General features: G+C 43.7%; 2 protein-coding genes and 1 long non-coding RNA gene across 7 annotated transcripts in view; 2 read left to right on the plus strand and 1 right to left on the minus strand.

Annotated features, from left to right (window-relative positions):
- Window positions 1-8,566, minus strand: part of LOC143476597 (uncharacterized) — a 23,300-nt gene extending 14,734 nt beyond the window's left edge. Inside the window, exons 1-8 of one of the 4 annotated variants that reach the window (XM_076974855.1) lie at window positions 8,465-8,566; window positions 7,976-8,107; window positions 7,652-7,723; window positions 6,664-6,735; window positions 6,091-6,162; window positions 1,156-1,182; window positions 989-1,023; window positions 540-633 (exon numbers count right to left, since the gene is read on the minus strand). In XM_076974855.1, coding sequence (XP_076830970.1) covers window positions 540-633; window positions 989-1,023; window positions 1,156-1,182; window positions 6,091-6,162; window positions 6,664-6,735; window positions 7,652-7,723; window positions 7,976-8,107; window positions 8,465-8,492 — 532 coding nt within the window. In that variant the 5' untranslated portion in view covers window positions 8,493-8,566. Of the gene's footprint in view, window positions 1-539; window positions 634-988; window positions 1,069-1,155; window positions 1,183-6,090; window positions 6,163-6,663; window positions 6,736-7,651; window positions 7,724-7,975; window positions 8,108-8,464 lie in introns of all 4 variants that reach the window. The other 3 variants (XM_076974854.1, XM_076974856.1, XM_076974857.1) reach the window with 3 other exon arrangements.
- Window positions 8,567-24,737: 16,171 nt separating this feature from the next.
- On the plus strand, window positions 24,738-29,022 carry LOC143476962 (uncharacterized). Its single transcript, XR_013121433.1, has 2 exons — window positions 24,738-24,857; window positions 28,505-29,022. It is a non-coding gene; the product is annotated as an uncharacterized LOC143476962 (long non-coding RNA).
- Window positions 29,023-66,812: 37,790 nt separating this feature from the next.
- On the plus strand, window positions 66,813-117,235 carry hhip (hedgehog interacting protein). 2 transcript variants are annotated; one of them, XM_076975644.1, is made up of 13 exons: window positions 66,813-67,513; window positions 70,812-71,001; window positions 78,802-78,946; window positions 79,999-80,200; window positions 86,670-86,821; window positions 88,318-88,491; window positions 90,240-90,383; window positions 90,640-90,761; window positions 92,435-92,558; window positions 94,473-94,603; window positions 95,457-95,541; window positions 112,390-112,538; window positions 113,926-117,235. In XM_076975644.1, the coding sequence occupies exons 1-13, from the start codon at window positions 67,247-67,249 to the stop codon at window positions 114,120-114,122; spliced, it is 2,082 nt and encodes a 693-aa protein (XP_076831759.1). In that variant the 5' UTR covers window positions 66,813-67,246; the 3' UTR covers window positions 114,123-117,235. The 2 variants fall into 2 exon arrangements, with proteins under 2 accessions (XP_076831759.1, XP_076831761.1); XM_076975646.1 differs by lacking the exons at window positions 66,813-67,513; window positions 70,812-71,001 and adding an exon at window positions 76,337-78,699.
- Window positions 117,236-144,179: the final 26,944 nt, after the last annotated feature.

Raw genomic sequence — 144,179 nt, forward strand, 5'->3', positions numbered from 1 at the left:
AGTCTATTAATTAAGACTTATTTATGTTTACATCTTTGTTTTGCCTTGAGAATATACATACGTCTCTGCACACTCATATGAGAATGTAAGTCTGTGCAGTCATATGTCCTGCTACTGTAACACAGTATCATCCACCCTTGGGATTAATAAAGTTTGTTCATTGGTTAGTTTGTTTGTGCTTGCTTATACAGCACTGTTAACATTAAACACTATCACAGCTCTAGTCAGCCCCTCTTAACAAAGTCACAGTATAAAGGCAAGACTGCAGGGGAAGAAGGAAGGAAGACTGCAAAAGGGCTGCATTACAGACATTAGGGTTGAGTGTAAAGTGTGAAGGAGACATTAGGGTTGAGTGTAAAGTGTGAAGGAGACATTAGGGTTGAGTGTAAGGTGTGAAGGAGACATTTAGGGTTGAGTGTAAAGTGTGAGGGAGACATTAGAGTTGAGTGTAAAGTGTGAAGGAGACATTAGGGTTGAGTGTAAAGTGTGAGGGAGACATTAGGGTTGAGTGTAAATTGTGAGGGAGTGTGCAGGTGCACCATTGGCATTGTGGGATTCAAACACTTCTGGCTCGACATCACTAAGTGGGATCTGTGCATCTTCATTTTTGACATGTAGATCCACAGAGAACCTCTGGGAGAGAAGAACGTTCATGTTAATCATTAATCCAGTGGGACAGCAGAAAGCACACATATTCTGAGTAGGTTATGTGGGAATTACTCTTCCAAGAATCAGGGATTGTGATGGACAGGTAGGGCATATGCCAGGCATTAGTGACTACAACTATGACAGTCCCGTTCAGTATGAAGTGGTAAAGTCAGTGTTAGGGTTAGTGATAAGGTCAGTGTTAGGGTTAGTGATAAGGTCAGGGTTAGGGTTAGGGTTAGGGTTAGTGATAAGGTCAGTGTTAGGGTTAGTGATAAGGTCAGGGTTAGGGTTAGGGTTAGGGTTAGTGATAAGTCAGTGTTAGGGTTAATGGTTTTCTTACTCTTTGTTTTCTTTGAACAATGTAACAGGTTATGGCTGCAGCAAGACACATCACAACAAGGATGAAGATTGTGATAAATGCTGAGGGCAGAATCACAAGAGACAAAGCTTTATTTTTTTTAATTAATGTAATGATAATTTTTGTATGCATTTAGATTAAAGTCTTACCTGTTTTATCACTGCGTTGTTTCTCTCCTTGACAAGTGAGAAAAAGACATATTGTATGTAAACAGTTGAAACAGAAAATTATGACAATTATTGCCTAACCCTAACCTTAAATGAACCATAAATCTCAGAGCCAAGTTGTGTTCATGAAAAGGTTTTACATTTACGGCAGACGCCCTTATCCCGAGCGACTTCCATTTTTATCTCATTTTTATACTAAACTTACAGCAGTGATTTTTGTAACTGGGATACCAGCTGTTAATTTGTTAATAAGTTTTGGACCACACCCACTAACAGTCAGTACAATAAAGCTGACATGACATTACTAGGTCCATTACTAGCCAGTATAGCAAAACTAGTGCACATGGCAGGTATGTAATGAGAGAGGATGCAGCACTATGCACAAAATAACCAAGATTGTGCATTAAAGCTCACCAGTATTTGGAGTGGTGCTCCCAGTATACACACGCAAAACCAAACTATACCAGCCTCATTTATATTTTCCTCAGTATCTTATATACCCAGTACCAAATTAGACCAAACTGATTTAAAATATCTGCAGTCTTTTATAAACACACCCAGGACTGAATTGCATCAAACTGATTGCAATCTATGACATAAGCACACCCAATGAAACTAGACCTGTCACGTTGAGGACCCCGGCCCCTCCCTTTTGGGCGTGTGTAAACGTTGTCCACGTGCTCTGTCTGCGTTTTCGGAACTCCGTGGTGATAGCTTTGTTGTGTGAATAATGTGTCTCACCTGTGAATCGTCTCGTAATCACATGGGGCTAATGTGGTCTGTCTATTTAATGTGCGCTCGCGCAGTGTCCTGTGCTCGTGGTTGTCTACAGTCTACACGTTGCTGTGTTAGTGTTTCTGTTCTCCGTGCGCTATTGCGCAATATCTGTTCAGTAAAGTGACATCTGTTGCTACAAATAAGGGTTCAGTGTCTCGTCCTTCACACCGCACCCACCGTCACAGAACGACGAGCCGACCAGAGACACCCGAACATGCCAGGCTACAAGCCAAACCCCAAGAAGGGCAAGAAGCCCAGCAAGCGGCACCACCACGCGTCTTCCTCCCCCCCGCGCCGCAACTCCACGCCGACTCCGGAGCAGCTGAAGCGGGATCCCGAGTGCTCCTATCTGCTGTGTGCGGCTCGGGAGACTGCTATACCGGAGTTGGCTGAGGAGTACCGCAAGACAGCGGTGCGGGTGTGGCGGGAGAGACATCCCTCGCCTTCCCGGGAGCTCTCGCCTGTAAGGGTCAGTGTCCCCGAGCTATATGGGGCAGAGGGCGAGCTGGAAGAGGACTCCTCCCCGCACCACGAGGCCACGCCAACGTCGGAGCAGCTGAAGCGGGATCCGCAGTGCGCCGACCTGCTGCGGATGGTTAGACAGGCGTCCAGCCCCGAGTGGGCGGTGGTGCTCCGCCAGGAGGCGGTTAAGTTCTGGCTGGCCAGACACCCGTCTCCTCCCCGCGCCCTCTCACCGCTGAGGGTGGGCTCGTGCGTCCTCGGAGCTACCGAGTCCACCCCAGAGAGCGAGTTCGGGGAGGAGGACTCCAAGGAGGAGCAGGAAGGAGAGGGCTACCCCCCATCGCAAGATGACGCGTCCACGGTGGACTACGGCGGAGAGGTAGAGGACTACCCCCCCTCTATATGCGACGCCTCCACCGTGGACTACGGTGGAGAGGAGGAGGAGGAGGAATACCCTCCGTCAGAGGACTCCGCCTCCACCGTGGACTACGGTAGGGAGGAGGCGGAGTCGGAGGAGGAATCGGAGGACGAGGATTACCTCCCTCCGCCCGTGTGCCCCTCTCGCACCGCAGAGAAGGGTGAGGAGGAGGAGGGCTCCTATACTACGGAGGAAGAAGAGAGCCCTCCCCCCTCAGAGAGGTCTGCGGAGACCGTAAGAGGGAAGCGGACGCCCTCTTCCGCTCGCTCCAGAGACAGTGCTATGGACTGCTCCCGGGGTGGCAGCCCGGAGCAGTCCATGGAGTGGAGCCGGGGAGAAGAGGAAGAGGAGGAAATGGAGACCGAAGGGGACCACCCACACGGCCCGTTCGGTCAGTCCGTCAGCCGCGATGCACCAGGCGCGTACGCCAGCCCCGGCACTCCTGGCACGTCAGCCCGCCGCGCTGCCCCTGGCACGTCAGCCCGCCGCGCTGCTCCTGGCACGTCCGCCAGCCGCGCTGCTCCTGGCACGTCCGCCAGCCGCGCTGCTCCTAGTGGAGGGATCGCAGCGAAGGCAGGAGGGGGACTGCCCAACGCAGCACCAGCAGCGCCGGATCTCTCTCCTCTACTAGCGCTCCTCCTGGCGCGAAGCCTGGCGCCTGTTATGTGTTTGTCTGTGCCAGTGTTTGTCTGTCTTCCCATGTGTATTCCTAACCCATTTTTCCCATTCGTTCCTCTATGTGTCAATGTGCCTGTGTGCGTGTTTATGAATGTCCAGTGTAACATGTCTAACGTCTTTTCCCCTATGTTCCCAGGGAGGGTGTTCTAGGCGGTCCGTGACGGACGCTTCCCCGAGGGCAGTCACCTCCCAGACGCAGGACTGAGCGCGTCGGATCCGCCCATCGTCGTGGGTTCGGGGCACTCGGTCCTCTTGGCACCCCGGGACGGGTAGTGCCCTTGGAGGGGGCGTCTGTCACGTTGAGGACCCCGGCCCCTCCCTTTTGGGCGTGTGTAAACGTTGTCCACGTGCTCTGTCTGCGTTTTCGGAACTCCGTGGTGATAGCTTTGTTGTGTGAATAATGTGTCTCACCTGTGAATCGTCTCGTAATCACATGGGGCTAATGTGGTCTGTCTATTTAATGTGTGCTCGCGCAGTGTCCTGTGCTCGTGGTTGTCTACAGTCTACACGTTGCTGTGTTAGTGTTTCTGTTCTCCGTGCCCTATTGCGCAATATCTGTTCAGTAAAGTGACGTCTGTTGCTACAAAGAAGGATTCAGTGTCTCGTCCTTCACACCGCACCCATCGTCACAAGACCAAACTGATCTGACAGGTGAAGACGTGAACATTCATTCATTTGATATTCTATATAAACACACCCAGTACCAAAATAGACCAGTTAGATTTACACTTTATTGCCAAACATATTCGCTCACCTTCTTTGACTCACATATGAGCTTAAGTGACATACCATTCCTAATCCACAGGGTTCAATATGACGTTGATCCACCCTTTGCCACTAGAACAGCTACAACTCTTCTGGCAAGGCTGTCCCCAAGGTTTAGGAGTGTGTTTATGGGGATTTTTGACCATTCTTCCAGAAGCGCATGTTTAAGGTCACATACTGATGTTGAATGAGAAGGCCTGACTCTCAGTCTCCACTCTAATTCATCCCAAAGGTGTTCTATCGGGTGTGCAGGCCAGTCAAGTTCATCCACACCAGACTCTGCCATCCATGTCTTTATGGACCTTGCTTTGTGCACTGGTGCACAGTCATGTTGGAAGAGGAAGGGACCAGCTCCAAACTGTTCCTACAAAGTTGGGAGCATGGAATTGGTATGCTGAAGCATTCAGAGTTCCTTTCAATGGAACTAAGGGGTCAAGCCCAACTCCTAAAAGACAAACCCACACCATAATCTCCTCTCCACCAAAATTTACACTTGGCACAATGCAGTTAGACAAGTACCGTTCTCCTGGCAACCGCCAAATCCAGTGGCAGCATGCTTTACAGCACTGCATCTGACGCTTTGCATTGCAGTTGGTGATGTATGGCTTGGATGTAGCTGCTCGACCATGGAATCCCATTGCATGAAGCTCTCTGCACACTGTTCTTGAGCTAATCTGAAGGCCACATGAAGTTTAGATGTCTGTAGTGATTGCAGAAAGTTGGTGACCTCTTTGCATTATGCGCTTCAGCATCTGCTGACCCCTCTCCATCAGTTTACATGGTCTACCACTTCATAGCCGATTTGCTGTTGTTCCCAAACACTTCTATTTTCTTATAATACAGCTGACGTGTGCCGGCGAGTTTAAATTGTTGACCGGGGGGGTGTAAATGGACACAAATTAAGTATACCTTGCGGTGGATCGTCAAGTATAAACGCCTCGACCACTCGCACAGGTTCGCGCGAGGTGTGCGGAGTCGCGCGCTACGATCACTCGCGAAAGTTTAATCCATTAATATAATAATTTATATTAATTTATACATTTTTTTGCTGATGCTGGTCCAGCGTGTCGCGTGCCAGTGATTATGCCTCGGCGTGCCAACTGTGGCACACGTGCCATAGGTTGCCGACCCCTGTTCTAACTGCTCCCCTGGTATGACTTTGGATTGTGACCCTGACTCTGATTATGGATTTATGAATAAATCTTGCTCTTCTTAGCATATGCATCTGCCTTTTTACTCCCCGATGCCCCTGTTGTTACACATCTGCAGTCTCTTATATAAATACACCCACTACCACCAAACGAATTTAAATTATCTGCAATCTGTTATATAAACACACCCAATACCAAACTACAAATATCTACAGTTTCTTATATAAACACACCCAGTACCAGACCAGACCAAATGTATTTACATTATCTGTAATCGGTTTTATAAACACACCCAATACCAAACTACAACACACTGATTTATATTATCTGTAGCCAATTGTATAAACAAACACAATTCCAAACTAGAACCAAAAGAATTTACATTAGCTGAAACATTATATAAACACACCCAATACCAAACCAGACCAAATGAATTTGACAGGTGAAGACGTGAATATTCATGTTGACACATGCAAGATAAATATGGCATTTCTACAAATTCTTAATTTGGTAACATTGTCATTCCTGGGCCCAAACTCCTTATGATCTGGGATTTCTTTTTGCCCAGACCTTGTGCTTTGGTAATACAGAAATGTGTGACAGTACTTGTAGTAGAAGTAGTCTGTTGAACTGGCGAGGAAAAAAACACTATTAAATTACTCTTACCATTTTGCACCACCGCTTTAGTGGAGATGGTTGTGAGTGAGGGCTGAAGACCAACACTGGAAGATATGTTTGCTGAAAAAGTATTTTATAAATCAGTGAAAATATATATCATCATCATTATCTTTTCTTCCCGTTCCCAAACTGGCATAATTCAGAAGCCTTTAATGAAGTGATCCCACCAGTCTCAGGGAAAGGGGGAGGATTTAATGAAAAAAGTGCACAAAACAAAACCCATGACGTAATCCAAATGAAGGAAACAATGACCACCAGTCAGCTGGTAAAGAGACAAGACATATATAGACAGACAAATGACCCTCAGGTGTGGGCATCCTAACAGGCTCCGCCCACCTGAGGGATGAACACAACAACAACAGGACAACATGAACTAGCGCCGCTGTGTACGGAGGCAGCAGGTAGGGGCCACGTATCGTGACAGTGAAATACATTCATTAATATCAGATGGCTTTTTGCACAGACCTTGTGCTTTGGTAATACAGAAATGTGTGACAGTACTTGTAGTAGAAGTAGTCTGTTGAACTGGCGAGGAAAACTACACAATTAAATTTCTCTTACCATTTTGCACCACCGCTTTAGTGGAGATGGTTGTGAGTGAGGGCTGAAGACCAACACTGGAAGATATGTTTGCTGAAAAAGTATTTTATAAATCAGTGAAAATATATATCATCATCACTATCTTTTCTTCCCGTTCCCAAACTGGCATAATTCAGAAGCCTTTAATGTGGACTTGTGAAATATATTCATTAATATCAGATGGCTGTTATTGCAGTGATCCAATATTAACATGCATGAGAATATGCTTAATTACAGACAACACCAACAGTAACACGTCCATAGATTTGTTCATCATAACCACTAGGGTGAAGAACAACTCCAAGCTCTACCTCCCAGTGAGGACTCTGTTACAGTAGCATTAAAGCAGATCAGAAGTTGGAATAGTGCTCCTCAGTATGGAGATATACTTTGAAACTGCTGTAATGGCAGTGGAGAGCATTTAATATGCTATATGAACACAACAGTCCCAAATTAGACCAACCGGATTTACAGTATCTGCAGACTCTTATATAAACACACCCAGTACCATATCACACTAAATGGACTTACATTATCTGCAATCGGTTTTATAAACACCCAATACCAAACTACAACAAACTGATTTATATTATAAATACACCCGATACCAAACCAGAACAAATAAATTTACAATATCTGCAATCAATGACAAACACACCCAATACCAAAGTAATTTATATTATCTGGAGTCATATAAACACACCCAATCCCTAACTAGACCGAATGATCTGACAGGTGAAGACGTGAATATTCATGTTGACACAGTCTAACCTAGTGCAAGCTAAATATGGCATTTCTACAAATTCTTAATTTGGTAACATTGTCATTGCTGGGCCCAAACTCCTTATGATCTGGGATTTATTTTTGCAAAGACCTTGTGCTTTGGTAATACAGAAATGTGTGACAGTACTTGTAGTAGAAGTAGTCTGTTGAACTGGCGAGGAAAACTACACAATTAAATTTCTCTTACCATTTTGCACCACCGCTTTAGTTGAGATGGTTGTGAGTGAGGGCTGAAGACCAACACTGGAAGATATGTTTGCTGAAAAAGTATTTTAATAAATCAGTGAAAATATATATCATCGTCATTATCTTTCCTTACCCAGATTGGCACAATTCCGGTGCCTTTAATGTGAACTTGTGAAATACATTTGTTAACATCTGATGGCTGTTATTGCAGTGATCCAATATTCACATACATAAGAATATGCTTAACTATAGCCAAACCATCAGCAACACATCCATATATTTGTTCAGTATAACTATGAGAGTGAAGAACACCTCCAAGCCCTACCTCCCAGTGAGGACTCTGTTACAGTAGGCATGGTTGAATTCCTGGAGTTGTTGAAATCCATATTCACCATTGAGGATGGATCATCAGTAGTGTTAATCGCTGCTACAGTAGCAGTGACTGTGGCTATAAGAGCTGTGCATGGAACCATGAAGAGCCCATGGCATACACACAAGTCACTTATCATAACACACAAGTCACTTATCATAACACACAAGTCACTTATCAAAACACACAAGTCACTTATCAAAACACACAAGTCACTTATCATAACACACAAGTCACTTATCAAAGTCACAGCGAAAACAACAGATACTGCCTATTCAAGTCTATATAATAACTTACATGAAATCAGTAATATTGCAAACAACAAATGTTAGCTAATTTCACAATCATTACAATTTACCAAGAGCAAGTTTTATTCTCAGTTATTTCTCTACTCTGCACTCAATAAAGAATTTGTTATATTCAGATCGTTAATGCAATACATACCCAGAACTGTAAAGACATTAAAGCTCATTTTCTCTTTTGCCTGTGTGTGTGCTGATCTTGGTGTATGGATGACTGGCAAAGTGAGAACCAAGCAAACATCCTTTTACCCTCAACAGGATGTGCTGAAATAAAAAGGAAGTTACATATATTCAGACCAACTGTACATTCTTTCTATAAAGCAACTTCTTAAATTTAAAGTATTTAGTAGCATCATGGCATTTTTCATATTAAAAACAACAATTACATTAAATAAAATGCATAATAAAGAATTTAACTAATAGTTATCCTGCATGCTAGCAATTATGTCAATTTTGCCTGTCCACCTCAATGCACATATAACAGCTTGGGTGTCTATTATAAACCCTAACCCTAACCCTAGCAAGCTGGCAAGCTTTCATTCTCTAACCCTAACCTTAACCAGCCCTAACCCTAGAGGTGGCTGGGCTTCTTTGCTGAGGCTACTGCCCCCACAACCTGGACCCAAATAAGGGGATGTAAATGGATGGATGGATGGATGGATGGATGGAACTCTAACTGTAACTCTAACCTTAACCTGCTTAGTGGTCACACCTTTCCTAACCCTTGCCCAAACCCTAACCATAACTAACCCTAACCTGCTCAGTTAGCAACCCTTTCCCTTGTAGCTTTGAGTGAAACAGAACCAACTTAAACCCTTGGAATTGTCCCTCTAGCTCAGCAAAGTGTGAGTCCCAACCTGCAGACTGAAATGCTTCATTACACGTTCACTTCTTTAAATTAGTAGGTGGAAAATGAAGAAGAGTGAAAATATAAGCAGAAGATGTGATTCAAAATGTGATTCTAAAAGAGTAAAATGTGATGATTGTGATCTAACATATTTGTGTGTGACACATATTTGGACGATGTTCTAACTCTAACCCTAAACCTAGATGCTCTGTGTTCTTTAAAGCGGAAGGAAGCCCTGTGACACTGCACAGCATTGCATATAACTGCACATATTGCACATTGGGGTTTTTTTCCCTGTAAGCACAGAATCAACAAATTCCAACATAGACTTTCACAAGACACATGTAACTATTAGGTAATTAGATGTAGATAATCCAATGGTGTAAGGTTGGCCAGACATGTTAATAAAATACATTTTAAACTCCCAAAGCAAAATGTAATGACCTATGCTAATTCAGAACTGGATTTCCATATTCTGTGCCTTGTGCCAACAAATATAAGTTTCTAAAATGTACAGTGTGTGCATATGTGACTGGCCTGCCCAGAGCCCTTTGGGCGGTTGTTGTAACCAAGTCCATCATTACATCATGTAGTGACAAATGTAGCCACAAGGAGTCACTGTAGGTAAAACAAAGCAAGGACAGAGGAACATCTTTCAAAATCTCTCAAATTACATCACTCAGTTAAACCATACTGTAAAATTCTAATATTCAGCTTCAGCTTGTTCTGACCCTCTTTCTATCTACCTAATAAAACATTAAGAATATATGAATTAACTTTTCATTTAACTTTTTTAGTTCTTTAGTAAAAAAATAAATAAATAATAAAAATGTCTGATTTTAGACCTGCCATCACTAATTTTAGACTATAGCCATTGGTGGTTTTGTGAAAGCATGCATGTGTTTGTGCATGTGTGTGTGTGTGTGTGCATGTGTGTATGTGTGTGTGTGTGTGTGGGCATGTGCATGTGTGTATGTGTGTATGTGTGTTACCCATGCATGTTTAAGGGTTGTTGTGTGTGTTTTTAATTGATGTTTACTGTATTTTCTAATGCCAGAGTTAGTCAGCAGCTGGATTATCATTGACAGGGTTAGGGTGAGGGTGAGGGTTAGGGTTAGCTGTCCCCAGCGACCAGACGTCATATCTGAGCAGAGCAACGGCAGCCATGGCCAGAGAGGATGAGCTAATCGCTCCATTCAGAGGTGTTGGGAGGAGAGAGAGTGAGAGAGAAGAGTGGTAAGAGAGAGGGGAGACCACCCACCTGGTAGATTCAAGATTCAAGAGGCCCAGACGCACAGATCCATTCTATGACCCTCTATGCTGCCCCAAGCTCCATACTGGACCCTTCAGCCCCCACTCCAGTGCCTGCCCCCCTCCCACCACTAACAGAGAGAATGTAGGGGTGGGGAGGGGGTGGTAAACAGCCTACCCACTTGTTCTCTCTCTCTCTTCATAGTACAATGAGAGAGAATGCAGTCAGGACTAGAGCACTTTTAGAGAGGCCAAATGCTGCAAAGACTCAGTATAACATCTGTGAGGGCATGTTAACCCTCACCATGGTAACCCTAACCATGTTAACAGTGGCGGCTTGTTCATTAGGGCGATTGGGCGACGCCCCACCAGGATAAAAAGGAGGTTTTTTTTTTTCTCTCATTCTATCACGGTATTTCACTAGCTATGTCTGTACTCTACTGGACAGCGTCTCTTGCCTCTGAATGCCATTGTCCAATCAGCGATGACGTTCCCTGTAGTCCCGCCTTTTTTGGGGCGATTTGAGTCTAACTGTAAATCGCCCCGACTGCTCTCGTAGACTCTCATGTTAAAAGTTTTTTTTTCAAAGTGTAGGCGCTGCAATGCAATGTCTATGGGTTCCGGGAGGGCTCGCCCCAACGTGCTTACGTCAGACGTTACGTAGGGAAATTACGGAAGTTCGCAATCTGCTCAACATGGACAGCGTTCCTTCAACACAGAAAAACTCGATCGTGTCATTAAAAGAAGTGCCATTCTCTCGTCGTAACAATGACGACAAATTAGCAACTAAGGAATTAGGGCCACCGAGGCCAAATTTAAGCATAAAGCAAGTGTCTACAAAGGGAGGAAAAACATATAACCGGGGTTTTTCCCTTAACTAGTATGAACGGAAAACATGGCTAGCGGGCTGTGAAGTAGCGAGCGCCCTGTTCTGCTATCCCTGCATTCTGTTCCATCCAAATGGCGGTACTGGCACAGACATCGCATGGACGACTACAGCTGTCACTTATCTATGAGAGTCCTGAATTCAAAAGCTGCTGTGGTGCACTGGCATTATATCAGGTTCTACTGCAGTACAACCTCCAGGAGACTTTTTCAGAGACTGTGACTCTGTTAAACATCCTCATAACCACTCCCATGACAACGGCTGAAGCGGAAAGGTGTTTCTCAACCTTAAAGAGAATAAAGACATTCCTGCGAAATGCAATGGGACAGGAACGTCTCAATGCACTGGCCATGCTTTCGATGGAGAGAGAACTGGTCAGGAACATGCCTGACTTTAATGAGAGGGTTATTGATCACTTTGCTGGTTTTAAAGAGAGACGAGCAAAATTTCAGTACAAGTGATTAATGTAATTAGTAAAAATTTTAAAAATTTTTTTAAAATGCAACACCCAAAATAAAATGCTGTCTGAGAATACAGAAATTGAGTGGGAAAGATTCAGTTTATTTAATTAATGGTAAATCTGGCCTCTCCATGTTTAAAATTGTTTGTGAGGTCACCTTGGATGTCATCACAACAATTGCCCCCCCTGAGATATTTGTCAGGGGCCGCCACTGCATGTTAACCCTGACCATGGTAACCCTCACCATAGTAACCCTCACCCTAATCCTAACTAACCCTAACCACAAACCTGTCTGATTTGATTTTGCTTATATACAGTGCTTGTGAGTTAACCACTGAAGAAATGCAGCATGAGAGAGAGAGAGAGAGAGAGAGAGAGACAGACAGACAGACTCATTAGCAGGTACATTATTTGGGGGAGCACAAATTTGCTGCTGTGTAGTTATGTTTTTTTTTATTACACTTCTCTATTTCTGTCTATAAAGGACGGGATGGCTACTATAAAGTCCACTACTGAAAGCTGATCAATGATCAATCTATCCCAATCTCAGAAAAATTATTTTAAAAACAGCACAAAATATGGAAGTTATTTCACAAAAACACCTTAAAACCACACAGCTCCTGGACACCTAACCCCACTTCCTGGACCACCGTCACATTTGTGAGGAATGTGTGTGGAATGGGTGAAAGGTGACAGGAGTATACCTGTGACCCACTAACACCCCCCAGGACCCACTAACACACCCACACAAGACCCACCAACACACCCACCCAGGACTCACCAACACACCCACCCAGGACCCACTAACACACCTAGGATTCACTAACACACCCACCCAGGACCCACTAACACACCCAGAATCCGCTAACACACCAAGGACCCACTAACACACCCACCCAGGACCCACCAATACACCCACCCAGGACCCACCAACACACCCACCCAGGACCCACTAACACACCTAGGATTCACTAACACACCCACCCAGGACCCACTAACACACCCAGAATCCGCTAACACACCAAGTACCCACTAACACACCCACCCAGGACTCACTAACACACCCAGGACCCACTAACACACCCAGGACCCACTAACACACCCACCCAGGTCCCATTCACACACCACCCAGGGCCCACTTAGACACCCACCCACTAAACTAGAAAAGGTGTTTGTGTGTGTGTGTGTGTGTGTTAGGATTTTGATGTGTGTATATGTTTGTGCATAGAGTGTGGTGTATGTGAAGTGTGGTGGGTGTATGTGTGTGTGTGTGTGTGTGTGTGTGTGTGTGTGAAGTGTGGTGGATGTATGTGTGTGGGGGGTGTGATGGGTGTATGTGGAGTGTTGTGTGTGTATGTGGTGGGTGTGTGTGTGTATATATTTGTGTGTGTGTGTGTGTGGAGTGTGGTGTGTGTATATGTATGTGTGTGTGCTGTGTGTATATGTTTATGCGTGCTGTGTGTATATCTGTGTGTGTGTGGTGTGTGTGTATATGTATGTGTGTGTGGAGTGTGTATATGTGTGTGTGCTGTGTGTATTCAAACAGTAATCTACTGGTGATTCCTAAAAGCCGATTAAAGATTGGCGAGGGTGCTTTTAGCCACTATGGCCCAAAGCTCTGGAATTCTCTTCCTGAAGAGCTCAGAGGCATTTCATCCCTGCATAGTTTTAAGAGCAGTCTCAAAACATTCCTGTTTAGATCCGCTTTTAGTTAAAACTATTAAGATAGTTTCTTATCTTATTTACTTTACTTTTTATTATCTTACTTACTTCACTTTTAACTTTTTATGTTATTTTAATATTTTTATCTTTAATTTCTTTTAAAATTTTCTTCTGTCTTTTTGTCTTTGTCTTATCTCCTTTTAATGTTTCTTTTATTTATACTGTAAAGCACTTTGAGTTACATGTATGTATGAAAGGTGCTATACAAATAAAGATTATTATTATTATATTATTATTATATATGTTTATGTGTGCTGTGTGTATATCTGTGTGTGTGTGTGTGTGGTGGATGTATGTGTGTGGGGGGTGTGATGGGTGTATGTGGAGTGTGGTGTGTGTGTGTGTATATGTATGTGTGTGGTGTGTGTATATGTGTGTGGTGTGTGTGTGTGCTGTGTGTATATATGTTTATGCATGCTGTGTGTATATCTGTGTGTGTTTGTGTGTGTGTGGTGTGTGTGTGTGTGTGGTGAGGGGTGCAGCTGCGTCATCATTCCCCGGAACGCTTTGATGTCTCCGATAAGTGGCGTACCTAATCAGGTTAAAGGGAGCTCACAGCACACAGGAAGGAAATTCCACTCATAATGGTAACATATCTGTTCTGCTCTTGTGTTGCATTCCACCAGCTAATTAGGAGTAAATACCTGACCCAGGAGCATCTGTGTGAGTCCCTACCTGTGTGGTCCATCTGCTAATATTTTTTTTCAGTCCTAAATTTGTAACACAGAAGAGACAAAACATAAGGAAGCTCTCTGTGTCTTTCTATGTCTCTGTCTCTTTCTATCTCTCGTATGTTTTCTAGAATATTGTCAAAACACTGAAAATCTTTACTTCACAATATAATAGCATTAATAATAGTAATAATAATAATAAAGCATTATCATCAACAACAATCAGAACAACAAGATGCATGTGTGTGTGTGTGTGTGTGTGTGTGTGTGTGTGTGTGTAGCGTGAGTTGTGGGAGGTAGGAATAAGGAGACAGGAAGTTGTCACTGACTGTCTCTCTGACTGTCTCTCTGACTGTCAATCTGTTACTCTCTCAGGTAAAGACATGTTACATCTTCACATATTCATATATAATATCCATACACATATATTCACATATAGGATATAAACGTGTTGATGTGTCTCCTGCCCCAAGAATGATTTGTAATTTTTTGTGTTGGGACACATTGAAATTTAGGATCATGTTTTGTATTTTGTGAAATTGTCATACACATTTTTACATTTTTCAGTGTAAAGGACAAGCATCTGTCTCAACCTCATCTGTTGAGTGACCATGCATTCTTCATCTCTCTCTGTATATATATATATATATATATATATATATATATATATATATATATATATCTTCCTTTCTCTCTATATATATCGCTCTCTCTCACTCTCTCTCTTACACACACACCTACACTCACTCACACTATTTATGCCTCATGCACTGGTCCTTTCTATCATACAAATATCTCTCTCTCTCTCCCTCTCTCTCTCTCTCTCTCTGCCACCTCCAGTCTGATCATTAGTTCTGGATTATGGTGCCACTCTTGTCCTCCCATGTTAGTCAGTCCCTGTAGGTTCAACTGTGGGGTTACTTATAAGGTCAACTGTAGAGTCACATGTGGTGTCACCTGTGGGGTCACCTGTGGGGTCACCCCAGCATGTCGCTCTGTGCAAGTCCTTTTGTTGTCTTGTGCCTCCCTCTCTGCGCTCTGAATGTGCTTGACTCCACACACCTCGTGCAAACCTGCGCAAACTGCGGAAGTGTTTGGTGTGTCACATTCTTTGCAGTGTTCTCCGAAATGATATGTGGGTAGTATAAAGAAACACACCTCAAAAATAAGGGAAGGAACATTTACCTGACAAATTTTTATGTTGCATTGTGTTCCAGGTTTAAAAAGTCCTGGAATTTAGACTAAAGTACTTGAAGATGCTGGAAATTATAACTGTATTTCATTTCACAACAAATAGCTGTCTGACTGAACAGTTCTCTTGTATTATGTTAACAAATACAAGCCTCTTGTAATTCTAGTGCGAAACATCAGAGAACGTGAAGATGTTAAGATTGGGCATTTTGAAAATAAACAACCATGAAATAATGTGATAAAAAAGTAGGGGTGGGATGCGATTAAAAAAATTAATCGAATTAATTAGAAACTTTGTAATTAATTAATTAATCGAAATTAATCACATTTTAATCGCATTTCAGTATCAGTAAGTTTGAATGATGAATGAATCAATGAACATATTCATAAACTTCAACATCTTATTTATTTTTCCACCAGTCTACTACACATGGGTGAGTTTCCCGAAATGTTCTTAGCGCTAAGTACTTCTTAACCTCATATGTTTCATACGAGGTGTCACGTCCAGCCCCTCCCTCCTCCCTGGTCCCGCCTAGCTCCCCGCTCCCATTCGTTCCTCCCTCTGTCTGTCACGCCCCCGTCGTCAGTCTCGTACACCTGAGTCTTGTTCCACCGTTGTGCTTCCGTGTATAAAAACCCCCTCGTGTTTTACCCCGGTGTCGGTCATTCCCTGTACGTGAGTCCCTCGCCGTTCCTCTGTTTTGCCTATGGTCTGTTCATGCTATTGTCCCTATATGTAAGTTCCTTGCTTCTCCTTGCCCTGGATTTATCTGTTCATGTTGTTTTTCTTGTACCCCCTCTCTGTTTCATTCTTAGCCTTCGCTAGTTTGGTTTTCCCCATGTTTGGCGCTTATGTTTGCCTTGTGTATATCCCTAGTCTTTGGTAGCTTGTACTTCGTTGTTTGTTTAGCTATCAGTTAATGCTCTTGTGTTATGTCCCCCTCGTATGCTTGTATGACTCTTGGTTGGTAATCATCTTACATTAACTTCTCCCTGTTGTTTAGCATAGTTCCTCTACCCTCTGTGTCTTTGTCGTGTTTGGTAACCTCTTTTATTAAAACCCCTTATACTCTGCACTTGCGTCATGCCTGCCCGTCGAAAACGTTACACGAGGTTACGAAGTACTTAGCGCTATGAACGTTTCGGGAAACCCACCCCAGACCAATAGATGAGTGCAGAAAACAGAGCAAACAGTGGAAATTCTGTCCAAAAATGTTGTTTAATTTTGGGAGTTTTGCTCAGGATATTGGAAGAATAAGAAGAACTGAAGTAAATCAGATGTTTTTTAATACCATTTTAGATGGTAGAACTTCTTTAATTTCCCAGGCCTCTGCCACAGGCATCTCCATAGTGCCTAGAAGTGGTCTTTTGCATGCTCAAAGCAATTGACTGGATCTTCCATTCATCATCTATAATATGAGCTGTAGCACCAAGATATTCTTGTTGTTAACAGAGGTCCAGTGATCCCCAGTCAGAGCCACATTTGTGGCGCTCTTCACAATAACCTCATACAGCTGCTGGATTTTCTTCGACATTGTCTTTCTGGACGGCAGTTCGTAACTTGCATCAGTTGACGCACTTTGCAGCACTTCTTGTAATGCTTGGATTATACCTTCGCGAGAGACCATAGCGTGCGACTCCACCCACCTCGTGCGAACAGCAGAGGCGTTTAAACTTGCCGCGTCTTACTTAAGCCTTCGACCACAGAGAGCAGTCTACAGTCCAAAGCAATCCATGTCGCCTGTGAATTGGTCAATTTGTCTGACGTGGACTTTGACATTTTGTTTCTTAATTTGAACCCCGACATGTGGTCAAATGTTGACTGGCGACACTGCTCGTACTAGGAATACATTTAGCAGCTAAGTTATCATTACTGACCTGCACATTAGCCCTAACATATTTTGCGTTGAGGTGGTAACGAAGGGTGGAAGTGCTCCTGTGATAAGTGAACTCCTTCCTACATAAAGTGCAAATAACACTATTTGTGTTTGTACTTCCATTTGGAAGTTTCTTATATTTAAATTTCCCATCCACCAGTCTTCAGTCATCTCCATCATGCTCATCTTATTGTGCGTCCATATAATCTGTATGTCTGGAACTCGTGTACTGAGAATCATTCCACGGTGCAAAAGTGTCTCATGCGTTAAAATGCATAAATGTTTTTAGATCGTTATTTTCCCTGTAATTAATTAATCGAAATTAACACGTTAAAGTCCCACCACTATAAAAAAGCTAATTATTTCAAATCATTTTCAGTATATATATATATATATATATTAGGGGTGGGCATAGATTAATTTTATTAATTTAGATTAATCTCACTGAAATCTTGAAATTCATCTAGATTAATCTATATTAAAATGGCTCATATGCGTGCTACCCAAGTAATGACTAAAAGTCAGTTTTTGAGATAGGGTTTCTTAATACAGAGGGTGCATTAGACCAGGGGCTCATCTCCTGTTTCCAAAATGCATCAATGACTGCTTGAGGAAGCTGTTTTACTTTGATACTTGAAAAAAACAAAACATGCTCAATAAAATGTAGGCTACTCGTGTTCAACGGTTTATTCAGTTAAACATGAATTTGTAAGCCTACATACTGTACATTAAAGGGGGTTGATAACATGTTTATTCAGCTAAACATATTTGAAATGTAAGCCAACATTTAGTACATTTAACCTCACGGACGTAATTTTCAAAAGTCAGTTTTGGTCCTCTGTAGTTTTAACGGTTAAAAAAAAATATTTAAATAGCGACGAATCTAGCGCTAGGACCATGCAGAAAATGACCGCTCCGAGCTCCGCTCCGGTAACACTTTACATTCCTAAAAATGAATTTTTCATGAAGCAAACCTGGTGACTTCATGGCTGCATCCATGTAAACACACGTACGATTTGTAATTCACAGGTTTAAAAACTCGTTCTCGCCCCTACTGTGCAATTTGGTTAGGAATACAGCCGAGCTAAACTATCAAGTTGAAAGTCATCATAGTTTGCTTACCCATTTTGACCCAGTTCCCAACCCAACTTTAAGAATAGATTAACGGCGAAAATTTTTATATCGCCCGATAAGAGTATCAAATTAACGAACGCCGTTATTAACGGCCCACCACTAATATATATATATATATATATATATATATATATATATTGTAATGCTTGGGAGGAAGCAGGCACAACGTTTAATATGCTGAACAAAAGTGAAAGTGCGACGCATACAGTGCAAGCACTGCAACTAGTGACACGCGACACGAGCTTAGACAAAGACGAGCACAAGACATTGCATGAACGCACATTATATAGGTGATGAACACAGACCCTCGTGATCTCGAGACAAGGCACAGGTGCAACTACGAACACGCTCACAACCCACACCCACGGAAGTACATAGATGGACATAACTGCACGCAGACGACATAATGACACGCCCACAGGGAAGGGTCCGGAGCCGTGACCGTGACAGAACCCTCCACCAGGGGCTCGCTACTCCCGGAGCGTCCTGCGCAGCTAGAAAGCTCCGAACCTACACCGACGGGCAGGTCCGGAGCCGCCGGGATCACGAGCCTCCGAGAGCCGTCTCCCCCGATGGTGGGAACCGCCGCGAACAGCTCTAGAACACCCTCCCTGGGAAGACAGGGGAGAATACATTAAACACGTGGATGATCACACACACTGGAACTCTAAACACAAGGGGCACAAAAGGGAATAAGGTTTGCCTGACGCCGTTCACTGGCCGGGGTACAAGGTGCCTCTGAGGGCAACCCAAAACACACTCTCGGGTCTTTTGCGCTCGCCGAGGTAGCACTTCCTCGCCCCCTGACGTCTCCATCCCCTCCTCCTCATCCTCCTAGGCTCCTGGGCTCCGTGACATCGCCTCTTCCAAGGAAACAGTCCATCTGGCTCGCATCCGAGTCCGAACGCGCCTCGTCCTCCGGTCTCTCCCCCTTCTCTGTACGCACGGTCACTTCTGACCGCACAGAGGGGGAAGAGCCAGGCGCCTCCAAGCCCTCGCTGTCGGACTCGGCGAGGGGCACACACACGGACAGTGGAGGGCTGATGTCGGGTTCCTCCTCGCTGTCATCTCTGGTGGAATCAGAGTAGACGGACGGGGAAGGACTGACGTCGAGGTCGTCTCCCCCGTAATACACCGTAGGTGCTGAGTAAATGGAGGGAGGGGGACTGACGTCGAGGTTGTCTCCCCCGTAATACACTGTAGGTGCTGAGTAAACGGAGGGAGGGGGACTGACGTCTTCACCCTCACCCTCTCCGTAGCGCGCCTACTTCAGCACCTACAGAGGGTAGAGGGCTGGCTTTCCTGGTCACGAGGGGAGCGGAGTGCTCAAACGGAGCAGAGCTGGCACCTCTCTCCGTCTCCTCCTCAGAGTCTTCGGGGGAGAGGACTCTCCTCCTCGGACTCCCCACTCCCAAACTCGACCTCAGGAGGGGCAAAGACCCACTCACTGGTGCCCACGTAGAACGGCCCGGTCTCCTCCAGGTCTGCCGGGGGGAAGGTCCCTTCTACCATCAATGCTCCTCGGGCAGGTGCAGGGAAGGACGAAGAGCGGCGCTTGCCCTTTTTCTTCCCCTTCTTCTTCCGAGGAGCGTATCACAGCATTTTGTCGGCTCGTCTTTCTGTAACGCTTGGGAGGAAGCAGGCATGACGAACAGATGCAGTGACATAAAACGTTTAATGTGCTGAACAAAAGTGAAAGTGCGACGTGTACAGCACGAGCACTGCAACTAGTGACACTCACACGACACGAGCTTAGACAAAGACGAGCACAAGACATTGCGTGAACGACCCTTGTGATCTCGAGACAAGGCACAGGTGCGACTACGAACACGCTCACAAACAACCCACACCCACGGAAGTACATAGATGGACATAACTGTACGCGGACGACATAATGACATGCCCACAGGGAAGGGTCCAGAGCCGTGACCGTGACACGGTATATATATATATATATATTTAACTTAATTAAGCTTAAGGTGCTGGAAAATATTGAAAATGGACCTTGAAAGTGACATTCCACCTTGGAATGCAGGTGTATGAACCCTGCAAATATGACTTTGTTCATTCCGCTGAAGCACGGCATGCGCAAAGTTACAAAAATTGAGAGGTGCACGACCTCGCAACACAACAGCGCACAGAGACCTCACGCATGGGCGGAGCTACCGCGATTGCGTGCTGGTCTCGACGCGTCAAGTATAAACCTAGCTTTAAGGCTCACTGACTCACAACCAGACATACTGCTGGGTTATGGTTAGGGTTTGGTGTTGGGGTTCTTATCTTTTTTTTGTCCAAATCAAAGTTTTTATTGCCATATGAGTAAACAGGTTCACAACATTAAGAAATTGCTGCAGTACTTGGTGCCAACATAAAAACAAACAAGTTCAAACATGTAATAAATAAAAATGCAATAATACTTCAATAAGACACAACAGAATATTATAAAATATACAGTATGGAGTTTGACTGAGATGAGCTGTAAACATTTAGTGCAGTGCATAAACCAATGTTAAGTGACCATAGAAATAATAATATGTAAATTATAGTCAGGTAATTGAACATGGCAGTGCAGTGATGAGTGCAGACAGACAGGTGCATAAACATAAGGACATGATTGTTTGTGGAGGGTGGTGGTCACAATCTTAGGGTTATGGTTCATGAGCCCAATTGCAGAGGGGAAGAAACTGTTCCTACAGCAGGAGGTTCTGGTCCAAATGGGCCGTAGCCTCCTGCCTGAGAGAAGAGAGTCAAAAATTCTGTGCCCAGGGTGAGAGGGGTGAGAGGGGTCGGCTGTGATCTGACCTGCACAACCCAGTGTCTTGAAGAGATGGGAGGTTGAAGCCAACCACCTCCTCAGCAGAGGGCACAATGCACTATAGTCTCTGTCTGTCCCTAGTGGTGGCTCCAGTGTACCACACAGTGATGGAGGAGGTGAGAACAGACTCAATGATGGTAGTATAGACCTGTACCATGGTCCTTGCTGGCAAGTTCAGCTGCCGCAGGAAGTTGACGACAGCTGTGATGGTGGGCTCCCACTTGAGGTCCCGGGTGATGGTAGTTCCCAGGAAGCGAAAAGAGTCCATGGTGGTGATGGAGGTGTCAGTCAAGATGATGAAGGGGAGAGAGGCTGAATGCTGCCTAAAGTCCACAATAATCTCCACTGTCTTCTGGGCGTTCAGCACCAGGTTATTGTGGTTGCACCGGGACACCAGACCTTCATTCTGTAGGCAGACTTGTCCCCATCTGTCTGATAAGAGTGATGTCATCTGCAGACTTGATAAGCTTGACAGATTGGTGGTCAGAGGTGCAGCAGTTGGTATACAGGGAGAAGAGCAGAGGAGAAGGGACACAGCCCTGAGGAGTGCCGGTGCTGATGGTCCGGGAGTCCGATACATTCTTCCCCAGCCCCACATGCTGCTTCTTGTCCATCAGGAAGTTGATGATGCAGATGAGATCAGGCATATCACATTCAGCCTGTCTTGGAGGAGATCTGGGACGATGGTGTTGAAGGCAGAGCTGAAGTCCACAAACAGCATCCTGGTGTAGGTACCAGGGGAGCCCAGATGCTGCAGGATGAAGTGCAGAGCCAGGATGAAGGTATTGTCCACAGAACTGTTGGCTCTGTAGGCAAACTGCAGGAGGAAGGAGGACGTGAGGGACTTGAGGTGGGACAGCACCAGATGCTCAAATAACGTAATGACCACAGTCAGTGTCACAGATCTGTAGTCATTAAGTGATCCTTGACTTCTTGGGAACAGAAACAATGGTAGATGTTTTAAAACAGTCAGGCATGTGGCAAGCCTCCATTGAGGAGTTGAAGATGTCCATGAACACTGGGCAAGCTTGTTAGCTCAGTGTCTCAGTGTGTCAGGTGAGACACCACCCGGCCCTGGAGCTTTGATGCTTCTGAACTGCTTTAGCACCTGGACCTCCTGAATACAAAATACTGTAGGGGTGGGGGAAGAGGGGGGCCCTGGGGTAGTAGTTCTTGATGGTGATAATGCTGGGGGCTCCACTGAGGTGTGAGGGGAGAAGGGTGGCCCTGGGGTAGAAGTCCTTGATGTTGTGGGCTCCTCTGTGGAGTGGGTAGTGGGGGAGGTGGGCGGGTAAGTGTGCTGTGCAGGCTGTATTGCAGGTGGAAGTGCGAAGGCTGCTGAACTGCCCATCAAACCAACAATAGAACTTATTCAGTCTGTCTGCAGTTTGTTGAATGGGGGTTTTAGGCTTGTAGCTGGTAATCTGCCTAAAACTTTTCCATATAGAGGCCATGTAATTCTCTGAGATCTGCTCTACCTGTATGTGGGGATCAAATGGATCATACGGTGGTCAGAGAGGCCGAGTGCAGCGTGGTGTAGCAGTGTCAATTGTGATTTTTACATCGCAATCGAAATTTGTCCTCCGCTTTTAACCCATCTGTGCAGTTAGAAAACACACACTAGTGATTACTAGGGGGCTGTGGATCACATGTGCCCAGAGCGGTAGGCAGTCCTAGCCCGGCGCCCGGGAGCAGTTGGGGTTAGGTGCCTTGCTCACGGGCACCTCAGTCATGGCCTCAGGTCTGGGAATCAAACCCACGACCCTCCGGTCACAAGACCAGTTCCCTACCACCAGGCCATGACTGCCCTGGTCTTTTTTTTTTTTTTTTGGCCCACCTCCACCCCCCCATCTTTGGAGGACAACTTTGTTTTTATGTACAGATTTAAATGGCAATTATAACAATTCTGTATAATATATAGTGTAGTGATAACAATATATAGTGATAACAATATGCAAAGTGATAATTATTGGGGTTAGGTGGACCAAGAAAAGAGGGGGAGAGAAATAATAAAAAGGGAAAAGACAGGTAGGAGAAGAAAGGAGAAGAAAAAGAAAAGAAGAAAAAAATAATAATAATAATAATAAAATAATAATAATAATAATATTAATAAAATAAAACACGCAACCAGCTCAAATGACCACTGCAAAGAAGTACAGAAAGTAAACCAAATACATATAGTGCAGATGAGTGCGATGTATGGGTGTGTGTGAGTGTGTGTTTATGTGCAACCTAGAAGTGCAACATAGGATAGATGTATGGAATGTACTTACCAGCAAGGGTGGGTAGCTGCGACAGCATTCCCCCAGAGGCCAGAGGCGGGTGGAGAGAGACCCGGGAATCCCACCCGCCCACGGCCCCCCACAGAGCGGCGGAGTACCAGAGCCGCACTTCCCAGAAACCCTCACCCGCCCGCCCCCGCAGGCGGGAGAGAGAGACCCCGGACAGCGCCCCACGAGTCAAGGAGCGCAGGTCCAGGGGAACCAGAGGGAACAGAGCGCCTCCCCCACAGGATGCCCCCCCCCCCCCCCCCCAGGGGCCAGCGGCAAAATCACGGCGCCACGCGCCCGGAAAGCCACCCACCACCCGGCAGGGCCCACCTCCCGCCGAGGAGCACCCGGCCGCCCCATACCACCACCGCCCAGGGGAGCGGGCCAACCGCCCCTACGCCGGGGGGCCAAGCCGGACTCCGGAGCTGCAAGGCGCCCCCCCTCTGGAGTGGTGCAGTAGTCTCAGGGGAGTGTCCATGAGTGAACCGGGCACGACCAGCCCCGACCCAGAACCAGCTGTCCTCACCCACATAACCAAACCCACCCTACATTCGCCCCTATACACCCCCACCATGCACACACCCACCCCCACACACACACACACACATACACTCAAATTCACCCTCACACCTCCAAACCTGGCCTCCCTCCAAATATGTCCCCTCCCTCCAACACGCACTCATTCATCCACCCATTCAGAAACAAGAAGAAAACAAGGACATAGACACACACTTATCCAGACTAGCACACCCTCTGCGGCAGGGGCAAATGGCTGGACCAGCAAGGACCGGTAGCGGTCCTAGGAAGCCACCAGCCCAGTCCCGTGCCAGCGACCCCCCCCCCCCCCCCCCGCCCCGGCAGGGAGCAGGAAGCGGGTGAAAGAAGGCCTTCCCACCCCTCCACCCCCAGTGTTGTGTGTAGGTGTTGGTGTATATGCATGTGTCGTAGTGTGTGATACTATGGTGCAGTTAAAATTGAGGGGACAGGTGCTAGGACAAACGTGAGTGCATGTCCACACCGTCCCCTCAAAGGCCCTCAATGTCTAAAGTGCAGTAAAAACTGAGGGACAGACAGTGGTGAGGAGACGGGTGAACCATGGCAGCAGGCCCACCTCGTCAACCTCTGGGTACCTGCCTGTCCCCAGAATCCTAAATGAGCAAGGATGTGTGTGTGTGTGTGTGTGTGGGGGGGGGGGGGGGGGGGGGGGGGTGGGTGGGAATGCTTAGGTCCAGAGGAAAGGGTCCTCTGGAAGAGGAGAGCCAGCTTGCTAGCTGGCTCATTGAGCACCGTACTTCACTGCCCCCCCAGCTCAAGGCAGGGAGCGGTCGACCCGGGGAGACCAGGGCGGCAACCCCCCCCACCACCACATCCAAGCCCGGATCCACACCACCCCCACCACAGAGAGCAGCCGGTCCGCACATCCACATACACCTAGACACACATTTCTTTCATACACGTATGCACTCACACACATTTAACCCATAAATATATACATATATACACATATACATACATACATACATCCATCCATATATATAAATATATACATACACATACATACATATATACATATATATCTACACATACATATACACCCACACACGCTAGTCCCATATACACCACACCCCTGTGTATGCACCCACAACCATACCAATCGCACAGTGAACAAACGATGACAGACATCAACAGTATTGAGGACATGCTGGTCGGAGTCCGGAACCCTACCTCCCGGCCCACCCCAGACATCCCCATCATCCACCACCCCACTCCCACCACCCAGGCACCTCGGAGCCCCAAGGCCCAGACCCAACGCCCCGACCCAGGCCGACCGACCCACCCCCCCCAGCGGCGCAACCGCAGCGGCGCAGGTCCCCCCGCTCGGGCAGGGCCCCAGCTCGGGGTCGGGGGGCCCCAGGCACCAGGCCCCGGGTCCCGCCACCCGGCCCCACAGGGGAGGCCAGCCACCCCGCCGAGGGCCAGCACCTGCCCCCCCCCACGCCCCGGCCCCACACCCCAGAGCCCAGAGGGAGCGCCACCCAAGCCCCCCCCCCAACCACCGCCCGCCAGGGCAAGCACATGCCATCCCAGGTCGGCAGCCCCGGCCCCCCCGCCCAGAAAGTGGCCGGCATGAGCAGTCTCCCCGGGGTCGACCCCCAGCCACCAACCGGCCCTCCGGGGGCTGAGGCCCCTGCCAACCACCCCGACTAGCTAATGGAACTGATCAGTGGGGACCAAAGAGAATTAAATTCCTCCAACTGGTCTTTAGAGGAAGCAGACATTCTCTCCAGACAGATGTGATCAAGTAATAAATTTTTGTAATGAGTAATATGCAGGTCCTTTTTCGTTTTCCAATTGATAAGAATGGTTTTCTTGGCGATGCATAGGGCAGTGAGAACTATGTGTGATATGTCTGCCTCTGTATCTAATTCACTGACGTCTCCTAAGATGCACAGTCTGGGGGAAGTTGGGATGCAGCTTTTAAGCCCCGTGGACAATTCTACACATACCATCTGCCAGAATTCCTTAACAGGCCTACAATCCCATATAGCATGCATATAGTTATCAATTATATTGCCTGTACAGTGGGTGCATATGTTTGATTGTGCTAGGCCCATTTGGAACATCCTTTGTCCTGTATAGTGTGTTCTATGAAGGACTTTGTATTGTATAAGTTGTAAGTTGGGGCTTTTACTTATTTTGAAGATATTTGTACATATGTCGGTCCAGAAATGTTGATCTGGATTAATAAATAGATCTCGTTCCCATTTGGCTATCGGAAGGGAGATTGAGTCATCAAATTTTAACAATAATTTATACAATTTTGATAATAATTTAGGAGTATATAGATTAAAAAATTCAGTTATCCATGCTGATATTTCTAAGTTCAGTTGATTGCGGTTGAATCTCTGTTGAATGATGGATTTTAATTGTTGATATTCCAGAAATCTACTGTTGTTTATTCCATATTCTGATACAAGTTCCTGGAATGTGACAACGTTTCCATCTTTAATAACATGTTCTAAATTTTTTATTCCCCTGTCATGCCATGATGAAAAATGTAGTACTTTCTTGTTCTGACAGATGTCTGGATTGTTCCAAATGGGTGTTAGTTTGCATGGGATGAGTGGGGACCGAGTTAATTTAAGGAATTCCCACCAGGCTGTCAGTGAAGTATTTATATTAAGGCTTTTAAAGCAGTCCTGACGCTTAATATTAGAGCTAATGTAAGGTAGGTCTGAGAGTTTTATTTTCCCGCAAAATGCTTGTTCTAGGTCCAACCATGGCCTGTCTATTAAGTCGTATTTGACCCATTTTAAAATGTACTGTAATCTATTGGCTAAGAAATATTGATAAAAATTTGGTAATTCTAAGCCACCATTGCGTTTTGGCTTTTGCAAGGTTTTCATACTTATTCTTGATGGCTTGTTTTTCCATAGAAATTTTGAGATGTTTGAATCTAGGGATTTAAACCAAGCAGCAGAGGGTTTATTTGGGATTAATGAGAATAAATAGTTAACTTTGGGTAGAACCATCATTTTAATGGTAGCCACTCTCCCCATGAGTGATATAGGTAAAGCGTTCCAACGTGTGAGATCATCTTCTATTGTTTTTAATAGAGGGATATGATTTAACTGCACCAAGTCTAACAGTTTAGCAGAGACATGTATGCCTAAATATCTAATATTACCTGATTGTAGTGGAGTGGTGGTCGTGTTCTGGAAACTACAGTTTATAGGCAAAACTGTTGATTTGCCCCAGTTGATGGAATATTCTGTTATAGAAGAGAAGCTGTCTATAAGTTTGATTGTATTCGGAAGGGAAGCTTGTGTGTTCTGTAGGAAAAGTAATACATCATCTGCGTAGAGACTTATCCTATGGTTTGTGGTTCCTGTGTTAATTCCTGTAATATTTGCATTTTGTCGAATTGCTGCTGCTAATGGCTCAATGAAGAGAACGAAAAGTGAGGGTGATAGTGGACAGCCCTGCCTGGTGCCCCTTTGCAGAGTGAAGCTTTGTGAGGTGATGTCGTTTGTCCTAACCCGTGCATTAGGAGAACTATGTAAGGCTTTGATCCAGTTAATGAAGGATGGGCCAAATCCAAATTTTGTGTAGAACTGCTAATAAATATTTCCAGTTTACCCGGTCAAATGCTTTTTCTGCATCTAAAGATACAATGGTAGTCTCTAATTTGTTAATTGTGCAGTAATCTATTATGTTTATTAGTCTGCGTGTATTGTTGGCAGATTGTCTACCCTTGATAAAACCTGTCTGGTCTGGATGTATTATAAGTGGGGTGATTTCCTCTAATCTTCTGGCAAGTGCTTTGCAAATAATTTTAAGATCTACGTTTATGAGTGAAATGGGGCGATAGCTGGAAGGAAGTGTAGGATCTTTGCCTGGCTTTAGAAGTACACTGATGTTAGCAGAATTCATGTCTGGAGACAGGACATGATCTTTTTGAATTTGATTTACCATTCTAAAAAAGGTTGGTTCTAGCACAGACCACAATTTTCTTTGTAGAATTCTACAGGAAATCCATCTGGTCCTGGAGCTTTGTTATTTGGTAGCTGCTGTAAGGCTTCATGTAATTCGGGCAGAGCAAGTGGTGAATCCAGTGCAACAATTTGTTCGTTTTCTAGCTTTGGGAGATTTATATTATTAATAAATTCTTCAATAGCTGAATCTGATGGATTAATCTGTGATGCGTATAAAGCTTTATAAAACTCTTTAAAAGCTTTATTTATTTGTTGTGGGTCGTGAATAATGCTGCCTGTTGAGTTCTTAATAGAGGAGATAGTTGTTTTTTCCTTATTAAGCTTTAACTGATTAGCAAGGAATTTTCCAGATTTATTGCCATGTTCAAAATTCTGCCAGCGCAGTCTTTGCAGTAAAAATTGTGTCTTTTTATCTATTATTTCATTTAATTCCAGTTTGAGTTTCCTCAGCTTGTTCAGTGTGTGTTCTTGTGGTGAAGCAGCATGGGCAGCTTCTAAAGATTTTATTTTTTCTTCCAATTCTAATACCTGTGTTTTTTCTGTCTTTTTCTTATGTGTGCAGTAGGATATTATTTTCCCCCGCATTACTGCCTTCCCTGCTTCCCAAAGAACACACGGAGAGGTACCTGGTAGATCGTTATATTCTAAATATGTTGCCCATTCTTTTTTGAAGTAATTAATGAAATCTTGTTCCTTAAGTAATGATGTATTTAATCTCCAGTTCCTCGTTGCTGGTGTGGTTCTTTTCTGTGTCAAAGAGAGAGAGACCGGTGCATGGTCACTGATAGTGATAGGGTGAATACAAGTGTCTGTGACATCTGTCATAATGGAATTGCTAACTAAGAAGTTGTCTAAACGAGAATGTGAGTGGTGTACTGCCGAAAAGAAAGAGTAGTCCCGGAGAGTGGGGTGTTGTGAACGCCACGCATCAGAGAGCCCAAAATCGTTCATATATTGTTTTAGGGTGTCTATAGACTGCCAGTTCCTTTGACTCACTGCTGTACTGAGCCTGTCGATATCTGGATCAAGTACCAAGTTGAAGTCTCCTCCTATTATTAGTTTGGTGTCAGAGTGATCAGAGAGTGCAGTGAAAATATTGTGGAAAAAGGAGGGGTCGTCAACATTCGGCCCATATATGTTAGCAAAACATAAACGCATATTTAGAATGGATAGGTTGAGTATTATGTATCTACCATCTGGATCAGTTATATTGTTGCTAATGGAAAAGCTTATCCTTTTGTTAATTAATATGGCCACCCCCCTTTGTTTTGAGTTGTAACAGGCTGAGTACAAGTGTGGGAACTGAGGAGAGGTCAGTGTGTATGTAGGTGTTTTAGACATATGTGTTTCCTGTAGAAAGACAATATCTGCTTGTAAGTCGTTTAGCCGATTAAAATTTTTCAATCTCTTTTCCCTCGAACCAGTTCCACGTACATTCCATGTGACGAACTTCAGTGAACTAATGTTAAAACTACTTGTTTGAGTGTTGGATGGTTGCTAAAGGTGTGTGTGTTGCACTTCTGTGTAGTATGCCTGTGTTGAATGTTTCGTGTATGTGTCTGCGTCTGCGCTACATGCCTGTGTGTCTGTGCCTGCATGAATCGGTCATGTGTGTGTATCTCCTGTGTGTTAGTGTGAGATTGTGCTATATGTCTATGTGTGTGTCTGTTTTGCCTACCTGCCTGCATGTGCGTGTGTGTGTGCATACAATACATTGCAGTCTTGAAAGTGGGTGAACAAATCGCTGGGTGAGTGTAGAAAGAGAAAAAGAGAGGGGAAGGGAAAAGGAAAAGGTGACGTACACTGAAAGTGCATATACAACAAAAAAAGTATAAACAACTAGGACTAATGACGGAAAACATACAGTACGGTGCTAATTAGACCGGCATTAGTTATTTAAATTAAACATGTCTTGTTGTTCTAGGCGAAAAGTAATGTGTAGTAAGGAGTTGGTGTCGGTGTTGATACAGTTCACCTGTTTAGAACAGCCATGGTGTTGTGTTGGTGTCGCGGTAGAGTTGACCGTTTACGTAGAGTTTATCCACTGATATTACAGCCCGGGATCCTGCCTGGATGAAACTCTTGCGGATGGGAAACAAGACCTTGCGTCGCTCCAGGATTTCTTTGGGGAACTGATCGTTAATACTGAAGTTGGTTCCCTTCAGCTCCCGGCCGCGGCTTTTCAGCAGTTCCTTTTGTTTGAAATGTTCAAATTTTGCCACGATCGGTCTGGGTCTCCGCGCATCTGGCCGTTTCCCCCCCAGGCGGTGAACGCGGTGAAAGCTGATGGTTTTGACGGTTGCCTCTGAGACTTTTAGGTGAGTCTGTATGAATGTTTTCACCGTAGTCTCGGGGTCTTCGTCCGCCTTCTCCGGGATACCTGCAAATATAAGATTGTCTCTCATACTGCGGGACTGAAGATCAATGACAGTTTCCTTTATTTTTTTGTTTTCTTCAGAGAGTCGGGTCATTCCCTCGGTGAGCGATTTCACCGACTCTCTGAGAACCGTATTTTCAGCCGCGAGTGCTTCCACTTGCTGCTGGCTAAATTCCACCGACTCACGCAACGCCTGAAACTCTTGGTGGAGAATTTCCACCAGCGCCAGGCGCGCGTCAAACCTGGACAGTTTGGTGTTGATGGACTCCAGGATGTCCGCCGTGTTGCAGGTGTGTGGGGAAGCCGCTCCCGGGGAAGCTTCGGCACGGCTCCTCTTGGTCGATGGCGTCTTGTCTGGTTTGCTCATGATAATTCTATCGAAGCTGTTGTCAATATACGTAAATATATTGTCCAAATCTTTGCGGTGCTCCAGAGTTGTTGCGTCCGTTGATACCTATGTAAAAGAAAAACAAAGAAAAACAAACACAGAGATTATTATGCTATATTTTTAGGTTGTCTTAAATTATGTTAGCGGGTAATAAAAAATATTGTTAATTTTGTTTAGCAGCGGCCTGCCGCCATGTTCCAAAGCTTCCGCCTTCTGCCGGTTTGCTGCCTGACGTGTCACTCCGTCATTTCCTACCTATTCACTGAGCTCTGGTCTAACGTCTTCTCCTTTCTGGTCTGGGTCCTCCATGCAGAATCTGCTTTGCGATTGAGTACTGGGCCTCATGCACGTCCACATCCGGCAGCACATACACAGCAGCCAGAATGAATGAAGCGAGATATTTGAACAGTTTACAGTGAAGGAAAAGATATTCCAGAGAGGCAGAGCAGTGCTTAGCAATCACTGTCACATCCATGCACCAGCCACTGTTAATGTAGAAGCAGACACCTCCACCTGTAGCCTTGCCTGAAGGTGCAGTTTGCCAGTCTGTGCAGAAGAGATGAAATCCTTCCAGCTGGTGCGCGCAGTCCGGTATCTCCTTACACAGCCACGAGTCCGTGAAGCATAACACACAGGACATAGAGTCCAGGTAGGGCTGTGTAGTCCCCACACAAGGACACCTGCACACGCCTGCACACTTCCCTCGCTTGCGGCCCTTCACTTTCTGGATTAGAGTGTGTAATAAATCTGCCGCAGATGCAACAAAAACAGGAAATAAATCCATAGGTGTTGTAGTTCTGTGTAGATACAGAACACTGTCCAGACACAGAAATAATGCATAAAAACAAACAAAACAGCTATTCATATATTAGCAGAGCTCAACAATCTCCCCTACCACCATCAGCAACATAGAGTCCTGCACCGGGATACCCACAGGTACGGGCAAATAAATGCTGAAACGGGTGGGTTTTACACATACCGCCATTTAACGGGTGAATATGCGGGCAGGTATGTTAAATACGGGTGGGTATGCGGGCGGGTAAGTTAAATACAGGTGGGTAGCACGTGAATAAGTGGTCATTTTTAGTAGACTTTTATTTGCTACGTAATGAACATAGTGTTACCTTTTGCCTGATTAGCGCCTCCCGATCGTAGTCGCGAAGCTCAGGGGGAGCTTACTTATACCGTAGCTCCGTTGGCCAGAGCGGGCTGAACTTTACTCTTCACCTGTTCTGGGGTAATACCCAAACTTCGGTTCTTTTCCAGTGGAAACATGAGCAGAGGCTGGTTATAACGCAGTACCGGGCATTTATTGTAGCTTGCTTGGTGGTTACAAAGCTAAATGGGTGGTCGTGCTAGAACAAGGAAAAATGACGAGAGAGAACTTAGCGTGCTGCTCCTGCCACAGCAGATGGGCAACTACTACCGCTGTGAACCTGTCTGATTATATTTAGTTGTTATACTGGCATTTGTTCCCTCTCATTTTGCATTGTGTTATGGCACCGGTTGGCTACATACATTTTCTTGTGTTCTACCAGTTGCTACTTTTAGATAGGAATACTGTTCCTGCACAGCAACCTTAGATTTTATTTTGTGTTGTACTGACATTTTTTCAGAGGCGCATTGAAAAATAAAGTGCTCTAAAGGAATACTTTTGATTTGTTTGATTTTTCACGGGCACGGGTGGGTAATGGGTAGAATATTAACGGGTCCGGGCGGATATGGATTTAACTTTGAAATAGCCACGGGTTCGCGGGTGGGTGGGTGCTGTACTCTGCGGGTAAAAAAAACGGACCCGTGCAGGTCTCTGCAGCAACACAACCACAAATTCCTCCACCATCACCCACACCGGTATTGTTCTCTCTGGTCTCCATCACCAGCACCCCCTCCACCACCTTCATTCACATTCTTTCATCAACATGGATGAAAGTGATGACATAGGGTGGTGGTGGTAATCAAACTTAGCTCTCATTCATTCAGTCAATCTCTCATTTGTGATATTTGTGTCTGTTCCAGTTATCAGTCAAGAATCAATATTTCAGACCCCTTTTCTGGGTGCCTCTTCAAACACCCCTAAGATCATAAACCTATTCCTGCTAGAAAGGCTGTGAATTCTTTGTTTTCTTTTATTCTTTTAAAGAATTAAAATAATTAAAGAATTATTTGTCTTTAAAAGGGATGACATTCTAGGAAGGTCCTCTGGACGTGTGTGATGTCAGTCATGATGTGATGTGAGGGCAGTCATGGCCTGGTGGTTAGGGAACTGGTCTTGTGACTGGAGGGTCGTGGGTTCGATTCCCAGACCTGAGGCCATGACTGAGGTACCCCTGAGCAAGGCCCTTAACCCTCAATTGCTCACTTGTATAAAAAAAATTATATAAAAATGTAAGTCGCTCTGGATAAGGGCGTCTGGCAAATGTCGTAAATCTAAATGTCAGAGCACTTCCTCACATGCATTTCTCTCTGCCTTCTGATTCACTCATTCCCCAGAGTGGCACAGGTCTTCTGCTGTGTCCAGAGTGGCGTTTCACCCAACTTTCCATCTCAGCTTTCAATCTCTTCCTTTGAGTTTCATGTTATCCATGTGCAGGGCTTGACTGGGACAAAAAATCGGCCCTGGCATTTTTACCAGCCCCTCATAATTAGCGGAGCACAACCAACTTGTAATTTATGTATGTGGGGTACGTTGTGGAAAAAAAACACATTTAAAAATTACTGGTTAAAGTATTTGTATTCAATCTTAGCATTATTATATCACAATCACTTTTATGATTTTATTAAATGTATCTTCCAAATTTCTCCGATTTAACAGCTCAATTCAAATTCTTCTGGTTAAAGGTGCTCCCTCCTTTAAACAGCTATAACATGTATTTGTATCTGGCTACAAACAAAGCTGCTTTATGAATTCATGCAACACAAACATGTCTTAAAAGCATTTGACACTGTTTTACTCTTATTCAGTATGGGCATATCTTGTGCCAATATTACTTTTATATATATTTTTTACACTTACTGTAGTCATGCTTAAATTGCAAAGTTTTTATTTATGATTTATACATTTTAAAATCTGTAAATTTACTTGTTTGAGTGCTTTTGAAAACGTTGAACCACAGCATAGAGGCTACAGATTCAAACTACTATGCAGCCTTTCAACACACCTTTAACCTAAATATCTAAAATGCTATGATAGCCTAAAATGGACACTTGCTGCTTATCCAACACTTCTCAGTCTTGACCACTTGCTATTTTATCAGAATAAGGGCGCGTCACTGCCAGATTTAGGGAAGTATGCAAATACCAATTAATATTGATACTAATCAATGGCCACTGCTCATCATTCTCATGTAATAAAGTCCCTGTTATCCTAACGTTACTACCTGCTTACGTACTACACTTTCCCGCTCAGTCTGTCCCTCGGTTTCTCTTTCACAAGCCTGCATCTCTGGCTGCTGCTCTCCCTGTCTGCTGCTGCTGTCTTCACCTACAGAGGACGCGGAGGCTACAGCAGTGAACATGTCTGTGATTTTTACACATTTTGTAGCATCTACATTGAGACTCTTCAATTTCTTCGTGCGTAACATCTCCGCACCCCCTTTCTGCCGCTTCTGTTGCTCCATGCTACCTCTCCTTTTACAACGCACTCAATACTGAACGTAGTGGGAATTACAGCGGACCACGCAGAGAAAGGGTGGGGCCACTTTCGTCCTATATCCTGATTGGTTCAGTCCACTGTCTATATTGAAGATGGGCCAATGGGCCGGCCCTTCTAAATTGTGGGCCGGTCTCTTAGAAAAAAAAGGGAAGAAAAAAAATACATCGGCCCCTGAAGACTGTAGGCCCACCGGGCAAATGCCCGGTACGCCAGATTACCAGTCCAGACCTGTCCATGTGTCCTACCCCACTAATCTTCACATCATTCACATCATCACAACATTGTGATTTATTGCCCTCCAGATTCCCTTAAGAACTTTGACACCCTCCTCAGTCAACTCACCATTGAAGCAAATCCACTCATTATCCTGTGTGACTTCAAATTTCCATCCAACAAACTACATTCGTCTTGCATTCTTCCTCTGCTGTTGGCATTTGACCTCGCCATCAACCTGTCTCCACCAAAAATGAACGGAAAAACGAAAACTGATATTGAAAAACATTTTCGTTAACTGAAAACAAATAATAATGGTAATTAATGACAACACAAGTTGGGAGAAAACAGCAGAGTCCTGTATGGGATTCTTTTATTAATATGACTACGAGAAAGGTTCCATGTCTTGTAGTGTAAACAGGTGATAAAATATATGGAGTAGTTCTCAAGAGGTAAAACCCCATGAATCTCAAAGCTCACACAATAGGGCTAACTGCCAGTACCTTGACAAGCTAGCCTCTGAGTTGCTCTGTCGAAAGAGAAGCAACATCCCGGCTAGGTGGCACCAGGAAGGAAACAACCATAATGGACCATTTTCATCAGTGATAGCTGCTGGTTAGTTAATACGTAGGAAAACTGCAAGCAGGAGGATGCTCTAGTTAATGTGTTGAGACTGGATGTCAACACGACTGTGTGATTTGATTGCCTTCAAAAAGTTTAGCTTTTCACTCATAATAGGGTTACGTTCCTATCTTGTGGACCGTTACAGTTTTTGTGGACAGTTGGTTGTTCAACAGTAATTGAATGTTCCGTATTTTCCAGACAAAAACCGCTACTTTTTTCCCCACTATTTGAACCATGCGGCTTATATTGAGGTGCGGCTTTTCTGTAGATTTTTTTTCACCTGTCAGGGGGCGGAGCAGAAAGTGAATCAGGTGGTAGGTCAAAGTTGTAAATCAAAGAAAGTGCTCATTTTCATTTAGCACATGCAAGCAGCAGGCACGACGGAGACATTTTTTCAAACCAACATGTGTTGTGCCAAATTCCGAGTCCCCTTGTTTGCACATGCATAAAGATGCTACAGATGACCACCGTATCTGTATGTAGCATACAGATGATGCTACAGATGTCTTTCCTCTCTCTCACTGTGCAAAATTACCAATGCTTTCCTCTCTACACTATTTTCATCAATCAATCTTCCATGTCCTCCCTCACCCAGGCTTATGGGAGCTGTCCCATCCACCCCTTGGCTAATGAAAGTGATGCACAACTATAGGAGAGCATTAAGAATTGCAGAGAGGTGGTGGAAGAAAAGTCTCCTAGATTCAGACCTCCACTCATATCAGTCCTTCCTTTCAAAGTTCTCATTGGAAGTCACATCGGCAAAGTTAGTGTACTACATCTGAGTCATTCGCATCCAACCCAAGCAAGCTGTTCAGTTTTTTTTCCTTCTCTCATTTACTCTCCACCACCCCTCATCTCTCACTCCTGAGAATTGTCATCTTCTTTGAAGAGAGAATTGCAGCACTACATCAGTCATTTTCCCTTGCTCCAAATCTTCCTACTAGTATCTCTAACCAAACACCCAATTCCCAGGCTTCTTTCTCCCCTTTCTCCCATCAACTTCTGACTTCCAGCAATCTTAATACATGCCCACTGGATCCAATTCCTTCCATTCTTTTCCAGAAAATTTCAAGAGATCTCCTTCCATTTATCTTCGCTATCATCAACTCCTTAGCTTTGGGTCATGTACCTACTGTGTTCAAAATGGCAAGTGTGGTACCAATCTTGAAGAAGGCAACACTCGACAGCTCTGACATAAGCAACTACAGGCTGGTATCACTTTCATTTCTATCAAAAACTCTGGAATGAGTAGTCTGTGACCAGTGATCTCTCTTCCTCACCCAGAACCAACTCCATGATCCCAATCAGTCTGGCTTCAAAAGGGCACACTCAGTCCTCAAAGTACTGACTGAGAAGCTCCATGCTTCTATATTTTTCTGCAGCCTTCGACATAGTCAACCACAACCTCCCCTTCACTGTTCTTTCTAGCCTCTGTGTGACTGGCTTTTCTTGGACATGATTCCAGTCATATGTAGAAGACCGTTCCTATTAGGTACCATGGAGAGTATCTACATCCAATCCATAGAAATTCTCCACTGGAGTCCCCCAAGGTTCAGTCTAAGGCCCTCTTTTCTTCTCTTTGTATACTCGTTCCTTTGGTGACATTATTTTTTCTCATAAGAAGAAATTTCTTTCCTGTCTCATGTAGTGCTATCAGCCAATAAGGTGCCATTGCGATATAAGAGAGCCACTGAGAGAAAAATAGCGCCATGGTACAATGAGCACACGCGTAGTCTCAAATATGCCGCGTGGATCCTGGAGCGTAAATGGCGAAATTCAAAGTTAGAAGTGTACAGACTATCATGGAAAAGCAGCCTTATTGAATATAAGCATGCCCTCCATACAGCAAAATCTCATATACTCATATTTATCGGCCTTAATAGAAAAACAATTCAGGACTCCTATTTTAAGGGTGTTTCCAGCCTTACGAGGAGCCATGAACAATTAATCAATTGGGACGCGATAAAAAAAATTAATCAAATTAATTATAAGCTTTGTAATTAATTAATCGAAATTAATCGCTTTTAATCGCATTTCAATATTTTACATGAGAAATATTAATTTAAGTTTGAATGATGAATGAATCAATGAACATATTCATAAACTTCAACATCTTGTTTATTTTTCTACCAGTCTACTACAAAGACCAATAGATGAGTGCAGAAAACAGAGCAAACAGTTTTCAGAACACTGGAAATTCTGACCAAAAATGAGTTTTGCTCAGGATATTGGAAGAATAAGAAGAACTGAAGGAAATCAGATGATGTTTTTAATACCATTTTAGAAGGTAGACTTTCTTTAATTTCCCAGGCCTCTGCCACAGGCATCTCCATAGTGCCTAGAAGTGGTCTTCTGCATGCTCAAAGCAAATGACTGGATCTTCATCATCTATAGATTCATCATCTATAATATGAGCTGTCACGCCAAGATAATTCTTGTTGCCAACAGAGGTCCAGTGATCCCCAGTCAGAGCCACATTTGTGGTGCTCTTCACAATAACCTGTTTTACTTTCCTTTCCTCATCATACAGCTGCTGGATTTTCTTCCACATTGTCTTTTTGGACGACAGTTCATAACTTGCATCAGTTGACACAATTTGCAGCGCTTCTTGTAAAGCCTGGATTATACTTTCACTAGTGACCGTAGCGCTCGACTCCGCGTTTAAACTTGCCACGTCTTACTTAAGCCTTTGACCACAGAGAGCTGTCTACAGTCCACAACAATCCATCTTGCCAGTGAATTGGTCAATTTGACCGACGTGGAATTGACATTTTGTTTCTTAATTTGAACCCCGACATGTGGTCGAGTGTTGACTGGCGACACTGTATGCTCGTACAAGTAATACATTTAGCAGCTAAGTTATCATTACTGACCTGCGCGTTAGCCCCAACATGTTTTGCGTTGAGGTGGTAACGAAAGGTGGAAGTGCTCCCGTGATAAGCGAACTCCTTCCTACATAAAGTGCAAATAACACTATTTTTGTTTGTACTTCCATCTGGAAGTTTCTTATATTTAAATTTCCCATCCACCAGCATAGCCTCTTCAGTCATCTCCATCATGCTCATCTTATTGTGCGTCCATATAATCTGTATGTCTGGAACTCGTGCACTGAGAAACATTCCACGGTGAAAAAGTGTCTCATGCGTTAAATGCGCTAAAATGCGTACATTTTTTTAGTTCGTTAATTTTCCTGTAATTAATTAATCGAAATAACGCGCTAAAGTCCCACCACTAATAAATACATAAGTAAATAATAGAAAAATAAGGTTAAAAAATAGATGAAATAAAATACAAACAAAAGCTCTTTTCTGGTAATAGCACAAACGTAATATAGCTCGAGCTCAGCATCACAGAAGCAACATAAAAGCACAAAAACTTTTTTTCTAAAAGTTAGGTATACTCTGTAAAATTTTGTTTGTCTGTACAACCTAAAAAAAAACATAATAAATACTTTTATAAAGTTGATGGCCTAATGCTAGCAGCTTTACTCGCAGATTAACTGTGTGTCTTTTTTCCGAATTTTCGGGTTTAGAAGGGTCTGCCGGTCATAGACGTTCTACAAGAAGCTACACTTCTTGGAGCAAACTGATGCATGATTGAGAGCTCAGATTGGGTTTTTGGCAATGAACAAACAAAAAAGCACTGTGTTGTTTCCTGAGTGGCCGCTGCAACTGCTCGCGCTGCCATCTTGGAGATAAAAAAAACAGGAGATGGAAGAACCACATGAAACTTCATTAGGCACCTGAAAACACACCCGGAGGTTTGCTTAGTTTATACTAGCCCCTTAGCCGTCAATACATTGAATGTATAAAATACAGTTATTTTCAATCTCCTGTCCCTAAGCTAATCCTGGTATTGACTTGTGCCTTGACTTGGACACTAGCCAAAAGACTCACGACTTGACTTGGACTCAAGCCATAAGACTTGTGACTTGACTCGGACTCGAGCTTAAAGACACAGTAGTGAAGTATTAGAAGCAATGCAGGACGTAAAGGGTATAATAAGGCCTTATTTTCCTTCAGGTTCCCAAGGCATATGTGGCAAAACCCCAGACAAGCAGGTGCACATCTATCATCCACTGGAGGATAGATCAGGGAGAATCAGGGCCATGGGCTTTAATGGCGATCACAAATTCATGAAAGCACAACACAGAGTGAAGCAACTACATAAGCAATGGCAAAGGCCAGCGCTTTTCCCCCATTTGTCTTCATTTAGCATGAGCTCACCTTTCTTCTTTTTTCAAGTCTTTCCATCACAAAGCATTTCAGTTTAGAAGCCAGAGTGTTACGTCCAGCTCCGCCCTCCTCCCTGGTCCCGCCTAGCTTCCCCATTCCAATGTTTCTCCCCCTGTCTGTCACGCCCCTGTCGTTAGTGCCTGCACCTGAATCTCGTTGCACTCCCCTGTTTCAGAGTATATTATCTCTTCTGTTTCAGTCCTCCATGTCGGTCATTGTTTGTAAGTGAATCCCTCCGTGCCTTCCTTGTTCTCTCTACTTAGTTTTCATGTTCATGTGCTTTGTCTGGTCTCCTCTATTGTTGAATTATATTATGTCTATGTTTTCTTGCTGCCTTGCCTCCCCCTTCATGATGTCTGTTCCATTTTAAAGTTGTTGTGTGTGTTTGTTTGTAAGTACTCCTTAGCCTACCTTGTCCTTCTCTACCTATTTTCTCAGTCTTGTCTTGTTAGCGGTTTTGTTTATGTTCCATGTTAGTTTTGATCTCCTTGCATTGTCTTGCTATATCTGTGTTGTGTGGTTCATTCCGTGTTCCCTGTCCGCTGCCCAGTAATCCTGTTTAGTTTCCTAGGTCTCCCCGCCTCATATTCCCCTATGTGTGTTCATAGTTTCCCTGTAGTTCCTGTGTCCAGTTAGCTCATGTTTTGGTATTGTACTGGTTAGTCGTGGATGGTTGTACGTGGTTTCTTTACTGGGTAGTTCTGTTAGTCGGGTTTGTTTGTATGTCTACATTAACGTGTCTTCCAGTTTACTTTGTAGTTTCCTTTTTGTCTACTTTGATTCCTCTTATGTGTGCATCTTTAATAAATTATAAATATTAAGAAAACCTGCAATTGCGTCACGCCCACCCCCTTGAAACATTACACAGAGAAACACAAGGATCAACCACACACTGTGAAAGAGATGAACTCTGTCTTTCCCCTCCGTCTTTCCCAATCCATACACTCATACAAAACAACCCAGTCTTATACACACATCCACTATATGTAAAACACCCCAAAACCCACACACATCCCATACACATCATACACCCACACACAACCACCCACACATCCCATACACACCATACAACCACCCACACATCCCATACACACCATACACCTACACACAACCACCCACACATCCCATACACACCATACACCTACACACAACCACCCACACATCCCATACACACCATACACCTACACACAACCACCCACACACACCATACACCCACACACAACCACCCACGCATCCCATACACACCATACACCCACACACAACCACCCACGCATCCCATACACACCATACACCCACAAACAACCACACACACATCCAATACACACCATACACCCACACACACATCCCATACACCCACACACACATCCCATACACACCATACACACATCCCATACACACCCTACACCCACACACAACCACACACGCATCCCATACACACTTTTTAAATTTGATTGTCCATCTTATCATGGCCAGGACTGTATTGTGGATGAAAAACCACCCAGCCTTCCTGTGGTGGATACTGTTTCCAAAGGCCTTTTTCTTAGAAACCTAGGAACACTCAGTTGTCTGCCTAAACCCTATTCCACATTAAACCAATCACCTTTGACTTTGAACAGTGGCTCAGAGTAAACACCAGAGTCAGGGTTAGGATTAGGATTAGGGTCAGGTTTATTCCCTAATCCTGTGCTACAAAGAGATACTTCATGCCCAAGTGTTATTATCAGTCACACGTTTGTGTGAGCTCCAGCTAGCAGATCTTTCTTGTTACCTATATTTCTGATTAATCCTACTGACTCTAGCTAACCCAAACCCTACATCCTTGAGGAGCAACAGATACCACCACAAAGGTCTTTCACCACCAGTGTTGTATAAAGTATTAGAGACCCATACTTGAGTAAAAGTACAAGTACTCTATAAAAAAATTGACTTGAGTAGCAGTTGAAGTGTTCTTTAAAAACTTTACTTAAGTAGAAGTACAGAAGTATTCAGCATTTTTTGTACTTAAGTATTGCAAGTAGTTTATTCTAAAATTTATTACTCAAGTACTGAAAGTAAAAAGTACAAGTATTGTGTTTTGAATTAATTAAAGAAAGCCGTCAAAGTTTGATTATCAATTGTTTTTATATATCACTTACAAATCAAAGATGTCAAAAACCACAAATACAAGTGTTCTGTATGTACAAACAAGTAGCAACTTAACTGGGCTTAACACTTCATACACAAAAACCAGATAACACATGTCCCGATACGTCGTAGGTTTGACGCAGAAGTACAAATTCGCCTTAATTTAGCTGAGAAAACGAGGTGTATTTTGGATGTAAAATCCGTCCGTCTGATTCTGATTCTAAGGGTGAGCCTACTGCCCTGCGTTTACCCTAAATGCCCTTACCCTATAAAAACACTACACTATAAAAATGGACACATGATTAGTCAGCATGAAAAGAGACACGGCTTACTGTTGCTAAAAACACAACTCAGCGTCACATCGCCTTTATGATTGCCTGCTAATGTTAAGTGAATACTGCAGCGCGTCATGAACATAATTAGGTTAGTTAGCTAATATATCTAACCTAACTAGCGCTTACTGACAGCTAAAGCTGGTGGGTCTTCTGTGCGTAATATTTGTAACTTACATTGATGTTTCTTCAAGTTCGAAGGTGAATGTTTGAAGGCCAATATTTCACCCTCTTTAGGGAGGCAGAGATGGCACTTCATCCTATAGGAATTTACTTTCACTCCAAACGCAAACACTGTCTCTAGGGCCAGGGTGGTCTCCTTCCTCATCATCACCACCACAATCACTCGATGTTGATGGTGTGGAAGGTGCCAATATGTACATTAAAACGCCAACAAGTTTATTATGCAGCACTTCTGCTGTTACCAAACACGGTACCATCTCTTTTAATGAGATAAAAAGCGAATTATTTGGAATAATTTCAAGTATACGTGTATTTGTATAAATATGTAAATTAAGCTGAAGGTGCTGGAAAATACTGAAAATGAACCTTCAAAGTTCATGAATTCCACCTTGTAACTTCGCACGCACAAAAATCGAGAGGTGCACGACCTCGCGACGCGACCGCGCGCGTGGCCAACATGCATGGGCAGAGCCACCGCGATTGCACCATTTTTGCCGCACGGACCCTTACGGCAGTCACGACGTGTCAAGTGAACCTAGATTACGAAGCTCAAGTGTTGAGTGAAGGCAGCAGCAGAGTAAACGAGGTGGCAGGTGCCAAATTAAATAGGAAAAAATCAGAGGCCCAGCTTTTTGGGCCTTGGGGAAATGAACAGGCACGGGCAAACTTGGAGGTAAATTTTAAAGACTCGGACATGAAAATTTTAGGACTGAAATTCGACAAGATGGGGAGAGGAAGTGGGAATTGGGTAGAGACATTAGGGAAAGTGAAAAAGAAGTTGGGGTTTTGGGGACTCCGGAAGCTGACATTAGAAGGGAAAATCCTAATTGTGAAGGCTGTGGTGTTACCATTGGTTTTATTGTTGTGCTCCATTTTCAGTCCACCAAGAAGCTTTCTCTTAGGCATGGACCGCGCTGTGTTCTACTTCTTATGGGGGTCCAAGTGGGAGCGCCTCAAAAGGGAGGAAGTGAAGAAGAGAACAGAAAATGGAGGGAAGGGGCTCCCAGACCCCCACCTGTTTTTAGGCAGTAAATTTGTTGCCTTACATGTGAAGTATGCCACATCTGTTTTAAAAACCAAAACGGCCATTATGTCAAGATTTTGGTTGGGCTCGTATTTGCAGAGACTAAAGATCTTAAACCCAGATCTTAGAACACCGGTGTCTTTTAAGTTATCACATGAACATGATTTTATTAGGAAATTTTTAATGAAATATAACTTGGAAGGATGTGGGAGAGAAAAATTGGAAGACGCTAAGGCTCTGGTTTCTTTGGTGCAGGATCAGGAGGAGGTGAGCCGGGTGGTCGGCTTGACGAGGGAGGAGGCTCGGCGAGTGTGGAGGAACGTGGCCCACCCCGCCCTTCGGAATCAGGACAAGGACCTCTCCTGGATGGTGGCCCATGAGATCCTTCCGGTCAGGGCGGTGATGCACTCCCGGGGCATGGGGGCAACGGCAGTATGCCCACGGCCAGGCTGCGGCCAGCCTGAGACCGTGCGGCACGTGTTCTGGGAGTGCAGCGTGGCCAGGGACCTGTGGGCCGCGATCGGCCCCCTGAAATGCCCGAGCCTGCCAGCAGGGGAGGTCCATCCGCTAGAGTACCGGCAAGCGGTACTCGGGGTGGGCCAGGGCCTACACCAGTTACCAGCTAAGGACTTTGAACTGCTCTGGCTCACCCTCAACAGCGTGAAGGCCGCATTATGGACCTCCCGCAACCTGCTGGTGGGGAAGCACGTGACGGTGCCCCTCCACGCCCTCATAAACCTGGTAACTGTAAAAAACGCTGCAGGTGGCACCGGGCGATGATATTCGGAGGAGGGGGCCGAGGCCACACGCAGGGGGGTCCCTGCCACCATCAACCCGGGCTCCCGCTGACGTTCCCTGAGGGGATGTTTGTGCCTGAGAGGGGACAGCGGGCAAAGGGAAGGAGCTCCGCTGGTGCCACAGGGGAGAGGGGCCTGTCGGAGGGTTGGAGGAGGGTTAACGCCCCCCATACCGCCCCCTTCATCTCCACCCCTGCCACCGCCACCTCCCCTTCCTGGGCCTCACTCAGATACCCCGGGCCCTTATCGCAATACATTGGGGGGGGTTTAAATGTTTGTGTTTTATGAATGCTCATGTGATAGTTTAAAAGGTTTTGTGTATCTATGTTTGACAATAGGGGGGTTTATCAATCATGATGTCTTTTTAGAACCTTTTTACAACAATGGTTTTTATTTCCATTTTAGCCCTGTTGTTAATGGTCTTATCGCCTTGATTTTACAGCTGACATGCTTGTATACCTTTGACAGTTTTTACCGCTCGGCTTTTAAAATCCCTTTACCTGGTTTTAAAACTGAATGTGATTCTTTATGCACCCTTTTACTCTATTCCTTATTCTATTCTTTATGTTTTTATTATTTATTGTACAAACCATTTTATAAACCTGGTGGTATACTATTGAGTGCATTTATATGTGTTAAGGGGATGAAGGCAAAGGAGTGGCAAAGATTGGACAACACAGAAAACAGGCCACACAGTTGGTTGTAAAATTCTTTTATTGGATGTGTGATTGTATTTATCTGATATGATACAATAAACAAAGTCAAAAGAAACAAGCAGAGTAAACGAGACGCGATCGGAGCATGCACAGTTTTCTCATGAGACAGCCTGATCGCTTGACCCGATGACAGCGCCAACTAACATGTTTATAATTGTAACGAGTAACTATACAGCACGTAAAACATGTATCGGAGTAAAAGTATTAAACTGATGGAAAATATGTAATGAAGTAAAAGTGGAAGTAGGAGAAAAAAATAATAATCCAGTAAAGTACAGATACTGCATTTTAGTACTTAAGTACAGTAGTGAAGTAGTTCTACTTCGTTACTATACAACTCTGTTCACCACACAGATAATGTGGAGATAACAAAACCACTATCCATTACTATTTAACAGAATGTCCTAAAGCCACATGCTAGTGCCACACAATGGAGGCTGACAGGGTCTATGTCTGACTTGGCCTATAGGATACAGAAAAGGGTCATGGTGAACCTTAGTGTTAGGATTAGGGTTAGGATTAGGGTTAGGGTTAGGATTAGGGTTAGGTGACCAAATGAAAGAAGCAGGTGCTTCCTGTTTGTGATGAAACAAGATTAGGGTAGGCTCAAGATACTCAATGTGACGCTGAGTGAGCGCCAACAAAACGAGGTGGCACAGAACGAATAGCACACATTTTATTTTTATTTTTTAGGATGAGCAGACATCGCACATAGAACACTTACACATATAGACGTATAAGACTCTGACAAAGACGAGCACGGGACACTGTGTGAACGCACATTAAATAGACAAACCACATAAGCCCGAGTGATCACGAGATGAGCCACAGCTGAGACTGATGAACACACTCAGACACAACCACACCCACGAAGATCCACAGACACAGAACACTAGACGAAGACAACACATGCCCAAAGGGGAGGGGTCAGGGGCTGCAGAGTGACACATAATTTTTATTGTAAGGCCTTTTTCTAGATTTTTTAGATAGATTTTAAAGAAATTTTATTTAGTGATAACTAATATTTTTAGGAAAAATATAAAAAACAGAATTTTTTTTGAAGAAGTTTTAGAAAACTTCATTAATCAAGATAAATTATTTTTTCAAAGATGAGTAAGACATATGACAGCAGGACAGGACATAGATACATCTCTTCATGCAATAAAAAGATGAATTCTCCTCCATCCACAAATAGTAGCACCTTCATACACACTGTCTGGCTCATGCACTCTCAGAACAGTTATTAATGCACACTGTTCATTACAGCTGTTCATTACAGCTGTTCAAACAAGGGGTCGGCAACTGAGCCGCGATTTTAGGAAAACACTGTGATTTACTCAGCAGTGTGTGTTAAAATAACCCGAAGGGCAGCATAATAACATTTATTTTAACTCACAGGATGAATGTCAGGAGTGTGTGTAACAAAGACAGGGGAGGAAGAGAGGAAGAGAAAGAGAGAGGAAGAGAGTGGAGAGAGAGAGGGATAAAGATGGAAGAGTGGCAGATGGACAGGGAGAGAGGAAGAGACAAAAATGAAAAAATAAGAATGAAGTCCTGAATAGAGTTTGGATGAGAATCCCATTATCTGATAGGGTAAGGGCTAGAGTTAGGGGTTAGGGTTAGTGGTTGGGTTAGAGTCAGGATAAGGTTAGGGTTTGGGTTTGGGGAAAACCATCACATTGGACCCAGACACTTAGGTTTTAGGGACAGAGAGAGAGAGAGAAAGAGACAGTTAAGGGTCCTGGAAAGAAATTAGGGTTAGGGATATTGAAGTCCCCACTCACACAGACATTAGGAACCCACTTATACAGACATCAGGACCTCATTCACTCTGCAATATAGGAAAGCTTGGACTTGCATGGGCACACTGAAGAGCACTAAAGCACAGTAGACCTCATCTCTGGTTAAATTAATCCCTGGGTAAATTAATCACAGCCCTGGGTAAATTAACCACAGCCCTGGGTAAATTAATCCCATCCCTGGGTAAATTAATCACAGCCCTGGGTAAATTAATCCCATCCCTGGGTAAATTAATCCCATCCCTGGGTAAATTAATCACAGCCCTGGGTAAATTAATCCCATCCCTGGGTAAATTAACCAGTCCCTGGTAAATGAAGCCAGTGGTAAATGAGATGACCTGCTTGCCTCCCTTTTCCTCACTGCACATATCATCTCATGTTGGAGTTAGTCTGGGTTAATTAAAATTCAGGACCCATTTTACCCCATTAACAGTCAATTTTTCACTACGATTAGATGTCAGTGGAGAAAAAACACTAATTAATATTTAATAATAAGAGTCCTTCCGAGGTTTCTTCCTAATCCCCACCATCATAGGGAGTTTTTCCTTGCCACTGTCGCCTTTGGCTTGCTCATTAGGGATCTGGACACATACGATTGTAAAGCTGCCTTGTGACATGTGTTGTAAAAATCGCTAGATAAATAAATTTGACTTTGACTTTAATAAATAAATATTTAAAAGACACACATGGAACAAGATTGTTTCACATCTGAATATTTTCTTTCTTCATCATGTTAGTGATGTCATATCTAGCCCCACCCCCATGTAATGTCTGTCAGTATTGTTTCCTCCGATTGTTTTGTAACCCCAGAGGTCCAGTGATCCCCAGTCAGAGCCACATTTGTGGCGCTCTTCACAATAACCAGTTTTACTTCCCATTCCTCATCATACAGCTGCTGGATTTTCTTCCACATTGTCTTTTTGGACGACAGTTTGTAACTTTCATCAGTTGACACAATGTACAGTGCTTCTTGTAAAGCCTGGATTATACTTTCACTAGTGGCCGTAGCGCTCGACTCTGCGTTTAAACTTGCCACGTCTTACTTAAGCCTTCGACCACAGAGAGCGGTCTACAGTCCACAACAAACCATCTCTCCAGTGAATTGGTCAGTTTGTCCGACGTGGACTTTGACATTTTGTTTCTTAATTTGAACCCCGACATGTGGTCGAGTGTTGACTGGCGACACTGTTTGCTCGTACTAGTAATACATTTAGCAACTAAGTGATCATTACTGACCTGCGCGTTAGCCCCAACATGTTTTGCGTTGAGGTGGTAACGAAGGGTGTAAGTGCTCCCGTGATAAGCGAACTCCTTCCTACATAAAGTGCAAATAACACTATTTGTGTTTGTACTTCCATCTGGAAGTTTCTTATATTTAAATTTCCCATCCATCAGCGTAGCCTCTTCACTCATCTCCATCATGCTCATCTTATTGTGCGTCCATATTAGTGATGTGTCGATTGCGGTGTAAAAATCACAATTGACAAAATACGGCACAATTACATTACATTACATAATCTATGGTTTCATTGATCTATGGTGATATATATATAATCTATGGTTTTATGGTCATATATATAATCTATGGTTTTATGGTCATATATATAATCTATGGTTTTATGGTCATATATATAATCTATGGTTCTATGGATATCTTGTGTCCTAACTGCATGGGCACTGAGTGGCAGTATGCAAAACAGTATGAGTCCTTTAACTGATTATTCTCTCTTTCCCTCCATCTCTCCTTTACTCTTTCCCCATTCTCCATCATTCCTCATCTCTCTCTCTCTCTCTCTCTCTCTCTCTCTCTCTCTCTCTCTCTCTCTCTCTCTCCTGGCCCCGGCCATAGCAGACATTTTTGTGGTGAAATCATTAAACCCACGTGTGGAACTCTCTTTGTGGTCACTGGGGGTCTTGCTCCTCTGCCTTTAGCTGAATAAATCATAATGTTTGCTGGGGACCACACAAGAAGCAGCGTCAGCAGATGCACTGAAGGCAGGCAGTCCTGGACACAGACACACACACACCCACCCAGAGACACACACACATACACACAGAGAGAGACACACACACACACACATACCCAGAGACACACACACATACACACCCAGAGACACGCACACACATCCAGAGACACGCACACACACCCAGAGACACACACACACACACTCAGAGACACGCACACCCACCTAGAGACATGCACATACACCCAGAGACACACACACACAGTGACAGACACACACACCCCGAGACACGCACACACACCCAGAGACACACACACACACCCAGTGACAGACACACACACCCAGAGACGCACACACACACACCCAAAGTCCCCACATCACATTTTCTTCAACTTGTGACCTGGGAATCAAAATATTAGAGGGGTGTGTGAACAGGGCATCATCAACCTCATTATACTATGGTACCTGATCAAGGATAATTTCATAATTTCAATTTAAACTCTAGTATATTTATGTGAAAACACAATCTGTTCCAAAAAGAGAGAGAACAAGAAAGTGAGATGAACAAATAAATCCTACAAGAAAAAGAGTAAAAGAGAGCTAACCAATAGCTACTGTTAATATCACATTATAAGAGATAAAAAGCATTTTATCAGTAAACGTCTTTAAGGTCAGTGATAAAAGAAGTCCCTAAACACAAATGCTTGTCTACAAGATCAAAGTTGATCAAAGTACATCCACACCCACATCCTTGACTCAGAGACACACCCACACCCTTGACTCAGAGACACACCCACATCCTTCACTCAGAGACACACCCACATCCTTCACTCAGACACACCCACATGCTTTACTCAGACACACCCACATCCTTCACTCAGACACACCCACATCCTTTATTCAGAGACACACCCACATCCTTCACTTATAGACACTCAGACACACCCACACCCTTGACTCAGACACTCAGACACGCCCACACCCTTGACTCAGAGACACACCCACACCCTTGACTCAGAGACACACCCACATCCTTCACTCACACACCCACACCCTTGACTCAGAGACACACCCACATCCTTCACTCAGACACTCAGACACACCCACACCCTTGACTCAGACACTCAAGACACACCCACACCCTTGACTCAGAGACACACCCACATCCTTCACTCAGACACTCAGACACACCCACACCCTTGACTCAGAGACACACCCACATCCTTCACTCACACACCCACACCCTTGACTCAGAGACACACCCACATCCTTCACTCAGACACTCAGACACACCCACATCCTTCACTCAGAGACACACCCACATCCTTCACTCACACACCCACACCCTTGACTCAGAGACACACCCACATCCTTCACTCAGACACACCCACATCCTTCACTCAGACACTCAGACACACCCACATCCTTCACTCACACACCCACACCCTTGACTCAGAGACACACCCACATCCTTCACTCAGACACTCAGACACACCCACATCCTTCACTCAGAGACACACCCACATCCTTCACTCAGACACTCAGACACACCCACATCCTTCACTCAGAGACACACCCACATCCTTCACTCAGACACACCCACACCCTTGACTCAGAGACACACCCACACCCTTGACTCAGAGACACACCCACATCCTTCACTCAGACACACCCACATCCTTCACTCAGAGACACACCCACATCCTTCACTCAGACACACCCACATCCTTCACTCAGACACACCCACACCCTTGACTCAGAGACACACCCACACCCTTGACTCAGAGACACACCCACATCCTTCACTCAGACACTCAGAGACACACCCACATCCTTCACTCAGAGACACACCCACATCCTTCACTCACACACCCACACCCTTGACTCAGACACACCCACATCCTTCACTCAGACACACTCAGACACACCCACATCCTTCACTCAGAGACACACCCACATCCTTCACTTATAGACACTCAGACACACCCACACCCTTCACTCAGAGACACACCCACATCCTTCACTTATAGACACTCAGACACACCCACATCCTTCACTCACACACCCACACCCTTGACTCAGAGACACACCCACATCCTTCACTCAGACACTCAGACACACCCACACCCTTGACTCAGACACTCAGACACACCCACACCCTTGACTCAGAGACACACCCACATCCTTCACTCAGACACTCAGACACACCCACACCCTTGACTCAGAGACACACCCACATCCTTCACTCACACACCCACACCCTTGACTCAGAGACACACCCACATCCTTCACTCAGACACTCAGACACACCCACATCCTTCACTCACACACCCACACCCTTGACTCAGAGACACACCCACATCCTTCACTCAGACACTCAGACACACCCACATCCTTCACTCAGAGACACACCCACATCCTTCACTCAGAGACACACCCACATCCTTCACTCAGAGACACACCCACATCCTTCACTTATAGACACTCAGACACACCCACATCCTTCACTCAGAGACACACCCACATCCTTCACTCAGAGACACTCAGACACACCCACATCCTTCACTCAGAGACACACCCACATCCTTCACTTATAGACACTCAGACACACCCACATCCTTCACTCAGAGACACACCCACATCCTTCACTTATAGACACTCAGACACACCCACATCCTTCACTCAGAGACACACCCACATCCTTCACTCAGAGACACACCCACATCCTTTACTCAGACACACCCACATCCTTCACTCAGAGACACACCAACATCCTTCACTTGTAGACACTCAGACACACCCACATCCTTCACTCAGAGACACACCCACATCCTTCACTTATAGACACTCAGACACACCCACATCCTTTACTCAGAGACACACCCACATCCTTCACTCAGACACACCCACATGCTTTACTCAGACACACCCACATCCTTCACTCAGACACACCCACATCCTTTATTCAGAGACACTCAGACACGCCCACATCCTTCACTCAGACACACCCACACCCTTCACTCAGAGACACACCCACATCCTTCACTTGTAGACACTCAGACACACACACATCCTTTACTCAGACACACCCACATCCTTTACTCAGACACACCCACATCCTTCACTCAGACACACCCACATCCTTTATTCAGAGACACTCAGACACGCCCACATCCTTCACTCAGAGACACACCCACATCCTTTATTCAGAGACACTCAGACACACCCACATCCTTCACTCAGAGACACTCACACACTCACATCCTTTACTCAGACACACCCACATCCTTCACTCAGAGACACACCCACATCCTTTATTCAGAGACACACCCACACCCTTCACTCAGAGACACACCCACATCCTTCAATTATAGACACTCAGACACACCCACATCCTTCACTCAGACACGTCACTCCACCCCCACTACACTGAAACACGATTAGGGTTAGGGTTAGGGGTCACGCATGTAAGGATGTGAAGCTATCTTACCCTTGACCATAAGGGGAGGCTGCCGTGCCTCTTGACCCATGGGGACAACCATTTTATCATGACCTCTGACCTTTTTCACTACATGGTTGGTGTTAGATGCCTGCATGCCCCCATCCCTTATGCTCACAGGGTCTGTGTCTTTGATTGGGTCAAGATAGGGCCATTCTTTTTTTAGAGATGGTATCCGTGTCAAACAAAAAATATCTGATCCCCAAAGGTGGAAACCCAGATGTGGCCTTCCACAGACCTGCACAGAGAATGGGACAGAGTTACACAGACCTGCACAGAGAATGGGACAGAGTTACACAGACCTGAACAGGGAATGGCACAGGCTTAGAGCTGGTTACCAGATCCTGAAGGTTTCAACCTTCAGGGGGAAAAAATCATCAGCTAAAAGTACATGATATTTCTCAAGGGATCTTTAAAGTCCTGTTGTGAAATTGTTTTGTTGCATAAGGAGGGTTAGATGTGTGGTTATACACATGTACACAGCTATTTAGCATGTTTAGCAGGTCTATTCTTTTATATTATTTATTATTCCTTTATTGATTGCATGAACATAATGTAAATGTAAATAAATGTGCCATATTTTGTCAATTGTGATTGACAAACATATCCTCAGTAAGGGGTACACATACCATACATGCACACACAGTCATTTGTACAACTAAACTCATTTGAAAAGACAATTTGATGACAACAATATTATTATTAATAAACAATATTTAGAAATGACTTTACAAGGTAAGTTGGGGAGGGCAGAGGGTGAGAGGGTCTCTGTAGCTCAGATCTAGGGTTAGGGTTAGAGGGTCTCTGTAGCACAGATCTAGGGTTAGGGTGAGAGGGTCTCTGTAGCTCAGATCTAGGGTTAGGGTTAGAGGGTCTCTGTAGCACAGATCTAGGGTTAGGGTTAGAGGGTCTCTGTAGCACAGATCTAGGGTTAGGGTTAGAGGGTCTCTGTAGCTCAGATCTAGGGTTAGGGTTAGAGGGTCTCTGTAGCACAGATCTAGGGTTAGGGTTAGAGGGTCTCTGTAGCACAGATCTAGGGTTAGGGTTAGAGGGTCTCTGTAGCTCAGATCTAGGGTTAGGGTGAGAGGGTCTCTGTAGCTCAGATCTAGGGTTAGGGTTAGAGGGTCTCTGTAGCTCAGATCTCTCTTCGTGCTCCTGTTTATTATGATCACGACTGGCCTGTGTCTTGTGTGCAGCACCACATCAGCCATATATCAACATCTAACTGGTGGTTCCAAACAAGAGACAGAGTGCAGTGAACCTGCCCTGTAAACTTTGGACAACACAGTCAGCAGAACTATAATTATTTACAAGGCAGCTCACAGGAATTTAACTTTCCTTTGGGTTTTGTTGATTGTTGTTGTATTGGTGTCAGGATCACATTCTAATTTACTAGAGAAACAATTGACAGTGAACACAGAGGAACATATTTTGATGTGGTAGTTGGAAATATATAATGGGTGTTATAATGTGTGTGTATGTGTATGTATGTGTGTACATGTGTTTGTGGTCATGTGTGTGTGAGTATGTGCGCACGCGTGTGTGTGTGTGTGTGTGTGTGTATATGTGCGTAGTCTTTTCAGCTATCAAGCTGATTTATTTATTCCATTCCACTGTGTACCTTCAGTGTTTTAATGGTCTGATGGAGAGTTCTTGAAAATGTGGTCCACCTTTCCATGTGGGAATGGATGGTGTGTGTATATTCGTGTGTGTGTGTGGAGGAGGGGTTGTTGGTGGGGGGCCATATTTGTGAACAACTCTACAATGCCCCACCTGTGCCTCAGCCGGACCCTACTGGACCACCCACATAGGAGAGTGCTGCACAGTGCAGTTGGGAAGCCCTATAACCTCTATGGGTGGGCAGCAAGACCTTGAACTGGAGTAGGACTGCAGGAAACCTGAAATAGAGAATTTCAGACAACAGTGGAGTGAGAGGGGAGACCTCCTACCATTACCCTACGCTGCCATGGAACCAGCAAGCCAGGAATATGGAGGAAGAAAGGCTGTGTGTGTAATGTGTAGTATGTGTGTGTGAGAGTGGGAGACAGAGAGAGAGAGAGACAGAGAGAGAAACAGAGAGACAGAGAGAGAGAGACAGACAGACAGAGCAAGAGAGACACACAAAGAGAGAGAGAGACAGAGAGAGAGAGAGAGACACAGAGAGGGAATTTATGACTGTATTCATTGGGTTCTGATTGTAGCTATTCTGATCATATGCTCTAAATGCACATGGTGAAGTCTGAATATACGCGCACTGGTCAGATTCTCCTTCTCCTTCCTGTTACTTGTACATTTTGTATTTACAGCAACTTTTGTAATTACTACTCCTAGTTCCTGTGACTACCATGGCTTGTTCCCATGGAAACGAGGAGCAGGCAGTCCACAGATATGAAGGCGAAGGCCCCCAGCACGGTGGTCCTCAGACATGTGAACTCTAGGAGACACTCTGCACTGAGTGCTAGTGACCGCCATCTCACGCCACAACTGACACAAAGCTGATGCTGACTTCTATCTCTATCTCTCTCTCTCTCCTTCTATCGCTCTCTCTCTCCTTCTATTGCTCTAAAAATGTGCCATATTTGTCAATTGTGATTTTCACCTCAATCAAAATTTGTCCTCCACATTTTCCCATCTGTGCTGTTAACACACACACACACACACAATCATTAGGGGGCTGTGGTACACACACACACACACACACACACACACACACACACACACACACACACACACACACTAGTGATCACTAAGGGGCTGTGGTACACACACACACACACTAGTGATCACTAGGGTGCTGTGGTGCTCAGGTGCCCAGAGCAGTGGGCAGCCGTAGCCCAGCGCCCAGTTAGAAGTTGGGGTTAGATGCCTTGCTCAAGGGCACCTCAGTCATGGCTTCAGGCCTGGGAATCGAAACCATGACCTGCTGGTCACAAGAACGGTTCCCTAACCACCAGACCATGATTGCCCTCTCTCTATCATTCTCTCTATAGAGACATATATCATGAGTCAAGGAAGGTGAGCAAATACTATATATATAGTGGTGGGACTTTAATGCGTTAATTTCGATTAATTCATTACAAAAAAATTAACACACTAAAAAAATAAACGCATTTTAACGCATTTAACGCATGAGACACTTTTGCACCGTGGAATGTTTCTCAGTGCACGAGTTCCAGACATACAGATTATATGGACGCACAATAAGATGAGCATGATGGAGATGAGTGAAGAGCCTACGCTGGTGGATGGGAAATTTAAATATAAGAAACTTCCAGATGGAAGTACAAACACAAATAGTGTTATTTGCACTTTATGTAGGAAGGAGTTCGCGCATCACAAGAGCACTTACACCCTTCGTTACCACCTCAACGCAAAATATGTTGGGGCTAACGCGCAGGTCAGTAATGATAACTTAGTTGCTAAATGTATTACTAGTACGAGCAAACAGTGTCGCCAGTCAACACTCGACCACATGTCGGGGTTCAAATTAAGAAACAAAATGTCAAAGTCCACGTCGGACAAATTGACCAATTCATTGGAGAGATGGTTTGTTGTGGACTGTAGACCGCTCTCTGTGGTCGAAGGCTTAAGTAAGACGCGGCAAGTTTAAACGCGGAGTCGAGCGCTACAGTCACTAGTGAAAGTATAATCCACACTCCTTCTCTCCACTGATAAATATTTACTCAGGTTTCAGATGATGTGACACACTGGTAGTTCAAACAACTCGTAAAACAATTATTGAGACACTATCTGTATACCATCCTGACTATTTGTGGCGACTGTTGAAAATATTATTATAAGTTTATTAAGCATTTAGTAGCCAGTGCACAAAGTGGAATTATCAAGGTATACAAACAAAATTTGAATTAGGCATATAATAAAGTTTTGACAAGCAACCAATACAATTTAAGTATTGGAGTGTGGAAAGGGTCTTCGCCGGTGGAAAAAAGGACAATGCAACCAGCTTCACTTTTTTCTATAAAATATACATATTTTACTACATGTGTTAGTAACAGAAGACAAATATGACAAATATGTCCCTCAAACAAGGCACCATGAAGGTGCTCTGGCAGACTTAGTGGTTTGAAGGTTTCAGTCATTGTTGTCAGTCATTGGGTGGAGAGAACTCAGGTGCTGCTGTATGGAGGTGAAGTCCTGACAGAGTAGGTGAGATGCAGAAGAAGGTCTATGTGTGGACAAGGCTGGACTAAAGTCCCTGAGGGTGTTTAGATGTTCACTCACAGGGCTGCAGCCACAACAGTACACTGTCCAATTCACCAGACAAATATTTAGAACCTGCAAAGTACTTGTGTTTGGCAGGCGACTCAGCCTAAAATCAGGCTGGAAACTTCAGACTTAAGAGGAACTGGGGAAAAGCTACTCCCTAGCTTTGGGGCAGTCATGGTCTGGTGGTTAGGGAACTGGTCTTGTGACCGGAGGGTCGTGGGTTCGATTCCCAGACCTGAGGCCATGACTGAGGTGCCCTTGAGCAAGGCACCTAACCCCAACTGCTCCCCAGGCGCCGGGCTAGGGCTGCCCACCACTCTGGGCACGTGTGATCCACAGCCCCCTAGTAATCACTAGTGTGTGTGTGTGTGTGTGTGTGTGTGTGTTCTGACTGCAAAGATGGGTTAAAAGCGGAGGACAAATTTCGATTGCGGTGTAAAAATCACAATTGACAAAATACGGCACATTTACATTTTACATTTAACTCCCTAGAGTAATTCCCTAGAATAACTCCCTAGGGTAGCGCCCTAGAGTAACTCCCTAGAATAACTCCCTAGGGTAGCGCCCTAGAGTAACTCCCTAGATCAGGGGTCACCAACGTGTCGTCCGCGAGGACGTCATGAGTCGCCCGCGGGCCTGTTCTAAAAATATCTCACTATAGTGCCATGCACCAAAGCGCTGCATCGTTTATATTTTTGCTACTATTATAGATTGTCCGCGGTTGCTAGCGGTCTTCCCGCTTAGCAATTGACACTCGCACATGCACCTAGAGTAGTTCTCTAGAGTAACTCCCTAGAGTAGTTCTCTAGAGTAACTCCCTAGAGTAGCTCTCTAGAGTAACTCCCTAGAGTAGCTCTCTATAGTAACTCTCTAGAGTAGTTCCCTAGAGTAACTCCCAGGAGTAGCTCCCTGGAGTAATTCCCTAGAGTAGATCCCTAGAGTAGATCCCTAGCCCGAAGAGCATCTTTGATCACTTTGATCCATTTCTTTTGAACAGTGAAAAAGCTCCAGTTTCTTAATGGGCCAGATGCACAGGAAAATAACATATAATAATAATAATAATAATAATAATAATAATAACAACAATAACCCAACAGTCTTACAGCTCAGTGGAGCCTGCAGTGACTGCAGTGTCTGCAGCAGGAACAAAGTTTGTGTACATCACGTGAGACTGACATTGGAAACCTAGATTAGAGACCTGTAGTGCGTCATGAATGCCAGGATGCAGTGCGCTAGCATGAACAGAGGATGCAGACCGGAGTAGCGTCTCAGTAGCGTCTCAGTAGCGTCTCAGTAGCGTCTGACCCACACTGAGCACACAGCACTCGCCTCTGCTGTCAGGACCGCAGACAGATGGCCAGGAGAGGGAAGTTCTTTATCAGGCTCTTTATACATCTTAAGTCAATAAAACATACTTAGAGTCTCTGGTGGTCTCTCTCTCTCCACTATCTGGAATGCACCGTCCAGACTGCAAGCAGCACAAGTGCCCTGGCTGCCTCACAGCAATTAGCCGAAGATAAACTTGGGGTTTTGCACTGTCCTGATTTATACATTATTCTCCAGAATATTTACAACATAATCTTTCCCACACAAAGGCACCCAAATGTGAAGTCTGTTTATGGTAAATGGCCCTGCTTCATTTGCTGCCTGGCTGAGACATAGTTGTGGGCTTTTGGAGAAGATGACGTCAGTTAGTTGGTAAAGACAGCAGATGTATGTGTTGTGTATTTATATGTGTGTGTACTATGGCCTTTTCTGAGTATACGTGTGTATCTTATATAGACAACCAGGAGCATGTGTGTATGTATGCGAGTATGTATGTGTGCTTGTGTGTGTGTGTGTGTGTGTGGGGAAGGGGGGGGGGGTGGCCATTCCTGAACATGTGTGTCAGGGTATGCATGTTTATTTGACTATTTATGACTGTGTTATATATGTCTGTGTGTTAGCACACATCTTAAGTCTTAAGAGTTGTATATGTGAGTAAATGTGTGTCTAGAGACTCAGAACTGTCGTCACCCTCCTCTTCCTCCATGATTCAGTGCAGGAGTGAGGATGGTACAGCAAGGGTACTAATACTAACACTAACACCCTAACACCTACCACTACCCCTAACACCTACCCCTAACACCTACCCCTACCCCTAACACCCTAACACCTACCCCTAACACCTACCACTAACCCTAACACCTACCCCTACCCCTAACACCCTAACACCTACCCCTAACACCTACCACTAACCCTAACACCTACCCCTACCCCTAACACCCTAACACCTACCCCTAACACCTACCACTAACCCTAACACCTACCCCTAACACCCTAACACCTACCCCTAACACCTACCACTAACCCTAACACCTACCCCTAACACCCTAACACCTACCCCTAACACCTACCACTAACCCTAACACCTACCCCTACCCCTAACACCCTAACACCTACCCCTAACACCTACCACTAACCCTAACACCTACCCCTACCCCTAACACCCTAACACCTACCCCTAACACCTACCCCTAACACCCTAACACCTACCCCTAACACCTACCACTAACCCTAACACCTACCCCTAACACCCTAACACCTACCCCTAACACCTACCACTACCCCTAACACCTACCCCTACCCCTAACACCCTAACACCTACCCCTACCCCTACCCCTAACCCTAACACTCTAACCCCTACCCCTAACACTCTAACACCTACCCCTACCACTAACCCTAACACCTACCCCTACCTCTACCCCTACCCCTAACACTCTAACCCCTACCCCTACCCCTACCACTAACACCTACCCCTACCAATAACCCGTTCTACATAAGGGTACAGGTTTGCTGGGTCTACCCATCTCAGTCTGACACTGGCTGTTTCTCTCTGGGCTGATGTACAGGTACAACCTGACACTGCATCTACAGTGATGATACCCTCAGGGTTAGGGCTAGGGTTAGGGTTAAGTCATATGAGTGACACGCAGATTCTATGGGCAGAGGTGTGTTTGTGTGTGTGTGTGTGTGTGTGTGTGTGTGTGTCTGTGTGAGAGAGAGAGAGAGAGAGAGAGAGAGAGAGAGTCTGGGAGTGTGTGTGTGTGTGTGTGTGTGTGTGTGTATTAGTGTTTCACAACTAGGGGTGGTAACAGAAAAACACGGTGAACCCTCCCTTAAGGGGAAAAAAGCAAAAAAAAAGATCCCGTTAGGCCTGACTCATTACAGCCAATCAGATCCAATCAGATCCAAGATGAAAATGAATGTTTTCACTTTGGATATTATGTTATGTTAAAAGGGAGAGTGACATTAGGACTGGGCCAGCATACTTCATTCACAGAGTGGGACCACAAACTTTTCACAGCACCACAAACACTTTCCAATCACAGTAAAATGGACCACTCCTGTGTAGATGAAAAGATGACAGCACCATTGAAAGAACTTCCATATTCATCGTCCCCTACACATGTCCAGTCCTGGACATAAAAGCTCCATCTAAGAAACACGAGGAAAACAACAGGCTGAACCAACAGCACGCCACACATTCACCTCCCACACACACTGTACATCAATGGTGTATAGACGTGAGTAAAGCAGTTTACTTGCAAACGGTCAACTTTGGCTCTGGTGTGTGCCGACAAATAATGGAATATTCCTGAGCATAACATCAGGGATATATTCATCATAGTTCATTTTACCTGATATGAATTTCATGTTTGATGTCTCAGGCACAAAGTGCTCACCCTTTGAAGTCAAATATAACCTCTGTAAACGTACATGGGATGAGGGCCACCAACGTGTCTGGAAGAACTATGGTAATCACAATCATGGAAAAGTAGTTCAGTTCCCCTAATATAAACACTGGTATAATTAATCACTCTTGCATTAGCTCATGTCCACCTTTTTGTGTAGGTGACGATGACATTCAAATGTACTGTATATCTTAAAACCGTTACTTTAGGAACATTTTCCATATAACTCCTTTTCAGTGTGAATAACTGAATCTGCTTGGAAAATGACTGGTAGCACTCAGACACACTCAGTATGTTCAGGTCTAAGGGTTAGCGGGTAAGGGTTAGGGATTAGGGATTAAGGGTTATGGTTAGGGTATAAGGGTTAGATGTAAGGCAGGGGTGCCCACAAGTTTTCAGCTTGCGAGCTACTTATAAGATGACCAAGTCAGAAAGATCTACCTTTCTACCTTTTCAAGATCGCTTGGAGTGAGATTTTAACCAGGAGGGGGTGGCGAGTGTAAATTGTTACCGGGGCGGTGTATGTGTGTCGATCATTGAGGGGAGGGGGGGGGGGGTGCGTGTGTCAAACCCCACACCAGCGCTCTATAGCTCCGCCCCTCCCCCACACCAGCACTCTATAGCTCCGCCCCTCCCCCACACCAGCGCTCTACTGCTCCGCCCCTCCCCCACACCAGCGCTCTACTGCTCCGCCCCTCCCCCACACCAGCGCTCAACTGCTCCGCCCCTCCCCCACACCAGCGCTCTACTGCTCCGCCCCTCCCCCACACCAGCGCTCTACTGCTCCGCCCCTCCCCCACACCAGCGCTCTACTGCTCCGCCCCTCCCCCACACCAGCGCTCTACTGCTCCGCCCCTCCCCCACACCAGCGCTCTACTGCTCCGCCCCTCCCCCACACCAGCGCTCAACTGCTCCACCCCTCTCCCACACCAGCGCTCTACTGCTCCTCCCCTCCCCCACACCAGCGCTCTATAGCTCCGCCCCTCCCCCACACCAGCGCTCTATAGCTCCGCCCCAATATTCTCCTGCTCCACCCTCTAACCATTAGGAATACAGTGTGCAATACACAGACCTAATAATGACTCTCACATTCACGGTCACATATGGGCAAAACATCTACTGGTCTGGTCTGTTGGCTCCTACTGGAACCATTTACAAATAATTGCAGCAAGAAAGAGGGTGGAGGAGGGGAAAAAGACAACCATCTGCATGCTAAACCTGCACTAGCCTTTCAGTGTGTTAGCCTCGCACTAGTCTTTCTGGATGTGAGGTGCCATGTCTTATTATGAGAAAGAGAGAGAGAGAGAGAGAGAGAGAGAGAGAGAGAGAGAAAGATCCCCCTTTCTGCCTGCAGGCCAACACACCAGTGTTAGCTTCTCATCCCTCCACTCTCATCAGCACAATATGGCCCTGACATAAAAAGAAGTGAAGAAGGAGGAGGATCACATGTTTGACAGAGAGGGGTTAGGGTTAATGTTTAGGGTTAGGGTGTTAGAGTTAGGGTTAGGGTAAATGTTTAGTGTTAGGGTGTTAGAGTTAGGGTTAATGTTTAGTTTTGGGGTGTTAGAGTTATGGTTAGGGTTAATGTTTAGGGTTAGGGTGTTAGAGTTATGGTTAGGGTTAATGTTTAGGGTTAGGGTGTTAGAGTTAGGGTTAATGTTTAGTGTTAGGGTGTTAGAGTTAGGGTTAGGGTAAATGTTTAGTGTTAGGGTGTTAGAGTTAGGGTTAATGATTAGTGTTAGGGTGTTAGAGTTAGGGTTAGGGTTAATGTTTAGTTTTGGGGTGTTAGGATCTTCTGGGTAGTGAGGAGGTGCTGGGGAAGGAAGACTGGTAGAATGGGGAAGGAGTGAACTCTGTGGTGCCAAATCTGTGTCAAATCTGCAGTCTGATTAACTATCTAAAAACAATAGGGATGAAAAGAATGGGGGGAGAGAGAGAGAAGCAGATTGAGAAGAAAAGAGTGAAGCAAGAGAGACAAAGAGATCAGTAAAGGAGAATGAAAGGCATAGAGAATAACTGGGTTAGGGTTAGGGTTAACTGGATAACTGGAGACAGCAGACAGGACTCAGAGTCACTGTGGTCTAGAGTCACTGATTTAGTGGTTGTTGCTCCTAGGGATTCATTCCAGTGGGACCACTGACACTCTGAGTCTTTCACAGGAGGAAGACTCTCCACATACACCCTTAAAACATCCTTATGGGTTTAGAGCTTTTGAAGTGGAAACTAGGGCCTGTGTACACTACTAAAAGGGGCTACTGGATCACTCCTCTCTCTCTCCCTCTAAAGCATTCACAAACAGATGGTGAGGCCTCATTAGACATCACAGACACTTTGACAGACACCCCTATGTTATGATCTGAGGTGTGCATGAATCGCTGGGGCATTGCTGTAACCAACATCCTGTATCACATGACCAAGGGTCACTTCTACATTCAGTGTGTTCATAGTAATATACGTGCCCGTGAATAGACCTGATGAATACTGGGAACCACCCAACCCCGCCCCTCCCCCCCGCCCCCCCACAGCAGGTCTAGCTGTAATGGCTTATGTTAATGCTGAATTGAGCTCAAACAGACTTCATTAACAGTCAGACATCGTTGACAGACAGAGTTTTAGATAAAATATTTGATTATGAATTAATCATAAATAAGTTCATTTCGATTAAGGATAATTCTAACCACGCCAAAAAAGGTAAAGTTGTATAAATCACGAGCCCCAAAGTATAGAAACACCATGATGATAACCTGATTAATTTCTTAACCCAGTTCACTTCCATAACCCAGTTAGCAGACAAACTGCTCAGAGATGCTGCAGTGTTTACAGGGTTAGGGTTAGCTCAATGGTTAGAGGCTCAGGGAATTGGGTTAGGCATAGGGTTAAGACTGTGGATTTAGGATTAACCCAGTCGCTTTAGGGTTAGGATTAAGACAGTGGTTAGAGGCTAGGGTTAGAGTTAAGATAATGGTTAGTGGCTAGCCACTTCCATGGTACAGGCCTGAAACTAGCCAGCTCTAATAACTCCTAACAGTTATCTGTAAGAGTCACCTGTATGTGAAGTCATGAATTGTGTGTGCATGTGTGTTGAAGAGAACAGTAAGAACCTATATGTACTCATCACAAGTCAGTTTGCCACTTCTAGAACCTTGGTGGTCCCTGTGTGGTCAGAGACTGTTTGCCCCCCATATCAATGTGTGGTTTGCTTAAAGTGGTGAAGGACCACAGTTATACTTTGCCTTTCTGATTGAGAAGTCCTATTTTACACCCAGGGACTTTCCCAAATGACAAGCAAGAACTATTCTGGAAAAGCCCATCTCAGGTTATGTGCTTGGCCAACCCTAAACCACTGAAGTGCATTTTATATGAAAACCAAAAGAAAAAGTCACTGTAAGCATGCAGTGCTATATGGGAAGTCTTGTCCTTGAGCTGTTTATGATTCAGCATAACTGGAAAAACAGCTTTGTGTACCACATCCAATACTTTTTCCATTTTCTTGGGGATGAATGAAATTCAATTTATTATGAGTAGCAGTTGTTTAGACCAATACTGTCCATAAGACATTAAATGTAGCTAACAAATGAAGAAATTCTACCAGGGCAAATTAGCATTATGTCATTTGCAAAATGCTGACTGTTTCCGTTTCCGTTACGAGTTGAACTGCACCAAGGCTGCTCTTTATCACCGATTCTGTTCATAACGTTTATGGATAGAATTTCTCGGCGTATCCAAGTGGTGGAGGGGGTTCAGTTTGGTGGCCTCAGGATTCCATGTCTCCTTTTTGCGGATGATATGTTCCTGTTGGCATCATCAGGCAGGAACTACAGCTCTCGGACGGGATGAGAATCAACACCTCTAAAACTGAGACTGTGGCACTCAGTCAGACAAGGGTGGAGTGCCTTCTCTGGGTCGGGAGTGAGTCCTTGCCTCAAGTGGAGGAGTTCAAGTATCTCGGGTTCTTGTTCATGAGTGAGGTAAGGCTGGAACGAGAGACAGGCGAATCTGTGCTGCGGCTGCAGTATTGCGGACACTGTACCAGACCATTGTGTTGAAGAGAGAGCTGAGCCAAAAAGCAAAGCTCTCAATTTACTGGTCAATATATGTTCCGACTCTTACCTATGGTCACAAGCTCTGGGTGGGGACCGAAAGAATGAGATAGCAAATACAAACAGCTGAAATGCAGGAGTAGAGTCGTTGTTCCTCCATGTAGAGAGGAGCCAGTTGAGGTGGTTCAAGCATCTGGTCCCCTGGGAAGAACCAGGACACGCTGAAGAGATTTTAATCAGATATTAATGTATCATTTGCAGGTGCTTAATTTTTAATAAATTTTTCATTTATTATTTGCAGTTGTTTAATTTTTTGCTAGACCTTTAAATTAACATAATGATGGTAGTTCTCGAAAGGGAACCAAAGCTGACAGCACTGTATGTAAAACTCTATTAACAGTGTATCTGTCATCTGAGAGCACCAGAGAAGTACACGTGTGTGTATGCATGTGCAGTGACTCTGCGGGCCCAGGAGGAAGAGCTGAGCTGGGGTTCTGCCTCTGTCTGCTCCACTCGTAGGACAACCTCCTAGGACAGAGGCCTTCTCTGGCCAGTGAGCAGCTGCATCCCACATTTTACAGGCTGTTGAACAGAAAGTCTACACTGGGCTGGTCTCAGGTCAGTGGGCAGCAGGGTTATGTTGGGCTGGTCTCAGGTCAGTGGGCAGCAGGGTTATGTTGGGCTGGTCTCAGGTCAGTGGGCAGCAGGGTTATATTGGATTTTCCCTGCATGTAATGCCAGTGCTCCCATAGTCATTTTCTGATAGGATCAGAGGTCACTCAGCCTACTGGTCTTCATCAGGTCATCACTGTTTTGTAGACTGAATAATCATACATAATGTTTATGTATGCCTGACTGTAAAGTAAGCAAAGGAACCACCCGTAACCTGCCCAGCAAAACTCACCTGGAACACACCTCTAACCTGCCCAGCAAAACTCACCTGGAACACATCTGTAACCTGCCCAGCAAAACTCACCTGGAACACACCCATAACCTGCCCAGCAAAACTCACCTGGAACACACCTGTAACCTGCCCAGGAACGCTCACCTGGAACACACCTGTAACCCGCCCAGGAACGCTCACCTGGAACACACCTGTAACCTGCCCAGCAAAACTCACCTGGAACACATCTGTAACCTGCCCAGCAAAACTCACCTGGAACACACCCATAACCTGCCCAGCAAAACTCACCTGGAACACACCTGTAACCTGCCCAGGAACGCTCACCTGGAACACACCTGTAACCTGCCCAGGAACACTCACCTGGAACACACCCGTAACCCGCCCAGCAACGCTCACCTGGAACACACCCGTAACCCACCCAGCAACGCTCACCTGAAACACACCTGTAACCTGCCCAGGAACGCTCACCTGGAACACACCTGTAACCCGCCCAGGAACGCTCACCTGGAACACACCTGTAACCTGTCCAGGAACGCTCACCTGGAAACACACCCGTAACCTGCCCAGCAACGCTCACCTAGAACACACCCGTAACCCACCCAGCAACGCTCACCTGGAACACACCTGTAACCCGCACAGCAACGCTCACCTGGAACACACCTGTAACCTGCCCAGCAACGCTCACCTGGAACACACCTGTAACCCGCACAGCAACACTCACTTGGAAACACACCCGTAACTCACCCAGCAACGCTCACCTGGAACACACCTGTAACCCGCCCAGCAACGCTCACCTGGAACACACCCGTAACTCACCCAGCAACGCTCACCTGGAACACACCTGTAACCCGCACAGCAACACTCACTTGGAAACACACCCGTAACTCACCCAGCAACGCTCACCTGGAACACACCTGTAACCTGCCCTGCAACACTCACCTGAAACACACCTGGAACACACCTATAACACACCCAAAGACATAACTGCATGTTCATCCCCACAACTTTACTTTATCCTTACTGCATAGTGCTTTCACATCTAATATAGTAATTTGCCTGCCTGAATAATAGAACTTATATGTTAACTACAGAAAATAATACTCCAGGCAGCTTTCACATCACTGGCTAATCACTGAGCATTCCTGCTGTTACTGATCTGTGATGATAAGCAGGCAAAGTTCTGACCCCCAAGGAAGAGCAGGTGTGATAATGGAGCTAATCTGAAGTCTGCTCTCTCTGTCTCTCTCTCTCTCTCTGTTTCTCTCCCTTATTTCCAAGGACATTCCCCTATGGACTGGCAATCTGTAGATCTTTCTGAAGATGAGAAAAAAGAGAACTTGTCCTGCATTTGGCTCTGTCTTATCAGGAGTCTTCTGAAGAACAGAAATGCCAGACATCCTAGCGTCCCCACCAGTGTAATAGCTGCATGCTCTAATCAACTCTACCTGTCCTGCTCAGCTCTCCTGATTAGCCCCATGAGAGTAATCACCAAAACGTTAAAGGGGAGATTCCATTATCTCATTGCCATGAGTAGAACATTGGGTTAGGGTTAGGGTTAGGGTTATTGTTCCAGGGTTAGGGTTAGGGTTAGGGTTAGGGTTATTGTTCCAGGATCTACGTCAGTAAAATGTTTTAGTGAATCTGTATTTAAAAAAATACTGACTATGACACAATATAGTCAAATGTGTTTTACTGAAAAGACATTGACCAAAAGTCTTTTTTTCCTATTTCCTTCACATCTGTTATTTTCCCTGGGCTTTAACTGTCATGTAATGAAAGCCTATTTTTTAATATTTGACGTGCAATATTTGTAAAGTGATTTAAAAGTGCAAACGTTATTTAATTTTAAAATAGGGAGGATCTATGCATGAAGCTGAGTATGGCTGGGTGTATTACTGTGTTTCCGATAGGTTTTGACATCAGGCTTTCCGTCCGTCGTCCTGTCCCAACAGGTAGGAAAGTGTCTTCTCTTATGAACGCGACTTTTGCGCGTTCACGTGGTGAACGTCATCCTGCTTGCTTCTCGCGCGCTGGTTAAAAAGAAGGTGGAAAGAGTGAGAGAAACATGTGCGCGTGCTGAAGGCATTGCAGGACACAACTTAGTGCGAGTCTTTTGATCAAACGCACCAACCACTGAGCACCACCGGGATTTAACTTGCGCAAGGAAACTGCTGACATTACTCGATATTACTCTATATTACTGTGGGCGACTTCGATTTGTTTTTTTTTTTTCGGATCATTACTCAAGAAAATATTTTTTCTTATGAGTTATGACATCATAACTAGCACTTTATTGCCTGACACTTGACTGTTATTTAATTCAAACTACTTTACTCGTAGAGTTTAGCTCGTGTATGCTCAGCTGGAATAAATCTTTAGTAGAACGTCGATAGTAATTGAGTCCCAGTAAACATTTGGGTGGAAGAGGCGACACGTCGGTGTTTGGTGACAGTCGCACTGGTCCTTTCTGATATGAGGCATTTAAAATTTGTGCTCGTGTTGGTAATCGCTGTCAACCTTTGGGAGGGTGGTGATGCAAAATTTGGCGAAAAAGGTGAAATCAGTCCAAGGAGGAGGAGGTGTTACGACGGGAGTCTGCCGAAACGTCTGAAGAAAAAAGAGCGAAAGCCGTCAGTGGAGGCGAGCGGCGGGGACGTTTGTGTCCAGCTGTATCCTCGTGTGTCCTGCTGTCCCACCCGGAGAGCCCCGGAACCCGTCCTGCCCCGGAGACACGCCAGGGTACGTACTGCGCCTTGGGCCACATGGTGTCCAAACTGCCCCGTTGTCCTCGCGGTGGGGGAGAAGTATAGCTGCGTTTAATGTGTTTACCTTGTGTTATAATACACGTGATGGTTGTGATGTTACAGCAACATGTTACGAGCATTCCGATATTGCTCAATCCGAAATGGGGCAAAACTACACGAGGCCAAAGTGGACATAATCACGTATAGATGTCTCCAAGCCTTCAAAAGCATTACAGTGTTTCCATGTGTCCGCACATTCAGACGGGTCGGATATATCGTGGATCAGTGTTTGTAACGCCTGGTGTTGTCATGTGTGTTTCTGTTCACACGTGCATGTGTGTGTTCAGTGTGCAAATGTCCGACATGTGCACATGCTGCAACCTTTTGGTGAGGATCACTTTAACCTGTCATTCACTGTCTCGTGTGAACTGACGTCCGTTTGTCATTACCGGAACAAATGGGCACACACAATGTGCGACGTTTCGCGAACCTAGTTTGAGTTTAACGGGACTGTTCACGGTGAATTGGCACAGGAGTTAAATTCAACAATCGAACAAATGAAAACTTCTGCACTTCGTTAGCGAGATCGGTCCCCCCCCCCCCTTTTCTCATGGTAAACAACCTCGGGAAATCAACATGTGGTTGGGTGGCATTGCACTTTAGTGCATCATTTAATTTGCTCAAGTCATGCAAATAGGACCGAGTCTGAAAAGGACAAAAAGGAGTAAGCATCTCCTCCTCCTCCTCCTCCTCCCCTTCCTCCTCTTCCTCCTCTTCATCCTCCTCCTCCTCCTCCCTGCCCACACACGGAGTCTTATTAGCGTATGGTAAAAGAATAACAACAACACCATTGTATTTGTTAGTTTCGCTAATGGGTGAAGCCGAGAGCACAGTCTAACTCTGCGCCTCAGCCCGAGTGTTAATGCAGTTGAGAGTTTGTTCTACTCCCCCACCCCTCACAACCTTACACCTATTCCCAAAAGGCCAGAAGTGTTTTAACTTAAGCTGTTAAACACCCAACTGGGTTGCACCGACTACCCCAGGAAAGGGGGGGTTGTAAGTAGTTTTCAGGTTAATGTGGGATTCCACCAGGACACTGTGATCTGTGACTGCGTATTATGGGTTAGGGTTATAGTGCTATAGTGTCATATAGTGCTACAGGCTCGTGATCATGCACATATATGCAGTCACAACATAACCATCCTGGTTCTGTTGTGACTGCACTGTCTATGATTCAGGGAGGGAATGACAAGCGATTGTTAACAAGAGTCCCTTTGTGTGTTTTTATGTTTGTTCTGGGAACTGTGCTAACCTTAAAAAATGCTGCAAAGTCCCATCCTGCTAATCATACACAAGATCTAATTACAACACATGTAATGATAGCAAAGAGTAAAGAACAGTGACAAAAAACAACTGAATGGTCACATAGGAGGACAGGGTTAGGGTTAGGGGTTAGGGGTAGCATGGGTGCTGACTCTGACTTGATCTGGAGTGGAAGCACAATTCACAGCTTTTATGTCTACTTCTAGTTTAAAGGACCTTTTATACCATCTCAATTATGACAGACCTCAGTGTATGAACTGGCTTAAATATGTGCTCAGTGATGGAGTTTGTGATCTGAGTTTGTTCGTACATGCAGCTAATTCATGCTGTTTTTTGGAGCAATTTGTCAAGTTATGTATGACGTAAATAGGCTGAGATCTGTATTATGACATAGTTGCACTGATGTTTTTTGTTTTGAAACCACTTTTTCAGAACTGCTGTCCAAATTTTAGAGCACATGACAATTTTGTGGATTATTTTCCATTAACAAACAGAACAGTTCTTGTTTGTGGTGTGGGTGGTGGCATGACTGGAGCTCGTCCCAGGAGCATATGGGCACAGGTCATGGCTGACAGCACACACGCTTCTTCATGGACCATGTGCCAGTGTGGGACACTAAATCATTGGGCAGTTCAGGGCTGAAGAGCTCAAGATGCTTTTCTGTAACAACATCAGAAGCAGTGTGCCCATGCTGGGCAATAGAAATGCTTTCTGCTTCCTTGGGTGGCATATGGTCAGGGTGGCATTTTGTCACCATGGCATATGGTCAGGGTGGCATTTCTAGAGTTCGTTCCTCTGTATTTTTGAGTAGTCTGTGTTTAGCAGTGGTGATCTCGAGAATATATTGACCTGAAACTAGTGCAGCCATAAGATCCTCTTGTTTACCACAACCTCCTAGATTAATCTCCTAGATTAACTGGACTATGAAGTCCAAACTCCAAATTTCTCGAGGCTGTTGGTTGCTGTAGCAGCAGTTGGGGTGGTTTGCAGTGTCTGCAGACTCTTTGGCACTAATTGAGTTGGACAGACGACTAATTTGTTGATACCAGCAGTGGAATGATGTGTCTGTCTATCTCCAAACGGGTGTTTACACACAGACCTCACACAGAGCGTGCTGTAGCAGGCCAGGCTAGTACATGCCACAGAGAGGCCCATTACACCGTTGTTTTATTACAGCTAATTTGTTACATAAATAAACCTGCTAATTTTGTCAGCCCTGGTCTGTTTGTGTACATTTGTTTGGTGGCTAGAGTAACGTATCGAACACACACTTAATTTCACTTTGTTCGCTCTTTTGGCACAGAATGCGTAGTTTGGGATTAACCATTTGTGAGCCTGTAAAACCCACTGCAAAAGAGAATAAGCTTTTTTTAAAATTATTATCAGAAGCTCATAACAGTCATACTGACCAGTAATTCACCTGAGGTTCTTGTTTAATAGGAATATCACAGCCTGCCAGTGGGACACTCAAAAACTACGAAAACTACAAAAAGTAGTGGCTGCAACTTAGGCAACAAGAATGGGCTTCAAAACTCATGCTGTCCTAGTAAATGAAGAGTTTATTTTAGGCTATCTAGTATCTGTTTATATATCTGTAGACATGAAAAGGAGCAATTTGCTACGAATCCAACATTTTCCCATTGGTTGACTAGTCAAACCCACTCCAAATCTGATCAGAGCAATTCCCTTTCTGCATTTCCACAGTGATCTCCAGGATTCATGAAATCTGGATTTCAGTACCTACACTTGAGACTAATAAATTCTGATTTGAATAGAACAAAGGAATCCTCCATTCAACATAGTTAGAGATGAAGATGGAGAAGTAATGAGATGTAATGGCAATATCACTACATCACTATGAGATCACTGAGAATATCACTGTGAGAAGATCACTGTGAGAATATCACTATGAGAATATCACTATCATTGTAAGATCAGTTGCTGTTGTGATTTCTGTCTCACCTCCATAGATGTTTTCCAATGACACGGAGTGCTCTCGCTTGCTAGAAGAGATTAAGTGTGCCCCGTGTTCACCTCAAGCACACTCACTCTTCCGCTCAGCCAAGCACGAGTCGGTGTCACTACGCCAGCCGGACCTGCCGGTCCTCTGCACCAGCTACTGCCGTCACTTCTACTACAGCTGCAGAGGACACCTGCCAGGTAGCACCTCTAATGTTCACCTTCCTTTAGGTCTTCAGAAACATCTAAATACATGCTGATGGCAATATAGTTTAATGACAGTTACCAGAGTGACGCAATATGATCCAGGCTGTATGTGGGCACTGAGACAAGAAGCCAAATGTGTAGCTTATATGACTAACAGGGTTAGGGTTAGGGCTAGGATTAAGATAGGGTTAGGGCTAGGGTTAAGTTCTCATAGTGATATAGGGTGACAATCTCAACAAGATGGATACAGTATGTTTGTTTCTTCACAATGAACAAATATGGCTCCAGCTCTCTTCAAGGTTTAGGGCAGCAATAAATCATTCATCATGTGTTTATCTAATCTGAAGCCCAATATACCAGTTGCAAATTCTTTTCAAATGTTTGTAAAAATTTGTAGTATCAGTCACAGTATAAGAATTACAGTTCCAAAGATACACGCACGCACACACACCCGCGCACACACACAAACACACACACACACAAGCACACACACGCGAATACATGCACAGACACACAGACACACTTGCACACATACACACAGTTATGCTGTGACATTCAGGGTGTAATGTCTCCTCTGTGCTCTCTAATCTGCAGTTCAGTCTTAGAGTTAGGGGTTAGGGTTAGGGGTTAAGGTTAAGATTATCCTCTGGGTTACTGCAGTTTCTATAGTTTTATGTTACAGTCTAAACTGATATTTAAAAAAATTTTATTTCTCTCTTTCTCTTCTCTTGCCAATACCTGGATTTGATCTTGGATTTGTGTTGTGTGTGTTTGTGTTGTGTGTGTTTGTGTATGTGCGTCAGACCATTTTGTTGAATATGCATAAGAACATGAGCAATAGAATCAGAAACACAGGCCTCTTGCTCACTTGGCCACGGACCCTCCCAGCAAATGCAAACCATATTTTGCAACATGAAAGTACCAAAACGCAATCTGTAACCCTAGAGTGAGAGTGTGGTGATGGGTGTGCGGTTATGCCCTCCTATACTTTCCCATTCTGAGGAGTCTATGGACTCTCTCTCAGCCCAACTGTCAGGCCATATATCAGTGCCAAGAGATGGACACACATCTCACATAACCCCTTTAACCACACACACCCCACATTACCCCCAATAACCACAAACACCCACATAACCACACATACCCAGCATAAAGCAGCTCACCATAATGTGCTTGGAGTGAGAGTGCATGTGTGTGTTTGTGAGTAGGTGAGTGAGAGAGAATGGTCTAGACATGACTGACACTGACACCGTGCTCCACCAGAACACACACACACACACACACACACACACACACACACACACACACACACACACACACACACACACACACACACACACACACACACACACACGCACTCTATGATGCAGCGGAAAATACCAGCTGTGAGACTGCTCTCATCAACAGTTTGTTTTTCTTGGTGGTGCATTCAAAAAATATAAACAACACAACCCTGCTGGGCCTCGAAAAGTAGGGTGTGATCCACGAGGTTTGAGAGGAAAGTGATGAGTGAGGTTTAAGAGGAGAGTGATCTGTGAGGTTTAAGAGGAGAGTAATCTGTGAGGTTTGAGTGACCTGGGTGTGTCACTGCACGGGGTCACGCTGTCACTGCCGCCTGCATTCCATCAGAACGGACAGAATACACAACCTTGCTGCTGGGCGAAGCGTTCCTCCTGTCTGTGTAGGCAGAACAGATTAGATAGGACAGATATGCAAACAGGCAACCATCTCCAGAACATATGGGCCACACACACACAAGAAGAAAATTAAACATCTAGAACATACAGTCTACAGTCTGTCTCCTTTTAAAAGTGACTGCTTCTTGAAAAAGAAAGAAAAACCATCTGTCCAGTCTCTTTAAAATCACTATGGAGAAATAAAGACATACAGAGACCTGAGAGAGACACAGACATACAGAGACCTGAGGGGGGGGGGGGGGGGGGGGGGGGGGTTCCTAAAAGCAGAAAAGGCAACAGGAGAGGAGTGTTGCCCTGCCCAGCCTGCCAAATCCCCCCCCCCCCCCCCCCAACACACACACACCGAATCAGCATATGTGGTGACGAATGGCACATTTATTTTTCTACAAAGGTTGTGTATCTGTAGAACTGCTGAAGTGCATCAGGATGTCAAGTGTTCTGTGACCACCCAAGCCGCTCTAGAAGACAAGCAGATGGAGGCAAAACTACTGCTGGGGATGTGGACAGAGTCTCTCTCTCTCTCTCTGTCTCAATGTCTCTCTCCCGCCGTTAGAGCAGTACAGAATGCTGTAGTGTAGAGAGAGAGGCAGTGTGTGGCCACATAGTAATGTCGCCATATGTTTAGGGAAGTTGTTAACCATAAATTGCCCAAATTGGAGAATTTTCTTGTATACATATACGCTATTTCTAGTGTGAAAGTAAATTCTAATGTAAATGTGAAAAAATAAGTACTAACTAAACAGTTTTTCATTCTTTCCATTTTCTTTAGTTTAGAGAAATTAATTGGTGTACAAGTCACTAGTTTAAGCTGCTAAAGAATTAGGGTTTACTGCTTCAGTGGATTAAAGTCCTTCTCAGCTTATATAATATTAATTAGATTAAATTATTAGTGTAATTAATTTAATTATAAAATGAAATATTCAAACTATTAATACAAAATCTAAAAAACTTAAATTACTTGATTAAAAGATGCACATTCCAAAATAACAAAAATCCCAGGCTGAAATGTTTTTACAGTGCTTCCTACTACACGAAAGGAGTAGACATGTCAACACCGACACTGGCCTGGAAGAGAGTCAGTGAGGCCCACACCAGTGTGCCTGGAAACAGTAGCGCTTATAGGATCATTACCCTAACCCTATATCATTACCCTAACCCCTACATCATTACCTTAACCCCTACATCATTACCTTAACTCCTACATCATTACCTTAAACCCTACATCATTACCATAACCCTGTATCATTACCTTAACCCCTACATCTTTACCCTAACCCTACATCTTTACCCTAACCCTATATCTTTACCCTAACCCTACATCATTACCTTAACCCCTACATCATTACCTTAAACCCTACATCATTACCATAACCCTGTATCATTACCTTAACCCCTACATCTTTACCCTAACCCTACATCTTTACCCTAACCCCTACATCATTACCCTAACCCCTACATCATTACCCTAACCCCTACATCATTACCTTAACCCCTACATCATTACCTTAACTCCTACATCATTACCTTAACCCCTACATCATTACCATAACCCTACATCATTACCATAACCCTACATCATTACATTAATCCTACATCATTACATTAATCCTACATCATTACCATAACCCTGTATCATTACCTTAACCCTTACATCTTTACCCTAACCCTACATCATTACCATAACCCTACATCATTACCATAACCCTACATCATTACCATAACCCTACATCATTACATTAATCCTACATCATTACATTAATCCTACATCATTACCATAACCCTACATCATTACCATAACCCTACATCATTACCTTAACCCTACATCATTACAAATACTTTGTCAGCATAGCTGACCACCGCTCTAAGGAATATGATCTACTATATGGTGTTCCACAGGGTTCTGTGTTAGGTCCATATCTTTTGTCCTTGTATATGCTTCTGATAGGTCATGTAATTAAAAAGCATGGAGTCAGCTATCACAGCTATGCTGATGATACACAATTATATATTTCTGTAGAGCCAAAAGATGCAAGTGCCTTAAATAAATTAACAACCTGCTTATCAAGTATAATTAACTGGATGAATAATAATGTTTTTTAATTAAATTAAGATAAAACTGAAATTCTTATAATTGTTAATGAAGCAGAAAGAACTCACGTTTTAAATAAATTAGGAAATTTGGCTCCAAAATGGAAAGATCAAAACAGCTTTCTTCCATTAAGAAATGTAGCGAGAGTGAGACCCTTTCTTAAACTGCAAGATGCTGAAAAACTGATCCATGCTTTTTTTTCACAATTAGACTACTGTAATGCATTATTCACTGGACTGCCCAAAACCACAATTGACAGACTACAACTTGTCCAGAACGCTGCAGCCAGAGTCTTAACACGTACAAAAAAGAGGGAACATATAAGACCTGTTTTAGCTTCACTTCATTGGCTACCTGTATCATTTAGGATTGATCTAAAATTCTCTTATTGGTTTATAAATCTCTAAATGGGTTAGCACCTACATACATCTCATATAAGACCTGTTTTAGCTTCACTTCATTGGCTACCTGTATCATTTAGGATTGATTTAAAATTCTCTTATTGGTTAATAAATCTCTAAATGGGTTAGCACCTACATACATCTCATATAAGACCTGTTTTAGCTTCACTTCATTGGCTACCTGTATCATTTAGGATTGATTTTAAATTCTCTTATTGGTTTATAAATCTCTAAATGGGTTAGCACCTACATACATCTCATATAAGACCTGTTTTAGCTTCACTTCATTGGCTACCTGTATCATTTAGGATTGATTTTAAAATTCTCTTATTGGTTAATAAATCTCTAAATGGGTTAGCACCTACATACATCTCATATAACACCTGTTTTAGCTTCACTTCATTGGCTACCTGTATCATTTAGGATTGATTTTAAATTCTCTTATTGGTTTATAAATCTCTAAATGGGTTAGCACCTACATACATCTCATATAAGACCTGTTTTAGCTTCACTTCATTGGCTACCTGTATCATTTAGGATTGATTTTAAAATTCTCTTATTGGTTAATAAATCTCTAAATGGGTTAGCACCTACATACATCTCATATAACACCTGTTTTAGCTTCACTTCATTGGCTACCTGTATCATTTAGGATTGATTTTAAAATTCTCTTATTGGTTTATGAATCTCTAAATGGGTTAGCGCATACATACATCTCAGAGTGTCTGATGGATTATGTTCCAAATCGTGCACTAAGATAATCGGGAGCTAGCTTACTTAAAATTCCCAGAATGAAGCACAAAAAGACTGGTCAAGCAGCTTTCTGTTTTTACGCTCCAAAAATCAGGAACTCTTTACCAGTTAACATTCGTCAAGAACAGAGTCTTACTAGCTTTAAAAAGCAGCTGAAAACCTTTCTTTTTAACCTAGCTTTCTATTAGCTGTTACAATTGATGGACTGTTGTTCTTTTTTTATTTTTTATACTTTATTTTATAATTTAATGATTTGATATCTTATTAAATATCTACTTTTAATTGTTTTAGTTGTTCGGTATTACTTATTGTGTTTTATTTTTTCTGTTTTATCAAATTTTATTGTGAAGCACTTTGAGCTGCATTTATGTATGAAAGGTGCTATATAAATAAAGTTATTATTATTATTATTATTATTATTATCTTAACCCTACATCATTACCCTAACCCTATATCATTACCCTAATCCTACATCATTACCCTAACTCTACTCCAGGTTACTCCCTACTGCTCCAGGGTAAGCTCTGTAAAGTCTTGAGTTCATTACTTCCTTGCACTACTATGACTCACAGAAACTCCCAGATCTGTCTCAACACTCACACCAGCAGGTCCAAGATAACCATTATGGCTGGTGTGTGGGTGGCATGTCAGTGTGTGTGTTTGATCGCTCTGTTGTCTTCAGATGTTTGGGAATATCCTTTCACCTTTTGCTCGTGTGCTCACCCACCCCACTTCCAGCCATGTGTGTATGGGGGGGGTAGTCTTGGCAAACATGAAACTGAAGAGAGGAGTGTGTTTATGTTTCCCTCACTGTAGCATTTGCTTAGCCCATGTGAGGGTTTAGCTAAGAGTACCCTAACCCCAACCCTAGCTTAGAGAAAACCAGATAATAATAATATAATAATAATCTTTATTTGTATAGCACCTTTCATACATACATGTAACTCAAAGTGCTTTACAGTATAAATAAAAGAAACATTAAAAGGAGATAAGACAAAGACAAAAAGACAGAAGAAAATGTTAAAAGAAATTAAAGATAAAAATATTAAAATAACATAAAAAGTAAAAAGTGAAGTAAGTAAGATAATAAAAAGTAAAGTAAATAAGATAAGAAACTCTATCTTAATAGTTTTAACTAAAAGCGGATCTAAACAGGAATGTTTTGAGACTGCTCTTAAAACTATGCAGGGATGAAATGCCTCTGAGCTCTTCAGGAAGAGAATTCCAGAGCTTTGGGCCATAGTGGCTAAAAGCACCCTCGCCAATCTTTAATCGGCTTTTAGGAATCACCAGTAGATTACTGTTTGAAGACCTGAGAGACCTGACTGGAACATACACAGATCAGACAGGTTGATTTCAGGCCACCATGAGGCAGGTATGTACCTGCCTACAGGTGTCTTCTGAATCTGAACTCGGTATGTGCTCATCATTTATTTGGATTTGACCTGCATTTTCCAGATGAAGAACGTGCTACAGTGTGGTTGGGTGATGTGTGGCCCCACGTTTGTGATTTCAATATCTTGCCGAGTTTCATCTCTCACATAGTTGGTAGGACTTGGGGAGGTCATCTAGCTCTGTGGCCCCATCCGCGGGGTCAAAGACTGCAGTGTCAGAGTAGCAATACATTCGTTCACATTTATGAAGCAGTGACGTGACAGTTGGAATTCAGCTCCAGTAAAGAGCGTATGGAGTCATGGGGGAGGGCGACTGGCCGAATTCGGAAATGATTACATCATTCCTCGAGTCCCATGTGGTGTCTGTGTGTGTGTGTCATGGTGAGTGCAGGTGTGTATGTCAGGTTGGGTGTGTGTGTGTGTGTGTGTGTATGTTAGGGCTGAGTGCCTGTGGGTGTGTGTGTATATGTATATCAGGCAGAGTGCAGATTTGTGTGTGTGTGTGTGTATGTTAGGGCTGAGTGCCTGTGGGTGTGTGTATGTATGTATATCAGGCAGAGTGCAGATTTGTGTGTGTGTGTGTGTGTGTGACAGACTGAGTGTGTGTGTGTGAGTATATCAGGCAGAGTGCAGATTTGTGTGTGTGTGTGTTTGTGACAGACTGAGTGTGTGTGTGTGAGTATATCAGGCAGAGTGCAGATTTGTGTGTGTAAGAGTCTGAGTGCTGGGATGCGTGTGTGTGTGTGTGTGTGTGTGTGTGTGTGTGTGTCAACCAGAGAGTGCTTGTTGGACATGATACCGATCCGATATCACATATCAGAATCAGATTGATATCAGCAAAAATGTTGAATCGCATATCAGTGAAGACATTTTTAAGGAAACTGGTCCGATACCATGACAACTCTGGCCTGAAAGCAAAACAGCAGAGATTTGCAGCAGTGCATAGAAAAAGAAAACTTTAAATATGACAATAGAAAGAAGAAAACTGTAGGGTTTTCACAACTTTAATGATTAAAAACAAATGTTAATAGTTATGCAGTCACACCCATTATTTCATTCTGATAACTCATAATAGACACCCTGGCTTCTACTGAGAGCATTTACACAGTTCACTGCCTACCCAATGGTCATTTGTTTATTAATCTTTCCTGTCAGAAAAAAAAAGATAAAAAAGGATGTTTCCAGTTTGGCTGTGAAGTGAGCTTTAGGGCCCCTGTTAGTCAGAAACCTTTAGAAACGTTCTAATGTTCTACCCTTCTATATATGAACTACACTGAAGATGAACTACAGTTTCAATTTCAGGAGTGAGGGAGGCAGCTGTACTGAACAGAGACAGCTAACGAGAGCGGCTGGTGCCGGTGTGTATGTGTGTCTGTGTTTAAGTGTAAGGCTGAGTATGGTTGTGTATGAGTCAGACTGAGCACAGTGTGTGTGTGTGTGTGTGTGTGTGTGTTTGGTAGAGCTGTTTCAGGCTGATGTAGACGAGTTCTGTCAGTACTACGGTCGCAGCGATGGGGGTTTGTGTTTCCCCGACTTTCAGCCTCAGCTGCCACATGGGCAGAATTCCAACTACCTGGGAGACGAGAGAATAGAAGCCATCAACAGGTATGTACCCGCAGTGCCCATGGGGCTGTTTAATAGACAAAATACTCTATTTTTACCTAAACTTCAATATTTACAAAAATTGACACTTTCGTAATATTTCTGCAGGATCTGCCTGCGTTATAATTCTGGACTCACCTGTATTATTATTTATTATTAGTATTTTTTATAAGATCATCAGATTTTCTGAATTATCACTTGATGAACAAAACTGAAACTGTGTGTGTGTGTCTGTGTGGGTGTATGGATGTGTGTGTATGGATGTGTGTGTGTGTGTGTGTGTGTGTGTATGGATGTGTGTGTATGGGTGGGTATGTGTTTGTGTGTGTGTGTGGATGTGTGTGTGTGTGGATGTACAGTTAGAACACACACACAAACACACACTAGTGATTACTAGGGGGCTGTGGATCACACGTGCCCAGAGCGGTGGGCAGCCTTAGCCCGGCACCCGGGGAGCAGTTGGGGTTAGGTGCCTTGCTCAAGGGCACTTCAGTCATGGCCTCAGGTCTGGGAATCGAACCCACGACCTTCCAGTCACAAGACCATGTTAATATTCATGCAGTCACACCCATGATTTCATTCTGATAACTCATAATAGACAGGACCAGTTCCCTACCACCAGACCATGACTGTGTGTTTGTGTATACATGTGTATGATAAAAAAAAGAAAAATAAATAAATAATAATAATAATAATAAAGGCTAGTATCTCAACCTTAATGTTTTGTGGGCAACCCCACCCCTCTGGGTGTTCCACCTGTTCACTCTGACCCCTCTGGGTGTTCCACATGTTCACTCTGACCCCTCTGGGTGTGCCACCTGTTCACTCTGACCCCTCTGGGTGTTCCACATGTTCACTCTGACCCCTCTGGGTGTGCCACCTGTTCACTCTGACCCCTCTGGGTGTGCCACCTGTTCACTCTGACCCCTCTGGGTGTTCCACCTGTTCACTCTGACCCCTCTGGGTGTTCCACCTGTTCACTCTGACCCCTCTGGGTGTTCCACATGTTCACTCTGACCCCTCTGGGTGTTCCACATGTTCACTCTCCCCTACAGGAAACAAAAGCACAGCTGCTATTGTGTCCAGGAGATCCTGACTGGTCTGCAGCAGCCAACGTCTGTGGTACATTGTGGGGACGGCTCACAGCGCCTCTTCATCTTGGAGAAAGAAGGATTTGTCCGTATCCTCACTCCCCACATGGAGCTCCTCCAGGAGCCCTTTCTGGACATCCACAAACTGGTGCAGGCTGGGATAAAGGTGAGATCCACAACACACTCCAGGCTAGAATAAAGGTGAGACCCATGACACACTCCAGGATGGAATAAAGGTGAGACCCACCACACACTCCAGGCTAGAATAAAGGTGAGACCCATGACACACTCCAGGCTGGGATAAAGGTGAGACCCACAACACACTCCAGGCTAGAATAAAGGTGAGACTCATGACACACTCCAGGATGGAATAAAGGTGGGACTCATGACACACTCCAGGCTGGGATAAAGATGAGACATTTTTTAGGATTAGGGTTAGAGTGAGTTAGGGTTATGGTTAGGGTAATGGTTATGGTTAGGGTCAGGATATTATGGATCCGAACTAAAACTCCATGAGGTTAAAATGTAGATAGTCAGCTGTCATTGGAGTGGATTCAGTTCTACATTGAGTAAACCTATATATAGTGAATCAGACATGATTAATAGCCAATTCAACAGCCTCCCAGACAGTGATACTTTTGAAATGCAGATAGGAGTCCCAGTCATAATTGTGTCAGATTAGTGGCAATGAATAAAAAAATCTTTCACATGCAAAGAAAGTATTTATAATTAAACTTAATAAAACATTGTTACTGATAAATAAAAACTCCATTACCTCTAGAGAGAAGCCCAAAAAGCAGTGTGTACTAGACGAGCTTTAGTGTGTGTGTCTGCCTCAAGGGTGGTGGTACTGGCCAGGGGTGAACAGACCTATTCAGCATGAGGTATGGTCATACTTCAGGGTCCCTCACACTCTTACACACACACACACACACACACGCACGCACACACACGGACATACACACACACACACACACACACACACACACACACTGACTTACACACATACGGACATACACATGAACATATACACAGAAACACACAGACCTCTCTCACACATACACACACACATACACACACAAACTCACAGACAGACACACACCGCACACTGAATTAGCACCTATCTGACAGACATCCAGTCTGGTCTCCTGCCGTGAGGGTAGTCTGACTTCCAGGGAACAGGAGGTCACTGCGTGCGTTAGATGTTCTTCAGTTTTCTTTGGCACATGTGCCGATTAGCGCTCTTGTATTCTTGCCCACAGAAACTAAACTTCTACACACACAATCACAAAGTAGAGTTGTGCTCTTGATGGGTTAGAGTTAGGGCAAAGGTTAGGGTGTTAGGGGTAGGGTGTTAGGGGTAGGTGCATGCACCATGGACTGCTGTTTACTGTCAGTGAGTGAAACGTTATACATCTAGGCAGGGTAGTGAAACAGCTGCATTTATATTTCCCTGTACATGTCCAGCTGCTGGATTAATCTGTGCATGTCTGTCAGCAGCAGCAATGCTGTGTGCCACTACAGATGCTTATCTGCCCCTTCCATAAACACAGTCTTGTGTTTATAAAAGATACTTTTTTTTGGGAATGTGTCCAGAGATGGAGGAAGAGGCCTGCATTCCGACAGGAAGAGGCCTGCATTCCGACAGGAAGAGGCCTGCATTCTGACAGGAAGCAGTATGCTTTTTTTTCTCAGGGAAAGAGGTATGGCCCGACGGGAAGGCCTCATGCTCTCTATCATAATTGAACATAATTGACTACTGATAAAACAATCATTATGACAATTAGTGCAGTCTGACCCTGGCAGGCCCCAGAAGGCCTATTCTGTGAAGTTTGGCTGTTATCGGAGAGAGCTGCACCGAGCAGAACATGAACAGGACATGGCTCCCTTTGTGTCCGCGGTTGCTCTCCGGTCCCCCCGGGCATGGCCAGTATGGGGAGGTAGATAGTATTTTATCACAACTGTGATTCTAATGTTCTGTGTCTCCTTGGATTCTCAAACCCCATGCTGCCAATTACTCCAACAACGAGAAACAAAGGCCCCATCAGGAGGAGTGGCCACCTCCTCCTCCATGGTGTTCTCTGATGAGAAACCTACCTCTCTCTCTTGCTGCAGTACACATACAGACACACAAACACAAAAACACACTTTACAGCCCATTAATTATCTTTAAAAGAGGCCCAGACTCTGTTATCATCCTGCTTTTAGAACAATGTGTTTTTCCAGTAGGTGTCAATCATTCTCTTTAAATGAGGTAATTTAACTAATTTAACAGCTCATACAGTTGGCTTGTCAGGAATGTTTGTAGTTCTATAATTTGCCATTTAAGCAAGTTTCTTTTGTTTTATTTTGTTTGTGAATCTTTGTGTGCATTGGGGCTGGCATTAGGGTTGGGGTAAGGGTTTGGATTATGGCTGGGATTAGGGTTGGGGTAAGAGTTTGGATTATGGCTGGGATTATTTTATTTTATTTGGATCATGTTTGTGATTTGTGTATTCGTCTGTATAATTAGTTTTTGTGTAATTTGTGTGTTAACGGGCCGCCCAATGGAGGATGGGTTCCCTTTTGAGTCTTGGTCCTCCCAAGGTTTCTTCCTAATCCCCACCATCTAGGGAGTTTTTCCTTGCCACTGTCGCCTTTGGCTTGCTCATTAGGGATCTGGACCCATATGATTGTTAAAACTTGTAAATCCTGTAAAGCAGCTTTGTGACAACATGTGTTGTGAAAAGCGCTATACAAATATATTTGATTTGATTTGATTAGGGTTGAGGGTAAAGTTTGGATTATGGCTGGGATTAGGGTTGAGGTTAGAGTTTGGATTAGGGTTGGGATTAGAGTTGGGGACAGCACAGCTGTCAACGACCTTGGCAGGAGAACGACCTTGCTCAGTCCAATTTAAGGCTACATGCCATCACAGCTGGTGGTGTGGTGGTTAGCATTTACAGCAAGGTGGTCTGGGTTCGATTCTCGGTCTGGGCTGCTCTGTGTGGAGTTTGCATGTTCTCCCTGTGCCTGCGTGGGTTTTGTCCGGGTACTCCGGTATCTTCTCGCAGTCCGAAGACATACATGGTAGGTTGATTTGATCACTGTAAATTGCCCGTAGGTGTGATTGTGAGTGTGTGTGTGTGTGTGTGTGTGTGTGTGTGTGTGTGTGTGTGTGTGTGTGTGTGTGCGTGTGTGTCTTGGCCATGCGGTGGACTGGCGCGACCTGCCCATAGTGTACCTGCCTTCATCCGGAGATGCTGGGATTGGCTCCACCCCCCGTGACCCCAACTAGCGGGATTAAGAGGCACAAATAATGGATGGATGGATGCAGTCACAGCTGTGGGGTTTAAGACTACATGTCATCACAGCTGTGTGGTTTAAGACTACAAGGCATCACAGCTGTGTGGTTTAAGACTACACGCTATCACAGTTGTAGGGTTTTTGCTAATGGCCTGGATACAGAGTAAAACTATGGTTAATCACCACTATCACTATCATCACTATCACCAGTGCTTCACTAATTTACTGGTTTTGGAATTGCATCAGGTCAATGTTTTCCAGATGCCAAAATGAACTCGTCCTCCCTGTGACAATAAAACAGGCTTGTGTTGATCTTTTGAAATATTTGTGTGAGGCAGATTAAGAGTTTAAGCCCTGATTTGCTGAAGTGCAAGCAGAAACAGGCAGGAACACGACTGCTGTGTTTGATGGGTGCAGGAACACAGTGATGAAGAACACAGTGATGAAGATGTCTGTACACACGTCAGCCCACACAGGAAAGCCAGCAGCAATAAAGTATTTCTTGGTGAAACAAATAGTTGCAGGCATGCTCTCTGTCACACTCCACACAGCTGTCAAGCTTTCTCAGACTGATGAGACCGAGGACTCTCAGCCCTGTCTCAGATAAGTGCCCCTGCTCTGACAAATGGCCCCCCCACCCCTCCCCCTCCTCTCCCCTCCCCCTTTTAACACAATGTTTTAGGGAATATCTACTGTTGCTGTCGTCTCACGCTGCACTGCTCCCAGTTCAGGCAGTTTGAGAACCAAGACATGATAATTGTGTGAAGCTAAATTCATGATTAAAAAAATACTGATATGCACCAGCGTGTGTCTGCTGTGTGTAGGTTTTACACCATTATGTGGTCCACATTTCTCCTATTAAACAGAGTCACTGCCCAAGTGCTGTCACCTTCTTAATGTGCACTAACAGGTGTTTTGGGGTTGGGGGAGGGGGCTGAGTTTGACATGCAGACGCACACTGTGCTGCTCCACTTGAGTCCTTCTCCCTGTAGGACTGAGCATGCAGGAATGAAACTGCTCTGCGACAATGTGCAAACAAAACTCTGAAAGTCAGAGTTAAACCTAAACCTAACTGTCATTAACATTACTGCACTACTCACTAACATTACTGCACTACTCACTAACATTACTGCAGTAGTCTTTAACATTAGTGCATTAGTCGTACAGGACAGGTATTGTAGAGGATGGGGGTCAGGTTCGTTAGGGTTCGTTAGGGTTAGGGTTCGTCAGTGTTAGGGTTCGTCAGTGTTAGGGTTATGGTTCTAATGTTAGGGTTCTTCAGTGGTAATGAATGAAATGATCCCTCTTCTCAGAGTACATTATTCCTCAGTTGTTAGTTTGGGTCCAGAGGACCTGAAGCAGCAGTTTGTTTCTTATGGCTGTGTTTCAGTGGTCCGGCGTACCTATGCGCTGATGGAATCAGCAAAGCAAAGCTAATATTTCAGTTAATTTACTGCTCCTCCTCGGTGGTCCCAGGCTGGAGATCATACGACTCGCTGGAATTCCTCTCTTGACCTCCCTGCTGTTTGTTTTGGGATTCGGGTCAGTGCACCGAGACTCCAATGTGTGGGTCAAGTGTTTGGAGGCCGATCTAGGAAGTGAAGGCGATTTTCACACATGCACACAGGCATCAACCAGGGTTACCCGTAACCCTGTCAGCTTCACTACACACAGCAGCTCGGGAACGTGTTTAATAAAAAGCACAAATGATTGCTTGAGTCTGTTGAGCCATAATTCTTTATTTATCTGTCAACTTTCACAGCTCTCTCTCTCTCTATTCTGTGGTTGGATTGAAAGGACTCCTGAGGGGGATTATTCAAATCCCTGACGATCTCTTCCGCTCTGCTCCAGAGCATTCCAGAGGGCATGGCTCACGCTTGCATTGTGCCACTTGCCTGTCCAACTTGGATTGGTTCAACACAGCCTAACATAGTTTTACTGACCAATTTATGATCTGTGTGTTTTGGCTTGGTCTGTGAGCTAAAACCACACCGTTAAATCAAGCAGTCCACAGAAGACCTCTCTATATTTAATTCCTGTGAGATATTAGAAAGGAATGTATTAAAACAGTGGAATGATGTAACTCTGCACACTGTACATGTTTACTGGGCACCCAGCATCACATGGCTTTAGCATAAAAGCACTACATCTAGGTTACATTCTGTCTCAAAGCTAAAAGAATTACAGCTGTCTTGCCAAAAAGGAGCATTAACATTTACCTTCAGCCAGTCGTTCTGAACACATAAGCCCAGAATTCTGTTCATTTATTTTATTTTTGTTACAAAGGAGGGAGAGAGGGGGGAAAGAGACTAAAAGAGAAAGAGAGAGAGGGAGAGGAAGAGAACTACTTTGCCCAGAGACTGAAATGATCCAACCTCTTATTCCAGCTGACGATGATAAGTGGACCACCAGCGTAGTGAGTGATGTATTTACCTTCAGACCCTAGTTGTTTACCTAGGGTTAGGGTAAGGGGTTATGGTTAGGGTTAGGGTTAAGGTAAGGGGTTATGGTTAGGGTTAGGTTTGCCTATTACACAAGCCATTTCACTGTTTTCTAAACATGTTGTCAAGACAGATTAAAAGAAAGAAGGTGAGAGAGTGGAAGGAACAGAGGGTGAGGGAGGTGGAGGCCTCATCTTGAGTTGAAGACCTCCTGAACGTTTGAGTTGGAGAACTCCTGAACATTTGAGTTGGAAAACTCCTGAACGTTTGAGTTGGAAAACTCCTGAACGTTTGAGTTGGAAAACTCCTGAACGTTTGAGTTGGAAAACTCCTGGACGTTTGAGTTGGAAAACTCCTGGACGTTTGAGTTGGAAAACTCCTGAACGTTTGAGTTGGAAAACTCCTGGACGTTTGAGTTGGAGAACTCCTGGACTTTTGTGCTCTGTATGAAGTGCCAGTGAGCTAATAAATTCCTTCAGCTGCTCTGTGCTGCATTCAGGGATTATATCCCCCAAAGACCCACAAAGTGCAGGAGGGCCCTGTCACCACAGAGGGGCCACACATAACTACAATGTGTGTGTGTGTGTGTGTGTGGGTGTGTGTGTGTGTGTGTGTGTGTGTGTGTGTGTGTGTGTGTGTGTGGAGGGGGGGTCAAAAGGGAGGAGGTTGCCAGGAGTCAGAAGTTTTATAATTGTTTGTAATGCAGTAGTCAAGGAGAAGTGTGTGTGTGTGTGTGTGTGTGTGTGTGTGTTGGGGGGGCTAACTGGCTCCCATATGGTGAGCACAAGATAGAAAAGGGGAGAATAAGAAAGAGAGAGTCAGAAAGAGACATGGGGGGCGGCCCTGCACTCCTTAAAAAAGGAACATAATTAACTTCTGGATTCTTTGTGCTCCCCATCTGACCTGCAGGGAGGAGATGAAAGGGGTCTGCTCAGCCTAGCATTCCACCCCAACTACAAGAAGAACGGGAAGTTGTATGTCTCCTACACAACAAACCAGGACCGCTGGGCCACTGGACCTCATGACCACATACTCCGGGTGGTCGAATATACAGTGTCCAGGTAATTGTCAACCACTTATATGTGGCTGTAATCTGGGCCTGGACAGTTTGGGGGTGTTGGGGTAAACTTTAACCCTGTTAAATGCTCCAGGAGTGGCTGGTGTTATTTTTTGTGTGGTTTGGAAACAAGCGTTTGGCTGCCAAGTGCCTACTGAAATATGCACTGGGTGTTTTTACAAAGTCATGTAATCACAGCATATCACTGAACACCAGTGATGCCAGTAATTAAAAAAACAAACCCATATTAAACTTTAAGTATTGCTTTTGCTTTTATTGATTTTCACTTTTCTTTTATGTATTATATATATATATATATATATATATATATATATATATATATATATATATATATATATATATATATATATATATAATTATAATCAGACAACTACATTCATTCTATGTTAAGACACTGAGACACACAGCACTCTATATAATGTGTGTTAAAAATACTGTGTATATTATATATATATATATATATAATTATAATCAGACAACTACATTCATTCTATGTTAAGACACTGAGACACACAGCACTCTATATAATGTGTGTTAAAAATACTGTGTATATTATATATATATATATATATATATATATATATATATATATATATATATATATATATATATATATATATATATATATATATATATATGTGTGTGTGTGTGTGATAATACAGTGCTCAGTCTACCTTCCTCACCTTTGTAGCAGTTTGGCTGTTCCTCACTCAGTTTGTAGCTTTCTTACACAGATGTTTCTGTTTCAGATGACTGTTTCACTGAAACACATGGAAATGAAAAGTTAAACATAAGTTTCGTCATAAAAAGTGAATTTTCCTGAAGAAAAACTGCAACAAGATAACTCTTAGACTAATGAAACGCAGTTTTTTTTATTATTTTTTTTATTTAACCTTTATTTAACCAGGAAGTCCCATTGAGATTCAAAATCTCTTTTACAAGAGAGACCTGGCCAAGGTAGCAGCCAAACCACAGATACAATATAAAAATACAAAATACAATACAATACAATATAAAAATACAATACAATACAATATAAAAATACAGAGAGTCTCAAGAAGAACAAGCACAAGTCTCCATCATTACATTCTTTAAGGCAGCTTTAAATCTATTTAAGGACATGAGTGTTTCTATTTTAAACACTTTTTGTAGATTATTCCATCCCCAAGCTGCCGAGTAGGAGAATGCAGTTTTTCCTAATTCAGTTGACACTCGTGGTACATTAAAAAGCAACCACTTATTAGAGCGAAGCTGATATGGACCAGAGCTAACAGACAGATGATTACAAAGGTACACTGGAGGTTTGCCAAGTATTGCTTCATAGATAAAGATATACCAATGTTGTTGTCTACGAATTGTTTTCATAATTAGCGTGAACTTGAGGTTAATGAAGAAAACACAGATAATTTAGCAAGACACAGTAGGTAATACCACTTGTTTGCTTAATTATATTTTTGCTTGATATTTTACTATATTTAGGAAAAACCCCAATCAGGTGGACACCAGGACCACACGGGTCTTAATAGAGGTGGCAGAGCTCCATAGGAAGCATCTAGGAGGGCAGCTGGTGTTTGGACCTGATGGACTCCTCCACATTTTTCTGGGAGATGGCATGATCACGTTGGATGATATGGAAGAGATGGATGGTCTGAGGTCAGTGTTCTGCATATTGTACATGTGGGTATCAGATCAGCACTGAGTGACAGTCCAACACCGGAAGGCCACAAATCTACAGGCTAATTTAACCATTTTCAATATTTGCATATGTGGCAGAGCAAGACAGACATAAAATGAGTTGTCTCTTTCAAACTAGACAGACTCATTATCCAGATTAAGCTTATTTGTTGAGATCTGTTTATTTCTATTTAATGTATGACTTTTTCTAGTACTGCAGATGTAGATATGACAAACAAGATTTTCTCTTTAATTCATCAAAAGGAACAAAATTGCAGTTTGTTTTTAAGTAAAAGGGATGGTCATTCCAGGATTTTGGTACATTTCAGGGGTGGTCACTTCTGAAAATTTGATCTTCAATTTGATAATTTTAAATCATATATTTATAATCTACAGGTTATAAACTATCAAAAAGTTTGATTCGTCAATCTCAGATATGGAAGAAGTTTTTTCTTTATTAGATTGGTGTGCAGTAAATTGGTATGCAGTAACAGGGTTGCGACTAACAGGGTTGCAAATTTAGGCTAAGTTGTGGTCTACCCCAGGAACAGATGCTCACTGTAAAATTTAGCTATGTATACAAGATCAAGGACAAATATGGTTATATAAGTATATAAAGTAAATTTTGACTCTACTCAATATTAGTCTTACAATATGAGGAACAGGGTTGCATTCACTGAGTGACACACACAACTTGGACAAACATATTTGGAAAAAAACCTTGAAAATTGTTAGAGCACTTACCATTTTTCTTGCCATGTGGGCAGGAAATGTCCTTGTGATGCAAATTCCTTTGTGCTAGTACACAAATATTTTTAACCCTTTCTCTGCCAGATAAAATTCCTTATGGTAACAGGGCTGCGCGCATATTGTGGGACACAACTTAATAGTGTAAAAACTGACATGCAATACAATGTAGACCAAAGAAGTTGTTTTCATAAGTAAAGGAGATGCATTTCAACAATATACAATAGGAAGTAATTTATTTAGAACTTATTTTAATTGTTAAATTTGGCAAAGGAGTTGGTCACCCAATGTGTGGGACAAGAGAAAATGGCCATTTTTTGAGGTGGTTCAAAGGTATTCGGTCTTTTGAATAATATCTAAGGCGCTTATTTTTCCACCAAATTTTACAGTTTGTCTTATAACAAGTACAATGTTAAAAAAATAGTCATTTAGATATTTTGGATATGTACATTTGAAATTTAAGTGGTGGGACAGGAAATGTACCAAAATCCTGGAATGACCCAAGTATGTAACGGCGAGGAGACGGCAGCAGGCTAAGCTACACTTTCAATAGCGCTTTAATCAACAAGGAGTGGCAGTGCAACTAGTGCTAGACAGACAGACACAATATTATATATATTAAATACCTTATTATATATATTAAATACCTTAACAGAAACAAGAACTAAGTGCAACACATAACGATAAAAAGACAAGCAACAGGTGAGACGGATGAACACGCACATAGAACCACACCCAAAGGAAATACATATATGAACATAAAGAGACGCAGGCTACATATACACAGTCCTAAAGGGAGGACTCTGGGGCTGTAAAGTGGCAAAGTTAACACCTCAAAATACTGATTATTTAAATTATCAATAATTTTTTATCCAGATTAGAAACTAAAAGCACTAAAGGCTCAGGGCATATAAAGGTAATGTGATTGTGACATTTGCCATAATTCTGTTAATCTGTGATGTGCTGTTTTGCTACTGCAGTGACTTCACTGGATCGGTTCTGAGGGTTGATGTGGATATAGAGTGTTGCTCCTCCCCTTATGTCATACCCAAGAACAATCCTTACTTCAACAGCACCAATCAGCCACCAGAAATCTTCGCTCATGGGCTGCATGATCCTGGCAGGTGGGTGGCACACCTTTTCTTTTTGATCTTGTTAGAACACAGGAGGTGGTGATGATGATTATAAAATCACAGTTAAGCAAAACCATTGCATTATTCCTCCGTAGGAACACCTGATTCAACACTAAGAGGATAATAATTAGTCAGATTATGTTTCCTACTACCTCATAGACAAGTCCATGATCCACAACGTTACTGGAAATCATGCACTCTATGGTCTGGTCAGCTCAAGGTCTCCCTAATCCAGATCTTCTTGTAGGTGTGCTGTGGACAAGTTTCACATGGACACCAACGGGACCCTCCTGATCTTGTGTACAGACTCAACTGGAAGGAACACAACAACAGGGAGGGTTCTACAGATTATCAAAGGCAGAGACTATGGTACACCTGCACTGCTTGGGGCACTCTAAAACACTCAACATCACCGCGGAGACACATTAGTAATATTTACGTTAAATGTCCATTGACCTGTGCTTTAGAGACAGATGTATAGGGGCAGATGGAGGCGGAGAGAAGGGAGATCATATTGAATGTTTCTCCTGTAATATTACATATTTCTCAGTGAATCAGAATATTTGAGTGGGGAATAATGTATTGCGGGACTTTTCACCTATTGGGGATTCAGCTGGATAGTGAAAACATTATATGTATTATTACTTTTACAAACTTATTCTTCTCTTATTAAAGAAAATTACATGACAAACATGTTTGTTTCTCCGAGAACAAAACAGCAATGACTCAGTGGTTCAAGCATGAGTTCCTTCAGAGTGTAAGAACATATTCTTTGGGACATCCCCTCTGAAGCAGGATAGAGACTCTGAGTATAAATACTCATACCTGCTGCCAGGGGAAAGTGAATCTGTGTCCATTAATATAATTTATGGCTATCAGGTACAGTGAGTGTCGCTATGTTGTACAGTTAATGCCAAAATTTTGTGGACACAGACAGCTTGTCCTTAGATCAAGTTTATGTTGTTTATAAGCATGATTAAAAAAACCTCATTCCCCATAATGCTAATGCTTTACTGGCATATTTCCTTAAAAACTGACTCGTGGCCATTTAGTAGACTTGTCAGCATGGATCAGTAGAGTCACAGTGTGGAGTACAGTAGTCATAGTGGAGTAGAGTAGTCACAGTATGGAGTAGAGTAGTCATAGTGGAGTAGTAGCGTAGTCAGTGGAGGAGTAGTCACAGTGTGGGGTAGAGTAGTCATAGTGTGGAGTAGAGTAGTCATAGTTGAGGAGTAGTGTAGTCACAGTGGAGTAGTAGAGTAGTCATAGTGGAGTAGTAGTGTAGTCATAGTGGAGTAGTCACAGTGGAGGAGTAGTCATAGTGGATTAGTAGAGTAATCATAGTGTGGAGTCACAGTATGGAGTAGTCATAGTGTGGAGTAGAGTAGTCATAGTGGAGGATCAATCACAGTGGAGGAGTAGAGTAGTCATAGTGTGGAGTAGAGTAGTAATAGTGGAGGAGAGTAGTCACAGTGGAGAAGTAGTCACAGTGTGAAGTAGAGTAGTCATAGTGGAGGGGTAGTCATTGTGGAGTAGTAGTTGTGTAATACAGTAAAACTGTAAACTGTATAACAGAGTAATACACTTAAAAATGTAGAGTAGTGGTGTGTGAATGTGGAGTAGTAGAATCACAGTGTGTAGTAGTCACCAGTGTCAGTGTGTAGTAGTCACCAGTGTCAGTGTGTAGTAGTCACCAGTCACCAGTGTCAGTGTGTAGTAGTCACCAGTCACCAGTGTCAGTGTGTAGTGTGTAGTAGTCACCAGTCACCAGTGTCAGTGTGTAGTAGTCACCAGTCACCAGTGTCAGTGTGTAGTAATCACCAGTCACCAGTGTCAGTGTGTAGTAGTCACCAGTGTCAGTGTCAGGCCATATTCCATCCAATAACTCTCTTTTGGACCTTAAATGTCAGTGTAAATTTCCATAAAGTGATGACTTGGCCTATATTGAGAAATGTGCAGCACATTTATTTAGACGACCTGCGATGCCGTATCGTTTGTGGCTTTTACAATTTACATGCGTCATTCTGTGTTTTCCCACAAAGAAAATGAAGCATCCATCTTTGACCTGGGGTCTATTAATGGTGCAGTCCCAGTAGGTGGGGTCATCTACAGAGGCTGCCAATCGAGGAGACTTTATGGAAGTTATGTATTCACTGACAAAAGCGGGTATGTAAATTGCACGAAATGTAAAATGGGAATGTAAATTGCCTGTAATGTAAAGTGGGTATGTAAATTACAAGTAATGTAAAGTGTGTATGTAAATTGCCTGTAATGTAAAGTGGGTGTGTAAATTACAAGTAATGTAAAGTATGTAATGAAAAAAAAGTTTCAGTGAAACTTAAGATTCTGTTTCCTGCCAGATCAATTCCAGGTTCAGAGATTAAAAGTCCTCACCAGGATTTTGCTCAGGCTTCCTGGATTGTGTTGATTCCACTAATTTTACCTGGATTGCTAATTAAAAAATCTAGCAAGCTTGAGCAAAATCCTTGTGAGGACTTTTAATCTCTGAACCTGGAATTGACACCACTATTTATAACACCAGGCAGCAAATATATATAATATATAATACTTTTTATGTACAACTCCAATGTGTTTGTAAGTTTTCTTTCATGCATGGTGACAGCAAGTTTTACAATAAGTACATATTATTTATTCACAAAATAGGTCTGTTATTACACAGAATATGTGAAAACCTTTCAAATGTATTTGGTCAACATTCCTTTTCAGTGTCCAGCATCAGTCTGGAGATCCACATTTTTTGGGACTGTATACAGTATACAAACTATACAGTACATAATGATAGTATAGTATGAGTATAATATGAGAGTATACTGGAATAAAAAAAAACATGGGTGATAAAGAAATTTCTGAAAATCTTTGGATTCAGGATAGGGGTGGGCAATATGGGAAAAAAAATTTAGCACGATTTTTTTGCATAAAATCACGATTTCGATTTTTTAATCACGATATTCCATCCAAAAAAATGGTGGGCTACAACGCTTTCTTTCTAAGCAGATTTTAATGAGTGACACTGATAAAGTGCACTATTGCACTAAATATACAATATTTCCCAGCACATTAAACTTAAGTTAAATATTTATACATATAGTCGAAATGATTCGAAATAATTAGCTTTTTTTAATCACATTATTTAATGGTTGTTTATTTTCAAAACGCCCAATCTTAACGTCTTCACGTTCTCTCATGTTTCGTCCTGGAATTACAAGAGGCTCGTATTTGTTAACGTAATACAAGAGAACTGTTCAGTCAGACAGCTATTTGTTGTGAAACGATTCAAACGAAGTAGTTACAATTTCAAGCATTTTCAAGTACTTTAGCCTAAATTCCAGCACTTTTCAAACTTGAAACACAAAGCAACATTAAAATTGGTCTGGTAAATGTTCCTTCCTATGTTCGAGGGGTGTTTCTTTATACTACCACATATTGTTTCAGACAACACAGCAAAGAACGCGGAGTGACGCGGCAAGTTTAACCTGTATAAATGCTTCCGCCGTTTGTGGGGGTTCGCGTGAGGTGTGTGGAGTCGCGCGCTATGGTCACTCGCGAAAGTATAAACCACCGAGGCTGCAGCTTGTGAGGTGGCTGCCCCCGCTGACGCATTGTTTCACTTTCTGCATATTCCTTGGGATGCCTACATCTCAAGTGATTGAATAAATTTGTTGTACTGGCATCGGACGTTTTTACATGTTCTTTGCACACCTTACATATCGCTGAAGTTTGGTCTTGGTCAGTGGAAGAAAATCCGAACCAATTCCATATTACAGAGTTAAATTTCCTCTTTGTTACCAGCTCCTCGGTTTGGCTTTCAGCCATGGTTGTCCACTTTTAGTTTTTACAAACACAACATGGAGGCGTGGAAGACGCACAGTTCGCTGTGATTGGTCAGTCCTACTCCCTACATCACCGGGAACCAGCATTTAAAAAAGTCATTGCGCTGATTGGCAAAGGCAATCTATACGATTTCTCTAATTTGGTATTCTCTACAGGAAGCAAAATGATTGTTGACCCAAAGCCCCAGGGCACAACATGTTAACTGTGACCTGTGTGTTGGTATTTCAGAAACTTCAGGGTTCTTCAGAGGCCTGCGGAGGACCGGCCATGGCAGGAGAGACCACTCTGTCTGGGAAGCAGTGCCTCGTGTGGCTCCTCTTTGGTAGGACACATCCTGGGGTTTGGTGAGGATGAACTAGGTGAGTCTCCCTTCTCTCTTTTATATTAACTAACTTAAACCCTTTCCACCATTCAGGATAACAATGGTGACTTCCAAAGGGAAAAACATTCAGTTCAAATATCATATTTATACAGATTATAGAGAGTGGAAACCCAATCCCTCCTCAAACTCCTACTCCAACTCCTCTCCTCCATGTCAAATTCCTGTGTCATAAAACATCTTTATCTTCCTGACAGAGAACTTCTGACGAATACAGACTGGTTTGCAAGCAGTTGTATTATTAGTGCCGAAATCAGAATCTAAAATAGTCCAAGTCCAGGTAATCCGTAAAAAGCACAAGCCAGGCAAAGTACCAAAAGGGATATTTCAAAAAGAAGACGTGAGAGTGGCAAACTAGGTCCAACCATAAAACAGTCAGAAATAACTGACTCGGTCTGCTCATGAGTCAGCAGTACTTCACGAGGACTAAAGGGACAGGTAGGTGTTTAAATCATGAGTCAGCAGTACTTCACGAGGACTAAAGGGACAGGTAGGTGTTTAAATCATGAGTCAGCAGTACTTCACGAGGACTAAAGGGACAGGTAGGTGTTTAAATGCAGGTGGATGAGTAGCAGGTGCAGTTAATACTGTGGAGATGAGGAATGTGGCAGCTGTTGCTGTGAATTATGGGAGCTGTAGTCTCTGCAGGGGATTCTTCTGGCTCTGCTATTAGTCTTCAAGGTCTCAGTTTCATCATCAATCTGCCAATTTCATCATCAATCTGAGATGAGGAATGTGGCAGCTGTTGCTGTGAATTATGGGAGCTGTAGTCTCTGTGACGGGACTGTGTGACAGGAAACACTCATCTGCACAGGTGTATTTCTGTTTGCCAGGTGAGGTCTACATCCTGACATGGCAGAAAGGTTTGGCTGTCCAGTCCTACAGTGGGAGGCTCTACAAGCTGCTGGACCCTAAAAGGTTGAGTATATTTGATTCAGATTATGAGGCTCAAACCACTGGAATTTCTGGAAGCTCAGTCATGCACTCTTATTATAAAGCAGTTTAAGGGTTTTAAACTTCAATAGCACTAATTCATCAAGGGGTAGGATTAGGGTTGGGGTTAGGGTTAGGATTAGGGTTGGGGTTATTCTCTATTCCCCTGATGTGACACTCAGCTTTCAGAGCTGCAATAAACATCATTAACTTATTTGGCTTTATTCTGTCACTGGCTTTCTGCAGTTGGGTCAGCTTATGATGAGAAAAGTGAATTTATTTAAGAATAAGAGTCTGAACATAGCAGCCTTTCTAAATTCTTTGTCTCTAAATACATTACTCTATCTCTATACTATCTCTAGGAGCAGGGTTAGGGTTCTCCATGGTTAGGGTGCCAATCATTCTGCCTCATATGCACACAAAGCCCATACCTCTCTAAACAAATCATACAACTGCCTTAGCCAACACACACCTAGGCCATAATTGGAGAGTAAGCGTACTGTTTCCAAATGTTAGTGTAACCAGTTTCTAACACCAACACTGTCAGGGCAGTTCAGGCGTCACTGGGTAACTAGGAAGCATGTGTGGTCTGCTGGGATTTTTCCTGAGCTTCACACCTGTCGTCAACAGCAAAAATGTTTTTCCTGGGACAGTGGATACGTTTGTATGTCAGTTAGAGTTCAGAATGTGAACCCACCCCAAAACCAGCATCGCGCAGTCACTAGCCTGCTCATCTCAGTCTGTTGGGTTCTGTTAATTCTGACAAATATATATATATATATATATATATATATATATATATATATATATATATATATATATATATATATATATATATATATATATATATATACACATTTGTTCATGTCAAGCCAATGACATGAAAAACAACTCATCTAATACAAGCACACCAACCATACAACACAAATACAACAACGATACAACACAAATACAAAAACCATACAAGAGGAACGCAAACATTTCATCCATACAAATATCTTGCTAAACTAGCGATATATGTGCACACTTAAACTGCAACTAATATATTGTTTGAGCAGGCAGATATTGCAACAGTCACAGCCAAGTCGTTCATGTCTGGAATTCAAACTGATCATATGTAATACTTGGGTTTTTCTTTTCTTCCTTTTACAACATTTTTGCCACTTGGGACTTTAAACCTTCCACTTAGCAAGTGAAATTGCTCCAAATACTCCAGGAGAAACAACAGCAAAGAAACAAGGTTCTGTATCACTTTAATGTTACCCCTAAAACCTCATGTGAATTCCTGGGCTGTTTTCTTTCTTTCTTGTGGGAAATACAGTCAGAATCAGGTCCTTTGTGATTATCTGTAGGTGCTGACAGTGCCACCCACGTCTAACCCAATTAATTATGCAGCAGATGTTTCCACAGTACTGCCTGTCCAAGCCTTAACACTCACTTTTTTATTTATGTTTTCTGGCATTGCTGCATTTTTCCAAGGAACAATTCTTTCCACTATCGATTGGGGATGTTTAGTCTGTATAACACACTGTGTTGGGTGTGCTATTACACACACCCTGTCAGTTTGTGGAACCTTGTTAATAAATGGACACCACTGACTTAATTTGCAATGTGAAGAGGGGTAGATTGTAGGTTGGGGTTAACACACTCACCCAAGTGTGTTGGGTTAGGGTTAACCCCTTACCTAAAAGTGTTGGGTTAGGGTTAGGATTAATGGTTAGGGTTAACTTGTAACCCAAGATTGGTGGTCTTGTATTGATGTGTTTGAATCTCTTGGGGTTCTGTATTGTGTGCGTGGATCTCTGCGGTAGTCTTCCATGCTGGCCTTTAAACACCAACATCATGTTTTGATTGTGGATCCATCATGTTGCTTTACTGAAAAGAAGGGTTTTGGGCCCAGACAGAGGGAATGTATCACATCACCTCAAACGTTCAACATGTTTCGATAAACTTGTCACGCCAGGGTGTCTGCATGTATTCACATGTGTTGGCGGGGCATTAACCTTGAATAACAAATAGGTTGTGTCTCACTGAAACATGTGCATATGCACATCCAACGTAGACATTACAGCGTTATGTGACTATATAGTAGCCAGTGGCAGTGATGAAGACAGAACAGTGTAAACATCTACAGTCTCATACAGATCAGTTTCAATTAATCTGAATATTGCAAACTGTGCTAACTGATCCAACACATTTCAATTACTTTAATTAATTAATTCTTTTGTGCAAAAAAATCTGATATATTAAAACATACTTAGGGGAGAAATGCGAGTTGAACCATTGTCCCCTTATATTCTGAGTTTGATGATATTTGATTTATTTTTATTTTATATATAATAAAAGATGTGCTGTAGAAAATGTGGAACCCAATTGTGACGTCTTAGTCACGAGTGAGTGTTGGTACTCAGGGAGTTTATCAATCAATCAATCAATCAAATTTTATTTATATAGCGCTTTTTACAACAGTTGTTGTCACAAAGCAGCTTTACAAGTGCCGAGTCCTAGCCCCCAGTGAGCAAGCCAAAGGCGACAGTGGCAAGGAAAAACTCCCTAGTTTTTTTGCATGAGGAAGAAACCTTGAGAGGAACCAAGACTCAGGGGGGGAACCCATCCTCCTCTGGCCGACACCGGTCACCATGACAACAACAACAATTTAGACAGAAAGAAGAGAAAGAAAAGGAAAAATATGTAATAATGTCCATCATGATGTATGCATCCGGTTAGGCAGGAGGTGGCTGGCTCAGGATGGATCGCTGGTCTCCTCATCTCATTAATCCTCAAGCAGGCGGGCAGCCATGTGGAGAAATGAAACAGGGAAAATTAGCTCTGTATGAGGACATATACAGGACAGGTAAAATTATAAACATTTCCGGAGTGTGGCAGCAACTCCGGCATTTAGTTAAATTATTACAGCCTAGCTAAAAAGGCAGAACCAGAAGGTAACATAGGCTTGGGGGCATTCTGAGACAATGGCATCCGTCCACTGCACTGTCAACAAACTTGAGTGACCACGAGCAGTGACAGGACGACAGCACCAGCGCCCCAGTCTACCATAAAACCCTTCGTCTATGAACCCCTGGATCTGTACTTTTATCTAAGGGGGGATATTAATTATCAAACGCTAAACTAAATAAGTGGGTTTTCAACCTAGACTTAAAGATTGTGACTGTGTTGGAGTCCCGGACGCATTTAGGAAGATTATTCCAAAGCTGGGGGGCCTTACAAGAAAAGGCTCTTCCCCCTGCTGTTACCTTATTAATTTTTCGAACTAATAAAAGACCAGCACCCTGTGATCTTAGTGGGGGTTCGTAATAGGAAATAAGTTCCTGAAGGTACTCAGAAGCAAGCCCGTGCAGTGCTTTATAAGTTAATAAAAGAATTTTAAAGTCAATACGGAATTTAACTGGGAGCCAATGCAGGGCTGATAGGACTGGACTGATATGCTGAAATTTTCTAGTTCTGGTCAGAACCCTGGCTGCGGCATTTTGAACTATTTGAAGTTTATTTAGATTCCTATTTGAACATCCTGACAGTAGTGCATTGCAGTAGTCTAATCTAGAGCTAACAAAGGCGTGCACCAATTTTTCCGCATCATCCTGTGATAATGCATTTCTTAATTTAGCAATGTTACGGAGATGTAGAAAAGCTATCCTAGTAGTATTATCTATGTATTTATCAAATGATAGGTCAGAGTTGAGTATGACGCCTAGGTTTTTGGCTACTGTGCCAGGTGTAATGGGGTAGCCTGCGAGATTAAGCATTAGATCTGGAATTTTCTGTTTTGAGGCCTTAGGGCCCAGAAGAAGAACTTCTGTTTTGTCCTCATTAAGTTGGAGGAAGTTTAGAGACATCCAGCATTTAATATCTCTTACACAGGCCTCAATTTTTCTTAAACTGAGTTTGTCATCAGGTTTGGCTGATATGTAGAGTTGAGTGTCATCTGCATAGCAGTGAAAATTGACACCATGTTTGTTTATAACTGTGCCCAGTGGTAGCATATATAATGTAAATAATACTGGTCCTAGAATGGAGCCTTGCGGGACCCCATATTTAACTTTTGTACGTTTGGATGGAATATTATTGAGCTCTACAAACTGATAGCGATTTGTTAAGTAAAAATGAAACCAAGAAAGGGCTGTGCCAGAGACTTCTAACCTTTCTAGCAAGATCCTATGATCAATTGTGTCGAAAGCTGCACTAAGATCAAGAAGCACTAACAGCGATACATAACCTTGATCTGAAGCAGGGAGGAGGTCATTTGTTACTTTAACTAATGCTGTTTCAGTACTGTGATGGGGCCTAAAACCAGATTGGAACTTTTCAAATATGTGATGCCTATTGCAGATATAGGCATAATTGCTGGGCAACAGCTTTTTCTATGATCTTAGATATAAATGATGTGTTTGAAATGGGTCTTTAGTTTATTAATGAAACACACAAAAAACAGCTAATTTGAGTAGAATCAAAAAAGAATAATTATCGTGAGATATTAACGTGCCGGTCAGATGGAGTCCAGCAGGTTATAGACCATCAGCACGAATCACTTGACTCAGACACCTGGTTAAATGGGGAGAATCTTTTAAGGCCCAAGTGAAAGGAGTAACTATTAAACTGGTAACTGGGAGCGGGGAAGCACACGTGTGTCGTGATGGTAGCGGGGAAGCACACGTGTGCCGCGATGGTAGCGGGGAAGCACACGTGTGCCGCAATGGTAGTGGGGAAGCACACGTGTGTCGTGATGGTAGCGGGGAAGCACACGTGTGCCGCGATGATAGCGGGGAAGCACACGTGTGCCGCGATGGTAGCGGGGAAGCACACGTGTGTCGCGATGGTAGCGGGGAAGCACACGTGTGTCGTGATGGTAGCGGGGAAGCACACGTGTGTCGTGATGGTAGCGGGGAAGCACACGTGTGTCGCGATGGTAGCGGGGAAGCACACGTGTGTCGCGATGGTAGCGGGGAAGCACACGTGTGTCGTGATGGTAGCGGGGAAGCACATGTGTGCCGCGATGATAGCGGGGAAGCACACGTGTGCCGCGATGGTAGCGGGGAAGCACACGTGTGTCGTGATGGGTGCATGACAGTCAGCAGGGCATGCAATTGGAGCTGCTGAAGTGGATGTCTGTGAATGTGTGGCAGGCGAGGTGGATGTGTTTGTTTTTTTTTTTAAACATCTTTATTAAGGTTTTCTACTTTATACAAAACATACTGCAATCCAAAAACCCAAGGCACAAACTGAAATAATACAAAAAGTCTCCCCTAAAGGCCTGAGCTCCATGAAAGTGTCCACCTAGTATAAAGGTATAATGACTCATGAAGACAGAAAGTCCTTGTAGTGTAATCCACTTTAAAGGGGAAAAAGGAAAATACATACATACATAAAAAATTTTACAGAATAAAAACAATAACACTAGTAATGATGACAATAATAATAATAATGACAATAATAGTGATAATAAATTAGAGTAGAATCAAATAAAATAAGGGGGGGGGGGGGGGGGGGGGCTCATTTCAAATTCCAACAGTATCCCAGCCTTCTACTTTAATATTATTACTTTCAAGAAAGTCACAGAATATGTACCAAATCCTCCAAAACTTGTTTAGCTTGCCTTTTGTGGTGTAACTAATTCTCTCTAAAGCAAAATAAAAACACATTCCTTTCAGCCACTGCGCCAAAACACAGAACAACTCTGTTTTCCATTCCTTGGCCAGGCAGCGCTTAGCCTCTGTTGAGCTCCATAGAGCCTCACCAAAAGTGACCAAAACAAAAACTTTATAACATTCTTAGTTGGATACTTGTAAATGCTTACTTTGCAATGCTGTCACCGTCCATTTTGTTGTTATCTTAACTGGCCATAGTCAGCAAAGAAGAGAAAGGGGGATTTCTCCATATGTCACTTCAGTCACTAGTGTCAACTTGCTCAGTGTCAGCTCACTTAGTGACTATCAGCTGCCGAGCGAACTTCTCTGCCTCCGATGCGTTCTTGAACTGTCGTCTTCCCTGGAAGGTGATTAACAGTGTCGCAGGATGAATGACACCGAAGCGCGGTGTTGGTTACGAGAGGGCAGCCAACTGTTTCTTCACCGGATCAAAGACCTGCCTCCGTTTGCGTAGGCTAGTGGAGATGTCAGGGAAAAACAGAATCTTCTCCCCATCGTAGTTTATCTCGCCCGCATCTCTTGCAGATTTCATGACACGTTCCTTATCAGCGTAGTTTAGAAACTTCATCATTATCACCCTCGGGCGCACAGGGAGTCGGTCGTTGTCAGACTGCAACTGCACACTGCCTATTCGATGAGCCCTTTCGATAAGTAGTGGTTTTGGGAACTCACCAAGCACTTTGGGGATCATGTTCTCAAAAAAAGCGCATATATCAGTCCCTCATTTTCCTTCAGGGAGGCCAACCAGTCTAAGATTCGAGCGTCGAGGTGGATGTGTGTGGTGTCAGGCATCTGCTTTTCTGGAGGTTATTCTTTCATTATCAAAATATTTTTTCATTTCTTAATTCCACAAATATAATGGCAAATCCAACGTTTGGTAAACCCCTCATTTTCTAATACTTCTTGCTCCTTGAACTTCAAAACATGGTCAAAACCTTAACCCTAAACATTAAACATTTCAAATATTATTTATTTATTTATCTGTCTTTAACATAATGGGTTTGTCACGGAAGACAAAAATCATGTGTGTGTGTGTGTGTGTGTGTGTGTGTGTGTGTGTGTGTGTGTGTGTGTGTGTGTTTGTGTGTGTGTATGAAGAGCGGGACAGACACATACGCTCTAATGTATTCTAATGTATTCTAATGCATTCACATGTTCTGGCCCTACCTCTCTCTGTGGCTCATCCCCTTCACAGCAGTGTTACTGAACAGCTACTATAATACACAGTAAAATTTCCTGATGTATGTAACAATGCAATACATAGTGAGACAATAGTGAGAGATGAGAAAAAGTACAGGGAGGTCCCGGTGATGAGAGGAGGAAGAGGAGGAGGAAGAGGCCCAGTTGTACACCCCCCCACAGCTTGTGCCACTGAACTGATATTCCCGTTTAACATTAGTTATGCCTTGAGGAAGATCCTAAGATTGCTGCATAATAATTTTAACGGGGGAGAGTTATGTCTGGGGTATCTCACTGATCACTAAGGCTAGATGTTAATGTCCCCTTAAATCCTCTGTACAGGATGTAAGCCACGCGATGCACGGAGCTGTAGAAGAGAGATCCAGTAGGAGGAGGTTGGTGTGCTGGCTGGAACAAAGAGGCCCGGGTGGCCTCTCACAGAGCAGTAGTGTCTGGAACACTCTTAAACTAATAAGCCAGGGCCCTCCTTTAATTTATCAGTCTATGTTTTATGCGAGTGGCCCCCCAGAGTGGATGCATTCCCACAGTGCCTGTTGACCCAGCTGCCTTTGTTAAGGGCCACAGCAGCAGGTGTTTCCAGGGCCACCCTGACAGCCACACACAGTGCTCAGTAGCACTGACCCAGTCCTCTCAGTCCTCCTGGGACCTCCCCTCTCTCTCTCTCTTTTTTTTCACCCTCAATCTCTGTTTCTTTCTTTTCCTCATTTTCTCTGCCTGTTTTGTTTTAACTCAGTCTATCACAACAGCACAAAAACAGCCAGAGTGTAGATGAGAGAAAGGGCTGAAAGCAGTACTGGAAAACCACCCCTCACCTGCCCCTCACACCACTCACCTGCCCCTCACCTCACTCACCTGCCCCTCACACCACTCACCTGCCCCTCACACCACTCACCTGCCCCTCACACCACTCACCTGCCCCTCACCTACCCCTCACCTCACTCACCTGCCCCTCACCTACCCCTCACACCACTCACCTGCCCCTCACCTACCCCTTACACCACTCACCTGCCCCTCACCTCACTCACCTGCCCCTCACCTGCCCCTCACACCACTCACCTGCCCCTCACACCATTCACCTGCCCCTCACACCACTCACCTGCCCCTCACCCCACTCACCTGCCCCTCACCCCACTCACCTACCCCTCACACCCCTCACCTACCCCTCACACCCCTCACCTACCCTTTCACCTGCCCCTCACCTCACTCACCTGCCCCTCACACCACTCACCTACCCCTCACACCACTCACCTACCCCTCACCCCACTCACCTGCCCCTCACACCACTCACCTACCCCTCACACCCCTCACCTGCCCTTTCACCTACCCCTCACCTCACTCACCTGCCCCTCACCTCACTCACCTGCCCCTCACACCACTCACCTACCCCTCACACCCCTCACCTGCCCCTCACACCACTCACCTGCCCCTCACACCACTCACCTACCCTTTCACCTACCCCCCACTCACCTGCCCCTCACCCCACTCACCTGCCCCTCACCCCACTCACCTGCCCCTCACACCACTCACCTGCCCCTCACACCACTCACCTACCCTTTCACCTGCCCCTCACCTACCCTTTCACTTGCCCCTCACCTACACCCTCACACCACTCACCTGCCCCTCACCTCACTCACCTGCCCCTTACCTCACTCACCTGCCCCTTACCTCACTCACCTGCCCCTCACCTACCCCTCACACCACTCACCTACCCTTTCACCTGCCCCTCACCTCACTCACCTGCCCCTCACCTACCCTTTCACTTGCCCCTCACTCACCTGCCCCTCACCTACCCTTTCACTTGCCCCTCACCTACCCCTCACACCACTCACCTGCCCCTCACCTACCACTCACCTCACTCACCTGCCCCTCACACCACTCACCTGCCCCTCACCTACCCCTCACACCACTCACCTACCCTTTCACCTGCCCCTCACCTACCCTTTCACTTGCCCCTCACCTCACTCACCTGCCCCTCACCTACCCTTTCACCTACCCCTCACACCACTCACCTACCCCTCACACCACTCACCTGCCCCTCACCTGCCCCTCACACCACTCACCTGCCCCTCACCCCACTCACCTGCCCCTCACACCACTCACCTGCCCCTCACACCACTCACCTGCCCCTCACCTACCCTTTCACTTGCCCCTCACCTCACTCACCTGCCCCTCACCTACCCTTTCACCTACCCCTCACACCACTCACCTGCCCCTCACCTCACTCACCTGCCCCTCACCCCACTCACCTGCCCCTCACCTCACTCACCTGCCCCTCACACCACTCACCTGCCCCTCACACCCCTCACCTGCCCCTCACCTCACTCACCTGCCCCTCACCCCACTCACCTGCCCCTCACCCTACTCACCTACCCCTCACACCACTCACCTACCCTTTCACCTGCCCCTCACCTCACTCACCTCCCCTCACCTACCCTTTCACTTGCCCCTCACCTCCCTCACCTCACTCACCTGCCCCTCACCTACCCTTTCACCTACCCCTCACACCACTCACCTGCCCCTCACCTACCCCTCACACCACTCACCTGCCCCTCACCTCACTCACCTGCCCCTCACACCACTCACCTGCCCCTCACACCACTCACCTGCCCCTCACACCACTCACCTGCCCCTCACCTCACTCACCTGCCCCTCACACCACTCACCTGCCCCTCACACCACTCACCTGCCCCTCACACCACTCACCTGCCCCTCACACCCCTCACACCCCTCACCTGCCCCTCACACCCCTCACCTGCCCCTCACACCCCTCACCTGCCCCTCACACCCCTCACCTGCCCATCACCTCACTCACCTACCCCTCACACCACTCACCTGCCCTTTCACCTAACCCTCACCTCACTCACCTGCCCCTCACACCACTCACCTGCCCCTCACCCCACTCACCTGCCCCTCACACCCCTCACCTACCCCTCACCTACCCTTTCACCTGCCCCTCACCTCACTCACCTGCCCCTCACCTAACCTTTTACCTGCCCCTCACCTCACTCACCTGCCCCTCACACCACTCACCTACCCTTTCACCTACCCCTCACACCACTCACCTGCCCCTCACCCCACTCACCTGCCCCTCACACCCCTCACCTACCCTTTCACCTGCCCCTCACACCACTCACCTACCCTTTCACCTACCCCTCACACCACTCACCTACCCCTCACCCCACTCACCTACCCCTCACACCACTCACCTACCCTTTCACCTGCCCCTCACACCACTCACCTGCCCCTCACCCCACTCACCTGCCCCTCACACCACTCACCTACCCCTCACCCCACCCTTTCACTTACCCCTCACACCACTCACCTACCCTTTCACCTACCCCTCACACCACTCACCTACCCCTCACCCCACTCACCTACCCCTCACACCACTCACCTACCCTTTCACCTACCCCTCACACCACTCACCTGCCCCTCACCCCACTCACCTGCCCCTCACACCCCTCACCTACCCCTCACCTACCCTTTCACCTGCCCCTCACACCACTCACCTACCCTTTCACCTACCCCTCACACCACTCACCTACCCCTCACCCCACACACCTGCCCCTCACACCACTCACCTACCCTTTCAAATCAAATCAAATCAAATTTTATTTATATAGCGCTTTTTACAACAGTTGTTGTCACAAAGCAGCTTTACAAGTGCCGAGTCCTAGCCCCCAGTGAGCAAGCCAAAGGCGACAGTGGCAAGGAAAAACTCCCTAGTTTTTGCATGAGGAAGAAACCTTGAGAGGAACCAAGACTCAGGGGGGGAGCCCATCCTCCTCTGGCCGACACCGGTCACCATGACAACAACAACAATATAGACAGAATGTAAAAGATGCAATAATGTCCATTTAGACAGAATATAAAAGATGTAATAATGTCCATCATGGTGTAGGCATCCGGTTAGGCAGGAGGTGGCCGGCCCAGGATGGATCGCTTGTCTCTCCTCATCTCATTATTCCTCAAGCAGGCAGGCAGCCATGTGGAGAAATGAAACAGGGAAAATTAGCTCTGTATGAGGACATGTACAGGACAGGTAAAATTATAAACATTTCTGGAGTGTGGCAGCAACTCCGGCACTAAGTTAAATTATTACAGCCTAGCTAAAAAAGGCAGAACCAGAAGGTAACATAGGCTTGGGGGCATTCTGAGACAATGGCATCCATCCACTGCACTGTCAACAAACTTGAGTGACCACGAGCAGTGACAGGATGACAGCACCAGCACCCCAGTCTACCATAAAACCCTTCGTCTATGAACCCCTGGATCTGTACCTTTATCTAAGGGGGATATTAATTATCAAACGCTAGACTAAATAAGTGGGTTTTCAACCTAGATTTAAAGATTGTGACTGTGTCAGAGTCCCGGACACATTTAGGAAGATTATTCCAAAGCTGGGGGGCCTTATAAGAAAAGGCTCTTCCCCCTGCTGTTACCTTGTTAATTTGTGGAACTAATAACAGACCAGCACCCTGTGATCTTAGTTGACGTGGGGGTTCATAGTAGGAAATAAGTTCCTGGAGGTATTCAGGAGCAAGCCCGTGTAGTGCTTTATATGCTAATAATAGAATTTTAAAATCAATACGAAATTTAACTGGGAGCCAATGCAGGGCTGATAGGACTGGTCTAATATGCTGAAATTTTCTAGTTCTGGTCAGAACTCTAGCTGCGGCATTTTGAACTATTTGAAGTTTATTTAGATTCCTATTTGAACATCCTGAGAGTAGTGAATTGCAGTAGTCTAGTCTAGAGCTAACAAAGGCGTGCACCAATTTTTCTGCATCATCCTGTGATGATGCATTTCTTAATTTGGCAATATTGCGGAGATGTAGAAAAGCTATCCTAGTAGTATTATCTATATATTTATCAAATGATAGGTCAGAGTCGAGTATGATGCCTAGGTTTTTGGCTACTGTGCCAGGTGTAATGGGATAGTCTGCAAGATTAAGCATTAAATTTGGAATTTTCTGTCTTGCGGCCTTAGGGCCCACAAGGAGAACTTCTGTTTTGTCCTCATTTAATTGTAGGAAGTTTAGAGACATCCAGCATTTAATATCTCTTACACAGGCCTCAATTTTTCCTAAACTGAGTTTGTCATCGGGTTTGGCTGATATGTAAAGTTGAGTGTCATCCGCATAGCAGTGAAAATTGACACCATGTTTGTTTATTACTGTGCCCAATGGTAGCATATATAATGTAAATAATAGTGGTCCTAAGATGGAGCCTTGCGGGACCCCATATTTAACCATTGTACGTTTGGATGAAATATTATTGAGCTCTACAAACTGATAGCGATTTGTTAAGTAAGACTGAAACCATGAAAGGGCTGTGCCTGAGACTCCAAGCCAGCGATCTAACCTTTCTAACAAGATCCTATGATCAATTGTGTCGAAAGCTGCACTAAGATCAAGAAGCACTAACAGTGATACATAGCCTTGATCTGATGCAAGGAGGAGATCATTTGTTACTTTAACTAATGCTGTTTCAGTACTGTGATGGGGCCTAAAACCAGATTGGAACTTTTCAAATATGTTATTCCTATGCAGATATAGGCATAATTGCTGGGCAACAGCTTTTTCTATGATCTTAGATATAAATGATGTGTTTGAAATGGGTCTATAATTAGATAGCACAGTCGGATCAAGATTTGGCTTCTTGATCAGAGGTTTGATAATTGCTAACTTGCATGATTTGGGCATGTGACCTATTGTAATGGATGAGTTAACTATAGTTAGAAGAGGTTCAGTTACAGCTGGTAATACCTCTTAATAAATTTGAGGGAACTGAGTCTAATGTGCAGGTAGTACAATTTAAGGAAGAAATTATTTTCTCTAATTCTGATTTTGGGAGTGGATGAAAAGCATCAAGTTTTTCTCCCGGTATGTAATTTAAATCAATATCAACCAAACCAGATGACATACCAGTTGTATTGCTAATAAAGGGTTTTATATTTTGTCTAATATTCTCTATTTTATTATCAAAGAAATCTATAAATACATTACTAGTGAGGTTTACTGGAATCTGAGGTACTGTGCCTGCTTGATTTTTTGTAAGTTTAGAAATAGTATTAAAAAGAAATCTAGGATTGTTTTTATTTTTCTCTATCAGTGAGGCTAAGTATGCTGAGCGTGCTTTAGTGAGTGCCCGTTTGTAGTCAATAATGCTATCCTTCCAGGCACAGTGGAATACTTCCAATTTAGTAGATCGCCATTTCCGCTCTAATTTACGTGCTATTTGTTTTAAGTTTCTAGTTTGGTCAGTGTACCACGGGGCGAGCTTTTTGGATCTAGCTTTTTTATATTTTAGTGGAGCTACTATATCTAGAGCTGATCTGCAGGTATTCTCTAAGTAGTCGTTTAGACTATCTAACTCTTCTGGATCGGATGGCGAGTGGGCTAAAGCAGTTAGGTCAGGGAGGGTTTCAATAAACTGTGTTGCTGTTGATGAATTTATCGAGCGCTTTATACACTGCCAAGGAGACGGGCGGGTATTTATGTTAAGGTGAAAATCGAATTTGACTAAATAGTGATCGGAGATTGCTACGGTTTGCGGGAGTATGTTTATATTATCTACGTCGATACCCAGCGTTAATATTAGATCTAGGGTATGATTTCGATAATGTGTAGGTCCTACTACGTTTTGTTTAATGCCGACAGAGTTCAATATAGAAGTAAAAGCCCTTGTCAGTGGATCCTCCGCATTATCAAAGTGTATGTTAAAGTCTCCTACCATTATTATTTTGTCACTACATACTGCTAAATTTGCTGCAAAATCAGTGAAATCATTTAAGAAATCTGAGTAAGGCCCTGGTGGTCTGTATACATTGGTTAGGGAAAATGTACTTTTATTTTCAGATGGACTAATTACATTAATAGACTGCATCTCAAATGAGTTTGAGATATCTAAGTATTTCTGATGAATTTCTAAACAATCACGATAGATTATACATATTCCACCTCCTCTGCCTGACAGTCTAGGTCTATGTATATAACTATATCCCACAGGAGTGGCTTCGTTTAGAGTTAAATAATCACCAGATTGAACCCACGTTTCAGTTAGACATAGAATATCAATTTTCTGGTCTGTTATAAGTTCATTTACAAAAACTGCTTTTGAGTTGAGCGATCGAATATTGATTATTCCAATTTTCAGATCAGTCATATAGGTTGTAATAATTTGATGTGAAGTCTGAATATTAGTTAAAAACTTAGGGCGGACTATTTTCTTATGATTTAATTTAACCCGGGGCACAGACACAGTCTCAATCCTATGGGATCTTGGTGACGCCTCTAAGCAGCTCGCAGACAGACGGTTTAGCCCGTTAGTCTGCGGCCTGGTCGCGACTCTGGTTAGTCAGCAGCTCCTAGTGCTACACTGCCCACTAACAGACTACGGGCTATGCTGCAAGATAACAGGGCAGCGCCATCCCAGGTGGGGTGGACACCGTCCCTGCCTAAAAGACCAGGCTTGCCCTCGAACTCTTCCCAATTATTAATAAAGCCCACTTGATTTTCTGAACATCACTTGGACATCCAGCGGTTTAGCGACGTGAGCCTGCTGTACTGCTCATCACAGCGCCGCATTGGGATGGGGCCAGAGCAGATTACGGCATCGGACATCGTCTGGGCTAATTTAACCACCTCTTTAACATTAGCCTTAGTCACCTCTGACTGCCGCAGACGTATATCGTTGGCCCCTACATGTATAACTATCCTAGAGAATCGTTTATGGGCTAACAGTCTAAGGTTGCCACTAATGTCCGGCGCTCTGGCTCCCGGTAAACAGCTGACTGTAACCGCTGGAGCCCCTACAGGAATAGCGACTTTCACGTGCCGAACTATAGAGTCTCCTATCACCAGAGTCTCCTCAGAGGGTGTAGCACTGAGCGGGGCAAACCTGTTGGACACGTGAACCGGGGAGTGGTGCTCTGGTGGGCTAGCGCTGGCGTTAGCGGTAGCTGCAGCCCTCGCTCTCCGACTACGCCGCCGAGACGTCACCCATTCGCTCCGCTGTGAGGGCTCTATCGCCGGAGTCGCGGAGGCGCTAGTTCTCCCTGGCGCGTCCACAGCTACTACAGACCCTGTCTCTCTATCCCTCAATAATGAGTGGACGCGGCGCTCTAAACTTTCCACTTTCGCCACGAGAGAATTTACTAGTTTGCACCTCTCACAAATACTATCACTATTACTATCAGTGGCGAAAGGGTCTAGGCTAAACATGCCACACTCCGAACAAGGAAACAAACCAACACCAGCCATGAATAAATCAAAACACTTACCGTGTCTAGCCGATATATAAACTTACGCTAGCTGATTTGTGAAGGCAGAAAGTTGGTCAGCGGCCGGAATAAAACCTGTAAAATTTATCTAGGAAGGCAAAAGGTAAAGATTAGCACGTAAATAGATTATTATACTTTAGAAAACAATTTCAAAATTCGCTCCGCAACAGCGTCGGCAGGAAGCAGTTTCACCTACCCCTCACACCACTCACCTGCCCCTCACCCCACTCACCTGCCCCTCACCCCACTCACCTACCCCTCACACCCCTCACCTACCCTTTCACCTGCCCCTCACACCACTCACCTGCCCCTCACCTCACTCACCTGCCCCTCACACCACTCACCTACCCTTTCACCTGCCCCTCACCTCACTCAACTGCCCCTCACACCACTCACCTACCCCTCACACCACTTACCTGCCCCTCACACCACTTACCTGCCCCTCACACCACTTACCTGCCCCTCACCCCACTCACCTACCCCTCACACCCCTCACCTACCCTTTCACCTGCCCCTCACCTCACTCACCTGCCCCTCACCTCACTCACCTGCCCCTCACACCACTCACCTACCCTTTCACCTGCCCCTCACCTCACTCAACTGCCCCTCACACCACTCACCTACCCTTTCACCTGCCCCTCACCTCACTCACCTGCCCCTCACCCCACTCACCTGCCACTCACCCCACTCACCTGCCACTCACCCTACTCACCTGCCCCTCACCTCACTCACCTGCCTCTCACCCCACTCACCTGCCCCTCCCCCTACTCACCACCCCTCACCCCATTCACTTGCCCTCTCACTCCACTCACTTACCCCCACACCACTTACCACCCCTCGCCCCACCCACCCCCCTCAGTCTTCATGAAAAGTCAACAGTTCTCTCTGTTTCTCTTACTGGAAACTGAAGGTTCCTGACAGAGTACAAATGTGTTTAGTTGGGATTTAGTCACACAATAAATCACCTGTGCTGCAGTGTGAGGTGTGGCTGCCCAGTGGTCTGTCCTCTGTCTCTGATTGGCCTTGCTGTCCCACCTTGGTTCAGCCCCGCCCCCCATACACAAGTTTCTTAGGTGGACTCCAGTTACACTGTGCGTGTGTGCACACATCTATGTGTGTGTGTGTGTGTGTGTGTGTGTGTGTGTGTGTGTGTGTGTGTTACAGCCTTGCTGAGATCTGGTTGACTCATTAGCATCGTGCTGAAGAAGTTTGGATGTTTGCTAGTTTCAGTGCTGGTACTCTGGATGTGTTCAGCATCAGAGCCCCATTGCACACAAAACACTGTTGCTCTCATTTCCAGATGTTGCCAAAAAGAAAAGAAAAACATGAAAAACAATAATAAATTAATCTGACCCCCATATTATGAAAATGTGGCCTGGCCTGTGTGTGCTGTGTGTTAGTATGTGTTACGTGCATGTGTGAGAGAACAAATAAACATGGGCAGTGTGTGTGTGAGGGTAGTGTGTGTGTGTGAGGGTAGTGTGTGTGTGTGAGGGTAGCGTGTGTGTGTGAGGGTGGGAGGGATGAGAAAGAAACAGGAAAGGAGCCTCACTGAGTTTTTGTTCACTGTGACTGAGGGCCACTGTGACAGTGAGGGCCACTGTGACAGTGAGGGCCACTGTGACAATGAGGGCCACTGTGACAGTGAGGGCCACTGTGACAGTGAGGGCCACTGTGTTCCCGCAGGCCCCAGGTGCCCAAGGAGTGCCGTCGGCCAGCAGAAGCTCCAGAGATGTTGAGCAGCAGCTGTTCTCGTGAGTGCAGAAATGGCCACTGCTCCCCCACCGGTCTGTGCTGCTGCCACAGTGGCTGGGAGGGGCCCTTCTGCACACGAGGTGAGACACACACACACACACACACACACATACGCACACACACACACACACACACACACACACACACACATACGCACACACACACACACATACGCACACACACACACACACACACACACACACACATACGCACACACACACATACGCACACACACACGCACACACACACGCACACACACACACACCCACACCCACACACACATACGCACACACATACGCACACACACACACACATACGCACACACACACACCCACACACACACCCACATACACGCACCCACACGCACACACACACCCACACACACCCACACACACACCCACACACACATACGCACACACACACACCCACACCCATATGCACGCACACACACACATATGCACGCACACCCACACGCACACACACACACATACGCACACACACACACACACACACACACACACCCATATGCACGCACACACACACATATGCACACACACACACACATATGCACACATGCACACACACACCCACACGCACACACACACACATACGCACACACACACACACACCCACACCCACGCACACACACACATATGCACACACATATGCACACACGCACGCACACACATATGTACGCACACACACACATATGCACACACACACACACATATGCACACATGCGCACACACACGCACATACGCACACACACGCGCGCACACACATATGCACGCACACACGCGCGCACACATGCATTCATGCAGATATAAACTGTAAACGTTGAGAACTTTTGGGCCTTTAATAAGTACATAAATATCTAGTGATATAAATTAATATAATTAGAGAACAATGGGACACTACATAAGTTAATACTGATTTTCCTTTCTGGGGTTAGGGTGAAGTTAGAAGTTAGGGATTAGGGTTAGAGGTCATTGTTAGGGTGAGGTTAGAGGTTAGGGATTAGGATTAGAGATTATGGTTAGGGTGAGGTTAGAGGTTAGGGATTAGAGGTCATTGTTAGGGTGAGGTTAGAGGTTAGGGATTAGGATTAGAGATTATGGTTAGGGTGAGGTTAGAGGTTAGGGATTAGAGGTCATTGTTAGGGTGAGGTTAGAGGTTAGGGATTAGGATTAGAGGTCATTGTTAGGGTGAGGTTAGAGGTTAGGGATTAGGATTAGAGATTATGGTTAGGGTGAGGTTAGAGGTTAGGGATTAGAGGTCATTGTTAGGGTGAGGTTAGAGGTTAGGGATTAGAGATTATGGTTAGGGTGAGGTTAGAGGTTAGGATTAGAGATTATGGTTAGGGTGAGGTTAGGGATTAGGATTAGAGATTATGGTTAGGGTGACTTCTCCTTGCAGCACAGTTGCTGAGTTGTGCTTATGTGCTGCTGTTGCTTCTGTTTCTTGAAGCTAAATGTGATCCCGCCTGCCGCAACGCTGGCGTGTGCACTGAGCCCAACAAGTGCTTGTGTAAGGAGGGTTTCTCCGGCTCGCAGTGTGAGAAAGGGGAGTGGGATGTGCAGACGGACAGAGACAAGGACGGCCTCCTGGATCACATCATCGACATGACGTCATACCTGCTGGACCTCACCAGCTATATCGTATAAGGAGATAAGAAAGAGGATGTACTTTGATATTTAAGAGTTGGCTTCCAGACCACCACCACCTCCACCACCACCACCCTCAATATCCAACTGCATTCCAGCATCTGGATCACCACAACCTTCACCACATTCCACTGGTACCAGTGCCACAGCTCAGTTAATGCTGGATGCCCTGTTTGGTTGACGTATTGAGAACTGGTTGTTCGGGCAAATACCAGCCAGTTCAAAACCAACACGCAACACGAAATCACCATACAGACTGTTTACGATACGATACACGATATATTCCACTACAAGACTAGAGGTTTATTCCTCGTGCCCAGTGTTGTAATCCCTGCTGCTGTTATGGGTCCCAAGCAAAGTTCCAGAGTGAATTTGACCTTTCAGATGACACAACTAGGCTTACTGTTGGAGTTCAGTTTGAATGTACAGTCCTGCACACAGATGGGACGCCTGTTCAGACCCAACAAACGGAAGAAAAATCTAAGAAACATAGACTTGCAAATATTACAAGGCTCACTAATGGAAACTATTGGACAGTCTGCCTGACTGAAATGTAACATGGGAAGTTATGACTACCTTGGACACACTCTGCGAATCGAAAATGTTTAGCCTTAAAACCAGATAAATGTGAGGAATAGTTTTGTTCTACCCATTGTTTTGGTGAATTTCAAATCTTTCTCTTTTGAGTTCTGAACATTGAGAAGAATAGCTAGTCTGAAGAAAAATGCTGACTAGTGCCATAGCATTAAACCCACCACTACTGACCAAGAGCTGTGCTATAGAATCATGGGCCTGGGGTTAGGGTTCGGTTTAGGAATCATACCCTTCAGACTGGGGTTAGGTTTAGGTGTTATGGTTAGGAATCACCCCCATGGGCTTTGGGTTAGGGTTAGATGTTATGGTAAGGGTTAGATGTTAGGGGTTATGGGTTAGGGTTAGATATGAGGGTTAGATGTTTAGATGTTAGGGGTTAGATGTTAGGAATCACACCCATGCGACTGGATGCCAATCTATTTTCAGTGTGTAAAAGAATCTAAAAGGGGTATCAGTAGCTCTTCTAGAAAAGACACTTTCAAACAAATGACTGGGGGTCCCTACAAATTGAATCCTGAAGACCTATCAAAGTCAGTGTCTTTGTATAAAGAAATTGTGGTGAGTGCAAATCAAGAATATTTAGTTGTCACATTGATTCAATTTTTTTACACTGTTAAGACGGAAGTGGGTTTAACGGGTATGCTGAGAAAATACCCAGCTCCAGCTGCTTTGGTTAGCATCACGGTGTGGGGCTGTTATTGGCGCTCGTCATCACCATGCACGCTGCTTTGATAACACACAATGTAATATAGTACATTTCACTATGTTTATGATGTTCATTACGTTTATCTTTTTCAGCACAGAAAGAAGCTAGCCATTTCTTATCATTCTTGTTTGTAAGACTCGACAGACTCTGTTGTCACAAACGTGTTTTCAGCTAGTTACACTGCCACAAATATAGATGGTTCCTTTTTAATCATTAGTGATGGAAATTGGTCACTATTGTGCACAGTGTCTTTGTCATGGTCAAACCCTCAATGTGTGTCATTTTATCCACTGTTTGATATTCAGTAAACAATCCAAAAGGGAAGTACAGCATTGAACATATCTTATAGTAATATACTATAAGTACTACTTAGTATCTTACAGCAATATACTATAAGTACTACTCAGTATCTTATAGTCTTAATGTACTACGATAAGTACTACTTAGTATCTTAATGTACTACGATAAGTACTACTTAGTACCTTATAGTAATGTACTACGATAAGTACTACTTAATATCTTATAGTAATGTACTATAATTACTACTTAGTACTTGATAGTAATGTACTATAAGTACTACTTAGTATCTTATAGTAATGTACTACTATAAGTACTACTTAGCATTGCAGAATAATAAAGTATTACTATTGTTTGATAGAAGAGGGTTTATTTGTTTTAAGTGTTATAATATATGACAGAGGAGTGTTAATAGAAAAGAGTTTTAACATTAAGCCTATTAATATTCATACCATATACGGTCACCTACTCAATTACAGTTTTCTAATTATGTGGTTCTTTTTTGCTTTAAAGAGGTATATAGGTGTATAGGTGATCAGTCTGACAAAGTGTGAATCATAATCTTACATTAATCTTTCCAGGTTCAGTCAAACATTCAAGATACAATTAAATGTTCCTCTCTGTTTTAATTGGTTAACATGAAGCTGAAATAATGCCAATATTACCAGTAATACTAATAATCCATGTACATACGTGGCTCAGAGCCCCTGTACGGCTGTAGTTCATTCAAGGATTTAAAGTTGACATAGAAAACAACTGACTTCTGTCTCAAACCACATGTAAATGGCACCAATGTCAAGATACAAAAGATGTTGACTAGATTATCCAAAGTTCTTCATCACAAGTATAAGTAAACTAGACTTTCTATACAAAGTAAGATATTTTCTGAAGTCTGCATTACATCTCTAAAAAATTTTTAACATCTACCACATACTACTACCCAAACATGGTTCCCTCTGCTAGTATTTTGCTTATTTTGTACAGTATTTATCCATAAACTGGTTCTAGTGTGTCATATACGTCTGAGAATGGCCCTACCAGGATAATCTAGAATCACATTGAGCAGTGCCCCTACCAGGTATACTATACATACTGGTGGGCATACTGTATAGTGGAGTATACTATACATACATTCATTCACTAGTAACTGTCATTAGCCATTATTACTAGTTTTCTTTATCTCAGCATTTCTGGGACTGTCACAGTCTCTGGAGAAACAATGATGTCTCTTGTTAAAGTGATCTTGCTTTCAGTGAGAGGAATCTATGCGTTAAGACTGATCTGTAATTTAGCACTTAATGTGAAACACATTGGAGCTGTTTGCAAGGTGTGAATAGAATCACACTTTATCTGTTTTCTTTTTCATTATTTAAGTAGTTATGCCACAAAGTTATTTAAGTTGTCTGCTATGTTTGTTTGTTTCATGTGAAGAATTTGATCATGTACTGTAAATAAAACTAGGGCTATCTCAGTTTCTTCCCAGAAATATAACGTTCATTAAAGTGTATAGCATGTTTGAAAACCTTGTGCAAGTCTGACATTTATTCCCAGTATGATTTTACTATTCCTTATGCAGATGTGCAATTCCCCACAAACTCATTACCTTGTGTGCCCAAAACAAATGAAATAACAGTTAGAGCGTTTATCTGATCAAGGTCTACGTGATGGTTTGGTAGGTCATGTGCAGGATTATTAGATTATATTAATCTACACTGTTTTTCATAAACGGATTAGATTAGTTTCAACTTTGTGCAATGACATTGTCACAAGTACAAGGCAACAAAATGCAGCCTCTGTGTGCAGCACTACAATCCCAGACCAGCTGCTGCGTCAGAAACGCACCGCTGTTCATTATGTCTCACGGCGCTGGCAGTGTGTCTGAAGCCCTTCATCTAAGGCCAATCTACACGAAACCAAAGTGAGCAGCACTTACAAATATCTCTACTAAGAGTATTTCCAAGTAAAAACAAATGGCCACTTCTCACAGGCTCCCCCTGGTGTTTGTTGTGGTTCCATGCTGGAACGTGTCTCATTTCTTGCACGTCCACAGGGTGTAGGTTTTTAATCCCACAAGGTATGGGTTTTTAATCCCACAGAGTGTAGGTTTTTAATCCCACAGGATATGGATTTCTAATCCCACAGGGTATGGATTTCTAATCCCCCAGGGTGTAGGTTTTTAATCCCACAGTGTGTAGGTTTCATCGAGGCATCATTGGAAGTTTAAACAAAGGGATTCATGCCAAACCCTAACAACGTTCAGTCTGAGGTCAGTTTACATCAAGCAAAGTTTCACCCAACCCAAATGAACACAGAGACTTTGTCATACAGGTTGACAGCTTCATTAAATTCTGCCTTCAAATATCAATCACAGTGAGTGATCGTTACAGTGCTGGATGGGGACCACCCACATTTTCCAAGTCACCAGAATTCATTCAAAGGGTTGTGATGCCAGATCATCTGCACACTCGAGCCAATCAAAGTGACATTACATGTACACTCATATACTTTCTATAGCATGTATCATTTCGTTTAGAAAGGTTTTCTCCCCCAGAGGACCTTTGCCTGGAAATCTTTCATAAACAGTATAACCCTGTACTGCATAAATACAGCAAGCCTGTATACTAACTATTACTGCAACTCAGATGTTCAGAGAAGTATGTTATAATATTGTGTATATGGGCTGAAGAGTTATTTTCAACAGAATTTTTTTAGAAAGGAGAATGAAGGAAAAGAACAAAAAATAATTAGAAATTTATACTACTTGCTTTCTTATTTATCCAGGCTCACCTTCATATAAAAGCCTGTTGTTGGGTATTATTTCTGGAGCTATGAAGAACAATAATTCCTCATAATAAATGCAGTGCATTTAAGTGCTACAATGTATTTTTAAGTAAATGGATTCATTTGAAAAGTCTACTAAGTAAATAGCTGATGTGGATGACAAAAAGTGGCAACCCCTTGGTTTTTATCTGGTATGGGTTTCTATCCGGTCTGGCTTTTTTGTCCAGTCTGGGTTTTTATCCGATTTGGCTTTCTGTCTGGTCTTGGTTTCTATCTGGTCTGAGTTTTTATCTGGCATATTCTTGTGTACATTGTTCCTCTTTCGTTTCTATATGGTTGTCCTCCTACCCGAGAAATACTGAGACAAGAAGAGATAAGCCTTTCCTGCTATTCACCCTGGGCCAGCCACCTCCTGCCTAACCAGCTATGATGAAGGATCAACCCGCTGCCCTGACTAACCAGCTATGATGAAGGACCAACCCACTGCCCTGACTAACCAGCTATGGATGAAGCATCAAGCCACTGCCCTGGACCCTCTCACCACCCTGAATTCTCCCCTGCTATGGCTGTATCTCCAAGGCACTGGACTACTATTACTGACCATCAAGAAGGACTCTTAAGAATAAGAATTACATAGAGAACACATGTATATAAACACAAACAAAGATGAGAATTATTTATCATTCCCATCACTGTTGTAAAAAGCACTATATAAATACATTTTGATTTGACTGAATTGATGGGTCACTGCGGGCATGGTTGCAGCGTGTAGTATCAATGTGGAATATTCCCATCAGTATACCTTCAAGACGGATTAGAATTCGGCCATGGACTCCAACAGACATGTAATTTTGACATAAAGGAAGCTAAAAAGACTTCAGTGTTCAAAACTGCATTCACTGTAAGACACCACAGTTTAAAAACGTGTATTTTCTGAAAATGTTTATTTAAAATCTTTGGCTTTATCTGAGCATAGCATATGTTACCCTAAACCTTATCTCGCCCTATTTTTCATGGGTTAATACCTTTAGGGAAACCTTAATTTCTATATCTTTTATTTCATCTGCTTCATTTCTTGTTGTGTGTTAACCCAGAAAGGCTAGTTTATGGCCAGAGCAGTGAACAGCCCTAACCCTAACCCTGACCATTAACCCTGACCATGCTAGCATATCTCACGGATGTGGGTGTGTTTGTTCTATGCAGCTCCATTGCTCCTCTGCTCCTGTTTACTGCCTGTAAGCCGGTCTGCTGACTCACATCCATGAAATGATGCAATTAAGGTTCCTACTGGGGCCCAATCTGTCATGTAAACACACACGAAGTCCAATGCAATGGTCAGGGTAGGAGACTGGCATGGGAAGACAGGTAGATGTCATCAAAGAGGCATGGGGGATGGGTGGGGACGAATGACATCATGGTCCATGATCCAATGCTCTTCTACTGCTGATTACAACTGGACTTAAATATCTACATTCAAATGGGCCAGCAGAGCTATTTCTATTATATTGTTTTAGCCAAAAGGGTCTATATGTGAACGCAGGCATGCAAGAGAGCAAAGCAGCGTCCTGACCACTGTGAGGTTTTGGAACAGGACATGGTTTGTATGTGTGTGTGTGTCTCAGCTGTGATCCCTGAAGGGTGCGGTAAACAACTGGTATTGGTGGAAAGAGACCACCTAGGTAAAACTTTCCATGTTGAGGTATCTTTGCAAACAATGGCTGCAAATGTTCCCAAACACATTAAAACAAGCTACGCAAGTGTTTTATGGTGGTACTTGCATAGGGTGGTGTTGTATTAACCTGTACACAAGGTCATTCATCAGGGATTCTGTGCTACACATCTTCAAGGCCCAGTTTGTCTTCACTTCGAAGAGAACAGGGCCAGTTAAAAGCTGCACAGACTGATTAGAGAAGATGGGTTTGCACTATTGACAGAGAGCGACTGTAAAAGAGAACAAGTGACCCCCATGACCCCCCCACCCCCCCACCCCCCCCGGGCAGATTCAAGGTATCACAACAGAGGAACAGTGTGCATCAGAACAGAAAACAAAAAGCCCCAGAGTTTAGAAGTACTGATGCATATTCTCATGTGTGTTTAGATCCAGTCAGTATTTTGGCTCCTAACGCTGCTGCTCTGATGTGCGTGATGATGATGATGGTGATGATGATGATGATATGCATGATGTCATCCCAGGCTTGTGCTGGCGATCACCCCAAGCTGCTTGTCTGTCGTCGTCCCACCCCGAGCTCGAGGCGAGAGAGAAGAATGCTGTTTACAAGCTGCACGCACAGTGAATCAGAACAACGCCATGGGCTTCTATTCATGAGAGGCCACACACACACAAACACTCACACACTCCCAATACACATGTGCATGCACACACATTCCTAATACACTTGCGCACACACACACACTAAATATCATGATCAAGCCATACTGCATAAACTCTAACCCTAACCCTAATCCTAGTCCAACCTGCCCATCTGATGCACATTCAAAATCAATTAGTCACCTCTAAACATCCTCTAATGAATAACATAAGAGTATTACATTGCCCTTGCATTACTTATGAAGCTTGGTACAAGTGGTAGGTGTGAGTCCAGGTACAAGTGGTAGATGTGGTGAGTGTGGTGAGTCTTCTCTCTGGACTCACATAATCTGCAGTTCTTTGTACATCTTTGATTTCAGCATGTTTGTTTATTTTAACCCAGTCCTGATCCAACATTTTAAATAACATACATTCATGTTCCACAATCATTCTCAAGACTCACACAGTTTTAATCTTAATCTGTGTCAAACAATCCCTCTGCGGAGAAGTGCTGGTGTCAGGAACAACTGCTCCAGATCATTAGCCGTGCACCTGTCTCTCGTTTCTTCCTGCCCCCACTAATTAAAGGCGGAAGTAACGCTTCCTGATTGCGAAGTATTGCCGTTTTCATGCCACATACCGAGCATTCTATTGAGTCCATTGCCTGCTCGTGTTCTGAACTGTTTCCCTCGTAGACCTCTCCCTCAGCTTAACCCTTCGGTACCTTTCAGACTCTGCCTTCCTGTTGTGATCCTGGACTGACCTGACTTCACACCGCGCACTTTTGTGTGCGACGCCCCTGTGTATAGCGCTCTCTGCTTGCTGCTGGATATTGTTGTATTTTTAATAAAAGGTTTTTACTCCAAAGCTGGATCCTACTCTACCTAGTTGTTTCGTTACATAATACTTCGCCAAACAACATGGATCCAGTGGAGAGACAACCCTCGAGATCTACAGGTCTGTCAACATGTATACCGGTGGCTGAACCGGAACAATACAATGGTTCCCCTGAGAAATGCCAAACCTTCCTCATGCAGTGCTCCTGTACATACAGTTGTGATCAAATTTATTCAACCCCCACTGAAATAAAGTGTTTTGGCCAGTTTGACATTGATTTTGATCATTTCAGTCATCTTATTTACAATTATATCAAAGAGGCACTTATAAATTAGACAAACATAACATAATATTTATGATGGAATAACCACAAATGTCTTTACTGTGCTCACATCATTATCAGTTTTATTCAACCCCCTAGTGACATTATTTTTTAGTACTTAGTACAACATCCTTTTCCAGTTATGACAGCTTTCAAGCGTGAAGCATAGCTTGACACAAGTGTCTTGCAGCGACCTATGGGTATCTTAGCCCATTCTTCATGGGCAAAAGCCTCCAGTTCAGTCACATTCTTAGGCTTGCGCACTGCAACTGCCTTCTTTAGGTCCCACCAGAGGTTCTCAATTGGATTTAAGTCTGGTGATTGCGATGGCCACTAGAATGTTCCAGCCTTTCATGTTCAACCATGCTCTAGTGGACTTGGATGTGTGCTTCGGATCATTGTCCTGTTGGAAGGTCCAACGTCTCCCAAGCCGCAGGTTTGTGACTGACTCCATCACATTTTCCTCCAAGATCTCCCGGTACTGAAGGGAATTCATGGTACCCTGCACACGTTGAAGCTTTCCTGTACCATTAGAAGCAAAACAGCCCCAAAGCATAATTGACCCCCCGCCATGCTTCACAGTAGGCAAGGTGTTCTTTTGTTCATAAGCCTGGTTCTTCCTTCTCCAAACATAGCGCTGGTCCATTGTCGCAAACAGTTCTAATTTAGTTTCATCTGACCACAGTACACTGTTCCAAAACCTTTGTGGCTTGTCCACATGACTTTTGGCATACTGCAGTCGACTTTTCTTGTTCTTTGGAGTCAGCAAGGGGGTGCGTCTGGGCGTTCTGGCATGGAGGTCTTCGTTATGCAGTGCGCGCCTTATTGTCTGAGCTGAAACTTCAGTGCCCACATCTGACAGGTCTTTTTTCAGTTCCTTAGCAGTCACGCGGGGTTTTTCTCCACATTACGCTTCAGGTAGCGCACAGCAGTCGCGGTCAGGATCTTCTTTCTGCCATGACCAGGTAACGTTTCCACTGTGCCCTTTAACTTGAACTTGCGAATGATACTTCCGATAGTGTCTCTTGGAATATTTAACAACTTCGCAATCTTTTTATATCCATTGCCATTCTTGTGAAGAGCAATAACCTCTTCTCTTGTCTTCTGGGACCATTCTCTTGCCTTCACCATGCTTGGAAACACACCAGTAGATGTCTAGAAGGAGCTGAGTATCACAGTCCTTTTAAATCTGCCTAATTGGTGCTTATCATGCTTGATTGCTGCTCGTTGACATCCACAGATGTTTTCAATACCTGATGGAAAACACTGGAATGAACCTCTGTTCTTAGGAGTGGTAGTCGTAAAGGGGTTGAATAATTGTGTCAATGAAGAAATCACAAAAAGGCCATTTAATACTTTATGACAAAAAAAATTGATGCTATCTTAGTTGCATTTAGTTCTTTAACAAGTCCTTGTAAGATTTCATTATGAACACAATTACAAATGTGCACTGAATTCCATAAAACCCTTCGCAGCATTGGGGGTTGAATAAATTTGATCACAACTGTACTTTATCACCCAACTCAGTTCCAGAAGGATCATTTCATGCTGTCTCACCTCACGGGAGAAGCAGGACCTTGGGGAACTGCCTTGTGGAATAGTCAAAACCCTTCCTTAGAGTCCGAATGTCAGTTCGTACTCCAATTCAAGTCAGTGTTTGATCATCCTACTAACGGTAGAGATGTGGGAACTTCGCTATGCAAGATTTCCCAGGAAGAACGCAGTGCCACCAGTTATACTGTGGTGAGGAAGGACATTTCCGCCAGCGTTGCCCCATTCTTCCTTCTCTCTGAACGCCACGAAAAAACACCCGTGTCCATAACCGATCCATAATTTCTATTTCTCAATAAGAGTCAGTGTAACGTACCCGTCACTGTAGCCTGGGGGGGAATCCCCACTCACCTTTCCGCACTGGTAGATTCTGGTGCAGCCGGGAATTTCCTTGATCTGAACCTAGCCCATTCTTTAAATATCTCCACTGTACCTGTGCACCCTCCTTTACGAGTCAACTCTCTGAACGGGCAACCCATAGGTGAGAGTTTACTGAAATTCAGAACTGTGCCCACTAATCTTAGAATCGGATTGTTTCATGATGAAATGATTAGCTTTTTCCTCCTACCTACACCCTCTTACGTGGAGCTTCACTCCCTAAAAAAGCTAAGCCGTATTCTCTTTCCCGTCCTGAAGATGCTGCTATAGAATCCTACGTTGAAAAGGCCCTTCAGAAAGGGTTTATGCGTCCATCTACATCTCCCTTGGCCGCAGGATTCTTCTTTGTGGAAAAGAAAGGGGGTGGTCTGCATCCATGCATTGATTACCGCTCGTTAAACATGGTCACTTCTAAGTCAAATCAAATCAAATCTTATTTATATAGCGCTTTTTACAACAGTTGTTGTCACAAAGCAGCTTTACAAGTGCCAAGTTCGCCTATCCACTCCCTCTCATCACCAGTTCCTAAGAACGCTTCATGGGGGCACAAGTGTTCAGTAAATTGGATTTAAGGAGTGCGTATAACCTGATTCACATACGAGTTTCTATGGACATTGACAAAGTATCAGCGGTTACTAGCTGGCCTATCCCGAAAATGACCAAGGAATTACAACGATTCGTGGGATTTGCAAGTTTTTGTAGACGCTTCATCTGGAAACACGGCAGAATAGCTACTCCTCTCACAGACCTTTTAATGGGTGGTTCGCGGAAACGTTTTGTGTGGACCAAGGAGTCTGAGCGAGCCTTTTCCACGCTTAAGGGGGCATTTTCATCCACACCTGTGCTGCACCTCCCTCCTGAGATTCCTTTCGTCATCAAAGTTGATGCCTCCAAGGTGGGTGTGGGAGCTGTCCTCTCCCAACGACAAGGGACTCCACCCAAGTTATTTCCTTGTGCATTCTTCTCGAAGAAGCTGCAACCTGCAGAACAGAATTATGATGTGGGAAACCAAGAACTATTAGCGATTAAACTTGTTCTGGAGCAGTGGAGACACTGGCTGGAAGGAGCCAGACATACATTCATTGTTTATACCGACCACAGGAATTTTGAATATTTAAAGTAAGCCAGACGTCTAAAACCTCATCAAGCCAGGTGGGCTCTGTTCTTTTCGCAGTTACTTTTTATTTTTCCTATAGACCCGGTTCCAAAAAACGGGAAAACGGATCCCCTCTCTCAGATTTACGACAAAGACCTGAAGGACCTTAATCTCCCCCTGCCTTGTAAAAAACTCAGTCCGAAGTATATCGGACCTTTCAAGATACTCCGTAGAGTCAATGCTGTGTCGTATGAGTTACTGCTTCCCCCCCAGTACCGTGTACATTCTACGATCCATGTCTCCCTGCTCAAACCTGTCCATTTCAGGCCCATGTCCACCAATACGCAGTCGTCGTCCCCTCCAGAACCTCTCGAGATTGATGGGAAACCAGTGTACCTTGTCCATGCAATCATGGCCTCTCTGTGTAGACAAGGGGGTCTTCAATATCTGTTGGATTGGGAAGGGTACGGCCCAGAGGAGAGGGCGTGGTCCCGTCACGAGCCATACTGGATCTCTTTCATCCGTGAATTCCGCGCTGCCCATCCTACCTTCCTGGCACCTCGACCCCATGGCAGACCTCGTGGTGGCCATTCTGGAGCGGCTGGAGCTGCTCGTTGGGGGGGGGGGGGGGGGGGGGGGTGTACTGTCAGGAACAACACATAACCCTCCTCCAGATCATTAGCTGCGTACCTGTCTCTCATTTCTTCCTGGCCCTCTTCGACTACTTAAAGACGAAAGTAATGCTTCCAGATTGCGTTCCAGAACGGCAAAGTATTGCCGTTTTCATGCCGCATACCGAGCATTCTATTGATTCCATTGCCTGCCCGTGTTCTGACCTCTGTTTCCCTTGTAGACCTCTCCCTCAGCCTAACCCTTCGGTACCTTTCGGACTCTGCCCTCCCGGTGTGACTGACCTGACTTCACACCGCACACTTGTGTGCAACGTCCCTGTATATAGCTCTCGCTGTTTGCCGTTGGATATTGTTGTATTTTCAATAAAAGGGATTTTACTCCGCTGTTGGATCCTACTCTGCCTAGTTGCTTCATTACAGCTGGTTGTCAGGAAGATGAACACAGCAGGTGTATTTGGACTTGCCTAATAATCTTTTATCTCTTTTTCTGCTGAGATGCACCTACTCCTAATGTCATCAAATTTCATAAATAATTTTAAACACACTTTAAGAGGTCTCTTTAGTTTACAATAACTGTTAATGATTGTTACAGCTAAATATACACTACCGTTCAAAAGTTTGGGGTCACTTAGAAATGTTCTTATTTTTGAATTTTTTTCAATTTAGTTAACATTAAATGCATCAAAAATACACAGTGAGCAGCAATTCTTTGGGCGCAAATGCCTTGTTGATGGCAGAGATCAGAGGAGAATGGCCAGACTGGATTGAGCTTATAGCACGGCAACAGTAACTCATATAACTAGTTGTTACAACTAAGGCATGGAGAAGAGCATATCTGAACACACAACACGTTGAAGCTACAATTCGCACAGGCTCATCAAATTTGGACAATAGAAGATCCGAAAAAACATTGCCTGGTCTGATGAGTCTCGATTTCTGCTGCGACATTCAAATGGTACCAACCCCCTAATGCAGGGGTCGGCAACCCAAAATGTTGAAAGAGCCATATTGGACCAAAAAAACAAAAAACAAATATGTCTGGAGCCGCAAAACATTTAAAGCCTTATATAAGCCTTATAATGAAGGCAACACATGCTGTATGTATCTATATTAGACTACTATCAAAATGACTAAGTTAGCTACAAATACATAATGAGCATTCATAATTAAATGTGCAACGGCTCATCCAACCCCGGCATCAGCACATCCACCGGCAAGCCAGACCATCCCCCAGGTGCCTGCAGGTGCCTGTATCCAATCGTCTTGGGTGGAGGCATGCAAGAAGACTGAGTGGACATGAATTTAAACCACCATTGATTTAAATGTACATACCTCACGTGCCAGTGATGAGCATGTGGCTCCGGCAGGCTAATCTATAGCAGCATAACTAAAGGGAGGGGTTCAGAGGTGACCATAGGCATGAGGGCTCACTGAGACATTGTTGTCCAGTCAAGTCATTGTCACAAATAGAGTGATGCCATGACACAGCTGGATGACAGCATCAACATCTCAGATCACCAGAAATCTCAACGTCTAGGGGCCCCCAAGCCCCTACACCTTACAAGGGGAATATTAGCTAAATAACTTAAATAAAATAACTTGTGGCGTCCCCCAAGGATCAATTCTTGGGCCGTTACTATTCAACCTATATATGCTTCCGTTACCACACATCATTAATAAACATGGTATTAGTTATCATCAATATGCAGATGACACTCAACTGTATATCTCGCTAGAACCTAAAGCCCTAAAATCAACTTTGCTCACTGTTTGACTGCATAGATGATATACAGACATGGATGTCTGACAATTTTCTACAGTTAAATAAACAGAAGACAGAGGTTCTTGTTCTTGGCAGTGATTCACAGAGGAATGATGTCCAGACTTATTTAAATCATATGAATCTGAATGCCAGACAATGTGTTAAGAACCTGGGCGTCACCTTTGATAATGAGCTCAACTTCAAATCACACATCATGACTACATGCAAGACAGCTTACTTTCACCTTCAAAATATCACTAAGGTACGAGATATGCTCTCTCCTGCTGACAGTGAAAAACTTGTCCATGCATTTATCAAATCAAGGCTAGATTATTGTAATGCTGTTCTATCTGCTCTTCCAAAGAGCTCTATTTCGCACCTACAGCGAGTTCAGAACGCGGCTGCAAGGGTGCTGACCCGCAGGAGAAGGAGAGATCATATTACACCTGCACTCCACTCACTGCACTGGTTACCTGTCAGCTTTAGAATAGATTTTAAGGTTCTAGTGATGGTTTTTAAATGTCTTCATGATCTTGCCCCTCTTTACCTCAGTGAAATGATGGTTAGATATGTTCCAGTCAGGTCTCTCAGGTCTTCAAACAGTAATCTACTGGTGATTCCTAAAAGCCGATTAAAGATTGGCGAGGGTGCTTTTAGCCACTATCGCCCAAAGCTCTGGAATTCTCTTCCTGAAGAGCTCAGAGGCATTTCATCCCTGCATAGTTTTAAGAACAGTCTCAAAACATTCCTGTTTAGATCTGCTTTTAGTTAAGAAATTCTCAATCTTATTTACTTTATTACATTATGTTGTCTATTATTTTCTAAATCCAATTATCTTAATAGTTTTATCTTATTTACTTTACTTCTTATTATCTTATTTACTTTACCTTTTTTACTTTTTATGTTATTTTAATATTTTTATCTTTAATTTCTTTTAACATTTTCCTTTTGTCTTTTTGTCTTATCTCCTTTTAATGTTTATTTTATTTATACTGTAAAGCACTTTGAGTTGCATGTATGTATGAAAGGTGCTATGCAAATAAAGATTATTATTATTATTATTATTATTATTATTATATTAGCTGAAGGCTTGATTAAATAGGTGAGTCTTAAGTCTAGATTTAAAGATTGGAACTGTGTCAGAATCTCAGATTGGAGCTGGAAGGCTATTCCATAATTGGGGGGCTTTAAAGGAGAAAGCTCTGCCTCCGGCTGTAGTCTTACAAATTTTTGGAACTAGGAGAAATCCAGCATTTTGGGAGCGCAAAGGGTGAGATGGGTTGTAGTAAGCAATGAGTTCACTCAGATATTGTGGGGCGAGACCATTTAACGCCTTATAGGTTAACAGAAGAACTTTAAATTCAATGCGATATTTAATCGGAAGCCAGTGTAATGCGGCGAGAGTGGGACTAATATGATCGAATTTCCTGGCCTTAGTTAGGATTCGAGCTGCAGCATTTTGTACAAGTTGTAGCTTCTTTATGCACTGTTTAGAAGACTATTACAGTAGTCCAATCTCAACGAGACAAAAGCATGGACCAATTTCTCTGCGTCAGCTAATGAAAGTGTCTCAGCTTGGCAATATTACGTAAATGGAAAAAGGCAGCCTTAGTGACATTGCATACATGTCCGTCAAATGAAAGATCAGAATCAATAGTGACACCTAAACGTTTTGCAGTAGATTTAGGTGTTACTGAAAAACCATCTAGGGTAAGGGGAATATCAGCCCAATTGCTTCTAGCAGCTTTAGGCCCAAGAATCAGCACCTCAGTCTTGTCAGAATTCAGTTGAAGAAAATTAGATGCCATCCAGTTTTTAATGTCCTGGACGCAGTTCTCAATCTTGCGAGTCGTAGTGTTATCATCTGGATTAGAAGATATATACAACTGAGTATCATCTGCGTAGCAATGGAAGCTAATACCATGCCTACGAATGATAGTGCCCAGTGGTAGCATATATAATGAGAATAATATGGGGCCCAGTACAGATCCTTGTGGGACACCATACTTTACTTTAGAATGCTCTGAGCATTCATTATTTACTAGTACAAATTGGTAACGATCTGTCAGGTAGGACCTGAACCAGGAGAGTGCTTGACCTCTTATGCCAATGAGTGTCTCCAGCCTAGTAAGTAGAATTTTATGGTCAATGGTGTCAAAAGCAGCACTGAGGTCTAGCAGTATGAGAAAAGAAATGTGTCCTTTATCAGAGGATATTAAGAGATCGTTCAATACTTTAGTCAGTGCCATTTCAGTGCTGTGATGAGCTCTAAATCCAGACTGAAATTACTCTAAGACATGTTCTGTCTGTAAGAAGGAAGAGAGTTTAGAAGAAACTACTTTCTCTAAAATTTTGGATATGAATGACAGATTAGAAATTGCCCTATAGTTGGAAAGTTCCTGGGGGTTAAGACCAGGTTTTTTAATTAGCGGCTTGATGACCGCAAGTTTAAATGAACTGGGCACATAGCCCAGGCTCAGAGAATAGTTTATTATAGTAAGCAATGGCTTTAAGTAGATGGGTTGGTAGAGCATCTAGTATGCATGTGGAGGGTTTAGCAGATTTCACCAGTGAAATAAGCTCCTCGTGACCAATTGGGGAGAAGGACTCTAACACAGCATCAGAGCTGACCAGACAGCTGTCAAGGTGCATTGGCATGTTGACAGGCTCTGAGATAGCACTACTAATTTTTTCCCTAATTTTATCAATCTTATCATTAAAGAACTTCATAAAATTGTTACTGCTACACTCTAGTGCAGGTATCACCAAATGGCGGACCGCGGTCCGGATCCGGACCCGAACGCCGTCCTGTCCGGACCCAATCACATTCCTGATTAACTGGATACGGACCCAAATGCCAAAAAAATTTTAACGGGAGACTATATTTTAAACCGGAGAATTTATTTTCAGACGAGTGTTACGTTCGCGCCCCCCCCCCCCAACTTTCGTTCGCCACCGCGGACCCGGACCTAAGGTCTGGGCTATCTGCCAAAAATGGACCGCGGAAAGATTTAATTGATTACCCCTGCTCTAGTGGAATTAGAGAATTGATTTGTTCGTGACTCCTCGTAAGGCTGGAAACAGTTTTAAAAAGGATTCCTGAATTGTTTATGTTTTTCTATTAAGGCCGATAAGTATAAGGACTTTGCCGTATGGAGGGCATGCTTATATTCAATAAGGCTGCTTTTCCATGATAGTCTATACACTTCTAACTTCGAATTTTGCCATTTACGCTCCAGGATCTGCGTGGCTCCTTTGAGGCTACGCGTGTGCTCATTGTACCATGGTGCTATTCTTCTCTCAGTGACTCTCTTATATCGTAATGGCGCAACCTTGTCTAAAGCTGTACGAAGGGAAGTCTCGACGTGCTCGGTGAAACGCTCTAGTCCTTCCGGAGCTACAAGTGGATCAGTGTTTGTCAGACCCGGTAAAATATCAAAAAAGGTAATTCCAATTTTTCTACCATATAATCAGCACATATCAAAGTATATAACAGAACAAAAAAAAAAGAAAAAATAAATATAGGTATTTTGGGAATCAGTGTCCAAACAAGGGTACCATACGTGTGAAATCGGATATTTGACAGCAAATTGTGCAAAAACTGGACCACATACAAGCAACTTAATTATTACTTCAACATTGCCACTGGAAGTACTTTGAAACATAAAACATAGATCAGCCTTCTTCTACTCCATCCATGAGATAATGACAGGTATAAATGACTCTTAGTTCAGGTATAAATGACTCTAAGCTATTTTTTCCAACTTTGGGAAGTTTTTCTATTGACACAACACAACTTACAGCACCAGAAAGTACATAAATTACAAGTATACAAGTTTCTAAACATACAAAAAAATTTCAGCCTTCTAGCTGTAATAGCACATCTGCCTACAAATGGGGAAAGTTTGAAGGGATTCTGGGACCATTGGTTGAGTTGATATGGAATGACCCCATAGTAATCTATTTGTGTTATCAAGAGTGCATTGTTTTATATTGCTGCGGCTACTACTCGCGACTGGAGCAAATATACAACACACAAGCATACAGCCAGTAAAAGGGATCCAGCCCAGAAGAGATTCTGGGGGGAGACGCTTGGACTGTCAGATCCCAGGAAGTGAAGAGTAGTTAGGTTAGCTGACTTAACTGTGTTCACTGTGTCGAGTGATTAATCAAGTTTCCCCTCCTCAGGAATTTCCATCAACCATCCCGCCACTTCTTCCCAAACCGCTTCAGTATCATATGTTCATGAAACACGATTCTGCTTGTATTCAAGCGTCTTGTTGGAATGTGTGTCCAGGTGCACTCAAGTGATGTGTGTTGTACCTTAATGTGCATATACTATATTATAAATGTCATGTATGTTCCACCTACAGAAAAATGCAAACAAATGTAAACAAAATTGATATCATGGCTGGCAAGCTATGAAATCTAAGCTATTGATGCAATTTACATAATGCTAAAACCACACTAAATATTACTATGAATAAATTACAAATCAATTAGTAGCTGTACCACATCAGATCATACCAACATTAACAATTTAAATATCTTAATTAAATGAACGCATTTCCACAACATTTTCACTTTAGTATTGCTTCAATAAACCTTCAGATTTGTAGGCAATGAAAGAGCTTAACAGCACTGTGTGAGGAAGTGAGGCATCTGGACACGTTCAGTATGGTACAGTAGTACTGAATGCAAAGCATCTGGCAGGGTTGTGAGTGCACAGTGCTACATGATGAAAGAACATGCAGAAAAATCTGTACACCACGCTCCTCACACACCAAACACCATGCTCCTCACACACCAAACACCACGCTCCTAACACACCAAACACTAGGGGTGTGTTTAAAAAAATCAATTTTTTGATTCAACTCGATCTTCATTTGAATGATTCAATATCGATTTATTAAACCTGATATCGATCTTTAGAATTGGCCAATTTTCCCCGCATATTCGTACAGTTTTACCGTCTCGTGTTTTATCTCGCGTGACGTGCTTTAATTCCACCTTATAAAGGTGTATGAACCCGGCAAACATCATTGCGCTGAAGTGCGGCACGCGTGAAGTTACAAAATTCGAGAGTTGCACGACCTCGCGAAGCGACAGCGCACGGGCGGAGCCACCGCGATTACGCCGTTTTCGGTGCGCGGACCCTCACGCCGCTCGCGGCGCGTCAAGTATAAAGCTGTGAAGTTTTCTCAACAGCTGGCAATATTGTTACTGCACAAAGGAGCTGTCTCACTCCTCAACATGTTGATCAGCTCCTTTTCTTGCAGAAAAATTTGACAATCTCAAAGATGTCAGAAAGCAGTCATGAATTAATCTTAGTTTTTGGACCTTGAATGTGTACAGTGTTCAGAACTATATTCATAAATGTTTTTGGTACATGTAAAAAAAAAAACTTAATTTGCACTTTAAAGGGCTGTTCAAAACCGCTTTCAATGCCTTTTCTGGTAAAAGTGTGGAAGTGTGTGCAATAATTGATATAAAAACACTAATATCACAGTATAAACCAGAGGTGGGGACTCGAGTCACATGACTTGGACTCGAGTCAGACTTGAGTCATTAATATTAAGACTTTTGACTTGACTTGAAAAAATATTCAGAGACTTAGACTTGACTTGGACTTTTACACCAATAACTTGGGACTTGAATTGGACTTGAACCTGTTTACTTGCAAAGACTTGATTTTTTTTACCCCAAATCTAAGTTTTAAAGCGCATATTAATATTTATAAAGTGCGCCCCATTAATTTCATTTCCGTCCTTCTGACGCAGACCGGTCCTCTGCTTTTCCACACTCTGTACGTGTGTGTGTGCGCATGAGCTGCAGCACAACCAATCAAATGGGGGGTTGGCGAACGTAAATTTTTACCGGGCGGGGTGTAAAATTGACACAAATTAAGTATTATATCGCGATCGATCGATCGCCAGTGGTTGGTGCCAGAGCGAACTAGTAACTCATTGAATCATAGATGTGGATCAGAGGTAAATAAACTAGATTAGTTTCCGGCGTGAGAAATCGGATGTGTGGTGTGAGAGCGTGTGAAGACAGTCAAATGCGTGTGTCTCACGCTCAATGCGTGAGAGTTGGCAACCCTGGGTTCTGTATCTGAACTCGGGGAAGAGAGCCTCTCTCTGTCACCATCATAATATCCAGTTCTATCTCAGCATGGATTGTGTATTTGAAGACATCTACGTTGAGAAAAAAATATATTGACAAAAGTGGAGCGAGTTTTCAGCTATGGGGACATCATTCATCGTGCACAAATGACATACAGACTTTTGGCCAGCAAATGCAATGCAGAATAGTTTACTGAAATGTCTAAAGTTGTAGATTCCTGTTAATTGTTCAGTTCTTATATTTGTTTGTCTTGTGTCACTCACACATGTTCTCCAAGAAACCAGATAAGAGAAGAGAGGGAAAATGCTGTTATGGTTCTTTGTATTGTACTGTGAAAATATCAGCACTTTTTATTTGAACATGGAGTTCTACTTATGACTTTTTCACAGAATATTTATTTCTGGAAAATTGTAGTTTAAAGTATGAATATTTTTGCAGCTAAGTTTAACAAATTGAACTGTGCAATAAAGAGGTGTAATTTTAATTTTTTTTATACTTCGTGTTTTCAGTTGCACATGTTTTTATCAAGATTTGAGGAGAATACAGATTTTAAAAAGAACGCATGTCTATTATTTACATTTAAAATATACCTGCAACATTGGTAAAAAAAAAAAAAAAAGACTTGAAAGGACTTGAAATTCCAAGTTTCAGACTTGGGACTTGACTTGACTGTTGCCTGTCTTGACTCGAGACTTGACTTGACTTGAGTGTCTTTGCTTGAGACTTGACTCGGGACTTGAGGTATAAAGACTTGGACTTACTTGAGACTTGCAAAACACTGACTTGGTCCCACCTCTGGTATAAACACTAATATCTTAAAACATTTTAATAAAGTTTGAGTGTTCCTTGTATCATTACAACATTTCACATTCAAACTACACTTTTTATTGTAGCTGAAATTTCCCTACAAGAATAGATATTGAATCGGATCGAATCGAATTGAAAATCGAATTGAATCGGGACCTTGCGAATCGGAATCGAATCGAACTGGGAAATCAGTGGTGATATCCACCCCTACCAAACACCACACTCCTCACACACCAAATACCACAGACAGGACAAAGTCCAAAGAGAAATTCCATTGCTCTGGTTTGCATTTTAATATAAAGCAAGAGAAGAAAGTGTGAGTTCTGTGCTATGTCTTATGAAGCCAGAGGACAGTGTGTCTTCACCAGTACAGGAGTCGGGGATTTGAGCCTTCACATATTACAGTCTACAATGTTAATTAGTACATTTATTTGAATATAATTAAAATTAAAAAGTGAAAATATATTAATGTAATGGGATAATTAAAATCATGCATATCTAAATTTGTTATTTTGTTAAGTGTAAGCAAGCACAAGGAATTTGGTCTAGTGATCAGTAGTGACCTCAGTGAGTCAGGGCACTAGTAATTGATTCTGTGCTAGTTCAGATTGACTATGTACAATTCTGCACCAACAGGTGCTACACATGCACACAAACAGACTTCCCAAACTCTTCCAACAGAAGTTCTACTACTGGTGTTATTACCCTCATTAACAACAAAAACAAGTGAAACTTGACTGGCCCATTTAAAACTTTAGGTTTACATAACTCCACTGTTTAAAATTACAGGTTTAAATGCAATTTTAGAGTAGAAGCCAAATGTTTTAGAGTACAGGTTCAACAGTAAAGGTTTTATTCTAAAGGTTTACAGTTTTGGCAGTACTAGCCCCCACTAAAACAGTATGAGGAGCACCTCAGCTGCTAAGACTTTTATGGGACAGTCAAGCCTTCCATTTTAACACCTTCCATTTCCCTTCCATTTCCCTAACACTAACCCTATCACCAACCCCCTAAAACAAACCCAACCCCAATCCTAAAACTAACCCAACCCCCTAATCCTAACACTAACCCTATCACCAACCCCCTAAAACAAACCCAACCCCCTAATCCTAACACTAACCCAACCCTAATCCTAACACTAACCCACTAATACTAACACAAACCCAACTCCATAATCCTAACACCAACCCCCTAACACTAACCCACTAACTCAACCCCCTAACATTAACCCAACCCCCTAGTCCTAACACTAACCCTATAATTCTGGGAGAATGTGAATGGTTTAACCCAGAGTACAAAAATAGACTAAATAAAACTGTAACTGTCCCAGAGCAGTGTGTCTGTGTGTGTGTGTGTGTGTGTGTGTGTGTGTATGTATATATATACACACACACACCGCTCTGCCCCCATTCATTCTCTCTGTCAAACACACACACACAGCCCTGGCCCCCATTCATTCTCACCACAGCAGGTGTCACACACACACACACACACACACACACACACACACACACACACACTGCCCTGTCCGCATTTGTTCTCTCTCTCTCTTACACACACACAGCCCTGGCCCCCATTCATTCTCACCACAGCAGGTGTCTCTCTCTCTCTCTCTCTCTCTCTCTCTCACACACACACACACACACACACACACACACACACACACACACACACACACACACACAGCCCTGCAACCCTGGAATTACTTATACAACAGGCAAGAACAAAGAAAAATGCAGCCTCTTCAAATAACTTCAAATAACTTCAAGTAACTCTTCCCACACTGTCTGGAGTGGGGCCCCTCAAACCTGGTCTCTCTCTTCTCAGAGCTGTCAGAAAGTGTCTCTACTAAAGCACAAACAGAAAACATCTCAGATTAAAGGTTCCAGGCCCCTTTTATGAAACAGACCTCACACTAAGCTGTATGTAATTCCTACCAGAAACTGCTTTATTTACTGAAAAATAATAAGATTGACTGCCAAGCAGTGACTGTGTTACAAATAAATAGAACAAAAGGGGAAAGGGGAAGAGAGAAAGAAGAGGAAAAGAGGAGGAAAGAGGAAGAGAGAAAGAAAAGGAGAGGAAAAGAGGAAGAGAGAAAGAAAAGGAGAGGAAAAGAGGACAGGAAAGGGGAAGAGAGAAAGGAAAAGAAAGACAGATGTAAGGTAAAAAAAAAAGCAGAAGAGATTCAAGGAGATTGAGAGATAGTAACCAGGGTAACCAGGGTAACCAGGGCAGAGGACACAGGAGTATATAGAGGGCATGAACATGAGGAACTCAAAGGACAGACACGTCATGTGTTTATGGCCACCTGGCAGGCTGAGGGCACTTAGCGTCAGGGTTAGGATTAGGGTCAGGGTGAGAGGATCTAACCTCACTGATTTCTGTGCTACAGCGATGGGCGCAGAATCCTAATCTAATCTTTCCTGCTTCCTACCCCCCCCCCCCCACCCCCCCGGCCATGAAGCAACCCGCCATCTAACCCTAACGATCTCCCTACCCTTATCCTAACCCAATCTTAACCACGACCACCTCTCTTCCCTGATCCTAACCTTACCCGGACCATACCATAACCGGTTCACGCCTTAAGCCAGGAGCCAATACACCTACATTTTAGATTCCTAACTGACCCTTACTCCCGGGACCCCAAAGCTGAAATGACTTTATTTACCCAAACCCATCCTCCTTTCCTCCCCCCTTAATCGTATTAAATAAATGAGCCCATGCACTCATAGTTCCAAAACCCTTTTTAAGCCCTTCACATAACACTAACCCTGGGATTAACACTAACCCTGGGATTAACACTAACCCTGGGATTAACACTAACCTTGGGATTAACACTAACCCTGGGATTAACACTAACCCTGGGATTAACACTAACCTTGGGATTAACACTAACCTTGGGATTAACACTAGCCCTGAGATTAACCTGACCCTGGGACTGGGGATTGTGAAGGACAGAAAGCCTGTCACAATACAGTCTCACACACACACACACGGACTCACACACACACACGGACTCAGATGGTAACAACCTGCCACCCACGTTGCTGAAAAGAGTGTGTGCTGAAAACAGGTAGTGGAGTGTAAAACCACAGAAAGCCATGCGTTACCCAGACTGGCCCTCTGTGCTACACTCTTACTGCTAATGGCTACGTTTGCAGACCAACAGCAGGCTCAGCACACACGCTCTCCCCGACCCAGCAAGACACAAAGAGCAGAGACACAGGGATAATGACAAGGTCACCCTGAAGTGGAGGTTTTAGATCACTATGACTCAGCACTGTGGTTTCAGATGGATTTGGTACTAATTTTACGCTCTCTTAAACAGCCGACACATCATGGCAAGCGTGGCATAGTGTGCTAGGAGTCTGTGCCTAGCGTGAGTGGGAGTCTGTGCCTAGCGTGAGTGGAGGAGACTCTGCTGAACCCTGTTTGGCTCCTTCAGCGTTGGTCACAAGCACATCTGGGTCCATCTATGTTTGTGCTTCACATCTAGATGTGTTACCCTAGCTCAGGTCCTTTCCTTTCTTTTTAAATATATACTTTTATGGAATTTTATGGAGGAATACAATACAATGGAATAACAGAAATAGAATCTACCTATTCCAGAGGTAAAGGGTCCAACCTTATCTGTGCTGCTACACTGTAGCATCATCCAGACATTTCAAAATGAGAATAGATAAGTAGACCCATCCTCTATACATACTACATCATGTACTAGACTACCCCTCTATACATACTACATCATGTACTAGACTACCCCTCTATACATACTACATCATGTACTAGACTACCCCTCTATACATACTACATCATGTACCAGACTACCCCTCTATACATACTACATCATGTACTAGACTACCCCTCTATACACACTACATCATGTACTAGACTACCCCTCTATACACACACTACATCATGTACTAGACTACCCCTCTATACACACACTACATCATGTACTAGACTACCCCTCTATACACACACTACATCATGTACTAGACTACCCCTCTATACACACACTACATCATGTACTAGACTACCCCTCTATACACACACTACATCATGTACTAGACTACCCCTCTATACATACTACATCATGTACTAGACTACCCCTCTATACATACTACATCATGTACTAGACTACCCCTCTATACATACTACATCATGTACTAGACTACCCCTCTATACACACTACATCATGTACTAGACTACCCCTCTATACACACTACATCATGTACTAGACTACCCCTCTATACATACTACATCCACTCACTGATAGTCCAGTGTCCTGTGACACACAGTATTGACAACTTTATGCCTATTTCATACTGTTGTACAATACTGTAATGAACATCATAGGACACTGTGCCAATGTCAGAGTCTCTGGCAGCATGCCAGCAACATCACAGTGCACAGTGTATGTACATCATCATGACACTCTTAGTCCCTACAACACTGCCCACATCATCACCTTCCTCAACACAGAGCACAACACACTCTTGGTCCCTACAACACTGCCCACATCATCACCTTCTTCAACACAGAGCTCAACACACTCTTGGTCCCTACAACACTGCCCACATCATCACCTTCTTCAACACAGAGCTCAACACACTCTTGGTCCCTACAACACTGCCCACATCATCACCTTCTTCAACACAGAGCTCAACACACTCATTCTCCATCACCAGAGGGATGAACCAGAACAGTCCAGGTTTGTGGTCATCTGGGATAAAGCAAGCTTGCACCGGGCTGCTCAAGTACAAACTGGTTCACTGAACCACGATTTGTTGTGCTTCACCTCCACCAAACTCTCCATTGCTGTTGAGTTATTTTTGTCATGGAGGTGGTTGCTAACCCCACCAGTGCAAATACCTTCAGCAGGTGATGGAGGAAGCTTGAGGTGACGTTAATGAGGGAGCATGAGAGGGGTTGAGACGTCACTCAACAAGGTCCTTCACCCGCCCTCTGGACAGAGAGGACATCGCCTGTGATGTTGATGAGATCTTGTAGCAAGACCCAAAAGACAAGATGCCCCCTAATTTAGTATGCTGGAGTTACAAGCCTATTTTGTCTTTTTTCTGATGTTGTTGTTGTCCATGTGTTTACAGTATATACAGCATGTGTTGCTGTAGTGTTCATGCAAAACAAAACAAAAACTACAAAAAAATATATATATAAATAACACCTGAAATCGGCAGGATCTTCCAAACTCACATCCCACTCCACGAATGCACATGAACCTGCGCAGGACACATTAAATCCTCACTCACACTGGCAACGTGTTGGCATCTTCTATAATGTAAATCTAATACTGTGGTTTGCATGAAGAAGATCAACTGAGATCTTAGAAAGACAGTATCTAAAACCCTAACCCTAAAACCCTTACCCTACAAAAACCCCAACACCCTAACCCTAAAACCCTTACCCTACAAAAACCCCAACACCCTAACCCTAACTCTAATCTTAGTCAACATGAAGCATAAACCTGCATGTGTTGTATTTCCACAACATGAAATATTTCCAAGTGAAACAGGGATCATGTGAGCAGGGCATGATTTTACCAATTGGCATTTGACTGGATCATGAAAAGACATTACTGATTAATATTATTTGCCCACTTTTAGCCCACGATGACATTATGAAACATTACAAGATGTGTAGACAGAAGTCACTGCACTGTGACTAAAGATTTCAGCTAAACAAGACTTGTTAGTTAAATGATGTTAGTATGAGTCATGATTAATATGACGGAACATGAGTTAACATGACAAAAATTTGGATTTCAGGCTGACTTTAAGGACCATATAGAATACAGGTTTACCATATAGGGCAGGTTCAGATTTATTTAAACATAACTATCATTACAAGAAACTCATCTGAACTGTTTGTGTCGAAATATTCTGATGTCCTCTGGTAAGACCTGAACATTTCCTGCTGTATATCATGTTGTGTAAAACAGCAGAATCCCAGCAGGGTGGGAGCTGACTGACACCACAGTGTCCTGAAGATTATCCTGTCAGAGCAGAAAGGTTCTTGAATAACCTACAAGAGTAAGAATAATCGAGAATAATCTCCAAAAATAAGCTTCTCTGATATGCATTCACCTGAGCAGTGGCTGCTCAAAATCAGAGTAGAGATCTTTTCTACTCCAACAGAACTACTCCTGCCAGGGATTGCTGACTTGCAGGCAGCCAACCCTAACCCTAAAACCCTAAACCTAAAACCCTAAACCTAAAACCCTAACCCTAGAGAAAAAAATGTATTGTAACCCTAACCCTAGAGTAAAACATCAGGTGTTGTAACCCTAACCTCTAAACCCTAACCCTGGAGTTGGGAAAGGCTGAGTGCAGTAAATTTAGCTTAGAAAAACACTGGTCAATAGCCCGACAGAAATGTGTGGTCCCAGGCAGCTGTTATTGGGGGGGGGGGGGGGGGGGGGTGTTCTGGCAGTAGTTCTGATAGGCGTTGCTTTAATTAGTGTTTTACTGGATGAGGAACAGTGCAGGCCTTGTGCAGAAAGACAGCAGCTGCAGCACAAGTCCTGGATGGACGGCTGACAGGCTGTGCTCTCCCTCTCTCCTTCACTGTAGCTGACAGGCTGTGCTCTCCCTCTCTCCTTCACTGTGGCCGACAGGCTGTGCTCTCCCTCTCTCCTTCACTGTAGCTGACAGGCTGTGCTCTCCCTCTCTCCTTCACTGTAGCTGACAGGCTGTGCTCTCCCTCTCTCCTTCACTGTAGCTAACTAGGGCAGTCATAGCCTGGTGGTTAGGGAACTGGTCTTGTGACCAGAGGGTCGTGGGTTCGATCCCCAGACCTGAGGCCATGACTGAGGTGCCCCTGAGCAAGGCACCTTAACCCTCAACTGCTCACTTGTATAAAAAAAAAAAGAGATAAAAATGTAAGTCGCTCTGGATAAGGGCGTCTGCTAAATGCGTAAATGTAAATGTAAATGTAATAGCTGGCAGGCAGTGCTCTCCCTCTCTCCTTCACTGTGGCTGGCAGCATAGGCATGCAGAAAGACATCAGCTACCAACTCGGCCCTATTATTATTAACATTTTACTGAGGTCGGTTTGAAATTATCTTTTGAAAACCTGAGCGATTAAAAACAATGCCCTGAAATGAGCCACCACCTCGCACACACCCGACCTCTCTCTTCCTTTAACACCAGATGCGCTGCAGCAGCAGTTCAGTTCAGCGAGTGGAAGGAAGCGTCTTCAGCACAGCACACACGCTCACAGATAGACTTCTTCTCCCGTCCCCACCAGCCAGGTCACATACACATCAAGTAAAATCGTACCGTTTGACCTCTAAGCCCAACGTGAAATCATTTTGTTGTGCAGTAAAATGTTTCATACAGCACCAAACTACTAAGCATTTTTAGCCGACTGGTCACCTGATAAACTAGTCGCACTAGCCCAAATCAATGATAGATAACGTGAGGACGACCACATACAAATAATTAAGGTAGAGTTTGCAAATCTATATGTTAAGCTGAACGTTTTCTGTTGTATAGGTTTTGTTAGGCAACATAAATTAACACATTCGTTTGTGAAAGAAGAAACGGGAAGTTCCCCATTACCTGTGAAAAATGCCCACCTGCATTCATGTAATGACAACACTCAGTAGCCTATAACTCCTCCTCCTACTTCTTGGTCTTTTTACTGTCTTAATTGTAGGCCTATACTGATGTAGTAATTGCAAAATATATGCAACAAGGCCTGCAGACAGTGGAGGATAAACAGAAGTTAACTGAAGGACTTAACAATGACTGTATATAGTTAATATTGGATATGGATTATATCAGTTGGCGGTGTGACTTTTTTCCATTGAAAACTCACGTTTATAGAATGTTACAAATAAGTGTCAAATTTCATTCAACATGTGTGTGTAATTTTTTTTTATAATGAAGTGTTCCACATGTGCTAAAAAGTGCCCTTTTCCCCCCTTGAGCACTTGCCCCCCAAAATGTCTGTGCACACCACTGGCTGGCAGGCTGTGCTCTCCCTCTCTCCTGCACTGTGGCTGGCAGGCTGTGCTCTCCCTCTCTCCTGCACTGTGGCTGGCAGGCTGTGCTCTCCCTCTCTCCTTCACGGTTAGGGTTAGACCTCAATGCCCCTAACTGAAAAGGCCTCTGTCTCTCCCTGCAGAAGGCATGGACTTATTTATTAGTTATATAGGACAAACACTAATGCAGCTCTAAAAGTGTACAGCTTAGTTCCTTGTTGTAGAACAATTGCACTTGACATCCACACACACACAAGCTAATCTTAGTGGACGGGTTAGAGTTTAGGGTTTATTGTGCAGTCTAAGAGAATAAAGTCAAGTAGGAGCAGTAGCTCCCAAATATTCCTGTCAACCAATTTTGGAACAGGATGAAACTAACATATTTAGCTGTTACATTACTAAAGGTCAAGGTGGTTTCACACATGTGTATTTATACCCAAAATGAAATTCTGAACTTTCCAAAGATAAAGGTTATAGCGGACAATATATATTCTTCCAAAAGAGAAAAAACTAGCCATACACAGGGTAAAAGCAATTCAGATATATCCACTGTTGGGAAATATTGCCCTCTGGTGGACAACAAAGCAAATGACAAAATAGAATGAATTAAGCAAATAATTTGCAGAATTTGCCCATATTTTTCTATAGGCTTACAATGATGAACATTTCTTAATTTTTTGAATTTGTGTTTTTTATCAGTGCAAATATACCCTAGTGAGCACAAGAGTAGGGGTGTTCACAAGAGTAGGGGTGTTCACAAGAGTAGGGGTGTTCTCTCTTGTGCTGGAGATCAGTTTTTGACCTCCAGTATTTAGGTCTGCAGTAGCAACTACAGGGGGTATGGTTATGATCCAGACTACAGATGAAAACATACTACAGCCTAATTTACATACAAGACGTAATGAAAACACCTAAACTACTGTGTTTGAAGTAAACTAATACACCCATTGTGAATATGATTGTTACTTTTTAAGAAACTAGCAACCCTGTTCTTTTCCATGGTGCATAATGTGCCAGAAATAGTATGTAATATGAGAATAATAGTATATAGCAGAGGTCACTAACAGGCGGACCTCGGTCCGGATACGGACCCAAATGCCATCCCATCCGGACCCAGAATAATTTGTTAAAAATATTATTCAATTTTGACAGGAGAATTAATTTTAAACCAGAGCATTTATTTATTTATTCAGAGTGTCTATTTGCACCCAGGTACAAGTAGCATTTGCCACACAGCGAGGCTATTTTCACCCCTTAATAAAAAAAAAGAAAGCGAACCCATCTGCGCATGTCTACCAATGAATGTGTTGGAGTGAAAAGGCGCAAATTCAAAGGAACCGAAACGGAGACAGTAGGAAACGGTAAGCAGAATTTGGTTAATAGTTATGTATAAAGGTCCATCACTCAATTTAACTCTACATTTTAAGATATATATTTAAGAAATAGTGTGAGAATTATTATCCAACAAACACTGTTGACTAAACACTGATGTATTTTTTAACTAATAGGAGCATTATAGCTAACTTGCAAACAAACGTCATCTTACTTATTTTATGTTTACAGACAATGAAGAAATCTCTTCTAAAACGAAGTTCAGAGTTAAGGTTAATTCCAGTTTGTGATAAATGTAGCTATATTTTACTTTCTATTCTGTTTATTGTTGATGTAAATGTTTGTTTAGCTGGAAAATGGCATGCGCTATGACTGTGCTCTAGATGGAGCGCGCGGACCACCCATGGGGCCCTATTTTACACCCTGCACATGACGCGTCGAGATGCTCATAGCTATCTTACACCCCAACAGATAAACAGGACACTAAGACACCGAACGAACACTTTAAACCAAACAC

The sequence above is a fragment of the Brachyhypopomus gauderio genome, chromosome 15 (assembly GCF_052324685.1).
Source record: "Brachyhypopomus gauderio isolate BG-103 chromosome 15, BGAUD_0.2, whole genome shotgun sequence".
Classification (NCBI taxonomy): Eukaryota; Metazoa; Chordata; class Actinopteri; order Gymnotiformes; family Hypopomidae; genus Brachyhypopomus; species Brachyhypopomus gauderio.

What these genes read in the sequence shown, in the direction of transcription:
- hhip (XM_076975644.1), top strand. Translation starts at nt 67,247, where the DNA reads ATGAGGCATTTAAAATTTGTGCTCGTGTTGGTAATCGCTGTCAACCTT. An exon ending in GAAGAGATGGATGGTCTGAG is followed by an intron (nt 88,492 to 90,239) that starts GTCAGTGTTCTG and finishes TTGCTACTGCAG; the next exon opens with TGACTTCACTGGATCGGTTC. An exon ending in GTTTGGTGAGGATGAACTAG is followed by an intron (nt 94,604 to 95,456) that starts GTGAGTCTCCCT and finishes TCTGTTTGCCAG; the next exon opens with GTGAGGTCTACATCCTGACA.